At 45.9% G+C, this 129,714-nt stretch overlaps 1 protein-coding gene, 1 long non-coding RNA gene and 1 other non-coding gene across 3 annotated transcripts; 1 reads left to right on the top strand and 2 right to left on the bottom strand.

Annotated features, from left to right (window-relative positions):
- Positions 1–45,642: 45,642 nt before the first annotated feature.
- Positions 45,643–45,715, bottom strand: TRNAK-CUU (transfer RNA lysine (anticodon CUU)). Its single transcript has one exon. It is a non-coding gene; the product is annotated as a tRNA-Lys (tRNA).
- A 7,497-nt stretch (positions 45,716–53,212) lies between these two features.
- LOC128704134 (mucin-2) lies at positions 53,213–121,171 on the bottom strand. Its single transcript, XM_053799187.2, has 6 exons — positions 121,089–121,171; positions 59,958–60,234; positions 59,650–59,785; positions 58,757–59,022; positions 57,891–57,992; positions 53,213–57,768 (listed from the first exon to the last, which is right to left on the bottom strand). The coding sequence occupies exons 2-6, from the start codon at positions 60,135–60,137 to the stop codon at positions 53,407–53,409; spliced, it is 5,046 nt and encodes a 1,681-aa protein (XP_053655162.1). The 5' UTR covers positions 60,138–60,234; positions 121,089–121,171; the 3' UTR covers positions 53,213–53,406.
- LOC128704135 (uncharacterized) lies at positions 82,494–91,613 on the top strand. Its single transcript, XR_008409413.2, has 3 exons — positions 82,494–82,956; positions 83,136–83,244; positions 89,636–91,613. It is a non-coding gene; the product is annotated as an uncharacterized lncRNA (long non-coding RNA).
- Positions 121,172–129,714: the final 8,543 nt, after the last annotated feature.

Raw genomic sequence — 129,714 nt, 5'->3', positions numbered from 1 at the left:
CAGCCATCACTAAGGATGCCTTACCATCATATTCCATCACACAGTATGGTTATGTCTCGTTTAGACTATGCTGCTCAGTTCGGGTCTCTATGTTACAAAATAGACATATACCGCTGAAAAATATGCAGAGAAGGATGACAAAGTTGATTCTTTGTATTAAAAACCTATCCTATTAATACAGGCTGAAGACACTGAACTTGCACTCTCTGGAAAGACGTAGAATTGGAGAAGATATGATTGACTTGTACAGCTGGAAACCAGGAATATATAAAGGGAATATAAATACTAGTGTGTTTAACTATTTTAACAAGACAGGACTCGCAGCTGTGGATTCAGGTTGGAGAAATTTAGATTCGGAAAGGATATTGGGAAGTATTGGTTTGGCAGTAGAGTTATGGATGAGTGGAAAAAACTCCCAGGTGCTGTCACTGAAGTAAGAACTTTGTGTAGCTTTTAATAGTTTGGACGGGTACATGAGTAGGTGTGAGTTAGACCTGCTTAGCACGGGCCAGCATGCTTGCTGCAGTGTTTCTTCCTTTGTATTCTTTCCTTTCCTTCCATCACACAGGATGGTTTCCCTCTCCTTCCATCACATTGGATGGTTTCCCTCTCCTTCCATCCCATAGGATGGTTTCCCTCTCCTTCCATCACATAGGATGGCTTCCCTCTCCTTCCATCACATAGGATGGTTTCCCTCTCCTTCCATCACATTGGATGGTTTCTCTCTCCTTCCATCACACAGGATGGTTTCCCTCTCCTTCCATCACACAGGATGGTTTCCCTCTCCTTCCATCACATAGGATGGTTTCCCTCTCCTTCCATCACACAGGATGGTTTCCCTCTCCTTCCATCACACAGGATGGTTTCCCTCTCCTTCCATCACACAGGATGGTTTCCCTCTCCTTCCATCACATAGGATGGTTTCCCTCTCCTTCCATCACATAGGATGGTTTCCCTCTCCTTACATCACACAGGATGGTTTCCCTCTCCTTCCATCACATAGGATGGTTTCCCTCTCCTTCCATCACACAGGATGGTTTCCCTCTCCTTCCATCACACAGGATGGTTTCCCTCTCCTTCCATCACATTGGATGGTTTCCCTCTCCTTCCATCACACAGGATGGTTTCCCTCTCCTTCCATCACATAGGATGGTTTCCCTCTCCTTCCATCACATTGGATGGTTTCCCTCTCCTTCCATCACATTGGATGGTTTCTCTCTCCTTCCATCACATTGGATGGTTTCCCTCTCCTTCCATCACATTGGATGGTTTCTCTCTCCTTCCATCACATTGGATGGTTTCCCTCTCCTTCCATCACATTGGATGGTTTCTCTCTCCTTCCATCACATTGGATGGTTTCCCTCTCCTTCCATCACACAGGATGGCTTCCCTCTCCTTCCATCACATTGGATGGTTTCCCTCTCCTTCCATCACATTGGATGGTTTCCCTCTCCTTCCATCACATTGGATGGTTTCTCTCTCCTTCCATCACATTGGATGGTTTCCCTCTCCTTCCATCACACAGGATGGCTTCCCTCTCCTTCCATCACATTGGATGGTTTCCCTCTCCTTCCATCACATTGGATGGTTTCCCTCTCCTTCCATCACATTGGATGGTTTCTCTCTCCTTCCATCACATTGGATGGTTTCCCTCTCCTTCCATCACATTGGATGGTTTCCCTCTCCTTCCATCACACAGGATGGCTTCCCTCTCCTTCCATCACATTGGATGGTTTCCCTCTCCTTCCATCACATTGGATGGTTTCCCTCTCCTTCCATCACATTGGATGGTTTCTCTCTCCTTCCATCACATTGGATGGTTTCCCTCTCCTTCCATCACATTGGATGGTTTCCCTCTCCTTCCATCACATTGGATGGTTTCCCTCTCCTTCCATCACATTGGATGGTTTCCCTCTCCTTCCATCACATTGGATGGTTTCTCTCTCCTTCCATCACACAGGATGGTTTCCCTCTCCTTCCATCACATTGGATGGTTTCCCTCTCCTTCCATCACATTGGATGGTTTCCCTCTCCTTCCATCACATTGGATGGTTTCCCTCTCCTTCCATCACATTGGATGGTTTCCCTCTCCTTCCATCACATTGGATGGTTTCCCTCTCCTTCCATCACATTGGATGGTTTCTCTCTCCTTCCATCACACAGGATGGTTTCCCTCTCCTTCCATCACATTGGATGGTTTCCCTCTCCTTCCATCACATTGGATGGTTTCTCTCTCCTTCCATCACATTGGATGGTTTCCCTCTCCTTCCATCACATTGGATGGTTTCCCTCTCCTTCCATCACATTGGATGGTTTCCCTCTCCTTCCATCACATTGGATGGTTTCCCTCTCCTTCCATCACATTGGATGGTTTCCCTCTCCTTCCATCACATTGGATGGTTTCCCTCTCCTTCCATCACATTGGATGGTTTCCCTCTCCTTCCATCACATTGGATGGTTTCCCTCTCCTTCCATCACATTGGATGGTTTCCCTCTCCTTCCATCACATTGGATGGTTTCTCTCTCCTTCCATCACACAGGATGGTTTCCCTCTCCTTCCATCACATTGGATGGTTTCCCTCTCCTTCCATCACATTGGATGGTTTCCCTCTCCTTCCATCACATTGGATGGTTTCCCTCTCCTTCCATCACATTGGATGGTTTCCCTCTCCTTCCATCACATTGGATGGTTTCCCTCTCCTTCCATCACACAGGATGGTTTCCCTCTCCTTCCATCACATTGGATGGTTTCCCTCTCCTTCCATCACATTGGATGGTTTCTCTCTCCTTCCATCACACAGGATGGTTTCCCTCTCCTTCCATCACACAGGATGGTTTCCCTCTCCTTCCATCACATAGGATGGTTTCTCTCTCCTTCCATCACATAGGATGGTTTCCCTCTCCTTCCATCACACAGGATGGTTTCCCTCTCCTTCCATCACACAGGATGGTTTCCCTCTCCTTCCATCACATTGGATGGTTTCCCTCTCCTTCCATCACACAGGATGGTTTCTCTCTCCTTCCATCACACAGGATGGTTTCCCTCTCCTTCCATCACACAGGATGGTTTCCCTCTCCTTCCATCACATTGGATGGTTTCCCTCTCCTTCCATCACATTGGATGGTTTCCCTCTCCTTCCATCACATTGGATGGTTTCCCTCTCCTTCCATCACATAGGATGGTTTCCCTCTCCTTCCATCACACAGGATGGTTTCCCTCTCCTTCCATCACATTGGATGGTTTCCCTCTCCTTCCATCACATAGGATGGTTTCCCTCTCCTTCCATCACACAGGATGGTTTCCCTCTCCTTCCATCACACAGGATGGTTTCCCTCTCCTTCCATCACATTGGATGGTTTCCCTCTCCTTCCATCACACAGGATGGTTTCCCTCTCCTTCCATCACACAGGATGGTTTCCCTCTCCTTCCATCACACAGGATGGTTTCCCTCTCCTTCCATCACACAGGATGGTTTCCCTCTCCTTCCATCACATAGGATGGTTTCCCTCTCCTTCCATCACATAGGATGGTTTCCCTCTCCTTCCATCACATAGGATGGGTTTCAAACTCCAGCATACTCCATTACACAGGATGGTTTTCTTCTCATATTCCATCATACAGGATGGGTTTCCTCTTATATTTCATCACTCAGGATGGGGCGTCTCTTATATACCATGACACAGGATTGGTTTCCTTTTATATTCCTTAGCGCAGGACGTATACCTTTCATATTCCAGTATGTAGGATGGGTTCCTAACTGTTTATCATACTCCATATAGGATGGGTTCCCAGGTGTCCATTATATCCACATAGGATGGGTTCCCAGGTGTCCATCATTTCCACATAGGATGGGTTCCTAGGTGTCCATCATATCCACATAGGATGGGTTCCTAGGTACCCATCATACTCCACATAGGATGGGTTCCTAGGTGTCCATTATATCCACATAGGATGGGTTCCTAGGTACCCATCATACTCCACATAGGATGGGTTCCTAGGTGTCCATCATACTCTACATAGGATGGGTTCCTAGGTGTCCATCATACTCCACATAGGATGAGCTCCTAGGTGTCCATCATACTCCACATAGGATGGGTTCCTACTTACCATCATACTCCACATAGGATGGGTTCCTAGGTCTTCATCATACTCCCCATAGGATGGGTTCCTACTTACCATCATACTCCACATAGGATGGGTTCCTAGGTCTCCATCATACTCCACATAGGATGGGTTCCTAGGTGTCCATCATACTCCCCATAGGATGGGTTCCTAGGTGTCCATCATACTCCCCATAGGATGGGTTCCTAGGTGTCCATCATACTCCCCATAGGATGGGTTCCTAGGTGTCCATCATACTCCCCATAGGATGGGTTCCTAGGTGTCCATCATACTCCCCATAGGATGGGTTCCTAGGTGTCCATCATACTCCCCATAGGATGGGTTCCTAGGTGTCCATCATACTCCCCATAGGATGGTTTCCATCCCATAGGATGGTTTCCCTCTCCTTCCATCACATAGGATGGCTTCCCTCTCCTTCCATCACATTGGATGGTTTCCCTCTCCTTCCATCACATAGGATGGCTTCCCTCTCCTTCCATCACACAGGATGGTTTCCCTCTCCTTCCATCACACAGGATGGTTTCCCTCTCCTTCCATCACACAGGATGGTTTCCCTCTCCTTCCATCACATTGGATGGTTTCCCTCTCCTTCCATCACACAGGATGGTTTCCCTCTCCTTCCATCACATTGGATGGTTTCCCTCTCCTTCCATCACACAGGATGGTTTCCCTCTCCTTCCATCACATAGGATGGTTTCCCTCTCCTTCCATCACATAGGATGGTTTCCCTCTCCTTCCATCACATAGGATGGTTTCCCTCTCCTTCCATCACACAGGATGGTTTCCCTCTCCTTCCATCACATAGGATGGTTTCTCTCTCCTTCCATCACATAGGATGGTTTCCCTCTCCTTCCATCACATTGGATGGTTTCCCTCTCCTTCCATCACATAGGATGGTTTCCCTCTCCTTCCATCACATAGGATGGTTTCCCTCTCCTTCCATCACACAGGATGGTTTCCCTCTCCTTCCATCACATAGGATGGTTTCCCTCTCCTTCCATCACATTGGATGGTTTCTCTCTCCTTCCATCACACAGGATGGTTTCCCTCTCCTTCCATCACATAGGATGGTTTCCCTCTCCTTCCATCACACAGGATGGTTTCCCTCTCCTTCCATCACACAGGATGGTTTCCCTCTCCTTCCATCACATTGGATGGTTTCCCTCTCCTTCCATCACATTGGATGGTTTCCCTCTCCTTCCATCACATAGGATGGTTTCCCTCTCCTTCCATCACACAGGATGGTTTCCCTCTCCTTCCATCACACAGGATGGTTTCCCTCTCCTTCCATCACATAGGATGGTTTCCCTCTCCTTCCATCACATTGGATGGTTTCCCTCTCCTTCCATCACACAGGATGGTTTCCCTCTCCTTCCATCACACAGGATGGTTTCCCTCTCCTTCCATCACATTGGATGGTTTCCCTCTCCTTCCATCACATTGGATGGTTTCTCTCTCCTTCCATCACACAGGATGGTTTCCCTCTCCTTCCATCACACAGGATGGTTTCCCTCTCCTTCCATCACATTGGATGGTTTCTCTCTCCTTCCATCACACAGGATGGTTTCTCTCTCCTTCCATCACATAGGATGGTTTCCCTCTCCTTCCATCACACAGGATGGTTTCCCTCTCCTTCCATCACATTGGATGGTTTCCCTCTCCTTCCATCACATTGGATGGTTTCTCTCTCCTTCCATCACACAGGATGGTTTCTCTCTCCTTCCATCACACAGGATGGTTTCTCTCTCCTTCCATCACATAGGATGGTTTCCCTCTCCTTCCATCACACAGGATGGTTTCCCTCTCCTTCCATCACACAGGATGGTTTCCCTCTCCTTCCATCACACAGGATGGTTTCCCTCTCCTTCCATCACATAGGATGGTTTCCCTCTCCTTCCATCACATTGGATGGTTTCCCTCTCCTTCCATCACATAGGATGGTTTCCCTCTCCTTCCATCACACAGGATGGTTTCTCTCTCCTTCCATCACACAGGATGGTTTCCCTCTCCTTCCATCACATAGGATGGTTTCCCTCTCCTTCCATCACATTGGATGGTTTCCCTCTCCTTCCATCACATTGGATGGTTTCCCTCTCCTTCCATCACATAGGATGGTTTCCCTCTCCTTCCATCACACAGGATGGTTTCCCTCTCCTTCCATCACACAGGATGGTTTCTCTCTCCTTCCATCACACAGGATGGTTTCCCTCTCCTTCCATCACATAGGATGGTTTCTCTCTCCTTCCATCACACAGGATGGTTTCCCTCTCCTTCCATCACATTGGATGGTTTCTCTCTCCTTCCATCACATAGGATGGTTTCCCTCTCCTTCCATCACATTGGATGGTTTCCCTCTCCTTCCATCACACAGGATGGTTTCTCTCTCCTTCCATCACATAGGATGGTTTCCCTCTCCTTCCATCACATTGGATGGTTTCCCTCTCCTTCCATCACACAGGATGGTTTCTCTCTCCTTCCATCACACAGGATGGTTTCCCTCTCCTTCCATCACACAGGATGGTTTCCCTCTCCTTCCATCACACAGGATGGTTTCCCTCTCCTTCCATCACATAGGATGGTTTCCCTCTCCTTCCATCACACAGGATGGTTTCCCTCTCCTTCCATCACATTGGATGGTTTCTCTCTCCTTCCATCACATAGGATGGTTTCCCTCTCCTTCCATCACATAGGATGGTTTCCCTCTCCTTCCATCACATAGGATGGTTTCCCTCTCCTTCCATCACATAGGATGGTTTCCCTCTCCTTCCATCACATAGGATGGTTTCCCTCTCCTTCCATCACATTGGATGGTTTCCCTCTCCTTCCATCACACAGGATGGTTTCTCTCCTTCCATCACACAGGATGGTTTCTCTCTCCTTCCATCACATAGGATGGTTTCCCTCTCCTTCCATCACATAGGATGGTTTCCCTCTCCTTCCATCACATTGGATGGTTTCCCTCTCCTTCCATCACACAGGATGGTTTCCCTCTCCTTCCATCACATTGGATGGTTTCTCTCTCCTTCCATCACATTGGATGGTTTCCCTCTCCTTCCATCACACAGGATGGTTTCTCTCTCCTTCCATCACATAGGATGGTTTCCCTCTCCTTCCATCACATAGGATGGTTTCCCTCTCCTTCCATCACATTGGATGGTTTCCCTCTCCTTCCATCACACAGGATGGTTTCTCTCTCCTTCCATCACACAGGATGGTTTCTCTCTCCTTCCATCACACAGGATGGTTTCTCTCTCCTTCCATCACATTGGATGGTTTCCCTCTCCTTCCATCACACAGGATGGTTTCCCTCTCCTTCCATCACATAGGATGGTTTCTCTCTCCTTCCATCACACAGGATGGTTTCCCTCTCCTTCCATCACACAGGATGGTTTCCCTCTCCTTCCATCCCATAGGATGGTTTCCCTCTCCTTCCATCACATAGGATGGCTGCCCTCTCCTTCCATCACATTGGATGGTTTCTCTCTCCTTCCATCACATAGGATGGCTTCCCTCTCCTTCCATCACATTGGATGGTTTCCCTCTCCTTCCATCACATAGGATGGCTTCCCTCTCCTTCCATCACATAGGATGGTTTCCCTCTCCTTCCATCCCATAGGATGGTTTCCCTCTCCTTCCATCACATTGGATGGTTTCCCTCTCCTTCCATCACATAGGATGGCTTCCCTCTCCTTCCATCACATAGGATGGTTTCCCTCTCCTTCCATCCCATAGGATGGTTTCTCTCTCCTTCCATCACATTGGATGGTTTCCCTCTCCTTCCATCACATTGGATGGTTTCTCTCTCCTTCCATCACATTGGATGGTTTCTCTCTCCTTCCATCACATTGGATGGTTTCTCTCTCCTTCCATCACATTGGATGGTTTCTCTCTCCTTCCATCACATTGGATGGTTTCCCTCTCCTTCCATCACATTGGATGGTTTCTCTCTCCTTCCATCACATTGGATGGTTTCTCTCTCCTTCCATCACATTGGATGGTTTCTCTCTCCTTCCATCACACAGGATGGTTTCTCTCTCCTTCCATCACACAGGATGGTTTCCCTCTCCTTCCATCACATAGGATGGTTTCCCTCTCCTTCCATCACACAGGATGGTTTCCCTCTCCTTCCATCACACAGGATGGTTTCCCTCTCCTTCCATCACATTGGATGGTTTCCCTCTCCTTCCATCACATTGGATGGTTTCCCTCTCCTTCCATCACATAGGATGGTTTCCCTCTCCTTCCATCACATAGGATGGTTTCTCTCTCCTTCCATCACACAGGATGGTTTCCCTCTCCTTCCATCACACAGGATGGTTTCCCTCTCCTTCCATCACATAGGATGGTTTCCCTCTCCTTCCTTCACATTGGATGGTTTCCCTCTCCTTCCATCACACAGGATGGTTTCCCTCTCCTTCCATCACACAGGATGGTTTCCCTCTCCTTCCATCACATTGGATGGTTTCCCTCTCCTTCCATCACATTGGATGGTTTCTCTCTCCTTCCATCACACAGGATGGTTTCCCTCTCCTTCCATCACACAGGATGGTTTCCCTCTCCTTCCATCACACAGGATGGTTTCCCTCTCCTTCCATCACACAGGATGGTTTCCCTCTCCTTCCATCACACAGGATGGTTTCCCTCTCCTTCCATCACACAGGATGGTTTCCCTCTCCTTCCATCACACAGGATGGTTTCTCTCTCCTTCCATCACATAGGATGGTTTCCCTCTCCTTCCATCACACAGGATGGTTTCCCTCTCCTTCCATCACATAGGATGGTTTCCCTCTCCTTCCATCACACAGGATGGTTTCCCTCTCCTTCCATCACATAGGATGGTTTCCCTCTCCTTCCATCACACAGGATGGTTTCCCTCTCCTTCCATCACACAGGATGGTTTCCCTCTCCTTCCATCACACAGGATGGTTTCCCTCTCCTTCCATCACACAGGATGGTTTCTCTCTCCTTCCATCACACAGGATGGTTTCCCTCTCCTTCCATCACACAGGATGGTTTCTCTCTCCTTCCATCACACAGGATGGTTTCCCTCTCCTTCCATCACACAGGATGGTTTCCCTCTCCTTCCATCACACAGGATGGTTTCCCTCTCCTTCCATCACATAGGATGGTTTCCCTCTCCTTCCATCACATTGGATGGTTTCCCTCTCCTTCCATCACATAGGATGGTTTCCCTCTCCTTCCATCACACAGGATGGTTTCTCTCTCCTTCCATCACACAGGATGGTTTCCCTCTCCTTCCATCACATTGGATGGTTTCCCTCTCCTTCCATCACATAGGATGGTTTCCCTCTCCTTCCATCACACAGGATGGTTTCTCTCTCCTTCCATCACACAGGATGGTTTCCCTCTCCTTCCATCACATTGGATGGTTTCCCTCTCCTTCCATCACATAGGATGGTTTCCCTCTCCTTCCATCACACAGGATGGTTTCTCTCTCCTTCCATCACATAGGATGGTTTCCCTCTCCTTCCTTCACATTGGATGGTTTCCCTCTCCTTCCATCACACAGGATGGTTTCCCTCTCCTTCCATCACATAGGATGGTTTCTCTCTCCTTCCATCACACAGGATGGTTTCCCTCTCCTTCCATCACACAGGATGGTTTCCCTCTCCTTCCATCACATTGGATGGTTTCCCTCTCCTTCCATCACATTGGATGGTTTCTCTCTCCTTCCATCACACAGGATGGTTTCCCTCTCCTTCCATCACACAGGATGGTTTCCCTCTCCTTCCATCACACAGGATGGTTTCCCTCTCCTTCCATCACATAGGATGGTTTCCCTCTCCTTCCATCACATAGGATGGTTTCCCTCTCCTTTCATCACATAGGATGGTTTCCCTCTCCTTCCATCACATAGGATGGTTTCTCTCTCCTTCCATCACATAGGATGGTTTCCCTCTCCTTCCATCACATTGGATGGTTTCCCTCTCCTTCCATCACACAGGATGGTTTCCCTCTCCTTCCATCACATAGGATGGTTTCCCTCTCCTTCCATCACATAGGATGGTTTCCCTCTCCTTCCATCACACAGGATGGTTTCCCTCTCCTTCCATCACATAGGATGGTTTCCCTCTCCTTCCATCACATAGGATGGTTTCCCTCTCCTTCCATCACACAGGATGGTTTCCCTCTCCTTCCATCACATTGGATGGTTTCCCTCTCCTTCCATCACATAGGATGGTTTCCCTCTCCTTCCATCACACAGGATGGTTTCCCTCTCCTTCCATCACATAGGATGGTTTCCCTCTCCTTCCATCACACAGGATGGTTTCCCTCTCCTTCCATCACACAGGATGGTTTCCCTCTCCTTCCATCACATAGGATGGTTTCCCTCTCCTTCCATCACATTGGATGGTTTCCCTCTCCTTCCATCACATAGGATGGTTTCCCTCTCCTTCCATCACACAGGATGGTTTCCCTCTCCTTCCATCACATAGGATGGTTTCCCTCTCCTTCCATCACATTGGATGGTTTCCCTCTCCTTCCATCACATAGGATGGTTTCCCTCTCCTTCCATCACACAGGATGGTTTCCCTCTCCTTCCATCACATAGGATGGTTTCCCTCTCCTTCCATCACACAGGATGGTTTCCCTCTCCTTCCATCACACAGGATGGTTTCCCTCTCCTTCCATCACACAGGATGGTTTCCCTCTCCTTCCATCACATTGGATGGTTTCCCTCTCCTTCCATCACACAGGATGGTTTCCCTCTCCTTCCATCACACAGGATGGTTTCTCTCTCCTTCCATCACACAGGATGGTTTCCCTCTCCCATCACACAGGATGGTTTCCCTCTCCTTCCATCACACAGGATGGTTTCCCTCTCCTTCCATCACACAGGATGGTTTCCCTCTCCTTCCATCACACAGGATGGTTTCCCTCTCCTTCCATCACACAGGATGGTTTCCCTCTCCTTCCATCACATAGGATGGTTTCTCTCTCCTTCCATCACACAGGATGGTTTCCCTCTCCTTCCATCACATAGGATGGTTTCCCTCTCCTTCCATCACATTGGATGGTTTCCCTCTCCTTCCATCACATTGGATGGTTTCCCTCTCCTTCCATCACATAGGATGGTTTCCCTCTCCTTCCATCACACAGGATGGTTTCCCTCTCCTTCCATCACACAGGATGGTTTCTCTCTCCTTCCATCACACAGGATGGTTTCCCTCTCCTTCCATCACACAGGATGGTTTCCCTCTCCTTCCATCACACAGGATGGTTTCTCTCTCCTTCCATCACATAGGATGGTTTCCCTCTCCTTCCATCACATTGGATGGTTTCTCTCTCCTTCCATCACATAGGATGGTTTCCCTCTCCTTCCATCACATTGGATGGTTTCCCTCTCCTTCCATCACACAGGATGGTTTCTCTCTCCTTCCATCACATAGGATGGTTTCCCTCTCCTTCCATCACATTGGATGGTTTCCCTCTCCTTCCATCACACAGGATGGTTTCTCTCTCCTTCCATCACACAGGATGGTTTCCCTCTCCTTCCATCACACAGGATGGTTTCCCTCTCCTTCCATCACACAGGATGGTTTCCCTCTCCTTCCATCACACAGGATGGTTTCCCTCTCCTTCCATCACACAGGATGGTTTCCCTCTCCTTCCATCACACAGGATGGTTTCCCTCTCCTTCCATCACACAGGATGGTTTCCCTCTCCTTCCATCACATAGGATGGTTTCCCTCTCCTTCCATCACATAGGATGGTTTCCCTCTCCTTCCATCACATAGGATGGTTTCCCTCTCCTTCCATCACATAGGATGGTTTCCCTCTCCTTCCATCACATAGGATGGTTTCCCTCTCCTTCCATCACATAGGATGGTTTCCCTCTCCTTCCATCACATTGGATGGTTTCCCTCTCCTTCCATCACACAGGATGGTTTCCCTCTCCTTCCATCACATTGGATGGTTTCTCTCTCCTTCCATCACATTGGATGGTTTCCCTCTCCTTCCATCACACAGGATGGTTTCTCTCTCCTTCCATCACACAGGATGGTTTCTCTCTCCTTCCATCACACAGGATGGTTTCTCTCTCCTTCCATCACACAGGATGGTTTCTCTCTCCTTCCATCACACAGGATGGTTTCTCTCTCCTTCCATCACACAGGATGGTTTCTCTCTCCTTCCATCACACAGGATGGTTTCTCTCTCCTTCCATCACACAGGATGGTTTCTCTCTCCTTCCATCACACAGGATGGTTTCTCTCTCCTTCCATCACATAGGATGGTTTCCCTCTCCTTCCATCACACAGGATGGTTTCCCTCTCCTTCCATCCCATAGGATGGTTTCCCTCTCCTTCCATCACATTGGATGGTTTCTCTCTCCTTCCATCCCATAGGATGGTTTCTCTCTCCTTCCATCACATTGGATGGTTTCCCTCTCCTTCCATCACATTGGATGGTTTCTCTCTCCTTCCATCACATTGGATGGTTTCTCTCTCCTTCCATCACATTGGATGGTTTCTCTCTCCTTCCATCACATTGGATGGTTTCTCTCTCCTTCCATCACATTGGATGGTTTCCCTCTCCTTCCATCACATTGGATGGTTTCTCTCTCCTTCCATCACATTGGATGGTTTCTCTCTCCTTCCATCACATTGGATGGTTTCTCTCTCCTTCCATCACATTGGATGGTTTCTCTCTCCTTCCATCACATTGGATGGTTTCCCTCTCCTTCCATCACATTGGATGGTTTCTCTCTCCTTCCATCACATTGGATGGTTTCTCTCTCCTTCCATCACACAGGATGGTTTCTCTCTCCTTCCATCACACAGGATGGTTTCCCTCTCCTTCCATCCCATAGGATGGTTTCCCTCTCCTTCCATCACATTGGATGGTTTCTCTCTCCTTCCATCACATTGGATGGTTTCCCTCTCCTTCCATCCCATAGGATGGTTTCCCTCTCCTTCCATCACACAGGATGGTTTCCCTCTCCTTCCATCACATAGGATGGTTTCCCTCTCCTTCCATCACATAGGATGGTTTCCCTCTCCTTCCATCCCATAGGATGGTTTCCCTCTCCTTCCATCACATAGGATGGCTTCCCTCTCCTTCCATCACATAGGATGGCTTCCCTCTCCTTCCATCACATAGGATGGCTTCCCTCTCCTTCCATCACATAGGATGGTTTCCCTCTCCTTCCATCACATAGGATGGTTTCCCTCTCCTTCCATCCCATAGGATGGTTTCCCTCTCCTTCCATCACACAGGATATTATCCCTCTCCTTCCATCACACAGGATGGCTTCCCTCTCCTTCCATCACATAGGATGGTTTCCCTCTCCTTCCATCACACAGGATGGTTTCCCTCTCCTTCCATCACACAGGATGGTTTCCCTCTCCTTCCATCACACAGGATGGTTTCCCTCTCCCATCACACAGGATGGTTTCCCTCTCCTTCCATCACACAGGATGGTTTCCCTCTCCTTCCATCACACAGGATGGTTTCCCTCTCCTTCCATCACACAGGATGGTTTCCCTCTCCTTCCATCACACAGGATGGTTTCCCTCTCCTTCCATCACACAGGATGGTTTCCCTCTCCTTCCATCACATAGGATGGTTTCCCTCTCCTTCCATCACATAGGATGGGTTTCAAACTCCAGCATACTCCATTACACAGGATGGTTTTCTTCTCATATTCCATCATACAGGATGGGTTTCCTCTTATATTTCATCACTCAGGATGGGGCGTCTCTTATATACCATGACACAGGATTGGTTTCCTTTTATATTCCTTAGCGCAGGACGTATACCTTTCATATTCCAGTATGTAGGATGGGTTCCTAACTGTTTATCATACTCCATATAGGATGGGTTCCCAGGTGTCCATTATATCCACATAGGATGGGTTCCTAGGTACCCGTCATACTCCACATAGGATGGGTTCCTAGGTGTTCATCATACTCTTCATAGGATGGGTTCCTAGGTGTCCATTATATCCACAAAGGATGGGTTCCTAGGTACCCATCATACTCCACATAGGATGGGTTCCTAGGTGTCCATCATACTCCACATAGGATGGGTTCCTAGGTGTCCATCATACTCTACATAGGATGGGTTCCTAGGTGTCCATCATACTCCACATAGGATGGGTTCCTAGGTGTCCATCATACTCCACATAGGATGGGTTCCTAGGTGTCCATCATACTCTACATAGGATGGGTTCCTAGGTGTCCATCATACTCCACATAGGATGAGCTCCTAGGTGTCCATCATACTCCACATAGGATGGGTTCCTACTTACCATCATACTCCACATAGGATGGGTTCCTAGGTCTTCATCATACTCCCCATAGGATGGGTTCCTACTTACCATCATACTCCACATAGGATGGGTTCCTAGGTCTCCATCATACTCCACATAGGATGGGTTCCTAGGTGTCCATCATACTCCCCATAGGATGGGTTCCTAGGTGTCCATCATACTCCCCATAGGATGGGTTCCTAGGTGCCCATCATACTCCCCATAGGATGGGTTACTAGGTGTCCATCATACTCCCCATAGGATGGGTTCCTAGGTGTCCATCATACTCCCCATAGGATGGGTTCCTAGGTGTCCATCATACTCCCCATAGGATGGGTTCCTAGGTGTCCATCATACTCCCCATAGGATGGGTTCCTAGGTGTCCATCATACTCCCCATAGGATGGGCTTCCTCTCATATTCCATTACACAGGATGGATTTTCTCTTATATTCTCTCACACAAAATGGATTTCTGACTATCCATCATCCTCCAGCACACAGAATGGATTTCCGACTATCGACTATCCATCATTCTCCAGCACACAGAATGGATTTCCTACTATCCATCATCCTCCAGCACACAGAATGGATTTCCGACTGTCCATCATCCTGCAGCACACAGGATGGATATCCTGTCACATTCCATTGCACAGGACAGGTTATCTATCACAGAATGGGTTTGTTCGCATATTTTATCACGTAATGTTACTCCATCACACAGGATGATTTTCCATCGTACTTCCTCACATACTGAGTGTCCGTAGTTCGTTCCACGGCCGGGTGGAAACGTTAAGCATGTTTCCTTACACCTGCTGCCCCTGTTCATCTAGCAATAAGTAGGTATCTGGGTATTAACTGATTGTTGTGGATATATCCTTAGATAGAGCTGGGCATTCAAATGAGCTGAGGTGGAATAACAGCTCTTAGCCTGTAAAACTGATCTATGTAAACAAACAATATAAATAGGTTACCATCATACTCCACTATCCAGCATGTTTATGAAATGAGGTAATGAAACCAAGAGGGATAGCTAACGAGGAGTAATTCCTGTAAATCCAAGCGAATAGGATACAAGACTTAATACGATAAAGAAATCTCCCTCTTGCGTCGTAGGCTTTGGTAAATTAGACATTGCAAATATGGACAGTGATGGATCTAAGCTTGAGTCTACTGGCAGGGCTGCCACCTCCCTAGATAAGAACTAGTAACTATAATGAATTAGGCATACGAATTAACATCTGGGCGTTTACACTGCAAACTGAATTGTTTTCCATCCTAATGGCACTGAAATTAACTTCTGACACTGAACTTGGCACTTGACTCACATAATGACTAACAACATGCTCACTGGAGAATCAAGGTATAGATACTCCAAAATCAGCTAGAAAATAATAATGTACAATATTTATGGATTCCATCAGATACTGAATTACACCTTCAGGATAAAAGTCATAAGTTAGCCAAAGTAATTACCCAGAAGGAAAATGTTGAATATAACTTTGGCATATCAGTGTCTAGCATTAAGAATAATAATATTAGAGAAATAATGAAAGCTAATGTCTAGGAATGCAGTTAGAATCCTGAGCAGGTCTGTTACTATGATAAATGAATGTAGATATGTTTATGGAGCTACTTGCGGTGTGAAGAGACTGACTGAGGTTATAAGTAGCCAGGCTTAGGCTTGGTTACAAGCACTTCTGGTAGTCTGACAGACACAACAATGATAATGAAATTAAATGCAAAATATGCGGTAAGCTTAATGGTCACTCTCTTGAACACCGTGTGCTTTATTGGTCATTTATTGAGGAATATAGATATAGAAAGTACGATAATCTATGTGACATGTTAAGGTATTTTATTAATCAAAATATGATAACAGACTTATTGAAGAAATATCCTAAATTTCCTTGCAACAGATAAGACAATTGTAGATATAAATCTAGATGTATTCTTGTTAACCATTTTAAGGCCTCCTTCCTAGGCCTTTTGTGTATCCATATGCTTTTGCGCTACCGTTCACAGAATGGATATGGAGTACAAAGTAAACTAGCCGTTTCGGCGGCAGAATCTAAAATCTACTTATTACTGAGTTTTAATGGAAGCGTGTGACTAGTACCAACATCCAAAGTGATCAGACCATCATCCAGAAAGTCTGGTCTGCTGGGACGATAATTTCCGCAACCATCAATAGGTATGGTCAAACCCACTGAAATATTCCAAGATGTTGAGCGACGGTGTCAAAAACTGCTGTGGAAGACCTTAGGGTAGCCAACTCAAGAGTAACTTGGTTGACCAGGCAAGCACCAGACGAGCCTGGCCCATGGCCGAGCTCAGAGAGTAGATAAACTCTCCAAATTCTTCAAAGGTAAGGTATAAGGTATAACCAAACCAAACCAAGTATGTGGCTTACTTCCACTACAGGAATCACCACATTCTCTCAGACTACTGAGTGCAGCCCGGGTAAGTCAGCAGTCGCTGCTGCCATGGCTCATCTCAGAGCCATGCTATCCTTATACATTACCTAGTTATCGTGTCCCCCTGATAAAATTAATGTAATGTAATGCCGCTTAGCCCAGCTGAATTTATATTGAGTCGACCTACATTTAGTGGATGTTGCTTAGCACAGGTGAAGTAGAGTGCTACATGATGCTGAGGTTGGTTCTCGCAAGCCTAGTGTAATAATGTAGTTCTATAATATCGAGATGCCATTGCAACAATGAATTTACATTATTTCTATATGTATGTATGTGTTGTTAGATAATATATAGTGTAGTCCAAATTCCTCGTTTCCCTCCTATTTCGCTCTTATATGTAAGTCTTGTTGCCGCTCTAAGTGACGATATCGTTATCTCCATAATGTTTTTTTTTTCCTATGGGTGAGATGGACCAGAACTGGCGAACCTTTAACCCAAAGTGGTAAACGAGAATATTTTCTTCGAACGCGACGTTCACTGTCTCCAGTTTTTTCCTTACCCAATCTGATCATAATTTAGTACGAAGTAATTTTATACAATAAAAATATATATGTAATAATTATCATACAAAATTATTAATATAAATAACACTGTTGTTGCTTAAAATTCCCAAGAGCACTCGAAAAAACTTTTCCCAGAATTATCCATAATTTAGGCAGGCTCTCAAAAGAGTTTTTCCAGCCCTAAGATAGGCCATCCTGAAAGATTATAATTCTCGAGTAGTAGTAAACCGAGCTTTGATGGAACTAAATCTTTATAGCTGCCATGTGTGCTGAAACCTTAATGAAATACTTTGGATGATATTCTAATTTCCTTGATGAAGTCTCACAATTCAGGCTTTACTATTTCAACACTGAAACCCAGCTAGCTTTTGTTCTCACTGTGTCACTATCACACAGAATAGGGTAGCAGCACACTGCTGAGGTATCCAGTTTTTAAAATCTTGCTGCCCTTCTGCCATAGTGTCGGCACTACTGACTGCCTTGTCTTGTGTCAGGGTGTTTTAACATGATAAATAAAATAACAGTGATCATCTCGGGTGTTCAACCCTGTCGTGAAAATATTTGTTTTTAAGAGCACGGAAATACAAGTTGCCGTCCTCACAGTGGCAGCCATAGTTGCTAACTGATTAATATCGGCCCACTCCACTCAAGGAAAACAGTGAATTAGTTATGCAAATTTTTGATAATCCAATTATATATTTTGCATTAAAATTCTCATAGCAACCTAAAGTGACTATGCTAACATGTACATAAATGTAATATTTATGCAACCAAAATTTTGATGGGGGTGGCGAATATTTAGGTGACTTCATTAAGGTTTTCCGCAGATGCCACTTGGAATAATCAAGTAACACCGTCAGTGATTTGGCCAGCCTGAATAAAGAGACTTGTTTATATTTTTTTGCCCCTTCCAAATCCCCTTTTCCCAGCCTCCCGAGGACTCCAACTTTTTAGATTGTGAGGAAACCACTTTACCACAAAGTTACGTATCATAAACACCAACAAATTCCAGAACTCTTCATTGTGTTGGACTAAACATCAGCGTTGTGCTGAAGTTGTTTTCTCAGAGAACACAATACTGAAGAATAAAGAAGGAAGTAGCTTTTAGCTTCGGATTCGATCAAGAAAAGTTTAAAATCGAGTAAGAAAGAAAGTTGTTAAAGCATGTGCGGTAATTAATGATTTTCAGATGTGAGACCGAGTATTCTGATTTTCGATATAACTATTTAGAAAGTGGTAACCGGACAGTCCCTTCAAGAGGGGTTCCTTGGTGCTAGTGAAGGGCTTTTATTCTAAAGAATTGCTGCTACCTCTACCACATCTGCTAGAAAAAATGATAGGGCAGATAATGAGAACCTTCGAAACTAGGGTTGCCAGGCGAGTGATGATTCTCTTCAAATCACTTTTTCTCTCTTGGCTGGAATGTTGCTGTACACTGACGGCCCCTTTCAAGGCATGCGAAATTGCAAACTAGAGAATATACAGAGAACTTTCACTGCACGTATAAGTCCAATAAAGAACCTAAATTACTGGGACCGGTTGAAGTTCTTTGACTTATATTCCTTGGAACGCTGGCGAGTAAGCTACATGATAATATACACTTGAAAAATCCTAGAGGGACTAGACCCAAATCTGCACACGAGAATCACTCCCTACGAAAAGGAAAGACTCGGCAGGCGGTGCAACATCTTCCCAATGAAAATGAGTACGCTAAGAGACAACATAATAAGTGTTTGGGGCCCAAGACTGTTCAGCTGCCTCCCAGCATACATAAGGGGGATTACCAGAGGGAGATGGACAGGCACCTAGAGTCAGTACCTGACCAACCGGGCTGTGGTTCGTACGTCGGATTACGTACGGCCAACAGTAACAGCCTGGTTGATCACGCCCTGATCCACCGCGAGGCCTGGTCATGGACCGGACCGCGGGGGTGTTGACCCCGGAACACTCTCCAGGTATACTCCGCTTCCTTTTATGAAACCTGATTGTCTCCCTTTCCCAGACTTTTTGGCAACTAAAGTTTTTAGCGCTTTCAAGTGAATAATAATAATAATAATAATAACTAGTAACCGTGGCAGTACAGTAGTACCAGATGCGTCACTATGTGCGCACTCAGACCATCGAATCCCCTCAAGGAAAGTCCCTTGATGTTGGTGAGGATCTTGATCTAGGGAATTGAATATGTGCTCCAGTTCCCTGAATTAAATCTGAATATCTTCCACATCCCTCCACAGGCGCTGTATAATACTACGGGTTTAGTGCTCCTTCCTTGATTATAATAATAATCAAACCATCCAACTGGTTCTGGTACAGTTAATCGCCAGTACAATAACCAGATTACATAAACGAGCGAGTATTATTATAATCACGAGGAGCGCTAAACCCGTAGGCTTATACAGCGCACGTGGGGGGTAGGGATGGAAGGTATTCAGGCTCAGTTCAGGGAACCGGAGCAATGATCCAATTTCCTAGATCAAGAACCCTTCACCAGCGTCAAGTAACCTCCCTTGAGGGGAAACGAGAGTGTCTGGCATCGGGAGATACATTATTATTATTATTATAATCAAGGGGAAGCGCTAAACCCGGAGGATTATACAGCGCCTGGGGGGGGGGATGTGGAAGGCATTCAGACTTAATTCGGGGAACTGGAGCACAGATCCAATTCCCCAAATCAAGAGCCCCTCACCAACATCAAGGAACCTTCCTTGAGTGGATCGGGAGATACAGCATCGTCGATTAAATAGTTGAAAACCACAAGTTTACAACTGACGTTTAAGTACAAGATGGACACTCGTATATAAGTATGTCAATCTAGAAATCAGGAGGCTGAGAATAAACTCTATAAGCATTACAGCTCATATTGGTTATTTTTATCTTTATACACATATATTGTATATTCTTTTGAGTAAGAAAAATTACTCCATTATAATGTTTACAATAAGCAAACAATTTATTGTGGATAAAATATTTTACAATATCTTGAAAATTTACGAATGAATCAAGTTTTTTATTCAAGTGCTAAATAGTGCAATGTTTGAGAATAATTTCACTGACAAAGTTTACAGCGATGTAAACTCCTTGGTATATTTGTATTCTAGCCAGAGTCGAGTGAAAGTAGTTTGAGTTTGTCTTTTGGTTTTGGTGGATAAACCATAGAAGGTGTGAAGAGTGGTTGATTGTGGTAATGATAATATATTCACCAGTAACAATGTACTGACACGGGTCGTATCAAAAGATGACTCGTCACTAGCTTCAGGAGGACCAGTGATGTACTAGTAAGGGCACCGTTAATAGCTTTCTAACCGGAGCTCATCATAGGGGATGGATGATTGCTGTCCTGCAAATGGTGGTGGCGTACGTCGTATGGGGGAGGCGGGGTCAAGGCACAGCTGGTGTTCCTGTGGTGTAGCGGTTTAGCTACTGTCAGTGATGTGTAGCTGGTGTCTTCACTCTCTGGTCTCGGTGGTGCTCGTCTTATCACAACTCAACAAACTTGTCTCTTCTCAGGGGTAACCCCGACTCAAGGCCGAACCGCGAGCGCCAGGTTAACTCTTGATCTGACCACCACCTAATCTGCAGGTGTGATGAGTAATGGCTGTGTGTAGTGAACAGTGGGTATGTGTAGTGAACAGTGTTTGTATATTAAATAATGGTTGTGTAGTGAATAGTGGTTGTGTTGTGAAGAGTGTGTTGAGCGAAGTGTAGTAGATTGGGAGTTGAATGTAGTGAATTAGAGGTTGTGTGTAGTGAATTAGTCGGGGTTGTGAAGTGAATAAGGGTTGTCTAGTAAATAGTAGTTGTGTGACTAGAGGTGGAGGTGTGTGAGTGTGTCTGTAGTGATGTTTGATGGTTGTCGTGGTGCCTTCAGCAGTGAGAACAGTTTATAATAGATATCTGGTTCCCTGAGGAGAGTGATTGTCATGGGTCCCTGTACATGTGAGGAGAGGTGATTGTGATGGGTCCCTGTACATGTGAGGAGAGGTGAGTGTGATGGGTCCCTGTACATGTGAGGAGAGGTGAGTGTGATGGGTCCCTCCATATGTGAGGAGAGGTGATTATGATGGGTCCCTGTACATGTGAGGAGAGGTGAGTGTGATGGGTCCCTCCATATGTGAGGAGAGGTGATTATTATGGGTCCCTGTACATATGAGGAGAGGTGATTGTGATGGGTCCCTGTACATGTGAGGAGAGGTGAGTGTGATGGGTCCCTCCATATGTGAGGAGAGGTGATTATGATGGGTCCCTGTACATATGAGGAGAGGTGATTGTGATGGGTCCCTGTACATGTGAGGAGAGGTGAGTGTGATGGGTCCCTCCATATGTGAGGAGAGGTGATTATGATGGGTCCCTGTACATATGAGGAGAGGTGATTGTGATGGGTCCCTGTACATGTGAGGAGAGGTGATCGTGATGGGCCCCTGTACATGTGAGGAGAGGTGATTGTGATGGGCCCCTGTACATGTGAGGAGAGGTGATTGTGATGGGTCCCTGTACATGTGAGGAGAGGTGATTGTGATGGGTCCCTGTACATGTGAGGGGAGGTGATTGTGATGGGTCCCTCTGTATGTGAGGAGAGGTGATTGTGATGGGTCCCTGTACATGTGAGGAGAGGTGATTGTGATGGGTCCCTGTACATGTGAGGGGAGGTGATTGTGATGGGTCCCTCTGTATGTGAGGAGAGGTGATTGTGATGGGTCCCTGTACATGTGAGGAGAGGTGATTGTGATGGGTCCCTGTACATGTGAGGAGAGGTGATTGTGATGGGTCCCTGTACATGTGAGGAGAGGTGATTGTGATGGGTCCCTGTACATGTGAGGGGAGGTGATTGTGATGGGCCCCTCCATATGTGAGGAGAGGTGATTGTGATAGGTCCCTCTATATGTGAGGGGAAGTGAGTGTGGTTGTCCTTGTGAGATGAAGAGTTAGGTTGTTGTGATGAATCCCTAGGTAATTATAGTGTGTCCCTGGGCAGATGTGATGGTCCCTGGTTAGTGTGAGGGATGGTGGTTGTGGTGTTCCCTGAGTGGTGTGAGAGATGGCATTTGTGGTGGTCCCTGAGTGGTGTGAAGGATGGTGGTTGTGTTCCCTGAGTGGTGTGAGGGATGGTGGTTGTTGTGGTCCCTGAGTGGTGTGAGGGATGGTGTTTGTGGTGGTCCCTGAGTAGTGGGAGGGATTGTGGTTGTGGTGGTCCCTGAGTGGTGTGAAGGATGGTGGTTGTGGTGGTCCCTGAGTGGCTTGAGGGATGGTGGTTATGGTGTTCCCTGGGTGGTGTGAAGGATGGTGGTTGGGGTGGTCCCTGAGTGGCGTGAGGGATTGTGTTTGTGGTAGTCCCTGAGTGATGTGAGGGATTGTGGTTGTGGTGGTCCCTGAGTGGTGTGAGGGGTGGTGGTTGTGGTGGTCCCTGAGTGGTGTGAGGGATTGTGGTTGTGGTGGTCCCTGGTTAGTGTGAAGGATGGTAATTGTGATGGTCCCTAAATGGTGTGAGGGATGGTGGTTGTGATGGTCCCTGAGTGGTGTGAGGAATGGTGTTGTGGTGGTCCCTGAGTGGTGTGAGGGATTGTGGTTGTGGTAGTCCCTGAGTGGTGTGAAGGATGGTGGTCCCTGGTTAGTGTGAATGATGGTAATTGTAATGGTCCCTAAGTGGTGTGAGGAATGGTGTTGTGGTGGTTCCTGAGTGGTGTGAGGGATGGTGGTTGTGGTGGTCCCCGAGTCGTGTGAGGGATGGTGTTGTGGTGGTCCTTGAGTGGTGTGAGGGATTATGGTTGTGGTGGTCCCTGAGTGGTGTGAGGGATGGTGATTGTGGTGGTCCCTGAGTGGTGTGAGGGATGATGGTTGTGGTGGTCCCTGGTTAATGTGAGGGATGGTAATTGTGATGGTCCCTGAGTGGTGTGAGGGATGGTGGTTGTGGTGGTCCCTGAGTGGTGTGAGGGATGGTGTGTGGTCCCTGAGTGGTGTGAGGGATTGTGGTTGTAGTGGTCCCTGGTTAGTGTGAGGGATGGTAACTGTGATCGTCCCTGGGTGGTGTGAGGGATTGTGGTTGTGGTGGTCCCTAAGGGGTAGTTGGTGTCGAGATAGGAGTCGTTGATGCATCTAGATAAATAGTTGGCGCGGTATACATGAGACACTCTAATAATCTACGTTTCTATTTATTTCCTCATTTTCCTTCTTTAATTTCCACAATATTACCCTAAATTTTATAGCAATCATTCAAATCCATAAGAGTAATAAAAGAAAGTATTTATTGTGGCAACCGTTAAAGCTCCGGTCTGGAGCTATCAGTAACACGGAGAAAAGTAGGCTAGAAGGATACACGTAGTAAGTCTATAGAGACCAACGCTGATGTTCCCGGGCATGGAACTTGGCCCTTAGAGACGCCTTGGTTTTGTTCAGCCAAGCCTCGCTCTAATCAGTTCTGGTTGGAACCTCGCACGGCAGAAAAGGAAGCGTTATTATTGTTCTTCTTTTCACTGGCTTCTATTTTTGTGGTATTTTGCTGCCACACTCAGTTGTTTTTATTATTATTATTATTATTATTATTATTATTATTATTATTATTATTATTATTATTATTATTATTATGTTAGGTCATGTGATGGGTGGTAAGAATGAGGAGGGGAAGGGTGGTAAGAATGAGATGAAAGGAATGTGACAGGATAGATCAGTGAGAAAGGTTATGGTTAGACAGGAAGAGAGAGGTTAAGTGGCTTTAGCACTTTAGGTGGGTTTTAAGAGTGGCTTTTGTCACACAGTGACGAGTGTGGTATTGTCACAAATGAGTGCTATTAATATTTAGTACTTACCTGTGTTTTACCTGTGACCAGTTTCAAGGTCTCTTCTACTCCCAGCTTCTCTGCTGACTACCTGATCAACCAGGCTGTTTGTTCTAGCTGCTCGCAGGCCCACATAGTCATCACAACTCGGCTAATCTAGCACTTACCTATAGTCTACGTGGAGTCGATTTCGGGGGGTCACTGCCCCTGCGACCCGGTACTAGACGGGGCCTCTCTGTTGTCGGCTTGATCGACCAGGCTTGTAGAAGGAAGCTGGTCAGTTTTCTTGAAAAGTTCTATCTTCATTCCGGCAGTATTTCTGATATCTGCCGGCGGCATGCTAAACAGTCTTGGATTACGGATATGGACCCATGGCCATTATAGAGCACGAGATATTTATAGTATATTTAGAAGCAGAAAAATCGAGTCTGTCGGTCAGGTCACCTGATCGCTGCGTTCTGCCTGGGTAGCAACAACCTGTCTAGTACATCTGAGATGCTAAAAACTACAGGATTTCGGGATAGCAGTGTTGGAAACAGTGATCAGTGAAGATTCAAGGCCACGTCTCTTATATAGATTGGTCTCCTTGATTATGAGTCTCGCCTTTTCCCATTTTATCAGATGTCCATGTGAGCTTTGGTGAGCTACATACATGTTCATATTATCGCATCGCTACTCTGTGAGGCTCTGCTCAAAGTTTCTTTCCATCTCTCCCTGGTATACTCTGTTGCAGCCACTACAAGGTATGGCGTGAGTCTGGTGGTAACCTTAACCGGGTCCCTGACGGTGGTTGAAGAAATTATTACTACACTCATCTTACTACTGCCAAGTGCACTGAACTCGTTAGTGTCTAGGTCGGCACATGGTGAGCTTATCTGAACCTGCTGCGTTCGTAATGCACTGTACTCTCCTCCGTTCATTAATATAATGGGAAGGGAAATTGAGACGAATGAATATACTGGGGATGCCTAAACACTTCAAGGAAAGCCAAGCTTGCGATCTTATATGCTCACAGTAAGAACCAAGTTTTGAGTCCTCTCTTGTTCCTGGTATCTTAATGGGGCTAGGACTACATATCATCCTTTTTAGCAGGTTTATGATATACTTTGAAAGCCAGTACGTTGTCGGTTTTACAAAACAGAACATCAAGAAATGGGAGTTGTCCATCTTTTTCTACTTCTAGGGTGACCCTGATAGACGGTTCTGTGTTGTTGATTTCAGTGAACAGGTGCTGGATGTCAAATCTTATAGATAGATAACTAATATATTAACCAAATCACGTTACTGAAAATGATGGATCTAAGACTCTCAACCTTTAAATGTTCCTTGTTGACGCTTACTAATACGGCAGTGATGAATGAACTGGTCATTCCATAACACTGACTATAGCTGGCATCACTGGATTTGAAAAAGTTGAAGTTAACACACAACTCTATGGTGTCTCATTGAATAGGGAGGCTCTTGTCTGAGATTTTCTGTCACAATATGGCGAAGGCTTGTGCTCTGGGTACGATGATAAATATTACTTTGCTGCGTAGGATAGGTTTATGTTGTGGGCAGAAAAGTAGCAGATACAGTGTAATGTATTTATTATTGTTTAATTCATGGGTAAACTTAAAACTCCTAAAGTCCATTTAGCTCCTGGGAATGGAAGGCAGTCAGATTCGATTCAAGAAAAAGGAGGGCAAGTTCAGTCCCTTGAAACGAGACCTTCACTGATATCAAGGCACCTCTACTGAAGTGTCTGTAGAGTTGTATTTCCTAACTTCCTGCAACTTTTCCTTCACCTAAGGTATAGCTGCTAAGAACTCACAGAAGACATCATTAGTAGTTTAAGAGCACTAGCACTGAGAATACACACAAAAAAATTATTCGCAGAACATTATTCAACCCACTACTGACAGAGGTCAACTCAGCTTCACATTCTCCCTCATTCTACGTCTTTCAAAAGAGTGAAACTTCAGAGCTCATAATCTTTGTAAGAAAGATTCATGAAGCAGATTAACTTTGTCATCCTTCAGTGTATGTTCTCCAGCGCATTTATGTTCATTCTATAACACTGAGACCAAAATTGTTCTTCATAATCAAAAGAAAGTCCTACCAGTGACATGATAGTTTTAGTAATCCCTTGCCTTGGCAGGGAAGTGTGACATTGGAGGAAGACGCCTGTTGCCGTAAGTCTTTGGCTTGTGTGCAGAGCTCTGAGCATGAGATTCTGGCAGAGCTCTGGCCTGTGTGCAGAGCTCTGGGAGACGGCAGCTGGAGAGTCTCTGGAGGAGATTCTGTTGGAGACAGTGCTTGTGCTGTGGAGGTCCTGGGATCTGTGGCTAGAGTCTGAGTTCCTGAGGTAAACTGTCCCTCTGAATGTATTGTAAATATTCTGTTTTGTCAGTTAAATTGTAACCCTTGTCTCACTGCTTATATACAATCCCCATTTATTTAAACCCAATAGTGTTCTCCTGTTCCCAAATATATTATTGTACAAGGACTTAATAATAAACTCTGTTTGAGTAGAATAGTAATATTCGCTGTACCCGTTATTTCTTATTCTTATGCCTTATTTTATTTATATAAGATGGAGTGAGTGAAGAGTGGGCGAGATACATGGTAGTGAGTAGTGTAGAGTTAGTGAGAAGTGATGTAGTCACCAGTGACCTCCGCTCCTCCCTTTACTCCCTTATTCCCCAATTATCCTTTCGTTTCTTACTTCCCTATATGACATCCCGCACCTCCTCCTAATTTCCAGACTACAAATTCTTCTCATTATATTCACACCACACATTGCCCTCAGACACATCTCTACTGCCTCCAACCTTCACCTTGCTGCAACATTCACTGCCCATGCTTCTCACCCATAAAAGAGCATTGGTATAACTATACTCTCATACATTCCCCTCTTTGCTTCCATGGACAAAGTTCTTTGTCTCCACAGACTCCTCAGTGCACCACTCAACTTTTTCTCCTTGTCAATTCTATGATTCACCTCATCTTTCATAGACCCATCTGCTGACACGTCAACTCCTAAATATCTGAATACATTCACCTCCTCCATACTCTCTCCCTCTAATTTGATATTCAGTCTCGTTACCTAATTTTTTTTGTTATCCTCATCACCTTACACTTTCCTATATTCACTTCTAATTTTCTTCCTTTACATACCCTATCAAACTCATCAACCAACCTCTGCAACTTCTCTTCAGAATCTCCCAAAAGCACAGTGTCATCAGCAAATAGCAACTATGACAACTCCCACTTTGTGTTAGATTCTTTGTCTTTTAACCCCACACCTCTTGCCAACACCCGAGCATTCACTTCTCTTACAACCCCATCTATAAATATATTGAACAACCATGGTGACATCACACATCCTTGTCTAAGGCCTTCTTTTACTGGGAAATAATCTCCCTCTCTTCTACATACTCTAACCTGAGCCTCACTATCATCATGAAAGCTTTTCACTGTTTTCAGTAACTTACCTCATATTCCATACATTTGCAACATCTGCCACATTGACCCCCTACCCACCCTGTCATACACCTTTTCCAAATCCACACACACACACACACACACACACACACACACACACACACACACACACACACAGACACATATATATATATATATATATATACATATATATATATATATATATATATATATATATATATATATATATATATATATATCAATAACACTGCGACTAGCCGAGGACTCGAACCCATGCTACTTTGGCCTTCCTTATGGTGGGCGATAACTCATGATGCCTTAATCCACTGGTCCAGTGGATTAAGGCGTCATGAGTTTTCGCCCACCATGAGGCAAGCCAAAGCAGAATGGGTTCGAGTCCTTGGCTAGTCGCAGTGTTGTTATTGATCAATACCACTCGTTCGTCTTTCATGGGCACAATAACACTAACACACACACACACACACACACACACACATATATATATATATATATATATATATATATATATATATATATATATATAGATATATATATATATATATATATATATATATATATAGCGCTGGGTGTATAAACCATGTGAAATATACAGTTCTGGGTGTATATACAATAAGTGTTTACACACACCCATACACCAAGGGCAACATAAATAATGGGAAGACCAGAACGAGCTCTTGGTTCATCCAAAGGTATAGAGAGGCCAAAACTAAGTGCACTAGAGAACGAAAAATTTATAGAAGACAAAGGACCCAGGAATATAAGATTAGTCTTAGAGCCAGAAACGAATATGCACAGATAAGGAGGGAGGCCCAGCGGCAATATGAAAACATCATAGCATTGGAAGCCAAGTCTGAATCAAAGCTCTTGTGCAGTCACATCAGGAGGAAAACAATACTCAAGGACCAGGTAATCAGGCTGAAGAAGGAAGGAGGGGAGTTCACAAAAAAAAAAAAAAAAAAAAAAAAAAAAAAAAAAAAAAAAAAAACGAACGAGAAATATTGTCAGCATAATTGCTGATCCCCTTATATGTGTTATATAGATTAGCTGAGTATCATAGTACCATCCATGTGTTTATATAGAAGATCCCTTAGGCGTGTGACTGTGTGACGTCACGGGGTACAGCTTGAGGCAGTGAGACGAGCTGCCTCGCTCTCAGTCGGCGTATAGACATCCAGGACATCCAGGCAGTAACACGCATGGCAGGCTGTGCCCATCCCTTCCTTATCACAGTCTGACAATATATAGTGTTACCATCCAACAAGATGTTTACCTTCAACCCTCGTATCTCCTTACCGAACCCCACACGACAATATGTGAAGAGCTCAACATGAGATTTAAGGAAGTATTTTCATAAGACACAAAGGACTCCAGACAGTCGGAATGCTGGGGTACACCAGCAATTGCTGGACACGATACACATAACCGAGAAGGAGGCGAAGAGGCTAAGTGAACTAGGTACCTCATAGGTGGTGGAACCGGGAAACATCTCTCCTTGGGTCCTGAGAGGGGAAAGAGATGGTGTTTGTGCAGCTAACAGCAGTCTTCAACACATCTATCGAAACAGGGCGACTACCTGAGGTGTGGAAGACAGCAAATGTAGTCATATTTTTATAAGAAAGGAGACAGACACGTAGCATTAAACTACAGATCAGTGTCACTGGCATGTATAGTATGCAAAGCCGTGGAGAAGATTATCAGAAGAGTGGTGGAACACCTAGAAAGGAACGAGCTTAAACATGAAAACCAGCACGGTTTCGGGGAAGGGAAATCCTGTGTCACAAACGTACTAGAGTTTTACGTCAAGGTGACGGTAGTAAGACAAGAGAGAGAGAGAGAGGGCGGGTAGATTTCATTTTCTTAGACTGCCAGAAGGCTTTCGACACTGTTCCACACAAGAAACCAACGCAAAAGGTAGACGACCAGGCAGGTATAACAGGAAGGGCACCGCAGTGGATCGGAGAATACCTGATATGAAGGCAACAACGAGTCATTGTATTGTACGTGATGAGGTGTCAGAGTGGGTGCCTGTGACGAGCGGGGTTCCACAGAGGTCAGTCCTAAAACCAGTGCTCTTTATGGTATATGTGAATGACATGACGGAAGTATCCCTGTTTGCAGACGATGTAAAGCTAATGAGGAGAATTCGGTCGGATGAGGATCAAGCAAGACTACAAAGGGATCTGGACAGGCTACAAGCCTGGTTCAGCAACTGGCTCCTAGAGTTTAACCCACCAAGTGCAAAGTCATGAAGATTGGGGAAGGGCTAAGAAGATCGCAGACATAGTTCAGGCTAGGGGGCCAAAGACTGCAAACCTCGCTCAAGGAAAATGATCTTGGGGGGAGTATAACACCGAGCACATCTCCTGAGGCGCACATCAACCAAATAACTGCTGCAGCATACAGGCGCCTAGCAAACCTAACAGCATTCCGACTTCTTAATAGGGAATCGTTCAGGACCCTGTACACCGTGCACGTTAGGCCAATATTGGAGTATGCAGCAAAAGTTTGCAACTCACACTCAGCCAAGCACGTAAGGAAACTTGAGAAAGTGCGAAGGTTTGCAACAAGACTTAGTCCCGGAACTAAGGGGTATGTCCTACGAGGAGAGGTTATGGGAAATCAACCTGACGACACTGGAGGATAGGAGAGATAGGGGGGATATGATAACGACATATAAAATACTGAGAGGAATCGACAAGGTAGACAGAGACAGGATGTTCCAGAGATGGGACACAGCAACAAAGGGTCACAGTTGGAGGTTGAAGACTCAGATGAGTCATAGGGATGGTAGGAAGTATTTCTTCAGCTACAGAGTTGTCAGGAAGTGGAAGTCTGAGAGGTGATGTAGTGGAATCAGGATCCATACATAGCTTTATGAAGAGGTATAATACAGCTCATGCAGCAGGAAGAGTGACCTAGTAGCGGCCAGTGAAGAGGCGGGGCCAGGAGCTGTGACTCGACCTCTGTAACCACAACTAGGTGATACACACACACTCACAAGGAGACGGGTATATACACCCAGAGGTGTGCATGTCGGTATGTATATATATATATATATATATATATATATATATATATATATATATATATATATATATATATATATATATATATATTATATATATATATATATATATATATATATATATATATATATTTTATTATTATCACACTGGCCGATTCCCACCAAGGCAGGGTGGCCCGAAAAAGAAAAACTTTCATCATCATTCACTCCATCACTGTCTTGCCAGAAGGGTGCTTTACACTACAGTTTTTAAACTGCAACATTAACACCCCTCCTTCAGAGTGCAGGCACTGTCTTCCCATCCCCAGGACTCAAGTCCGGTCTGCCGATTTCCCTGAACCCCTTCATAAATATTACTTTGCTCACACTCCAACAGCACGTCAAGTATTAAAAACCATTTGTCTCCATTCACTCCTATCAAACACGCTCACGCATGCCTGCTGGAAGTCCAAGCCCCTCGCACACAAAACCTCCTTTACCCCCTCCCTCCAACCTTTCCTAGGTGGACCCCTACCCCGCCTTCCTTCCACTACAGACTGATACACTCTTGAAGTCATTCTGTTTCGCTCCATTCTCTCTACATATCCGAACCACCTCAACAACCCTTCCTCAGCCCTCTGGACAACAGTTTTGGTAATCCTGCACCTCCTCCTAACTTCCAAACTACGAATTCTCTGCATTATATTCACACTACACATTGCCCTCAGACATGACATCTCCACTGCCTCCAGCCTTCTCCTCGCTGCAACATTCATCACCCATGCTTCACACCCATATAAGAGCGTTGGTAAAACTATACTCTCATACATTCCCCTCTTTGCCTCCAAGGACAAAGTTCTTTGTCTCCACAGACTCCTAAGTGCACCACTCACCCTTTTCCCCTCATCAATTCTATGATTCACCTTATCTTTCATAGACCCATCCGCTGACACGTCCACTCCCAAATATCTGAATATATTCACCTCCTCCATAATCTCTCCCTCCAATCTGATATCCAATCTTTCATCACCTAATCTTTTTGTTATCCTCATAACCTTACCCTTTCCTGTATTCACTTTTAATTTTCTTCTTTTGCATACCTTACCAAATTCATCCACCAATCTCTGCAACTTCTCTTCAGAATCTCCCAAGAGCACAGTGTCATCAGCAAAGAGCAACTGTGACAACTCCCACTTTATGTGTGATTCTTTATCTTTTAACTCCACGCCTCTTGCCAAGACCCTCGCATTTACTTCTCTTACAACCCCATCTATAAATATATTAAACAACCACGGTGACATCACACATCCCTGTCTAAGGCCTACTTTTACTGGGAAATAATTTCCCTCTTTCCTACATACTCTAACTTAAGCCTCACTATCCTCGTAAAAACTCTTCACTGCTTTCAGTAACCTACCTCCTACACCATACACCTGCAACATCTGCCACATTGCCCCCCTATCCACCCTGTCATACGCCTTTTCCAAATCCATAAATGCCACAAAGACCTCTTTAGCCTTATCTAAATACTGTTCACTTATATGTTTCACTGTAAACACCTGGTCCACACACACCCCCTAAAGCCTCCTTGTTCATCTGCTATCCTCTTCTCCGTCTTACTCTTAATTCTTTCAATAATAACTCTACCATACACTTTACCAGGTATACTCAGCAGATTTATCCCCCTATAATTTTTGCACTCTCTTTTGTCCCCTTTGCCTTTATACAAAGGAACTATGCATGCTCTCTGCCAATCCCTAGGTACCTTACCCTCTTCCATACATTTATTAAATAATTGCACCAACCACTCCAAAACTATATCCCCACCTGCTTTTAACATTTCTATCTTTATCCCATCAATCCCGGCTGCCTTATTCCCTTTCATTTTACCTACTGCCTCACGAACTTCCCCCACACTCACAACTGGCTCTTCCTCACTCCTACAAGATGTTATTCCTCCTTGCCCTATACACCAAATCACAGCTTCCCTAACTTCATCAACATTTAACAATTCCTCAAAATATTCCCTCCATCTTCCCAATACCTCTAACTCTCCATTTAATAACTCTCCTCTCCTATTTTTAACTGACAAATCCATTTGTTCTCTAGGCTTCCTAAACTTGTTAATCTCACTCCTAAACTTTTTCTTATTTTCAACAAAATTTGTTGATAACATCTCACCCACTCTCTCATTTGCTCTCTTTTAACATTGCTTCACCACTCTCTTAACCTCTCTCTTTTTCTCCATATACTCTTCCCTCCTTGCATCACTTCTACTTTGTAAAAACTTCTCATATGCTAACTTTTTCTCCCTTACTACTCTCTTTACGTCATCATTCCACCAATCGCTCCTCTTCCCTCCCACACCCACTTTCCTATAACCACAAACTTCTGCTGAACACTCTAACACTACATTTTTAAACCTACCCCATACCTCTTCGACCCCATTGCCTATGCTCTCATTAGCCCATCTATCCTCCAATAGCTGTTTATATCTTACCCTAACTGCCTACTCTTTTAGTTTATAAACCTTCACCTCTCTCTTCTCTGATGCTTCTATTCTCCTTGTATCCCATCTACCTTTTACTCTCAGTGTAGCTACAACTAGAAAGTCATCTGATATATCTGTGGCCCCTCTATAAACATGTACATCATGAAGTCTACTCAACAGTCTTTTATCTACCAATACATAATCCAACAAAGGGCTCCCATTATCATTTACATCTGGCACCCCAAACTTACCTACCACACCCTCTCTAAAAGTTTCTCCTACTTTAGCACTCAGGTCCCCTACCACAATTACTCTCTCACTTGGTTCAAAGACTCCTATACATTCACTTAACATCTCCCACAATCTCTCTCTCTCCTCTACATTCCTCTCTTCTCCAGGTGCATACACACTTATTATGACCCACTTTTTGCATCCAACCTTTACTTTAATCCACACAATTCTTGAATTTACACATTCATATTCTCTTTTCTCCTTCCATAACTGATCCTTCAACATTACTGCTACCCCTTCCTTTGCTCTAACTCTCTCAGATACTCCAGATTTAATCCCATTTATTTCCCCCCACCGAAACTCCTTTACCCCTTTCAGCTTTGTTTCGCTTAGGGCCAGGACATCCAACTTCTTTTCATTCATAACATCAGCAATCATCTGTTTCTTGTCATCCGCACTACATCCACGCACATTCAAGCATCCCAGTTTTATAAAGTTTTTCTTCTTCTCTTTTTTAGTAAATGTCTACAGGAGAAGGGGTTACTAGCCCATTGCTCCCGGCATTTTAGTCGCCTCATACGACACGCATGGGTTACGGAGGAAAGATTCTTTTCCACTTCCCCATGGACAATAGAAGAAATAAAGAAGAACAAGAGCTATTTAGAAAAAGGAGAAAAACCTAGATATATATATATATATATATATATATATATATATATATATATATATATATATATATATATATATATATATATATATATATATATATATATATATACATACATGTGCGTGTCTGTGAAGTGTGACCAAAGTGTAAGTAGGAGTAGCAAGATATCCCTGTTATCTAGCGTGTTTATGAGACAGAAAAAGAAGCCAGCAATCCTACCATTATGCAAAACAGTTACAGGTTTCTGTTTCACAGTCATCTGGCAGGACGGTAGTACTTCCCTGGGTGGTTGCTGTCTACCAACCTACTACATATATATATATATATATATATATATATATATATATATATATATACATATATATATATATATATATATATATATATATATATATATATAATATATATATATATATACATACATACATACATATACATACCGACATGTACACTTCTGGGTGTATATACCCGTCCCCTTGTGTCGCCCACATTGAGGACAACGTAATCGTAATCGTGGACCGGATGCCTGTATCTCTGTAGTGCCGGCGCAGCGTCATACATCTGGCAGCTGGCCGCCACATGGGTGCCGACTAGTCATATCTCCAACACACTATATTCTTCTTTACTCTTATTAAACACATTATTTATCCACTATTGAACATTTCTTTTTCATTAATCTGTCGCTTAAACATAGTTATTGATTATTTTTACTCACTGCAAAATAATACATATATAAAGCTCGACACATGAAGTGGTATACGACAATTATAAACGATTGCGGACGCCACACAGACAAAAAATAAAGATTTAAAGAAACCAAAAAACTATAAAAAGCGCATTTCTCTATGTTGCGTTGAGGGTGTCAGAGTATTTTATTCTAATAATTGAATATTTATATTTTATCTCGTTGTTTATCTCCCTCCGTCCGTTTTGGCACGTATGTTGCTGTAAATACCTCAGTAACAGAGCTGCGAGAGTGAGTAGGTAGTGTGGATATTGCTTGGCCTGTGGTTGGCCTAGTTAAAGGTCAGGCATCACCCTGTATGTGATGAAGATGTGACCACTAGCTAGGCCTGTACATTTTGCAGTGATTATATATATATATATATATATATATATATATATATACATATATATATATATATATATATATATATATACATATATATATATATATACATATATATATATATATATACATATATATATATATATATAGACATATATATAGATATATATATAGATATATATAGATATATATATAAATATATATATATATATATATATAGTGAAACATATAAGTGAACAGTATTTAGGTAAGGCTAAAGAGGTCTTTGTGGCATTTATGGATTTGGAAAAGGCGTATGACAGGGTGGATAGGGGGGCAATGTGGCAGATGTTGCAAGTGTATGGTGTAGGAGGTAGGGTACTGAAAGCATTGAAGAGTTTTTACGAGGATAGTGAGGCTCAAGTTAGAGTATGTAGGAAAGAGGGAAATTATTTCCCAGTAAAAGTAGGCCTTAGACAAGGATGTGTGATGTCACAGTGGTTGTTTAATATATTTATAGATGGGGTTGTAAGAGAAGTAAATGCGAGGGTCTTGGCAAGAGGCGTGGAGTTAAAAGATAAAGAATCACACATAAAGTGGGAATTGTCTCAGTTGCTCTTTGCTGATGACACTGTGCTCTTGGGAGATTCTGAAGAGAAGTTGCAGAGATTGGTGGATGAATTTGGTAGGGTGTGCAAAAGAAGAAAATTGAAAGTGAATACAAGAAAGAGTAAGGTTATGAGGATAACAAAAAGATTAGGTGATGAAAGATTGGAGGGAGAGAGTATGGAGGAGGTGAATGTATTCAGATATTTGGGAGTGGACGTGTCAGCGGATGGGTCTATGAAAGATGAGGTGAATCATAGAATTGATGAGGGGAAAAGGGTGAGTGGTGCGCTTAGGAGTCTGTGGAGACAAAGAACTTTGTCCTTGGAGGCAAAGAGGGGAATGTATGAGAGTATAGTTTTACCAACGCTCTTATATGGGTGTGAAGCATGGGTGATGAATGTTGCAGCGAGGAGAAGGCTGGAGGCAGTGGAGATGTCATGTCTGAGAGCAATGTGTGGCGTGAATATAATGCAGAGAATTCGTAGTTTGGAAGTTAGGAGGAGGTGCGGGATTACCAAAACTGTTGTCCAGAGGGCTGAGGAAGGGTTGTTGAGGTGGTTCGGACATGTGGAGAGAATGGAGCGAAACAGAATAACTTCAAGAGTGTATCAGTCTGTAGTGGAAGGAAGGCGGGGTAGGGGTCGGCCTAGGAAAGGTTGGAGGGAGGGGGTAAAGGAGGTTTTGTGTGCGAGGGGCTTGGACTTCCAGCAGGCATGCGTGAGCGTGTTTGATAGGAGTGAATGGAGACAAATGGTTTTTAATACTTGACGTGCTGTTGGAGTGTGAGCAAAGTAACATTTATGAAGGGGTTCAGGGAAACCGGCAGGCCGGACTTGAGTCCTGGGGATGGGAAGTACAGTGCCTGCACTCTGAAGGAGGGGTGTTAATGTTGCAGTTTAAAAACTGTAGTGTAAAGCACCCTTCTGGCAAGACAGTGATGGAGTAAATGATGGTGAAAGTTTTTCTTTTTCGGACCACCCTGCCTTGGTGGGAATCGGCCAGTGTGATAATATATATATATATATATATATATATATATATATATATATATATATATATATATATAAACACTGATCTCTGGCTGAAGGAGACTCGAACCTACGAACCTTAGGACAAGGTACGCAGTGCTTTACCAATCTACCCACACTGGACCAATACCTTGGCGTGTAGCATGCGCTAAACGTTTGATCAAACGTGTAGCGCATGCTACACGCCAAGGTCTTGGTCCAGTGTGGGTAGACTGGTAAAGCACTGCGTACCTTGTCCTAAGGTTCGTAGGTTCGAGTCTCCTTCAGCCAGAGATCCGTGTTTATATATATATATATATATATATCTATATATATATATATATATATATATATATATATATGAAATATTAAGTAAAAATGAAATACATATTAATGACTATTTGCATTATCTTGATTGATGCCGTGATGAATACAACAAACAATAATGCCCGGTATATTCAGCATAACTAGATTATGGTACGAGTACATAAAATGAATAACAGTTTTTTTTTTTTTTTTTTTTTTTGTAGTTTCTATCTCATTTTATTTCCGTTCTAAAATAAACAAGATTACTAAACAGCTTTCTGCAGTTGTATATGAAGTATACTTTAATTATGATAAAAGTGTTTTGAGGGAGGTGATGGTGATGGTGATGCTGTGAGGGCGAGGTAAGCAAGTATTGGTTCGTCACCACCTCTGCTGAGTGTGATGCTGCCAGAGTTTAGCACTCTTGCTGCCAGAGTTTAGCACTCTTGCTGCCAGAGTTTAGCACTCTTGCTGCCAGAGTTTAGCACTCTTGCTGCCAGAGGGTACCACATGGAAATATCAGATGTTCATTTACAGATTTGCAGAGAATTTCGACGTGTATATGTGAATATATAATTGTTGAGATGCGTGATTAATCCATTGCAAAATACGGTTATATCGCCACATGAAAAAAATGTGAAATTACTGCATTTCACGATGTTTGTGGTATATTTTTCCTGGATAAGCCAGTCAGGTTCCACCAAGAGTGTGGGAACCCCTGTTTGAGTACCCAGCTCTGCGTTACGAAGACATATTAATATAAGAATGTGACGATTTAGCATAAGCAGTAAACGTGAAAGTTATCAGGAAATACCTTCGATTATACCATATTTATCTCTGTTATAGAGATGCAAAAAGGAAAGTTTTGTCCTTTAGATCATCGTTTTCTTCTTTTTTTTTTTAATACGTCACGGGGTTCGTTTCAGCTTTTTCCTAGAAACCGTAAACTGACCTCCCTTCAATGAGATATTTGTGTCCCCTAGTTGAAAGTGGCTCATAATACCATCACACACGTAAGAGAATTACCGTAATCAGTGGTTCTTTAGTATGACTCACCAGGACATCACCCACATATAAAAAGAGAATTGTTCTTAATAACACAGATTAGTATGTAACTAGAATTACTTGACACTATTGGAAGAAATGCATGAAAGTTCAATAATAAATAATTCACTTGTCGACATCTTCGAGTAGTTTGAAAATATCCTATTATGATTTTTTCAGTGCTCGGTTGTTAAATTGACTCCCGTTTTGTTTTCTTGCCAGAATTTTAACAGATAAATTAAAATGAATGAAGAATGCTTGTCCATACATGTATGATAGATAATGTTTTCAATAAGTGGGTTCTTTTATCAGTATTCTATACCAAAATCTCTCATTCGTGGCCTTTACATCAAGACGAAAAAATATAACATAAAGACTTATTTATTGAAGCACAGTTTTCCTTCACTGCATTTGCATGTAATAGTCAAGTATGAGTCTTTGTCTGGTATAATGTTATGTATCCTGCAGCCACTATAACCCACCAATACTTCTAAATCTTCCAAAAAGCATCAACTTTGAGCCGACAACCCGACTCCGCCAGTATGTAATCTTATGTTAAAATTGCCGTAAGTAAGTTTGGCTTTATTTTTTTCCTGTTTAGGCTATATTTATTAACATTCCAGGGTTTTGATTCTGTATAAAATTCACATTGTGTAGTAAGAAAGGTAAGCGAGCGTGTACATTAGGCGAGGCGGAAGCAGGCTATGTGCCAGCCTCAAATGATAGGTTTGAGGGAGACGCCGCTCACCCACTATAATTTCCTGCCCCAGGTGCTGCTCTTTCATAATTTAGACAGGGAGACGTACTTGCCTTGTATTTTTAGCGCAGTTGCTATGTTATTTCCGCAAGTTATATTACAAGTTTTACAGTGGAAACATGTAATAGTACCATAGTGAATATTGCGATGTTGAATCACTGAATTTATTGCCGCACTCATCTTCCTCAGTTTCTTCTAAACTCCTGAAAACAATACCTTGGTTAAACAGGTCACGAGTTGGTGTGGAGGCGATGGCGGAACTGCCAACTTGATTCTTCGTTGATCGGTTTACCCAAACAATGATAAGGTAATTTGTAGCTCAGTGGTACGGCACTTGGCTCACAGTACCAAAAGGGTTCAAGTTTAATTTGTAGTAGATAAACATAGTGTATATTATGATATTTGGAACCCACGATAAAATGCCGCTCTAGCTGAGTAAATGCGATTTTACAATCATTGTCTGAAGCATAAATACTCCAGATCTAAACTTATGTCTTGTAGTAGTGTACTAAGGAGTTAATTATTATGATGCCTCAGCTGGAGTGGCTTTCCACTGAATTCATTTTAAATTTATGCCGATGTGTTAGTTTAGTTTGCAACATTAAAATATAATTTATTGTTATTAACTCGTAAGCAAATTAAGAGTTTATAATTTAAAACTCTTATACAAAGTGAGTCGAGTTCATGGCTAAATTTAATGTTAAAATATTAGAAATAAAGTAAGGAAGTGTCCTGTAATTGATACATGTGTACAGTGTTGACAAAACACACACACACACACACACACACACACACACACACACACACACACACACGTACTCATATACAACAGGCCTAGTGTCTAATCGACATGTGCCTAGGACAAAATGGTAACTAACACACACATATATATAAGGAGGTACCACCTCTATAGCTGGACTGGGGACCCTCATCCTCAGAAAAGACAATAAACGTACCTCAGGGAAAACTCAAGGTTCTCCCCGGAGCTGTTTGAATATTTTCTTCTTCTACCACCCCCTATATTTTATATTCTATGTGAACATTTATTAATAAACAGAATAGATTTGCAGAAAAACACAAACATGAATACAATGGTACAATGTATTAAAGATCATGAATTTCCTCCAGCTCCCCGGAAGCCGGACGCGAGCCAAGTATGCAGCAAGCATTTCCCCTTTGGATGGCCACGCTGAGGCGCTGGAACATGAAAGTGACATATATATATATATATATATATATATATATATATATATATATATATATATATATGCATGCCGAATAGGTAAAATTGGTCAATTAGCAAAAACTAATATAAAATTAAGGCCTTTCTAAAATTTTCTCTTATACGTTTAAAGATATATATTTTTTCATTTATGTTAATGTAAAAATTAATAATTATGTATCAAAGGAACCTTAGAAAACTTACCTAACCTTATAACAAATGCAGTATAATTTACCCTAATCCAGCTAAATATATTTTAGATAAGTTTACAGTAATTTAATAATAAACAAACACAATGAAATATATTCTTTTCGTTAGGTTCAGAATGATTTTTGCGAAATTATTGCATTTACAAATTTACGCTTGCCTTATTCGGCAAGAAGAGCGTTGCTATTTAAGTCAAAATCGCAAGTTTTACCTATTCGGAACGACATATATATATGCAAGACAAGCCACAGGGGGGTGAAAATCTTTAGCTCAAGTTCTTTCGCACTTCTCAGTGCATCATCAGGAGCTATGCAATGTTCCAAGGTTGCAGCTGAAGGAATAAGGGCTCTCTCTCTCTCTCTCTCTCTCTCTCTCTCTTTCTAATATATATGTATAATATATATATATATATATATATATATATATATATATATATACATATTATACATATATATATATATATATATATATATATATATATATATATATATATATACATATATATATATATATATATATATATATATATATATATATATATATATATATATATATATAGATATATACATATGTATATATATATATATATATATATATATATATATATATATATATATATGTATATATATATATATATATACATATAGATGTGTGTGTGTGTGTGTACTCACCTAGTTGTACTCACCTAGTTGAGGTTGCGGGGGTCGAGTCCGAGCTCCTGGCCCCGCCTCTTCACTGATCGCTACTAGGTCACTCTCCCTGAGCCGTGAGCTTTATCATACCTCTGCTTAAAGCTATGTATGGATCCTGCCTCCACTACATCACTTCCCAAACTATTCCACTTACTGACTACTCTGTGGCTGAAGAAATACTTCCTAACATCCCTGTGATTCATCTGTGTCTTCAGCTTCCAACTGTGTCCCCTTGTTACTGTGTCCAATCTCTGGAACATCATGTCTTTGTCCACCTTGTCAATTCCTCTCAGTATTTTGTATGTCGTTATCATGTCCCCCCTATCTCTCCTGTCCTCCAGTGTCGTCAGGTTGATTTCCCTTAACCTCTCCTCGTAGGACATACCTCTTAGCTCTGGGACTAGTCTTGTTGCAAACCTTTGTACTTTCTCTAGTTTCTTTACGTGCTTGGCTAGGTGTGGGTTCCAAACTGGTGCCGCATACTCCAATATGGGCCTAACGTACACAGTGTACAGGGTCCTGAATGATTCCTTATTAAGATGTCGGAATGCTGTTCTGAGGTTTGCTAGGCGCCCATATGCTGCAGCAGTTATTTGGTTGATGTGCGCTTCAGGAGATGTGCCTGGTGTTATACTCACCCCAAGATCTTTTTCCTTGAGTGAGGTTTGTAGTCTCTGGCCCCCTAGACTGTACTCCGTCTGCGGTCTTCTTTGCCCTTCCCCAATCTTCATGACTTTGCACTTGGTGGGATTGAACTCCAGGAGCCAATTGCTGGACCAGGTCTGCAGCCTGTCCAGATCCCTTTGTAGTTCTGCCTGGTCTTCGATCGAGTGAATTCTTCTCATCAACTTCACGTCATCTGCAAACAGGGACACCTCAGAGTCTATTCCTTCCGTCATGTCGTTCACAAATACCAGAAACAGCACTGGTCCTAGGACTGACCCCTGTGGGACCCCGCTGGTCACAGGTGCCCACTCTGACACCTCGCCACGTACCATGACTCGCTGCTGTCTTCCTGTCAAGTATTCCCTGATCCATTGTAGTGGCTTCCCTGTTATCTCTGCTTGGTCCTCCAGTTTTTGCACCAATCTCTTGTGTGGAACTGTGTCAAACGCCTTCTTGCAGTCCAAGAAAATGCAATCCACCCACCCCTCTCTCTCTTGTCTTACTGCTGTCACCATGTCATAGAACTCCAGTAGGTTTGTGACACAGGATTTCCCGTCCCTGAAACCATGTTGGCTACTGTTGATGAGATCGTTCCTTTCTAGGTGTTCCACCACTCTTCTCCTGATAATCTTCTCCATGATTTTTCATACTATACAGTCAGTGACACTGGTCTGTAGTTTAATGCTTCATGTCTGTATCCTTTTTTAAAGATTGGGACTACATTTGCTGTCTTCCATGCCTCAGGCAATCTCCCTGTTTCGATAGATGTATTGAATATTGTTGTTAGGGGTACACATAGCGCCTCTGCTCCCTCTCTCAATACCCATGGGGAGATGTTATCTGGCCCCATTGCCTTTGAGGTATCTAGCTCACTCAGAAGCCTCTTCACTTCTTCCTCGGTTGTGTGCACTGTGTCCAGCACATGGTGGTGTGCCCCACCTCTCCGTCTTTCTGGAGCCCCTTCTGTCTCCTCTGTGAACACTTCTTTGAATCTCTTGTTGAGTTCCTCACATACTTCACGGTCATTTCTTGTTGTCTCTCCTCCTTCCTTCCTTAGCCTGATTACCTGGTCCTTGACTGTTGTTTTCCTCCTGATGTGGCTGTACAACAGTTTCGGGTCAGATTTGGCTTTCGCTGCTATGTCATTTTCATATTGTCTTTGGGCCTCCCTTCTTATCTGTGCATATTCGTTTCTGGCTCTACGACTGCTCTCCTTATTCTCCTGGGTCCTTTGCCTTCTATATTTCTTCCATTCCCTAGCACACTTGGTTTTTGCCTCCCTGCACCTTTGGGTAAACCATGGGCTCATCCTAGCTTTTTCATTATTCCTGTTACCCTTGGGTACAAACCTCTCCTCAGCCTCCTTACATTTTGTTGCTACATATTCCATCATCTCATTAACTGGCTTCCCTGCCAGTTCTCTGTCCCACTGAACCCCGTTCAGGAAGTTCCTCATTCCTGTGTAGTCCCCTTTCTTGTAGTTTGGTTTCATTCGTCCTGGCCTTCCTGCTTCTCCCTCCACTTGTAGCTCTACTGTGTATTCGAAGCTTAGAACCACATGGTCACTGGCCCCAAGGGGTCTTTCATATGTGATGTCCTCGATATCTGCACTACTCAAGGTGAATACTAAGTCCAGTCTTGCTGGTTCATCCTCTCCTCTCTCTCTTGTAGTGTCCCTTACGTGTTGGCACATGAAGTTTTCCAGTACCACCTCCATCATCTTAGCCCTCCATGTATCTTGGCCCCCATGTGGGTCCAAGTTCTCCCAATCGATCTTGTGGTTAAAGTCACCCATGATCAGGAGCTTTGCCCTGCATGCATGAGCTCTTCTGGTCACTCTAGCCAGTGTGTCAACCATCGCTCTATTGCTCTCGTCGTACTCTTGCCTTGGCCTCCTGCTGTTCTGCGGTGGGTTATACATCACTGCTATTACCACCTTGGGACCTCCAGAGTGAAGCATTCCCGCTATGTAATCACTTTCTTCTCCGCTGTCTCCTCTCTCCAGCTCATCAAAATTCCAGCGATTTTTGATCAGCAATGCCACTCCTCCACCCCCCCTGTTCCCTCTGTCTTTCCTCAGGATTTGGTATCCCATTGGAAAGATGGCATCTGTTATCATACCTGTAAGCTTGGTTTCTGTGAGAGCTATGATGTGTGTGTGTGTGTGTGTGTGTGTGTGTGTGTGTGTGTGTGTGTGTGTGTGTGTGTGTGTGTGTGTGTGTGTGTGTGTGTGTGTGTGTGTGAAGAAAATTAAAGGTGAATATAAGAAAGAGTAAGGTGATGAGGATAACAAAAAAAAATTAGGTAACGAAAGATTGGAGGGAGAGAGTATGAAGGAGATGACTATATTCAGAGAGTTAGGGTGGACGTGTCAGTAGATGGGTCTTTGAAAGATACGGTGAATCATAGAATTGATGAGGGGATAAAGGTGAGTGGTGCATTTAGGAGTCTGTGGAGACAAAGAACTTTGTCCATAGAAGCAAAGAGGGGAGTGTATGAGAGTATAGTTATACCAGTGCTCTTATATGGGTGATAAGCATGGGTTGTGAATGTTGCAACAAGGAGAAGCGCTGATGGCAGTGGATATATATCTAAGGGCAATGTGAGGTGTGAATATAATGCAGAGAATTCCTAGTTTGTAAATTATGATGGAGGAGGTGTGGGATTACTAAACTATTATCCAGAGGGCTGAGGAGGGGTTGTTGAGATGGTTCTGACATGTAGAGAGAATGGAACAAAATAGAATGACTTCGAGAGTGTACAGATCTGTAGTGGAGGGAAGGCGGGGTACGGGTCGGCCTAGGAAAGGTTGGAGGGAGGGGGTGAAGGAGGTTTTGTGTGAGAGGGGGCTTGGACTTCCAGCAAGCATGCGTGAGCATGTTAGATAGGAGCAAATGGAGACAAATAGTTTTAAGGACTTGACGTTCTTTTGGAGTGTGAGCAAAGTAACATTTATGAAGGGATTCAGGGATACCGGCAGGCTGGACTTGAGTCCTGGAGATGGGAAGTGCAGTATCTACACTCTGAAGGAGAGGTGTTAATGTTGCAGTTTTATAACTGTAGTGTAAGCACTCCTCTGGTAAGACAGTGATGGAGTGAATGATGATGAAAGTTTTTCTTTCTCGGGCCACCCTACCTTGATGGGAGACGGCCGATGTGTTAATAAAAATAAAAAAAATATGTACCATACTCTGAAAAAACTTATCCTATTTCACCTGTTGCTGCCCTTGCAACATTGCACAGCTCCTGATGACGCACTGAGAAGTGTAAAAATACTTGAGCTAAAGATTTCCACCCCCTGTGGCTTGTCTTGCATTGTTAAGATCGCCAGTCTTAGATTGTTTTGCATATATATATATATATATATATATATATATATATATATATATATATATATATGTCGTGCCGAATATGTAAAACTGGTCAATTAGCAAGAACTCATTTAAAATTAAGTCCTTTCTAAAATTTTCTCTTATACGTTTAAAGATATATTTTTTTCATTAATGTTCATGTAAAAAATTTTAATTTTGCTCCAAAAGAATCTTAGAAAACTTACCTAACCTTATTATAGCAAGAACAATTTTTTTTAGCCTAACCCAACTAAATATATCTTAGATTTGTTTACAGTAATTTAATACTAAACAAGCACAGTGAAATATATTTTTTTTCGTTCGGTTCAGAATGATTTTGGCGAAATTATTGCATACACAAATTTCCGCTTGTCCTTTATGGCAAGATGAGCGTTGCTATTTAAGCCAAGATCGCAAGTTCTGCCTATTCGGCACAACATATATATATATATATATATATATATATATATATATATATATATATATATATATATATATATATATATAGGGAGGTACCACCTCTAGAACTGTCCTGGGGACCCTCATCCTCAGAGAAAAGAATAAACTTGGTTCAGGGAAAACTCAAGGTTCTCCCTGAAGCCGTTTGAGAATTTTCTCCTACCACCCCCTATATTTCAAGTATATATATATATATATATATTGTGTATGTGTATATATGTGTGTGCTCACCTAGTTGAATTGCAGGGGTCGAGTCCTAGCTAAACAACTTCGCCCAACGTGGGGCTCGAACCCACGACCCCGAGATTAAGAGTCTCGTGCTCTACCGACTGAGCTAGCCGGGCTTGTGTGTGTGTGATGTCCGAGAGGCATTTTCTGTTCCAACTCGTGAAATCTTTTTTTCCCTTGAAGAATATATGCTGTTACAAGGCTCTTGGTATAAGGAATCAGAGCTTCTCGCCCCTTCTTGGATCAAACCCCACTACCTCCCATTCCCCAGTAGCTGCATAGCCCTCTTTTGGCCTAGCGCTCGGCCATGATAATAATATGACCTCTCCCAACTCCCACTGATGTCTTCATAGGCCAGATCGGTGATCTTACTACAGCTCATATCAAACCTCAGTCATATGAGAGTATATTCCTTTCCCTTTCCCTAAAATGCAACCCATAGCAGTCGGCTAACACCCAGATACCGGGTGTGTGTGAGTGCATCTGTGTATGTTAGTGAGTGAAAGTGTGTATGTGGTATGGGGAAGCGTGTATGTGTGTATTAGCTAAAGTGTTTATGAGTATAGCCAGAATAAACAGTGAGTGTTGTTCTACTGAGTGCTGCTGACATCACAAGTCACATCTTTTATTTGTCTTGGACGTCGTGGCCCGACGTCTGCTAAAGTGACAATAAGTATTTATCATCTTAATATAAATCCTCTTCTTTATATTAAACAGATATAACTAATGTGATTTTTTAATTAATAAAAATAAGTTTAATTACGTAATTATCTGTTTCCACAGAAAATAACAACTTTACTACCAAGTTATTTTCCGTTGTTTTATTAAAAGTAACAATAATTTACATGATCAGTAAAAGACAAACTTTTATTGCAATCATATATTCTCACAATAAAAGTGTGATCTGCTTATATATATTTTGTTTACTATATTCCGAAGGCATTTAGTCCTTGTACCTTGTGTATATTCTGGATAAGGAGTCTTGAAAAGTACACCCTGTCTTGGTGGGATAAGATAACCAAGCTTTTCTTGCCGAATAAGGCAAGCGAAAAATTGTGTATGCAATAATATCGCAAAAATCATTCTGAACCTAAGGAAAAAAATAGATTTCATTGTGTTTTATTATTAAATTATTGTAAACTTATCTAAAATATATTTAGGTGGATTAGGCTAAACACGCAAGGTTCGTACAGCCTCTGGGATGGGAGGTAATCAAGATTAATCTAAGGAAAAGAATGGAAGCTCTAATTCCCGAGATCAAGAGCCTTTCAGTAACATGAAGGCAGAGTGTGAAGGGACAGTTTGTTGTCCAAGGATTGTGTTGCCACACTAATATTCCTCTCACACGACCACGTCAACAAACTGTTATTTAATATTTTGTACCAAGTGTAACTTCTCTCACAGCAGGAGGAGGAGGACGACGACGACGACGAGGAGGAAGAGGCAGATAGGGAGGAGAAGGACGACGAGGAGGAAGAGGCAGATAGAGAGGAAGAGGAGGTGGAAGAGAAGGAGAGGAGGAACAGGAGAAGGATGAAGAGGTAGAGAAGGAGGAAGAGGAAGAGGAGAAGGGGAGGAGGAAGAGGAGGAGGAGGCTGAAGATGTAGAGAAGGAGGAAGATGAGAAGGAAGAGAAGGGGAGGAGAAAGAGGAGGAGAAGAGGAAGAGGAGGAGGATGAAGAGGTAGAGAAGGAGGGAGAGGAAGAGGAGAAGCGGAGGAGGATGAAGAGGTAGAGAAGGAGGAAGAGGAAGAGGAGAAGGAAGATGAGAAGGGGAGGAGGAAGAGGAGGAGAAGAGGAAGAGGAGGAGGATGAAGAGGTAGAGAAGGAGGAAGAGGAAGGTGAGAAGAGGAGGAGGAAGAGGAGAAGAAGAGGAGGATGAAAAGATAGAGAAGGAAGAGGAAGATGAGAAGGAAGAGGAGGAGGATGAAGAGGTAGAGAAGGAGGAAGAGGAGAAGGGGAGGAGGAAGAGGAGGAGGATGAAGAGGTAGAGAAGGAGGAAGAGGAAGATGAGAAGGAAGAGAAGGGGAGGAGAAGAGGAAGAGGAGGAGGATGAAGAGGTAGAGAAGGAGGAAGAGGAAGATGACAAGGAAGAGAAGGGGAGGAGGAAGAAGAGGAAGAGGAAAAGAGGAGGAGGATGAAGAAGAGAAGAGGAGGAGGAGGAGGAGGATGACGAGAAAAGGAGGAGGAGGAAGATGAAGAGAAGAGGGGGAGGAAGAGGAAGAGCAGGGGAGGAGGATAAAGAGGAGGAAGAGAAGAGGAGGAGAAGGAAGAGAAGGAGAAGGAAGAGGAGGAGGACGAGGAGAAGGAAGAGGAGGAGGACGAGGAGAAGGAAGAGGACGAGGAGAAGGAAGAGGAGGAGGACGAGGAGAAGGAAGAGGACGAGGAGAAGGAAGAGGAGGAGGACGAGGAGAAGATGAGGAAAAAGAGGAGGAAGAAGAAGAGGAGGAAGAGTAGGGGAGGGCTGATGCTAGTGAAAAGCTCTTCATCCAAGAAATTGGAGCTATCCTTCCCTTTGATCAAACCTCACTGCCTCCCATTTTTCCATCCGCTATTTGACCACTACCGGTTTAACTATTCTTTTAAATACCACCGCTACAACAACAATAATAATAATAATAATAATAATAATAATAATAACCTAGGTAGTAGGGTGGTAGACAGCAACCACCCAGGGAGGAACTACCGTCCTGCCAAGTGAGTGTAAAACGAAAGCCTGTAATTGTTGTACATGATGGTAGGATTGCTGGTGTCCATTTTTCTGTCGCATAAACATGCAAGATTTCAGGTACGTCTTGCTACTTGTACTTACACTTGTGTCACACTACACATACATGTACAAGCATATATATACATGCCCCTCTGGGTTTTCTTGTATTTTCTTTCTAGGTCTTGTTCTTGTTTGTTTCCTCTTATCTCCATGGGGAAGTGGACCAGAATTCTTCCTCCGTAAGCCATGCGTGTTGTAAGAGGCGACTAAAATGCCGGGAGCAAGGGGCTAGTAACCCATTCTCCTGTATATAATACTAAATTTGAAAGGAGAAACTTTTGTTTTTCCTTTTGGGTCACCCCACCTCGGTGGGATACGGCTGGTACGTTGAAAGAAAGAATAATAATAATAATAAAACTGACAGTTCATATTGCTTCGGTGGTGGGGATAAATTTTGTATTTTATTAATCTCGAATTTGACGATGACATTTTGGCATCGTTTTCTTGTGATAATGTGTGTGTGTGTTAGTTACCAGTTGTTAAAGGCACTTGTCGATGGACACGGCCACTTGTGTGTGAGTGCAAAGGTCTAGCCATAGCTCCTAGCCCCCTGTCCTACTTTTAACTATGCATAGAGTTGGGCTGCACCGCTTTATCAAGGTTCCACTTTAACTGCTAACGTTCCGCCTTGTTGCTCCTTTCTTCTCAAACAGCTTTTATGTGTATGTATACTCACACATTTACGATTGCAGGAAAGGGGAGGAAGAGATTATAGGCTCCTGATCGTACTCAGGTAGGTAGTAACAATACAGTAAGTTTACTGAGAAAAAAAAATCCATCTCGGAGAGATGAAGTAGGTAAAGCTGTGTGGACCTGGTAAGGTCCACGCTGTAGCCTCGTGGGCTCTATTTACCTGGAGTTTACCTGGAGAGAGTTCCGGGGGTCAACGCCCCCGCGGCCCGGTCTGTGACCAGGCCTCCTGGTGGATCAGAGCCTTATCAACCAGGCTGTTACTGCTGGCTGCACACAAACCAACGTACGAGCCACAGCCCGGCTGGTCAGGTACCGACTGTTAGTAATGCTATTAGTACCCACTATTAGTAATACTGTGTGTTGTCTGTATATATTTACAATATTTCTTAATGTGCTTGTGCGCAGAGATCCAGTATTACTCTATTCGTGTGGAAGCTCTAAATTACTAGGGGCCATACAGCGCCTGGGGAATGGGAGGCAATTAAGTTTGATCCGAGGAGGAGAGGATGGTTCATATTTCACCTGCATTAAGGTATTTTCACACATGGATATATGAGAGGTGTCAAGAGTTCGTACTTGGTGCTGTGAAAGATCCTCATGTAAATAGTACTACTAACTTGTTGAATATTTATATTGTCATGTTCAGAGGCAACACTGAAGTTGTGGTCATCACTCAGCTCTGGAAGGTGAGTGTTATAGATCTGACGAGCGTCCAGGGAAACCTCACTGATGGCAACAGCAAAGTCTTCTTGGATATCACTTTAAGTCAGAAATATTATTTGTCGAACCTTGTGTCTCCTCATTATTATTATTATTATTATTATTATTATTATTATTATTATTATTAATTATTATATTTTCCTACAAATGAGATGTATTGAAGTTGGTGAAGCACTCTTGAATTGGAGCTCCCCGTCCTAGGATCGATTCTGTTTGCCTCTTATTTCCCAAGCGCTATATAACCTCCACGGTTTTAGCGCTTTATTATGACTATAATACAATGTGGAAATATAAAAACAAATGCAGTATAATGCGATCATTTATTGACTACGTTTCGCTCACACAGTGGACTTTATCAAGTCACAAACAGATCTATAGATCAACCCTGTATATATATACTCATGTACTCTTCACTCAGGTAATCTGTTTGTAAATTAATAAAGTCCACTGTGTGGGCGAAACGTAGTCAATAAAGGATCGCATTATAGTACATTTGTGTTACTCCATCGTGTCGGTATTTTATACCATTTTATCTCCATAGTACAATGTATTCATAGGGAAGCGTTAAACCCGTAGGAGTCATTCAATGCCTTGGTGAATGGGAGGCAATCAGTATCGATCCAAGAAATGTTAGATCCAAATCCTTGGATCAAGAGCTCCCTCACTGCCGTCAAGAAACTTTCCTACTCCGAGGGGTGAGCATATCGTAATATGGCACTGTACGGCTCATTCGGATTTAGCGCTCTTTGTGAATATAATAGTAATGCGAATACCTTAGATGACATCATGTTCTTCTCATGCCATGATATAATATTCTTACAACCATGATACCCAAACATTCTTACAACTGCTGAATCGTAGCCCAAAGTCTACCAATGACCCTGACCTTCGAGCATATAAGGCGCAGGGTAATTTTCCAAGACATTTTGTGGGAAAAAAGTGCGTCTCGTTTGCTGGAAAATACGGTGTCAAAATCTGCTAATACAGAAGGTCATGAAAGTGTAGGAACATTTTATAATTGCGATGCGCTAAACTAGTATTAGTCATACAATGTCTGGGGAATGTAAGGCAGTCGAGTACGATCGAAAGAGAGGGTAGGTGCAATCCCTTGGATCACGAGCCCTTTATCCAAGGGATAAAGGCACCCCACCTCTGAGGGGATCATGAGAACACATAGCCTAGGAGAAGCAAAAATCAAGGAAAAATATTTCAAGCTTCTCCTAAAAGCCGTTTGAAGATGATTTTCTTATTTCACCATTTTTATTTATTTGTAGTTATCTTGAGGACTTCAAATAAATATATTATTATTATGGGGAGTGCTAAACCCGTAGGGATTATACAGCACCTTTTTGTGGGGGGTGGAAGGTACTCAGGCTCAATTCAGGGAACTGGAGCACAGATCCAATTCCTTAGATCAAGAGCCCCTCACTATCGTCGAGGAGCCTGTCTTGAGGGGTTCAAATAAATATAATATACCGTATTTGGAGAGTTTGCGTGTTGGGAGGCCGGCGTGGAGCTCAGGTTGCCAGTGTTCCTCTGGATGTTGACGCTGAGGTGCTGCAAGACAAAGGTGGCAGCTCTCATTCTTGGTGGTTTTGATTAACTTGGAACCCAGCACACAGAATTTTATTATTATAATCATGGAGAGCGCTAAACCCGTAGGATTATACAGCGCATGTGGGGATGGGGATGGATCCAAGGTATTCAGGCTCAATTCAGGGAACCGGAACATAGATCCAATTCCCTAGATCAAAATCCCCTCACCAGCGTCAAGGAACCTCCCTTGAGGGGAAACCAACACAGATAAAATCATGATACCCCAGGGCTAAGGTTCTCTTAGTCCCATTGAGATGAACAAGTACTGTTGGCCCATTATTATTATAATCAAAGGGGAAGCGCTAAACCCGTAGGATTATACAGCGCCCGGGGGGGGGGATGTGGAAGGCATTCAGGTTTAATTCGGGGAACTGGAGCACAGTTCCAATTCCCTAAATCAAGAGCCCCTCACCAACATCAAGGAACCTTCCATGAGGGGACTGTTGGCCCAACTACCTTTACTTTATGCCAGTAAAGGTCTCTTGATCCAGGAAATTACAACTATCCTACTCTTTCTTGGATCAAATTGCTTTCCTTCCATTTTCCCCCTTAGGTTTAGTGCTTCCCCATGAATGTAATAACTGGAATAAACCTGATTGTTCGAATTGCCCCAGGGGATGTATGACCCCTATGGGTTTAGCGCTCTCCCCGTGAATAGAAATAATGGTTTCAACCTGATTGCCCTCTTTTACCCTAGTTCATTCTGACCCCTAACAGATTTAGGTCTTTGTAATCGCGAAGAAGACACAACACTTGGGGAATGGAAGAGAGACTTGAGCCGAGGAAATGAAGAGTACCTTCAGTTCCTTGGATCAGAAGCCTTTCACCAGCACTTAGGCAATTCCCCTCCCCATTTCAAGCGAATTATTATCGGAATAAGAATTATTAAAAGTTTAGACTGGGTTTAATAAATAAAATATACAGTAATTCTTTGTATTTCAAAATTATCTACATAACTCTTATATACAATAATAACTAGTATATACAAGTTAGGTAATTTATGACACATTCACCAGCCTTATGTTACTATTAGATATGCATATACATACCTACATAATTATACACATACAATTTATAAATATATAAATCTATCAGTAGCTATATGAACTTTGACTATTCTTTACTCACCGAAAAAATTTAAAAATTAAAATAGTTTATAAATAATTTCTTTAGCATTGCAAACATATATGCCTTTGTAAAAAGGGAACAATTATTCACATGGAACCTGTTAGTAAACTTCATGGTTTACAACTGAAGTTGAAATAAACGTGTCTTTCTAACTTGCGTTATATTCAGTGCTCACTAAAATACAGTAACGTGTGTAACATGCCCTCAAGTGTACATACTTAACCAAATTTGATATGCATGACCTACTTTAAGGCCCAAGTTGTAGATATGCTCATGAGGAATGAATAAATGGTGCAGAGTTTACCTATATGCCCATTAACATGCAAGATAAAATTTTGAAATTGACCAAAATACACTGTACATGAAAAAACATGCACTATCAAATTTATTCAAATTTATTAAATATTTTGTTGTAATATCCGTAAGTATCAAAGGTCAGACGGTGGATATGTTTTCAAGATCACCTCAAGTTTCTTAACTATATAATGTTGAGTACAGTTGTTTAATTACCATTTGATTACACACAGTTTTCCTTTTCATATAAATTTAAACACTGTATTAACAAAGTAGTATTTAATGATAATATAAAAGTTGAAGAAACATTCTTATTTCTACTAATGTAAAGTACTGTAGTATTTGCATTTTCCATCATATGCGATAATTAAATGTGTTAGTTTTTACACAATTTTATTTTCAGATTTCAATGGAACTTCCACAATCCCTCAAAAACAAGGCACTGAGTTGCAGCACTTTCATAAGATTTAGATAAAACCATATATATAATAGAATAGTAATTATTATTTCATTATCTTCATAAAACATATGTCTTTCATATATTTGATCCCATTTATTTAGTTGACTTGAGCCTTTACAGTAGATATTTCCTTCACTTCTATCTAATCCTATCTATCATCAAAAATCCTGTACGATTGTGAAGCAGGTGCAGCCAGTGATCTGGTGAGATGTTCAATCTTTAATATAGATGATGTTTCTGGTAATGGACCAGTTTCCTTAAGAGGAGAATTCCCAGTGTTTCGTCCACCTGAGGTTGATGGTTTAGCTGATACATGTGCTTTATTTGAGGTGTTGTTTTGGGAAGAACCAGAAACTGATGATTGCGATGTGGATTTGGAGACGTTGTTACGTGCTTCTGAATGGTGTCTTAGATAAGATGGGTTAGGAATCTGTCTGACAGAAGCATTTGCAGGGGACTTGGCCACAGCAATCCGATTATTGGATGCTGGTCGCTTAGTGATGGAAACCGTATTTGTGTTGGTGGGGCCAAGTTTCATCGATCCTAAGTTGCTCTTTCCTGTTCCTGTACTGGAATTGGACGTGGATGTAGGGTTATTGGGAAGTTTGGTAATGGTGACTTCAGGTGTGGGAGGTGATATAGTTGGTGCAGTAGAAGCATCAGCAGATCGTCTGCTTTTAGATGATGGCGATTTGGAAGTGTGTGAAACCAGTGTTTTGGTGCTAGAAGCCACAGCAGCACTAGTAGAGGCGTGAGCACGACCATTAGTAAGTGGGGACTGAGGAGCGGCTTTTGATGTGGGTGAGAGATCAATAGGCGTGGGATCTGCAGGACGAGGAAGAGTTTCTGCTGCCTTAACCATAGCAGCAAGATTAAAATCCCGAATGCAAGCAGCTGTCTGGCTAAGCGTGATAAGATTTCTCATGGCAGTTACATCATTAAGTGCAGAAGCATCACCATAGGCCGAAGCCATAAAGGCTGCTAATGCTGGCGAGACCAGTCCACCACCCATTGCGTTTGAATAAACACTGGCATTGGGAGCTGTACTCTGGAAAACTTGGTGTCTGCCAACTTGTGTTGCAGCAACATTGGTTGTGGTGGTATTTGTGGATGTTGAAGAGGCTGTAGTGCGTTGCTGAAGTTGCCTACTGGCTAAGGATTGAGCGATGCTTAATATGTTTTGTGATCCAGAGCTACCACGTCCACGTCCTGGTGACTTGGGTGAAGCTTTCACTCCAGAAGAAGACTGAGTTTTACTAAGTAAAGTCTTAACATTGGAGCTGTTGAGTGAGTGAGTAGAACGGGCTTGTGTAAATGTCATTCCAGACTTTGATCCAGTTGACTTTCCACTTGGTATACTAGTGGATGTGCTGGCAGACCCTGCAACATGACTCATACTTGCCAGAGAGCTGGAAGCTGGTGATGCCTCTTTGTTACCGAGTGTCAATGAAACTGTCGATGTCGATGATGTGATTCTGGGTGGTGTTGATCTTGATGGTGTGGGCCCAGCAACTGTAGGTGTTGACAGGGTATTGTGTGAACGAGGTGTAGTGCTGCCAGTTTGTCGGTGAGGTGCTGGACTACTGGACGGTACCTGGGAAGTTGGACTACTAGGTTGATGCGATGGGCTACTAGGCTGTTGGTGGGGAGCTGGGCTACTAGGCTGTACGTGTGGTGCTGGGCTACTAGGTTGTCGATGGGGAGCGGGACTACTAGGTGGTCGATGAGGTGCTGGACTACTAGGTGGTCGATGAGGTGCTGGACTACTAGGTGGTCGATGAGGTGCTGGACTACTAGATGGTCTATGAGGTGCTGGACTACTGGGTGGTCGATGAGGTGCTGGACTACTAGGTGGTCGATGAGGTGCTGGACTACTAGGTGGTCGATGAGGTGCTGGGCTACTGGGTTGATAAGGTGCTGGACTACTAGGTGGTCTGTGGGGAGCTGGACTACCAGGAGGACGTGAAGAGACAGGTGTTGACCGCTGAACCAGCGAGGTTGCAGGTGAACGCTGATGAACCGTTGTGCATGGTCTTTGTGCACTAGCATTACTGACTTGCTGGTGCACAGGATTGACAGGCCTTTGCATTGTACTGCTACTTGGGGAGCTTTGAGTAGTTTGAGTGCCCAAAGGTTGCTGATTGATTTGCTGAGTCACATGCACGCCTGAATTATGTAGGCTAGATTTGGTACCAGGCAACTGTTGATTGGTATTGGTAGTGGGCCACTTACTACCTTCATTACCAAGATGTTGGGTATCAGAAGGACGCTGAGATTGTGTGCCAGAACACTGAGTGGACTGTGCAGGTGGATAATGATTAACCTGAGTAGAAGCGGGTCGTTGATTGGTCTGGGTATTTGGGGGTCGTTGATTGGTCTGGGTATTTGGGGGTCGTTGATTGGTCTGGGTATTTGCGGGTCGTTGATTGGCCTGGGTATTTGGAGGTCGTTGACTGGCCTGGATATTTAGGGGTCGTTGATTGGCATGGGTATTTGGGGGTCGCTGATTGGCCTGAGCGGAAGGGGACCGTTGATTGGCCTTGTTATTTGGGAGCTGTTGATTGACCTGGGGATTTGGAGATTGATTACCTTGGGTATTTGACTGTTGATTGACATGGATATTTAGAGGCTGTTGATTAGCCTGGGGATTTGTAGGCTGCTGATTATCCTGGGTATTTGGAAACTTTTGATTAGCCTGGGTATTTGAAGACTGACTGGACTGAGTATTTGGAGGCTGTTGATTGGCCAGGATATTTGGGGATCGTTGATTGGCTTGGGAATTCTGGGGCCGTTGACTGGTTTTTATATTTGAAGGCTGCTGATTGGCCTGAATATTTGGAGACCTTTGATTGGTCTGGGTGTTTTGGGGCCGTTTATTGGCCTGGGTATTCGGGGGCTTTTGGGTGACCTGGGTACTTGGGGGATGTCGATTGACTTGATGGCCAGGTCGCTGGTTTACCTGAGTGTTCGGTGATTGCTGATTAGATTGAGTATTAGGTTGTTGGTTAGTTGGAGAGCCAGGTTTTTGAGTAGACTGGTTATTAGGAAGACTGACTGTAATATCGTGCATCCTCTGAGGAGCTGTGCTTTCAGGAGACGGGTTAACAGCCTGAATGTCAGATGTATATTGCACTGGCAGGGTATCTTGAGTCATGCGAATAGCTTGAGTGTCAATGGTAGTAAGAGGTGGTGCTTCTTCATGCACCTGGTTAGTTGGTGTAACAGTTTGTGTAGTGGATGGACTGTTAGAGGTAGTAGATGGAATTTTAGGAGATAAATTAGGTTTCTTATCTGGGGGGCATTGGGTATCTTGAGTGTCTTTTATTGTTGATATATTAGGGGTGGGAAATGAAAGCTGAGGTTTAGTTACCTGTGTATCTGACTGACTAGGAATTTGTCCATTATCTTTAATGACCTCATTTGATCTCTTAACTGAAACTTTTGTAGTACCAAGTTTCACAGGTGGTCCACTAATACTGCTCAAACGACTCTGTACATTGAGACTTGCAGAAACTGTTTGATTTCCCCGACAGTTCACACCAGATGGAGACATTTTCTTGCTGGCTGGTGGAGGAAGGCGAGGATTTTGTACACTGCCTAATCTTGGAGCTGGTGGCTTCATAGTTGCAGCAGTTATCCGAGATGAATTTGGAGGCCGGCCCAATCGAGGGCGTGTTGGAATGATTGGTTGCAGCATTTTGTTCAAGTATGGACCTGAAGCACATACTGGCTTCAGGGCAGCTTCTGTTATGTTATTTACAGTGCTGTGTGACATGTGCATCCTAGCATTTCCAATTGAAGCAATACTAAGACTATTGTGGGAGGTAGTTGTAGTGGTAACTGATGGGGTTATGGTGAGGGAGGTCATTATCGGTTCTGATACTTGAACAGAAACTGATGTGCTTGAGGTGGGGTTTACAGGTGAAGGTATATGTGCCAAGGCCACTCGGGGTGTTGCTGTAGCTAATGTGGTGGTTGTAAGAGCTGGTCGACCTCTAGTGGGAGCAGAGTCAGACAACTGTTTTGCACTACCTGTACTACTGCAACTTATGTTAACAAGGCTTGTGCTTGGAAGATTCTGTGAACATACAGAATCATCTGTAGGCATCACACTGGTTTTGTGATTATTAGAGGTATATTGAGAAGGCTGAACTTCATCAATTTTATTTACCTCCATTTTTATATCACCAGAATCAGCAATTGTCACTGGCGAGCATTCGCTCTGATCCCTTGAAGCATCTTGCCCTTTTGGCATATGTGGCGACACATGAAGGTGGGATGCCTGAACACAGGATGATTGAGTTCTTGCAATCTTAGAGGGTGGAGCTTCAGGGTCAGTGGTAACTGGAGCTCTCATTCCACTCGGTCTGGGTCTTTTGCGTGATTGAGGAATAGCAGTAACTGTATACATCAAACGAAGAGGAGCATCCTCTGTCCATTTGTACATGTATACCACATCCAGCAGAGTTAATTCACCCACCAAACAGTCACCACCATGCATAATGTCTACCTGTGAATCAATGAGAGAGAAAAAAAGAAATACAATATGGAGAATAAATCAATAAAGATGTGTCTAACATGTACTTACATACTGACCTTAATTGCTTCAGTAAAACGAGAATAATTATTTACCTTATGAGTCAAGGGTGTCAGACTGTACTTCAGTCGGATGAATTTCTCCAGATGTGACACCTGCACTGCTGCTGGACACCTCAGGTATCTTTTATGTGCCATCTGAGGAATACAAATATGGTTTGCGTTAATTTAAGCAAAATAGTTTTTAAAAACCACTTATCTGCACTCCTATCTAACATGCTCGCATATCCCTGCTGGATTCTGAAGCGCCAGATCTTAGCATGGTATAGTGATCGAGGCAGTGGCAGTATCTCACCCGTCAATGGATAGATATTAACCAAAAACTTATAAAAGAATTTACAAAATATGTAAAGAATGACTGCACAGCTTAGAAAATTCTGAATTGGTTATGTTGGCCATAAAGAACAACATCGAATTAAAGGAAAAGAATGCTAAGAAATTATCTAGGTTTTAATTTTTTTTATTTCTTAACATCACTAATTCAATGGAAGTCACAGAACAGAGAAAATATATTTGAACAGAAATTACAATAAAAAAATTAAAATCACTAACATCTGTGTACAACTATTTTTCAGTTATAAAAAAAAAAGATAATTTTTATGGAAAAATTCCTCCATAAAACCCAAAAAACAATGAGCATACACAATGTCTAAAGAAAAAGTGTAAGTTTTTTTTTAACACAGTACACCTATACCAAACACTACACTCGTATTTTCATATAATTTTTCTCTCCATTTTACCCTTAGGGGAGGTAGGGGGTTCGTGATACCAGTGAACCATTTGATCCAAGGAATTGGAGTTATCCTTCTTTTCCTGGATAAGATTCAGTTACCTCCCATTTCCCAGATGCTGTACCACATTTATAAGTTTAGCTCTTCCACATGACAATAAAGAATTCTTACCTTAATACCGTTCACCTCTCGTTCTTCCACTCCATCTTCCTTCTTCACCTCTTCCTTCCCTCCTGTTACTCCATCCTTATCTCCTGTTAGCTTCTGTTTCTCCTGTTGGCCGTTACTGACCTTCAGAGGTTTTATGATATGGGGGTGAAGATGTGAATGGTTTAGGGAAGGAGTAGCAGGGAGGTACTCTAAGGATAAGGATATCTGGTCATCAGCGTGGAAGAAATGACGTCGTTCTCTCAAACTCTGTTCAGTTTTATCTCCACCTAAAAAAAAAAAAAATAGAAACAACGTGACTCAATGAGGGGAAAAAAAATTCATGGTTTTTGTAATAGTGTTGTACCACTAAAAATGCTCTTGAAATTTACAATCATTTCCGTGTTGAAGTGGTTAAATATGAAGTAGATAATTCAGTGTAGTAGAATATAAGATACTTCCACAAGGGTTTAGTACTTCCACAAGACAAAAACTAGTTGCAGGATACTCGTGGTAACTCTCAACACCTTACTGACAAAAACTATGAAATGTGCTCGATTTTTGATAAGGTTAGCTAAACCCACAAGGGTTTGGGTAACCTTTCCTCCTGAAGAAATATGTTAGCATCTAAAAGTGTGAGAACGTGTGAAAAGAAACGCGAATTTCTGATATTCTCTACATTACCCGACTTTTCTGTGAATATTATTTTAGGTTTAGCTTTGGTAAACGTAATATAACCAATTCTGATAATGTAACGAAAATAAATAAAAAAAAACTGGGGGGAGGGGAGGCATTTTCACTCGAGGAAACAGTGGCTTAGTAAATATGGAGGATGGGTTGCATAACTTGTTTAAGTGCTTCATCAAAACTCGAATCTTTCCCTTGTAATATCCGTTGCTTGTATTCGCAACACTCACCTGCTTCTGGATGTTCTTTATAAAAGCAGAACCGTCTATTCATTTCAGAGTGAAACAAGCCAGGCACCAGTTTAAACACAACATCCTGTAATGTTCGGTCCTCTCGCAAAGACAACAGTGGTTTAGTTTTGTGAACCTGTAAAATAGAGAGGAAAATGTGAGGTCTTATATGATCCATACTTGTATCTTGTGTGATTATACATTTATTATTTCAAAAGTGCAAAAGTGAACTGTTCAACACCCTGACTGATTAGGCCGGTTTTGAAACTGGTCATAATTATGTTACTTGTCGTTTTGGTAAAACTAACCTGTACATCGCAGATGGGACAAAACGAAGAGGTCTGAAGGTATCGCACGATACATGTCTTGCAAAATGTGTGCAGACATTCAATAATAGTGGTGGCATCAACAAAATATCCAGAGCAAAGTACACACACCAAATGAGCATTTAGCTCTGTCAGCTTCACTCGTCGTAGAGGGGCCATCATTGTTTACATCGATGCAGCAATGCCCGATCTCCAGATAAATTAGCAGTCAATCCTACTCTTGGCCTTCCCGGTTCGGATGCGCCCATGTACGTCAGCACTGAAAAAAAAGAAAAGTTAAATCTGTTAGTGTCTGGTACACTAAAGTGTATTCTGGAGTGCCGGCGTGAATGAAAAAATTATCATAATTTACACCTAAAAAAATAGTGAGGGAAGGTTTTGGATCTCTATGAAATAACCCCTGGCAAGAGTCTGAAGCATGGTAGTGCAAAAACAAATCTAACGAAAAGCGAGTATGAATAAGCACCACCTTCTCTTAGCTGGAGACTTCAACATCAACCTTGGCTTACTAGATGATCAGCCTGTAACTGATTTCATCAACAATATGAACAACACACTTCTCATACCAACAATAACTAAACCAACCAGGCTTACTGAGACAAGTGCAACCATAATAGACCACATATGGACCAATATACTAGCCCCCCTTAAATCAGGGATAATCACAGATAGCACTACAGACCACTACCCTACCTTCCTCCTGACAAACATTAATAAACCACCACTTGAATACAACAAAGTCTCATTTAGACTCCATGACGAGGCCTCAATAAGGAAGTTCACAACTGACCTAGAGATTGTTGACTGGCCTACAGAATTCTCCAAGGCCAATGGTATTGATGACTGGACAGACATTTTTCTTAACAAATTACTTAGACTATACAACAAACATTGTCCTATAAAAACGAAACAGATCACAAACAAACGGCTTGGTTGCCCATGGCTAACCAGCACCATTCTGAAATCCATTGACAAGAAACACCAATATGAAAAGCAATATAGACAGGGCTTAATACACAAAGATATTCTTAAACACTATTCATCAGTTCTCACCAAAGTAATAAAGAAAGCCAAACAACTATACTACTCCAGTAGATTCACAGACACTAGAGGAGATATAAAAAAGACCTGGAAAACACTCTCTCAGATACTAGGGACCCACAAACTGAAAAAAAACAAGAATATTGTCCTAACTAAACCTAATGAAACACCACTACATCCCACTGAAACAGCTAACAAGATAAACGACTTCTTCTCAACCATAGGATCTAATCTCGCCAATAAAATCCCACATACTAATGCCCATGCCGGGGACTACCTAGATGGGAATTTCCCAAATTCGTTCTATCTTGCACCAACTGAGCCCTCGGAAGTCACCGAGATTATAAAGTCACTTAAAAACAACTCAGGGAATCTGTCTAATGTCCCACCATTACTGTACAAGCAAGCGGCCCATATCCTTTCGCATGCTATTTCATTACTTTTTAACAAGTCACTAGAAACTAGCACCTTCCCGAAACTACTCAAGATGGCAAGGGTTACACCAATACATAAAGGTGGTGACCCTACAGACTTAAACAACTATAGGCCAATATCAAACTTACCATTGCTATCCAAAATCTTTGAGAAACTCGTGTACAGGAGACTATATTCATTTATAACAGCACAAAACATACTCAACCCCTGCCAATTTGGATTTAGGAAAAATAAAAGCACTAATGATGCAATCATAAAAATGCTAGATCTGCTTTACACAGCATTGGAAAATAAGGAATATCCAATAGGAATTTTTATTGACCTAAGAAAAGCTTTTGACACAGTAGACCACGACATCCTACTCCACAAACTTGACCATTACGGTATAAGAGGCCATGCGCTTGCTTATTTCAAATCTTACCTTACTAATAGGTATCAGTATGTTACCATTAAAGACACAGCATCAACAACACGGCCACTTGATACTGGAGTTCCGCAGGGAAGTGTCCTTGGTCCCCTGCTCTTCCTCATATACATCAATGATCTTCCAAACGTATCCCAACACCTGAAACCCATTCTCTTTGCTGACGACATGACTTATGTCATCTGTCACCCTAATCTTGCCACCCTCAACACCATTGTTAACGAGGAGCTGATCAAAATATCGACTTGGATGACAGCCAATAAACTTACGCTTAACACTGACAAAACCTACTATGTGGAAAAAGACACTTATGTACAGTTCAGGACATTTATTAAAGGAAACGTTTCGCCACGAGTGGCTTCTTCAGTCCTAATACAGAGAAAACTAAGAAAACACACATATATATAGTGGTGGGAGTCAGGTGAGGTGAAGCGTGGGTAGAGGTGGTAGTAATAGTAGTAGTAGTAATGGAACTAAGGAGGTGAGGTTAGAGAGGGACCTGCTGGCATCAAGTAACACCAGTTCCCAGGATGGGTAATATCCTCTTGCTTAGTAATTTTGAAATACTGTAACTACCGGATTTTTGCTTTATAGTGTTACTGACAGAAATTAGTGCAGCTTCAATGCATTTTCTCCGTCTTAAGTCGTCTTCTTTAATAACTAGTTTAGCTTCATTGAATTTCATGAGGTGTCCAGCATCGTCTCTATGTTGAACACATGCGTTTTTGCGGTCATCATTTCTGCAAGCATTTTTGTGTTCTGCTATCCTAATGTCCAGAGTTCTGGCTGTTTCCCCTACATATACTTTGTCACACCCCCCACATGGTATAGTGTAGATTCCTGCACTTGTGCCAGAATCATGCTTGGGTTTTTGTATCAGGTTCCTAATAGTAGTTGAAGAGCTGGTAGATATTTTAGCCAGTTTTCTGTCAAACATTTTTGAAACATTAGTGGCAACGTTGCTGACCGGTAAAACGATGTAACTTGGAGGCTTTTCTTCAATTTGATAGGTGTTGGTCTTGCTGAGGATACGTGTTGCACGTTTCCTGCAGTCACGTATGAAGTGTAGGGGAAAGTGTAGTGAACTAAAAGAGTTGGTGATGTATGTACATTCTTCTTCGAGGAACTGCGGACTGGAAATTCTGTAGGCTCTCAGAAAGAAGCCAATAACTACCCCTCTTTTAGTTCTTGTGTCATGGTGAGAGAAGAAATGTAGAAGATCATTCTTGTAGGTAGGCTTCCGGTAGACTTTAAAAGAAAGTTTGCTTTCCCCTGTGCGTAAGAGAACGTCGAGAAAAGGTAACTGGTTGTCCTTCTCCTCCTCTAGAGTAAATTTAATAGTAGGTTCCAGAGTGTTGATGGTGTTGAGGATGCCCTGTACGTCAAGATTTTTGGGTACAATGACCAAAATATCATCTACGTACCGCATCCAAGTAACTGAACGAGGGATGTTATTGAGGATCCTTCTTGATTCCAGGTCCTCCATATATAAATTGGCAAGAACTGCACTAAGGGGGGATCCCATGGCTAGTCCGAAGAGTTGTTTGTACTTCTTGTCCTCGAACCTAAAACAGTTATAACGAACACAAAGTTCGACAAGGCTCACAAAATCTTGGCGGGGTACAGGTAACTCTGTATCATCTTTAATCACCCTGCGAAGAAGATCAATAGCTTGATCAACTGGGACATTGGTGAATAAGGCAGTCACGTCAAAACTTGCAAGCTTCTTATCACTCATGTCGAGATCCCTGATACGGTTAAGGAGGTCACCCGAATGCTTTAGATGAGCCTGACTGATTGTACCCAGGAGCTTTGACAAATATTTCGCCAAAACTCCTGCTAGACTGTGAGGGGCGCTGCCGATACCAGATGTAATGGGTCTCATAGGCACATTTGGTTTGTGGGTCTTTGGTAAACCATAAAGTCTAGCTGACTTGGGGTTGGTAGGGATGTGGCGCAAGAGCTTTTTACCTTCTTCTGATTTCCTGAGTATACTGCGGGTCTTACTGAGAAAAGAATCTGTTTCTTTCCTCCATGCATGCTCGGGGACTTATTGCAGCTGCAGTTTCTGAACCTAGTCGTCCAGTCATTCCTCGTCGCTACATCCAGGCACTCAAACACTTAGCTACCAATAATGATATTCTCATCACCACAGCGGACAAAGGAGGAGGAGTGGTCATCCTCAACAGTACAGACTACGTTAGTAAGATGCAAGATTTATTGAACGACGCCAACACATACGTTTCCATCCCCGAGCATGCATGGAGGAAAGAAACAGATTCTTTTCTCAGTAAGACCCGCAGTATACTCAGGAAATCAGAAGAAGGTAAAAAGCTCTTGCGCCACATCCCTACCAACCCCAAGTCAGCTAGACTTTATGGTTTACCAAAGACCCACAAACCAAATGTGCCTATGAGACCCATTACATCTGGTATCGGCAGCGCCCCTCACAGTCTAGCAGGAGTTTTGGCGAAATATTTGTCAAAGCTCCTGGGTACAATCAGTCAGGCTCATCTAAAGCATTCGGGTGACCTCCTTAACCGTATCAGGGATCTCGACATGAGTGATAAGAAGCTTGCAAGTTTTGACGTGACTGCCTTATTCACCAATGTCCCAGTTGATCAAGCCATTGATCTTCTTCGCAGGGTGATTAAAGATGATACAGAGTTACCTGTACCCCGCCAAGATTTTGTGAGCCTTGTCGAACTTTGTGTTCGTTATAACTGTTTTAGGTTCGAGGACAAGAAGTACAAACAACTCTTCGGACTAGCCATGGGATCCCCCCTTAGTGCAGTTCTTGCCAATTTATATATGGAGGACCTGGAATCAAGAAGGATCCTCAATAACATCCCTCGTTCAGTTACTTGGATGCGGTACGTAGATGATATTTTGGTCATTGTACCCAAAAATCTTGACGTACAGGGCATCCTCAACACCATCAACACTCTGGAACCTACTATTAAATTTACTCTAGAGGAGGAGAAGGACAACCAGTTACCTTTTCTCGACGTTCTCTTACGCACAGGGGAAAGCAAACTTTCTTTTAAAGTCTACCGGAAGCCTACCTACAAGAATGATCTTCTACATTTCTTCTCTCACCATGACACAAGAACTAAAAGAGGGGTAGTTATTGGCTTCTTTCTGAGAGCCTACAGAATTTCCAGTCCGCAGTTCCTCGAAGAAGAATGTACATACATCACCAACTCTTTTAGTTCACTACACTTTCCCCTACACTTCATACGTGACTGCAGGAAACGTGCAACACGTATCCTCAGCAAGACCAACACCTATCAAATTGAAGAAAAGCCTCCAAGTTACATCGTTTTACCGGTCAGCAACGTTGCCACTAATGTTTCAAAAATGTTTGACAGAAAACTGGCTAAAATATCTACCAGCTCTTCAACTACTATTAGGAACCTGATACAAAAACCCAAGCATGATTCTGGCACAAGTGCAGGAATCTACACTATACCATGTGGGGGGTGTGACAAAGTATATGTAGGGGAAACAGCCAGAACTCTGGACATTAGGATAGCAGAACACAAAAATGCTTGCAGAAATGATGACCGCAAAAACGCATGTGTTCAACATAGAGACGATGTTGGACACCTCATGAAATTCAATGAAGCTAAACTAGTTATTAAAGAAGACGACTTAAGACGGAGAAAATGCATTGAAGCTGCACTAATTTCTGTCAGTAACACTATAAAGCAAAAATCCGGTAGTTACAGTATTTCAAAATTACTAAGCAAGAGGATATTACCCATCCTGGGAACTGGTGTTACTTGATGCCAGCAGGTCCCTCTCTAACCTCACCTCCTTAGTTCCATTACTACTACTACTATTACTACCACCTCTACCCACGCTTCACCTCACCTGACTCCCACCACTATATATATGTGTGTTTTCTTAGTTTTCTCTGTATTAGGACTGAAGAAGCCACTCGTGGCGAAACGTTTCCTTTAATAAATGTCCTGAACTGTACATAAGTGTCTTTTTCCACATCTTGTCGGTATCACCATACCATTTCCTCAAAACCTACTATATTATGTTTGGTAGCAGAGCAGGAGATGCACAAATTAACATTAAGATCGACAACACTCTAATTACCAGACATAATGAGGGCAAATTCCTAGGCCTATACCTTGACAACAACCTGAATTTCAGCACCCATATCCAACACATAACCAAAAAAGTATCCAAAACAGTTGGGATCCTCTCCAAGATACGATACTACGTGCCGCAAAATGCCCTTCTCACACTAAACCACTCACTTATTTATCCATACCTCACCTATGCTATTTGTGCTTGGGGATCAACTGCAGCAACACACCTAAAGCCAATAATAACCCAACAAAAAGCTGCAGTAAGAATAATCACTAAATCCCATCCCTGGCAACACCCCCCCCCCCCAGATCTAAACTTACTCCCTGTTCAGTACATCCACACTTACTACTGTGCAATCTACATCTACAGGACCTTCAACTCCAATATCAACCTTGACCTAAAACGCTTTCTTGATAGTTGTGACAGAACCCACAGGCATAACACCAGACACAAACATCTCTACGACATTCCCCATGTCCGACTAAACCTTTACAAAAATTCAATGTATGTCAAAGGCCCTAAAATCTGGAACATCCTATCTGAAAACTCTAGAACTGCAGACACATTCATCACCTTCAAAACTATCATTAGAAAACATCTTATCTCCCTGATAAACCCCATCAACTAACTACACGAATACCACCTGGTGGTTCACACTTACACTCACTCACCCATTTGACCATAAACAGAAATATTAATCTCAATCTTAAAATAATGAATCCTATGATACTCCAATACTGAAGCTATGTACTGTGCCAAAACAAAAGCATTCACATTGCTAAACTCACAAACTAGTATTTAGTCACTTAGCCATAATATCAACTTACCTCATAATTTGTAATATTTTACAATTAAGAATAAAACTGAGCCTGCCCGAAATGCCTAGCCATGCTAAGCGTTCTAGTGGTACACTCTGTAATCATTATTTAACTACATGTAAACCACACAACAACCAAATTCTGTAAATTCAACATTTAATCTTTATAGAGAATAAACTTTGAATTTGAATTTGAATAAAAGTAGTTTGTGACCCCCGAAATCTTCTTTAGGTAATCTTCAGTGACCTGAAAATTGCTGGAAGCAGTGCAGGGTAAGGGACCTGAAAGATGCTGGTGGTAGTACAGGGGAGGGGGACCTGAAAGATGCTGGTGGTAGTACAGGGGAGGGGGACCTGAAAGATGCTGGTGGTAGTACAGGGGAGGGGGACCTGAAAGATGCTGGTGGTAGTAGTACAGGGGAGGGGGACCTGAAAGATGCTGGTGGTAGTACAGGGGAGGGGGACCTGAAACATGCTGGTGGTAGTAGTACAGGGGAGAGGGACCTGAAAGATGCTGGTAGTAGTACAGGGGAGGGGGACCTGAAACATGCTGGTGGTAGTACAGGGGAGGGGGACCTGAAACATGCTGGTGGTAGTACAGGGGAGGGGGACCTGAAACATGCTGGTGGTAGTACAGGGGAGGGGGACCTGAAACATGCTGGTAGTAGTACAGGGGAGGGGGACCTGAAACATGCTGGTGGTAGTACAGGGGAGGGGGACCTGAAACATGCTGGTGGTAGTACAGGGGAGGGGGACCTGAAACATGCTGGTGGTAGTACAGGGGAGGGGGACCTGAAAGATGCTGGTAGTGGTACAGGGGAGGGGGACCTGAAACATGCTGGTGGTAGTACATGGGAGGGGGACCTGAAACATGCTGGCAGTGGTACAGGGGAGGGGGACCTGAAACATGCTGGCAGTGGTACAGGGGAGGGGGACCTGAAACATGCTGGCCGTGGTACAGGGGAGGGGGACCTGAAACATGCTGGTAGTGGTACAGGGGAGGGGGACCTGAAACATGCTGGTGGTAGTACAGGGGAGGGGGACCTGAAACATGCTGGCAGTGGTACAGGGGAGGGGGACCTGAAACATGCTGGCAGTGGTACAGGGGAGGGGGACCTGAAACATGCTGGTGGTAGTACAGGGGAGGGGGACCTGAAACATGCTGGCAGTGGTACAGGGGAGGGGGACCTGAAACATGCTGGCAGTGGTACAGGGGAGGGGGACCTGAAACATGCTGGTGGTAGTACAGGGGAGGGGGACCTGAAACATGCTGGCAGTGGTACAGGGGAGGGGGACCTGAAACATGCTGGCAGTGATACAGGGGAGGGGGACCTGAAACCTGCTGGCAGTGGTACAGGGGAGGGGGACCTGAAAGAGGCTGGCAGTGATCCAGGGGAGGGGGACCTGAAAGATGCTGGCAGTGGTACAGGGGAGGGGGACCTGAAACATGCTGGTAGTGGTACAGGGGAGGGGGACCTGAAACATGCTGGTGGTAGTACAGGGGAGGGGGACCTGAAACATGCTGGCAGTGGTACAGGGGAGGGGGACCTGAAACATGCTGGTAGTGGTACAGGGGAGGGGGACCTGAAACATGCTGGTAGTGGTACAGGGGAGGGGGACCTGAAACATGCTGGTGGTAGTACAGGGGAGGGGGACCTGAAACATGCTGGCAGTGGTACAGGGGAGGGGGACCTGAAACATGCTGGTGGTAGTACAGGGGAGGGGGACCTGAAACATGCTGGTGGTAGTACAGGGGAGGGGGACCTGAAACATGCTGGAAGTCGTACAGGGGAGGGGGACCTGAAACCTGCTGGCAGTGGTACAGGGGAGGGGGACCTGAAACATGCTGGCAGTGGTACAGGGGAGGGGGACCTGAAACATGCTGGTGGTAGTACAGGGGAGGGGGACCTGAAACATGCTGGTGGTAGTACCGGGGAGGGGGACCTGAAACATGCTGGCAGTGGTACAGGGGAGGGGGACCTGAAACATGCTGGCAGTGGTACAGGGGAGGGGGACCTGAAACATGCTGGCAGTGGTACAGGGGAGGGGGACCTGAAACATGCTGGTGGTAGTACAGGGGAGGGGGACCTGAAACATGCTGGTGGTAGTACAGGGGAGGGGGACCTGAAACATGCTGGCAGTGGTACAGGGGAGGGGGACCTGAAACATGCTGGCAGTGGTACAGGGGAGGGGGACCTGAAACATGCTGGTGGTAGTACAGGGGAGGGGGACCTGAAACATGCTGGCAGTGGTACAGGGGAGGGGGACCTGAAACATGCTGGCAGTGGTACAGGGGAGGGGGACCTGAAACATGCTGGTGGTAGTACAGGGGAGGGGGACCTGAAACATGCTGGCAGTGGTACAGGGGAGGGGGACCTGAAACATGCTGGCAGTGGTACAGGGGAGGGGGACCTGAAACATGCTGGCAGTGGTACAGGGGAGGGGGACCTGAAACATGCTGGTGGTAGTACAGGGGAGGGGGACCTGAAACATGCTGGCAGTGGTACAGGGGAGGGGGACCTGAAACATGCTGGCAGTGGTACAGGGGAGGGGGACCTGAAACATGCTGGCAGTGGTACAGGGGAGGGGGACCTGAAACATGCTGGTGGTAGTACAGGGGAGGGGGACCTGAAACATGCTGGCAGTGGTACAGGGGAGGGGGACCTGAAACATGCTGGCAGTGGTACAGGGGAGGGGGACCTGAAACATGCTGGCAGTGGTACAGGGGAGGGGGACCTGAAACATGCTGGTGGTAGTACAGGGGAGGGGGACCTGAAACATGCTGGCAGTGGTACAGGGGAGGGGGACCTGAAACATGCTGGAAGCATCTTGTAGATATAATAAACACTGAGATACAATTATAAGATCAGTGTGGAGGATAAAGATTTAAATTTAAAGGGCAAGAATAATGCTTGCTTCTGTGAGGAAGAGTCAGTTTCTTACCCCAATGTTCTCATACACAACACTGGGAAGCAATTGCTTCCCGGTTATTGCTGGGAAGTAATAGCTAATTTATGGGGCTCCAGTGTATTTTTTAGCCACTTTGATTTCTTCTTACATAATTAAGATTGTTATTTTCTGTCCTATTAGCGCATGTTTTTTTCTGCGAGTTTGTGGACTGTTGCAGCATACTTACGCCTATCCTCCCTTTCCCCGCAACCTTGTAGATCACCTTCACTTCTTGTACAAGTCAGCCCCGAGCTGTTACCAGTTGTTAGTTTATTGATAAGAGAAAAATCATCTTCCTGGGTGACCAGGCAAGCACCAGACGAGCCTGTTCCAAGGCCGAGCTCTGAGAGAACAACTCTTGCAACTCATCAAAGGTACATACGTGACACATGTTTTCTGATACCCTGTTCTCTTTACCAGTTACCCCGTCCTCTCAAATCACACATTTTTTAAAACATTGTTATCGAAGCTTATCACTACGCATATTTTCTAGATTATAATTATCATGGGGAGCGCTAAACCTGTAGGATTATACAGCGCATGTGGGGGGATGGAAGGTATTCAGGCTCAATTCAGGGCATATTTTCTAGATTGATTTATGTTCAAGCTTCTCACTTCAGCTATCCCACTCACTCCATTTATGTAGGTAACGGACTAGCGGTTTCTTGTTGCCAGGCTACTGTTAAATTTATAGTTAATTTATAAAAATTTTAGAGCTGGGCAGTAATCTTTGCTCTTTTATTTAAATGAATCTGGAAATGGCATAGGACGCTAATAATACCGAGATTTTTATTTCTAGATAAAGCAGGAAGTTTATAATAAACTGTTTAATACCGTTGGAGTAGTAAGTTTATAATACCGAGATATTTAGCACCAGGTTGTTCGTGTCTACTTGCATATAAATAATAAACGTATATATAAACATATATAAATAATGAAGGTAATAATTGAGTGAGTATTAAACAGCGACTTTTCAAGATATTAAGTAACACCGACACGTGAGGAGTGTCTTATTCTGTATCGGTAATATAAGGAGTGTAACTTGAAATGCTTACTCTGCAACATGTATACTGTGGGTTTCCGTCAGGCATAATTTTGTTACATGCAAATCATTTCAGCATGTTCGCAGACATAAAAGTACGTATGTACGTAAGTATGGAACTAAGCCGCGAGGAGCGATGACCCCCAGAATCTGCAACAGGTGGATTGGTGGTGGTGGTGGAGGATGTTGCAGTCTTAAGCGCCACTCAACCTACAGTAGTCAACAGAGATTCAGTGATCACTGGTAACTTAGTAGTAACTGGTGATTCACTGGTCACTGGTAAATCAGTTGTCACTATTGACTCACGAAAGGGTGGTAACTAAATTATCAGTGTTGATTGGAGAGGGGGGAACTGCAAACCTGGTTGGCTGATAGGCAGAGCTGTGACATTTTATGTTGTTTAGCTCTCCTTATTCGGATAAAAGTCACTAGGGTCTGTAGGTCATGTATTTTTCCTGTAATTAGTTAAGTTCCGCCCCTACTACATAAATAGTTTATATTGCATAAGATGGTTTATATGTATTTTTTCAAGTCAAGACTAAGATATCCCAAGAGACAAAAGATATCTACATTTACATGGATAAGCTTAAGATTTTTTTTTAATTGTTACAAGCAAAAGCTAGTGAGGTAGAATGCGTGGTGTAGAGAACGGAGGTTCCCGTTGGGACTGTCAGTGGCGCCAAATAACGGCACCTCCACCACTCCGCTATGCTGACGACGCTGCTTCTCGTTGATACATCTGTACCCCATGCTCACCCCTCACACCTCCCCAGAATGAAACAATGCTGTCCAATTACTGGTATTGACTTTCTACAGCTTGGAGGATTATACTTTAGATTTAATGCTACAATGTATAGACTTTAACTTTTTTAGTTATACTGAATGTTCACTGATGAGGTTCAATCAGTGGATGTTTAATAATTTTCCTCTAACTTATTCTTGTCTTTCGTGAGATGATAAGTTTCATGATTCTGATTTAGTGCAGAACCACAGAAACAAGCACAGAACTGCTTGTCTTTAACAAATGAGTATTAGCGTCATTGTTATTTTATAAGCTTAATCATTAAATAACAAGCATCGTCTCCACTAACAATAAGATTCTCAATCCCGAAGCTGAAACAAATCACATTCAATCCACAAATTAGTAACTAAAATGTTGTGTCCGTTCTGGGTCAACTTTATAATGGTTTACGACGAACCAAAACGTATAATTTACTTTTTTCCAGTATGTGAATTAGATGCATATAACTATAGATTACTATTAAGCCTTATACTAGGGAGTAATGTATTTCTGTGTTATGTTGCGAGGAATGTCTCTTTTCATGATACATATTAAATATATATTATACAAAGGCATTTCTCACAATTTTACAGATGAATTACCAACATACCCATTGGAGTTTTCAAGAGGGAACTTGGTAAGTACCTCAAGTCAGTTCCTGATCAGCTTGGTTACGGTGCATTCCTTGGTCTGCGTGTGGCTAGCGTCAACAGCCTGGTCGACCAGGCTAGTATACTACCGGAGGTATAATCTGGGACCAGGGGCACGGTGGCAGTGGCCCCCGAAACCAACTACATACGTGTAGTGTATAGGGTTTAAACCTACCAAACAAAATAACCCGTTTTTGGAGTTTGTCGTAAATCTTTCACTTTTTATTGTTTGTTTGGAGGAATTTTAAACTGCCGTAACTCACACTCTTACAAGGATTTATTAAGCAGTGTAGACTGAACCAGTAGTTCTATTTTCCCACATCTGACTTACAGTTCTCTTCCGGTTGAGCTGCAAAAACTAGTTTAAAAGTATTGAAGCATTCTTAAAACTTTCAGTTAATGAATGAATGACAACTGTAAATGGTCTTCATATATATTTTCTACGCAAGAATTCTCACACCTTTAAGAGGAGATATTATTGTACAGATGTTTTATACTAGAGAGTAAAAGTGTTTCGAAAGTAGTATAATTTTCTTATATATGTCATTTTCCTAGCAGTTGTAATACTCTGTTTACTGTTGTGCTCTTAAAAAACAACAACAACAACAACCACACCATGCCCAGCTCTTCTAGGGCAGGGTAGGCGCCTGAGCCAGAGCTTGAAGCTCACAAGACTGCCATTCTCATTAGCCCCTTTGGGGCGGGGATGGCAGACCAGAGAGGCTAGCTTCTCCTTACCAGCCCCTTGAGGGCGGGGAATGTGGCTAGGCCTGGGGACAGTTGGTCCCAACGATGAGGAGGTACTTGTACCTCCTTCCATGGCAGACATTAGTCTGAGATACTCCCGAGACAGGGAGCCAAGGCCGGGCCACCTCTTGGAAAAGGCCCGGGCCAGGAGAGTACCGGCGAATCAAGAAGAAGAAAAAAAAAATCTCCCTATGTTATAACTCATAGGTCTTTTGCATTCACATTTTTTTTTTTAGTTTTGATTTCTATTCCAGTTTTAATTTGTTTTTACCAGTACCTACTTACCTCTAGCAATTTCAGAGGAAATGCCTCCGGAACTCGGTCCCACACCAGGCCTCATGAATGATGGCCTGATCAGTCAGATTGTTGGTGACAGCAGTACACAAATTCAACTTAGGCAGGTAGTCTTGAAATTTAAAGAGTACTTTGACAGAGTAAATCATTCAACATTGTGTAACGAAAAATCAATACAATACACAAGATAAACAAAGATAATAATAACAATAGACTGCTAACTCGGATAAAACATACAAACAAATACCATCACACAAGTTAAAATAGGCAGCACCAGCTAAAAACCCCATTATATAAATTGTTAAATGTCTAATTACTCTTAAAAGTTCTCAGAGATCAGAACAGGCACCCTGATTATAAAAGCCTCGACCATAGCAAGAAAAAATTCCTAGGCTGTAAGCAAAGCAGGAGCACTTGCATACAGGTGGCTATGATGGACAAGACAAGTGATGATTGCTGATGAAGGACACACACACTGTGTGTGTGATAGGGGGGATATGATAGCGACATATAAAATATTGAGAGGAATCGACAAGGTGGACACACAGGATGTTCCAGAGATGGGACACAGCAACAAGGGGTCACAGTTGGAAGTTGAAGACTCAGATGAATCAGGGATGTTAGGAAGTATTTCTTCAGTCACAGGGTTGTCAGGAAGTGGAATAGTCTGGGAAGTGATATAGTGGAGGCAGGATCCTACATAGCTTTAAGAAGAGGCATGATAAAGCTCATGGAGTGGGAAGAGTGACCCAGTAGCGGCCAGTGAAGAGGCGGGCCAGGAGCTGTGAATAGACCCCTGTAACCACAACTAGGTGAGTACACACACACACACACACACACACACACACACACACACACCACGTCCTGCCGAACCTTACCTACCTGGAGGGTATAACTTTAACTCGTCCGTAGGCACTACAGGACCCATTATTTCCCAGTTCACATATATATCTATGCATGTGGTCCAAAAGTCACTGCTACAGAATTGGCTCCTTTTAGCAGCCTTCACCTCTGCATTTACCCGTTCATTTTCCAGGATTTCAACATGGCCTGGGCACCAAATGAACTCCACAGCCCTGTGCCACGTGGGGAGACAGGTTAACCATACCTGGATTTTTTTGGACCAAAGGGTGGAAAGAAGAATACTGGGTCATAAAGCATACAGCACATTGTAAATATAAGTAAACAGCAAGCCAATATCCACCTAAGCCAACTATCAGGACGAGGGCAGCGAGGACAGAGTGGGACCCCCACAGTGAACACACAGGTCTCGCCTGGTAACTCCGCACGTGTCCTCATTGTCGATTATAGAAAAGCCAACACCACCTTTTATCCTTGAAACAAGAACAAACTCATGTTCCAAGAAACTGACATCACAGGGGCTCTAACTCTTAAGGGTCCTCCACCCACTGGCATCAGAGACGAACTTCGATACTGTCCATGGAGGCAGAGAGAGAAACTAACCTTTCTGCTGCATAAACATCGAAGCCACAATCTGGGAGAACAGCACACATCCAAACACCAAACGACACAGGAAGTCTCACATGACAAGCCAAGGGCTTCCCCTCTTTCCCCCGCAAAGACAGAAGCATAAGCTGGGTTGCCAGGTGTACTCTGAGTATGAAAGGTAGCGCAAGCCTAGCTCCTCAAGGCGGAGATCCTGTAAAAGATCACTAGACTCAACAGAGACTCAAGGAAAGTACAGAATGCACATGTGAAAAGCTACATCCGTAAGGTTCATCAAGTGCAGCAGTAAAGAACTGGCTGTGGCATAGGTTTAGTAGCAATATTCCAGCCTGGAATGGCGTAGAGCATCCATTTTAGTTTTTTTTTTTTGTGAGAGCCCCACGTCAGCCAAGATCAAAGATCCTCAAAAATGTTACTAGCTACTCATAGAGAAGGACTAGACCATGGTGTAGCACTTGAGGAAATGGATCATATAAAACGAACTCTGTTTAAATCTTCCTTTAGTGTCTTCTGTCGAGGTGACTCGTACTTAATTTAGTGCCATCTGCAAATGATGCAAAAGTATGGCGAGTGTTTTTATCTTTGTCTGCCATGAGGATAAGAAACAGCAGAAGTGTTGGGACATTGCCTTGGGATACTGAGCTTTTTATCTCGTTGATACTAATGCTGTGTTGTGTGTTAGAAACTTGAAAATCCATTTGCCTACCTTTCCCGTTATGCCTGTGGCCCTCATTTTATGTGTAATCACTCCATGATCGCAATTATCAAACGCCTTTGCAAAATCTCTCTATATCACAGCTGCGTTTTGGTTCTCTTCCAACGCCTCCTTAATTCTGTCATAGTGATTTAGCAGTTGTGACAGGCGTGATCTTCCACTTTTAAAACCAAGCTGTATGGGTTGTACAGATTGTGCTGTTCCCATAAAGTTTGTAATTTGGTATCTCGTCACTCTTTCGAAGACTTATGATGTGGGATGTTAGGGCTATTTATGTGTAATTTTTGGCAAGTTCTGCTACCTTCCATATGCAAAGGAGCTATGTCTAATCTTTAAGGTCTCTGGTACTTCACCTAGATCTAAGCTTGTTCTCCAAAGAATACTGGTCCAGGTGCTGAGTGAATAGGCATTTTTTTTTTCAATTTCTTTTACGAATTTATGGGATTAGTACTGTTAGTTGGTCTGCGAGACCTTCAGATGGAATGATAAAAGTTTATGCATTCTTCATCCTGCTCTCATTTATTGGGTTGCTGAACACTGATTGATACTGATCTCTTCGACTCAACGCTGGCACCACAACTTTACTGATCACGAGGTTTCCTCGTTTATACAGGTTGGTAATTATTTTATTTGGAAAGCGTTAAACTCGTAGTAATCGTGCAGCACCTGAAGAATAGGAGGCGATCAGGTTTCATCTAAGAAAGGGGAGGTAGCTCCAATTCTTGGATAAAGTCCTTCACTAGCATCGAGGAAGAGGTTGGCAATATTCACTTTCTGAGGGGAGACTTCAAGAGCCTTCTGCTATTAAAGAAAAATTATCCATTTTAATTATTGCAGTTATTCATCTACAACTGGACTTCTTGAGTTCTGTTTTACATAACTGTGTTAAAACATCCTTGAGTCTAACTAGTAACTAGATAGGTGACGGCGTATAAGCAGCCTCGACCTTGACTAGGGAGTCCTTGACTAGCCTTGGGCTTCCTGTCCCCGGCAGAGCATACCCAACTTATTTAAGGATTTCCATGGTCTAGCATCCGTTTTTGTCTGGTCATATTTCCTACCCGCTGCTGTTTTTGTTAAAGCCCATAGAATACACAGCGCATGTCTTTTATGTTCCAACACTTTACACTTTTTATACACAGCGTAAAAGACCTGGGAATAATTATGTCAGCTGATCTTTTTTTTAAAGACCATAACAAGACAAAGATCACGACAGTCAGGAAGATGACGGGGTGGGTATTAAGAACTTTCAAAACAAGGGAAATAATGCCGATGGTGACACTCTTCAAATCGCTAGTACTGACGGCCCCGTTCAAAGCAGGAGAAATATCAGAGCTGCAACAAATACAGAGATCGTTTACGGCTCACAGTGAACCAGTAAAGCATCTAAATTACTGGGAACGCCTTCAAGTCTTGATCATGTACTCATTGGAGCGGAGGAGATACATGATAATATATACCTGAAAAGTACTCGTATTGGAGCGAGAGATATGGGAGGAAGTGTAAAATTAACCCAGTGAGGAGCAGGGGAGCGGTGGGGACAATAAGGGAACACTGTATCAACATCCGGGGTCCCAGACTATTCAACATCTTACCAGAAAATACCAAAAAAACACGGCTGGAACAAGTGTAGAAGCCTTCAAGAGGAAACTGGACAAGGATCTTCACCAGGTGCCAGATCAACCAGGCTGTGATGGATATGTGGGGCAGAGGACCTCCAGCAGCAACAGCGTGGTTGACCAGGCAAGCACCAGACGAGCCTGGCCCATGGCCGGACTCAGAGAGTAGTGAAACTCTCGAAACTCGTCAAAGGTAAAGGTATAACATATTTTGAAATACTAAAAGCCTTCGACAAGTGTAAACAAAACGAGTGTAAAGAGAATAATTGAAAAGTTCGGCAGATGGAGTTTCACAGGAAGGTTACTATTTAAGCTTCACAAAGGCGGTGAATATTTGTTTATATAAATACGCCGATGTGACACCATTTATGACAAGCGTTACCATGCAGTGTTAGAAGACATTGCTAAGTGATTTACCTAGCTGGGAAGACACTAGCATAGTTTCATTGCATCAGACTTCATTAATGCACTTCAAAAACGGTGTCATGTTAATTTATTTATGTAAAAAAAATCGTCACCTTTTTGGAGCTTAAATAGTAACCCTCCCGTAAAACTTTGCAGCAGCTGAGATTCCTTTAAACTCCCTGATTCCATTATATAATAAGCGTTTTTACCACGTTATGTTAAATGGATAGATTTCAGTCCCTCAAACTACAAAAAAAAATATATAATAGAAACTGTTACATCTTTAGAACAACTGAACGATGTGCAACTGGAGAGTTATCAGCGCCGGTACAGATAGAGATAATTTATGGCCCGCATACAGTCAGAAGAGCACTTCATCTACTGGGAATACCCCTTAAGAGGCACGCACGTTCTCCCGTCTTCTAATAAGCTCATTTTTCCACTATACTCTACCTTGTCCGTAATTACTATCGCATTTACTTAGTCTTTTTCGTAAGGTGAAGTCCAGGATCTTTCAGACCTCTCCTACACAATTGTCCTCAAAGATTTGTTAAGTTATACCATGAATTAAGGAAAGATCCTGGACTTCACCTTAGGAAAAAGACAAAGCAAATACGATAGTAATTATGGACAAGGTAGATTATAGTACAAAAATGAGCATATTATTAGAAGACAATGGTACTTACGTGCCCCTTAAAGTCTTAAAAATATACTCACTGAAGCAGAGGAGAGATGCATAATAACATGTATACGGAAGCTATTTGGGACCTCGTCCCAGTTTTGCACGCTGGCATAACAGACCGGGGTGAGATATATGGGAGAAAATGTAAAATAAACCCAGTGAAAACCAGGAGCACTGTTGGTACAATAAGGGAACATCGTTTCAAATCCGTGGTGCCAGACTATTCAACATCTTCCCAGATATCACAAATACTGCTGGGATAAGTGTATTAGCCTTGAAAAGGAAATATGGCAAGTACCTCTACCAAGTGCCGGATCAACCAGGCTGTGATAGATATGTGGGCCAGCGGGTCGCCAGCAGTTACAGCCTATTTGACCAGGCAAGCACCAAGCAAACCTGGCCCAATATCGGGCTTCAGGAGTAAGAAAACTCTCGAAACCAATCAAAGGTATATAAAACTTAGAGGTAAATCTGAACGCAAAAAAAAGACTGCGCAAAACTCTTTTTTACATCCCATAAATGTTTTCACACACAGTACTAATAAATGTAAAACTGCCAAAAACACTTCAGTGGAACATGTGAGGTCAATGTCCATGTGAGTTAAAATTGTCTTGATCATTAATAAAATCAAAAGTCATTTTCAGTTTCTGTAATGTTTATTGGGCAGCACTTGCGAGCTACAACTACTGGTATTGGTAGATAATGACATGAGCCTCACAAGTCATTCACACACACTAAGCAGAGAAACCCTTATTTATTTTATGACGTTTTATCTACAGTGGGGCTTTATCTAGTTCCTTGATAACGCTCCACTGTAGGTGAAAAATATTGTCCCTGCTTAACGTGTCTTTGAATTACTACAAGTAATATTATATCAAAGTTCAGTCTTGTGTTTTGACAAAAAATTTTGAGTGCGAAATATATCCCCATCCCCCACCACAAGATTAATAGAGCACTGTCCACTCCCACAGCCCCCTCCCCCCCCCCCTCCCTCCCTCCTGACCACCGCTCCACCTGGCCGGTAACCCAACAATGCGTATCAACTTTTTTTTCACGAGTTAAATAAGAACTGTCAGTGAGAAGGATGTTTAGTGGGGCGAAAAACTACCCCACAAAACTCAAAGAAAAACCCTCTACCAGACTGACATTTGAGGCTTTGAAGTAAACAAAAAATGCAAGAGAAAAATAGGAAAGAAGAGAAAAAGAAAACAGAAACAGAGTCAGGAACACGAATACGCGTGCGTGCGCGCGTACACACACACACACACACACACACACACACACACACACACACACACACACACACACACACACACACACACACACACACACACACACACACACACGGCTAATTGAATCCAACCCCACCAAATGCAAGGTTATGAAATTGCTACTGGGTCACGAACATCGGAAACTGTGCATAGCCTTGGGGGACAGAGGCTGCAAACTTCACTCAACGAAGATCTTGGGGTGAGTATAGAGTCGAGCAGATCGCCAGAGGTGCATGTAAACTGAATACTCTGCAGCAAGTGCTCATTTGGCTAATTTGGGAGTGGCTGTCAGTAATCTCATGAGATTCATTCACGGTCCTATATACGACATATATCAGGCTCATCTTGGAGTAAGCAGCACCAACATGGAGCCTCTCGCCTAATGCAGCATGTTAAGAAACTGGGGAAAGTGAAGAGGTATGCTACAAAACTAGTCCCATAACTAAGAAAAACGAGCGATGAGAGGCTAAATGAACTGAATCTGAAGACATAGGAGATATAAAAAAAACAAGGGCTACATAACATGCAAAATACTCAAAGAAATTGATAGGGTAGAAGGGAAGGGGGGAAGGTACACGAAGGCACAGTGGAAGTTCAAGACAGTCACATGGATGCCGTGAAGAATTTCTTCAGCCTCAATGTGATCAGGTGACATGACCTGTGCGTAGTGGAGGCAGGCTCTATGTATACATAATTTTAAGACTATGTATGACAGGGCCTATGAGACTAGTAAATCTGGCAAATGGCAAGTTAAATAAGTGGACAATTAAGCACATAGTGCTCAAGATATTAACCATAGGGCTGATCACATACTTTGCATTTGGTTTGATCATCTGTGTCTGCCAGACTGCCAGAAATTCTTGTAATCAAGCCTAAGCCTGGATACTACATCAGTCAGTCTATTCACATTACAAGTTGCTCCATAAACGTACTTATCTTCTTTCATGTTATCACAGTGAGTGATAGATCTACTCAGGTTTCTAACTGCAGATCTAAAACATTGTTTTATTATTTACTTCTATTATTCCTAATGCTAGACAGACATACAAAAGTTATATTTCACATTTTCCTTTGGGCATAAGGCACATAAATATGCCACTTGTTCATAGAATTTGATCCTCAGTACTGTACATAGGTGCTGGAAATTTGAACCCGATTGGATGAAGCATTCCCGGGTTATGAGCTAAATAGAATAGGAAAGGTGAGGGAAAAAATCGTTTCCCAGGCGCTGTATGACCTTACGGGTTTAAGAACTTAAGAGTGGAGGAACACTCCAGAAGGCCTACTGGCCCAAACTAGGCAGGTACTTCTCTAAAGTAACCATTCCCAAAATAAATAACAAAAAAGGCACAATACCGTGACTGGAACGATACACAAATAACCCGCACATAAAAGAGAGAGAAGCTTACGACGACGTTTCGGTCCGACTTGGACCATTGACAAAGTCCTTTGTCAATGGTCCAAGTCCGACCGAAACGTAGTCGTAAGCTTCTCTCTTTTATGTGCGGGTTATTTGTGTATGTAACCATTCCCATCCACCCACTTATCCAACGTTTTCCCAAAGCTTCCCAAGAAATTACTCAGGTACTAATCAAACTGTTTCCTTATGAATATAGTAATAATTGCATATTTGGGAGTGGACTTGTCAGCGGTTGTGCCTGTGAAAGATGAGGTGAACCACAGAGTGGACATGGGGGAAAAAAGGTGGGTGGTGCACTGAGGTACCTGTGGAAGCTAACTTTATCCATGGAGAACAAAAAAAAGGGGGGGGGGGTGGCGGGGGGAAGGTACCAGTAGTATAATGGTGCAAACATTAATGTATCGGTGTGAAGCGTGGGTTTTAAACGTTACAGCGAAAAGGAGGCTAGAGGTAACGAAGATGCTTTGTTTAAGTGTAATGTATGGTGTGAAAATTATGCACAGAGTCCAGAGTTCGGAGATGAGAAGGTTTGGTGTTACTAAAAGATTTATTCAGAAGGATGAGGAGGGATTGTTGAGATGGTTTGGGCACTTAGAGAAGACAAAGCAAAACAAGATGACTAGAGGGGGATGGTTATGCATCAGGGGTGGAGGGAAGGAGATCTAGGGGTCGTCCCAGTAAAGGTTGGACGGAAGAGGCAAAAGAGGTTTCGAGTGCTAGGGTCGTGGACACCCACCAGGCTTATGTAAACTCGTTAGATAGCACTGGGTGGTGGCAAGTGATGTTTTATGACTTGCTGTCCGAATGTGAGCAAGGTAACATTTATGAATTCAGGAAAAATGGTCAACTGGACTTGGGGTCCTGCGGATGGGAGGTAGTGCCTGCACTCTGAAGAAAGTGTGAGGGTTATTACAGTTGGAAGGGCCATCTGAACTCGAATGTCAGCACGCGGTGTAGCAAGACCGTGATTGAATGAGTGACTGAAAGTGTTTCTTCTTGTCGGTCCATCCTACTTGGGTGGTAGACCAGTGCATTGAAAAACATCTATCGTTCACAATACTCTCCTCACATTTCCAAGGAACTGTATCATTTTACTTAAAATCACCCACTGGCAGTAACTGACGTAAATTGTAACTTTTTTTGGTCAGACATCTTTAATAAGTTTAATACTAAAGTATGCCTAATCAAATGGGTTATGGACACATTTAATTTGACATCCCGAGCTTTTGCGAACACAGTATAACGAAGGACCGAAAACTGTCAACACAGCTGCTGAGAGTTACATATCAGTGTTTTTTCCCCAGTCTGGTAACGCAGCTTGACCGCCACCTGCCACACCTTTAATTAAGCACCATTCCCAAGTCTACCTTTAAACGTCTTTATATCACGCAATAAAACTAGTTTTTTTTATTTAATTTGTTATACACAGTGTAAATTAATACTGTCATTTTATATCAAGGTCACATATACTGTATATAATACCCGAAGTTCCCCCACAGGTCCATTATTATTATTATTATTATTATTATTATTATTATTATAATCATTGGGAGCCCTAAACCCGTAGGGATTATACAGCGCCTATGGAGGAGGGGATGGAAGGTGTGGAAAATTTACTCTGATTTTCCTGTAATTAGTATGTGCATGTGAAGTGTTAATATAATGTAAATATGAAGTATTAATGGTATAATCACAAACTAGCAAACTGCTTGTGAGGAAGCGAGTGAGTGTTTCCAACAGTGGGGGGGAGGGGGGTTAGAAGGCAGGAGGTCAGTGTTAGTGACATGGGTGTGCAAGGTTGACTGTTGGTCGTCTTGGCTCTTTATTTGACCCCAGTGGAGAGGTTAAAGAAAACTGAATCTGAGGAGTACTGTCCGGGTAGCAGTGTTGAGAAGTAGTGTTGTTTCTCTCGAGGAATTGGCAATCAGCCGAATCTTCAAATTAATTAATGTGTAATGGAAACGGTGTCTTCAGAAATTGATGAAGTTCACACCACATGTAATGTACGCCTTCCAGTGTATTGATTTTCACTACAGGTATGTTAATTTATATTGGCTAATATGAATTACCTACCGAAAGGGAGGCGTTAGGATATATCACCAAAATCTTAATTTGGTGAGTAATTTTGAACGTCCTTTATACTTTTCTAATCACGTAATTGATTTGTATTTATATAAAATTACCCAAGTAAATCACTCAGGTCAAGTAATTGATATTATCGATTATATAGTCCACATATAATTTGTCAGTGTTACTGGCATAATTTTTTCAAATAATTTTAATAATAATTTAAGGTCCAGATGTATGAGACGTGATGAGCTGAGAAGGTGAGCACGAAGGTGGGATATTAGTGTGACCTGGTGACCTTAAAGTCCCACTTGACTCTGAGCTACATCAGTATCAGTAAGTGTAAACTGTTTGATGTACCAAAGTTTCTTCACAATTATGTAGGTTGGTAGACAGCAACCACCCAGGGAAGTACTACCGTCCTGCCAGATGACTGTGAAACAGAAACCTGTAACTGTTTTGCATGATGGTAGGATTGCTGGTTTCTTTTTCTGTCTCATAAACACGCTAGATAACAGGGATATCTTGCTACTCCTACTTACACTTTGGTCACACTACACAGACACGCACATGCATATATATACATACATCTAGGTTTTTCCCCTTTTTCTAAATAGCTCTTGTTCTTCTTTATTTCTTCTATTGTCCATGGGGAAGTGGAAAAGAATCTTTCCTCCGTAAGCCATGCGTGTCTTATGAGGCGACTAAAATGCCGGGAGCAATGGGCTAGTAACCCCTTCTCCTGTAGACATTTACTAAAAAAGAGAAGAAAAACTTTATAAAACTGGGATGCTTGAATGTGCTTGGATGTAGTGCGGATGACAAGAAACAGATGATTGCTGATGTTATGAATGAAAAGAAGTTGGATGTCCTGGCCCTAAGCGAAACAAAGCTGAAGGTGATAGGAGTTTCGGTGGGGGGAAATAAATGGGATTAAATCTGGAGTATCTGAGAGAGTTAAAGCAAAGGAAGGGGTAGCAGTAATGTTGAAGGATCAGTTATGGAAGGAGAAGAGAGAATATGAATGTGTAAATTCAAGAATTATGTGGATTAAAGTAAAGGTTGGATGTGAAAAGTGGGTCATAATAAGCGTGTATGCACCTGGAGAAGAGAGGAATGTAGAGGAGAGAGAGAGATTTTGGGAGATGTTAAGTGAATGTATAGGAGCCTTTGAACCAAGTGAGAGAGTAATTGGGGTAGGGGATCTGAATGCTAAAGTAGGAGAAACTTTTAGAGAGGGTGTGGTAGGAAAGTCTGGGGTGCCAGGTGTAAATGATAATGGGAGCCCTTTGATTGAACTTTGTATAGAAAGGGGTTTAGTTATAGGTAATACATATTTTAAGAAAAAGAGGATAAATAAGTATACAAGATATGATGTAGGGCGAAATGACAGTAGTTTGTTGGATTATGTATTGGTAGATAAAAGACTGTTGAGTAGACTTCAGGATGTACATGTTTATAGGGGGGCCACAGATATATCAGATCACTTTCTAGTTGTAGCTACACTGAAAGTAAAAGGTAGATGGGGTACAAGGAGAATAGAAGCATCAGGGACGAGAGAGGTGAAGGTTTATAAACTAAAAGAGGAGGCAGTTAGGGTAAGATATAAACAACTATTGGAGGATAGATGGGCTAATGAGAGCATAGGCAATGGGGTCGAAGAGGTATGGGGTAGGTTTAAAAATGTAGTGTCAGAGTGTTCAGCAGAAGTTTGTGGTTACAGGAAAGTGGGTGTGGGAGGGAAGAGGAGCTATTGGTGGAATGATGATGTAAAGAGAGCAGTAAGGGAGAAAAAGTTAGCATATGAGAAGTTTTTACAAAGTAGAAGTGATGCAAGGAGGGGAGAGTATATGGAGAAAAAGAGAGAGGTTAAGAGTGTGGTAAAGCAATGTAAAAAGAGAGCAAATGAGAGTGGGTGAGATGTTATCAACAAATTTTGTTGAAAATAAGAAAGTTTTGGAGTGAGATTAACAAGTTAAGGAAGCCTAGAGAACAAATGGATTTGTCAGTTAAAAATAGAAGAGAAGAGTTATTAAATGGAGAGTTAGAGGTATTGGGAAGATGGAGGGAATATTTTGAGGAATTGTTAAATGTTGATGAAGATAGGGAAGCTGTGATTTCGTGTATAGGGCAAGGAGGAATAACATCTTGTAGGAGTGAGGAAGAGCCAGTTGTGAGTGTGGGGGAAGTTCGTGAGGCAGTAGGTAAAATGAAAGGGGGTAAGGCAGCCGGGATTGATGGGATAGATAGAAATGTTAAAAGCAGGTGGGGATATAGTTTTGGAGTGGTTGGTGCAATTATTTAATAAATGAATGGAAGAGGGTAAGGTACCTAGGGATTGGCAGAGAGCATGCATAGTTCCTTTGTATAAAGGCAAAGGGGACAAAAGAGTGCAAAAATTATAGGGGGATAAGTCTGTTGAGTATACCTGGTAAAGTGTATGGTAGTTATTATTGAAAGAATTAAGAGTAAGACGGAGAATAGAATAGCAGATGAACAAGGAGGCTTTAGGGGGTGTGTGGACCAGGTGTTTACAGTGAAACACATAAGTGAACAGTATTTAGATAAGGCTAAAGAGGTCTTTGTGGCATTTATGGATTTGGAAAAGGCGTATGACAGGGTGGATAGGGGGGCAATGCCGCAGATGTTGCAGGCGTATGGTGTAGGAGGTAGGTTACTGAAAGCAGTGAAGAGTTTTTACGAGGATAGTGAGGCTCAAGTTAGAGTATGTAGGAAAGAGGGAAATTATTTCCCAGTAAAAATAGGCCTTAGACAAGAATGTGTGATGTCACCATGGTTGTTTAATATATTTATAGATGGGGTTGTAAGAGAAGTAAATGCGAGGGTCTTGGCAAAAGGCGTGGAGTTAGAAGATAAAGAATCACACATAGTGGGAGTTGTCACAGTTGCTCTTTGCTGATGACACTGTGCTCTTGGGAGATTCTGAAGAGAAGTTGCAGAGATTGGTGGATGAATTTGGTAGGGTTTGCAAAAGAAGAAAATTAAAAGTGAATACAGGAAAGAGTAAGGTTATGAGGATAACAAAAAGATTAGGTGATGAAAGATTGGATATCAGATTGGAGGGAGAGAGTATGGAGGAGGTGAATGTATTCAGATATTTGGGAGTGGACGTGTCAGCGGATGGGTCTATGAAAGATGAGGTGAATCATAGATTTGATGAGGGGAGAAGGGTGAGTGGTGCACTTAGGAGTCTGTGGAGACAAAGAACTTCGTCCTTGGAGGCAAAGAGGGGAATGTATGAGAGTATAGTTTTACCAACGCTCTTATATGGGTGTGAAGCATGGGTGATGAATGTTGCAGCGAGGAGAAGGCTGGAGGGAGTGGAGATGTCATGTCTGAGGGCAATGTGTGGTGTGAATATAATGCAGAGAATTCGTAGTTTGGAAGTTAGGAGGAGGTGCGGGATTACCAAAACTGTTGTCCAGAGGGCTGAGGAAGGGTTGTTGAGGTGGTTCGGACATGTAGAGAGAATGGAGTGAAACAGAGTGACTTCAAGAGTGTATCAGTCTGTAGTGGAAGGAAGGCGGGCTTAGGGGTCGGCCTAGGAAAGGTTGGAGGGAGGGGGTAAAGGAGGTTTTGTGTGCGAGGGGCTTGGACTTCCAGCAGGCATGTGTGAGCGTGTTTGATAGGAGTGAATGGAGACAAATGGTTTTTAATACTTGACGTGCTGTTGGAGTGTGAGCAAAGTAACATTTATAAAGGGGTTCAGGGAAACCGGCAGGCCGGACTTGTCCTGGAGATGGGAAGTACAGTGCCTGCACTCTGAAGGAGGGGTGTTAATGTTGCAGTTTAAAAACTGTAGTGTAAAGCACCCTTCTGGCAAGACAGTGATGGAATGAATGATGGTGAAAGTTTTTATTTTTCGGGCCACCCTGCCTTGGTGGGAATCGGCCAGTGTGATAATAAAAAATAAAATATGTTAATTCAGGACGTTATAAAATTTACCTACATAATTTCTCACAATGTATTCAGACTCAATTCAGGGAAATAGAGCACAGATCCAATTCCCTAGATCAAAAACCCCTCACCAGCGACAAGGAACCTTCCTTGAGGGGCCTATAGGTCCAACCAATTTATTCCCATATTCTCTCGCCAAAAACTCAATTATTTCGTTTTGTCTTTAATTTTGGTTTAGTTACAGCGCAAGAGGTAACCAGCCCCTTGCTCCTGCCATTGCCCTCGTAAACCATACGACAGGTATGGCTTACTAGGGCAAGGATTTTAATTAATGATTTAGTACAGTATCTTGATACAACACTTCGATATTATATTGTGTGGTTCTTTGTGGCTTATAAAATTTTTTTGATCTGAATTGAAAATTGATACTGAGTAGGGCAGTACCTTCTTACTACACGTGGTAAAATATTTTCTGATATCCATTACAGCACTAAACAGAAATATTATGATAGTGTCCATTATAAAAGTTGACACTGAACAGCATTTATCAAATGATCTTATGTAATACACGTTTTCAACTTTACTACTGGACACTTGGTATACCGGTATTTAACACTTGATACTCATTATACCGCTGGACACTTGGTATACCGGTATTTAACACTTGATACTCATTATACCGCTGGACACTTGGTATACCGGTATTTAACACTTGATACTCATTATACCGCTGGACACTTGGTATGCCGGTATTTAACACTTGATACTCATTATACCGCTGGACACTTGGTATACCGGTATTTAACACTTGATACTCATTATACCGCTGGACACTTGGTATACCGGTATTTAACACTTGATATTCATTATACCGCTGGACACTTGGTATACCGGTATTTAACACTTGATACTCATTATACCGCTGGACACTTGGTATACCGGTATTTAACACTTGATATTCATTATACCGCTGGACACTTGGTATACCGGTATTTAACACTTGATACTCATTATACCGCTGGACACTTGGTATACCGGTATTTAACACTTGATATTCATTATACCACTGGACACTTGGTATACCGGTATTTAACACTTGACACTCATTATACCGCTGGACACTTGGTATACCGGTATTTAACACTTGATACTCATTATACCGCTGGACACTTGGTATACCGGTATTTAACACTTGATATTCATTATACCGCTGGACACTTGGTATGCCGGTATTTAACACTTGATACTCATTATACCGTTGGACACTTGGTATACCGGTATTTAACACTTGATATTCATTATACCGCTGGACACTTGGTATGCCGGTATTTAACACTTGATACTCATTATACCGCTGGACACTTGGTATACCGGTATTTAACACTTGATATTCATTATACCGCTGGACACTTGGTATGCCGGTATTTAACACTTGATACTCATTATACCGCTGGACACTTGGTATACCGGTATTTAACACTTGATATTCATTATACCGCTGGACACTTGGTATGCCGGTATTTAACACTTGATACTCATTATACCGCTGGACACTTGGTATACCGGTATTTAACACTTGATACTCATTATACCGCTGGACACTTGGTATACCGGTATTTAACACTTGATATTCATTATACCACTGGACACTTGGTATACCGGTATTTAACACTTGATATTCATTATACCACTGGACACTTGGTATCTGCAACACAAACTTATCCAGTGACATAAGTTATTTGCAATAATGCCCATTATACCACTGGACACTATCTGCAGTTGATACTCCATAACACAGGACACTTAGTATTTGCAACACTGATACTCATTATATCACTTGATATATGTGAAACACTTGATATTACTCACTATAAAACTGAACACATGGATAACAGATTAATAATTTTCCAAGTAACAATCACTGCCACCAGTGACAATCACTGCCACCAGTGACAATCACTGCCACCAGTGACAATCACTGCCACCAGTAGTGTTGATCTTAACTATACCATTATCATAATACTCATCTTGAGTTTATCACTGCCACTTGTGTGAACATTTTCAGACATATGAAAATAACACTTACAAGTTAAATAGCATTGTCTTACCTCGCAACACTACATATTTTCCTCTCTGATCCATTCATTACTTATACGCATCAGGGGTCTATTGGTCGTGGACCGAGCCGCAGGGGCGTTGGCCCTCGAAGTACCCTCCAGGTATCGTTTAAGAATTTTCTCCCCTGCATCTTCTGGCTGTTTCGTCATTATATTAGTATATTCACGAAAATCGTGTGGTGTCGTTTAGCCTTTTTTTTTTTCACTATCGTAAAAATTACTCTTCTTTCAACTGTTACATTTTACCTTATATTATTCAGTAAAACCTGAACACACATTTCAGTAGGTACATTCTGATAAATTTTTGAACACTTTTATAGTGATCTACAAGAACTTCTTATACTGCTGCCACTTTTTATACATGAAAACTGAGTTGTTTCCAGGTCAGGAATAACTATTCTCATGACAATAATGGGAATGTAGTTTAGCCCTCGCCATTCATTACATTTATTTGAAGGAGTCAAAATAGCAGTGTTAGGTAAATGGACACATTTAACTGGAGAATCTGATAATGTGACATTTTATTGTGGGAACGTTTCGCTCTCCAGGAGCTTTGTCAAGCCGTTTGTAACGTCTTGACAATGCTTCTGAAGAAAGAAACGCTGCCACATGTCACATTTACCGAACATTTGGTCTGTAATTTTACCATTATTTAAATCGACTAACTTCATTCTACCTGTTGTTAATTGCAGGGGTCATCACTCTCGTGGCCTGGTCTGGGACCAGGCTTCTTGACTAATGACTTATCAGTCACCTTGTTGGTTTCAGCAGGGTGCAAGCCAACGTAGGCACTATAGCCCGGCTGACGCTTAAGAACCTTAGTTGCCCCTCTTGAAGAGAGCTAGGATTCTGCTGGCAAGTTACCTTATAAATAAAGGAAAAGTATTTTTGATAAAACTTGTATGCTAACGTTGTCTGTAGTCAAGGCATCCTCGGGATTACCTAACGTCTGAAACTAGTGTACACTGGGAAGACAGATAACAGAAGACTTTACGGCCATATCAGGGTTATCTGTATAGAAGAACTAAACTGTCGATAAATGTGAGAAACTGAACCAATAATAAGCAAGCAAATCTAAAATCAACTACGTATACCGAGATGATGTCATACGCACGTATTCACTGGCATTACCAACACCGGGGCGTTGTAATGCTGGCAATGGGAAAAGTCGGTAGAGAGTATGGAAATTTTTAGCGAGAGCAGCGATGCCACATGTCGCTAGCATGCCAGCAACCAACCCTCATGGGAACACCACTACCCCACACACTACCTAAGCATAACGTGTGTGCAAGTTGAAGCGTTATCACACTCGCACGGGTCAGAATTTAGTTTAATGAGTGAAAACACATCTTTTAGCCAGTATTTTGTGTATTTAGCGTGAATGTTAACCCATATCCAACTAAAAATTTTCGATAGTTAATTAAAAATCCCTCTAAATACCGCCTCTTTCATACACATGCCTGTCTTAACGCCTAGTTTTCATTCATAATGTAATGGATCTTCATCATGTGCTAATTCGCTGTCAACTTAGACTGACAGCTTCATCATAAGCAGACAAAACTTGGCGGTATCAAAGAGGGCAGACAGAGAGGTTGAGAGGAAGGAGCCAGTAACAAGGAGTCACAGATGTAAACTAAACATACACATGAACCTCAGGGATGTCCAAGTATTTATCCAGTCGCAGCATGACTAATAATTATGAGATAAGGATGTGGTTGGGGTACCTTCCAGTCAACTTCAAAAGTAGGTATGACAGTCAGGGAGGCGAGAATACAGTGGATGTGGTTCAAGCTAACCCAAGAGGCGGAGCCTGGAGCTGCATTTTGAAACACAACTGTGAATGAATATTTAACTCGCTAGTTTACTGGGTTTACCCATCTCAACACTGATCATGCTCCTTATCATAATCTGTCGGACACAAAAATAATTTACTGGACTTTATTGACAATCGACAGAACCAAGTAAAACTGGCACTATTTCAAACGAAATCAATATCTCTCGTTCTTTCTAACGTCAGTTTAAAAAGTTACTTATTCATAATCTATGAAACTAAATATTCCGGTTATTTAAAAAGAGCATGATACATTTTAATACCTCACCGGGGAAACGCCTGCAATACAAAAAAAGTCGAAGCTACTTTATCAGTATATTTAAAGCTGGTGTCTACGTTCATTCTCACATGACTAACAAAGTCGTCTTGTCTTGTATGTGTAGGCTTGCTTTGCCCCGGATCATTCTCGTCACCAGCAGGTTACAAACCGTCATTCCCGTCCCCTGGCAGTGTGTTCCACTATGGTGGCTGGCCGCGCATTTTCGTGTTAATAATCACTACCTGGCTACTTTGCCCCTTGTCATTATTTTGAAAAAAGTTTTTTATGTATTCATACTCGTGCAACATTGTCACTGAGGAAATATAGCATATTTCAAATTATGAGGGTTGTAAACAATGATGGCAGTAAATTCGAACTGAGAAGTTAGCAAATATAAGAACTGGCAAATATCTCCCCCGTGATAACATACAGGTCGAGGTAGGGAGACGGATCCACTGTGTTCGCTCACTGACCTTGACCTCGACGTAATATGAACTAGCCTAATGTTTGATGTTAATGTAATTCCTGTATTATACACCACGAGAATAATTTACACTGTTGTTAAGTGCTGTTGAAGCAATTAAATATTATAATGTATTCGTAGTCAATTACTGTGATGTTCGATTATGGAGCCTTTATCGACACATTATTGCATTTGTTACCAGTTAACGAGAGCATAACCGGACAAATGAAAAAAACGTAATGTATAAATAAGTAAAAACAATTAAGTCTTGCGCAATAGTTCAAGTATTCAAATAAGTTGAAGTGGCATGAGTCGAGGGGGGGGGGGTGGAAGGGATCAGCTGGAGAAAAACCAAGACTGCCTCTACTAGCAGCCTGCAGTGAACCACTGTACTGCTTCATGCCTCTACTAGCAGCCTGCAGTGAACCACTGTACTGCTTCATGCCTCTACTAGCAGCCTGCAGTGAACCACTGTACTGCTTCATGCCTCTACTAGCAGCCTGCAGTGAACCACTGACCTCCTTCATGCCTCTACTAGCAGCCTATAGTGAACCACTGTATTGCTTCCTGCCTCTACTAGCAGCCTATAGTGAACCACTGTATTGCTTCCTGCCACTACTAGCAGCCTATGGTGAACCACTGCACTGCTTCCTGCTTCTACTGGCAGCCTGCAGTGAATCACTGCTGCTTCCTGCCTCTACTAGCAGCCTGCAGTGAACCACTGCTGCTTCCTGCCTCTACTAGCAGCCTGCAGTGAACCACTGTACTGCTTCCTGCCTCTACTAGCAGCCTACAGTGAACCATTGTACTCCTTCATGCCTCTACTAGCAGCCTGCAGTGAACCACTGTATTGCTTCCTGCCTATACTAGCAGCCTGCAGTGAACCACTGTATTGCTTCCTGCCTATACTAGCAGCCTGCAGTGAACCACTATTGCTTCCTGCCTCTACTAGCTGCCTATAGTGAACCGCTGTATTGCTTCCTGCCTCTACTAGCAGCCTGCAGTGAACCACTTTACTGCTTCCTGCCTCTACTAGCAGCCTGCAGTGAACCACTGTACTGCTTCATGCCTCTACTGGCAACCTGCAGTGAACCACTGCACTGCTTCCTGCTTCTACTGGCAGCCTGCAGTGAACCACTGCACTGCTTCCTGCTTCTACTGGCAGCCTGCAGTGAACCACTGTATTGCTTCCTGCCTCTACTAGCAGCCTGCAGTGAACCACCATTGCTTCCTGCCCCTACTAGCAGCCTATAGTGAACCACTGTATTGCTTCCTGCCTCTACTAGCAGCCTGCAGTGAACCACTTTACTGCTTCCTGCCTCTACTAGCAGCCTGCAGTGAACCACTGTATTGCTTCCTGTCTCTACTAGCAGCCTATAGTGAACCACTGTATTGCTTCCTGCATCTACTAGCAGCCTGCAGTGAACCACTGTACTGCATCATGCCTCTAGCAGCCTGCAGCGAACCACTGTATTGCTTCCTGCCTCTACTAGCAGTCTGCCTTTGAACCACTGCACTGCTTCCTGCTTCTACTAGCAGCCTGCAGTGAACCACTGCACTGCTTCCTGCTTCTACTAGCAGCCTGCAGTGAACCACTGCACTGCTTCCTGCTTCTACTAGCAGCCTTCAGTGAACCACTGCACTGCTACTAGCAGCCTGCAATGAACCACTGTATTGCTTCCTGCCTCTACTAGCAGCCTGCAGTGAACCACTTCACTGCTTCCTGCCTCTACTAGCAGCCTACAGTGAACCACTGTATTGTTTCCTGCCTCTACTAGCAGCCTGCAGTGAACCACTTTACTGCTTCCTGCCTCTACTAGCAGCCTGCAGTGAACCACTGTATTGCTTCCTGCCTATACTAGCAGTCTGCAGTGAACCACTTTACTGCTTCCTGCCTCTACTAGCAGCCTGCAGTGAACCACATTATTGCTTCCTGCCTCTACTAGCAGCCTGCAGTGAACGACTGCACTGCTTCCTGCTTCTACTAGCAGCCTGCAGTGAACCACTGTATTGCTTCCTGCCTCTACTAGCAGCCTGCAGTGAACCACTTTACTGCTTCATGCCTCTACTAGCAGCCTGCAGTGAACCACTTTACTGCTTCCTGCCTCTACTAGCAGCCTGCAGTGAACCACTGTATTGCTTCCTGCCTCTACTACCAGCCTGCAGTGAACCACTATTGCTTCCTGCCTCTACTAGCAGCCTGCAGTGAACCACTGTACTGCTTCCTGCCTTTGCTACTAGCCTGCAGTGAACCACTGCTGCTTCCTGCCTCTACTAGCAGCCTGCAGTGAACCACTGCTTCCTGCCTCTACTAGCAGCCTGCAGTGAACCACTGTACTGCTTCCTGCCTCAACTAGCAGCCTGCAGTGAAACTGTGCTGTTTCCTGCCTCTACTAGCAGCCTGCAGTGAACCACTGTACCGTTTCCTGCTTCTACTAGCAGCCTGCAGTGAACCTCTGTACTGTTCCTGCTTCAACTAGCAGCCTGCAGTGAAACTGTCCTGTTTCCTGCCTCTACTAGCAGCCTGCAGTGAACCACTGTACTGTTTCCTGCTTCTAGCAGCCTGCGGTGAACCACTGTACTGCTTCCTGCCTCTACTAGCAGCCTGCAGTGAGCCACTGTATTGCTTCCTGCCTCTACTAGCAGCCTGCAGTGAGCCACTGTATTGCTTCCTGCCTCTACTAGCAGCCTGCAGTGAACCACTGTACTGTTTCCTGCTTCTACTAGCAGCCTGCAGTGAACCACTGTACTGCTTCTGCCTCAACTAGCAGCCTGCAGTGAGCCACTGTTGCTTCCTGCCTCTACTAGCAGCCTGCAGTAAGCCACTGTGCTTCCTGCCTCTACTAGCAGCCTGCAGTGAACCACTGTACCGTTTCCTGCTTCTACTAGCAGCCTACAGTGAACCACTGTACTGCTTCCTGACTCTACTAGCAGCCTGCAGTGAATCACTGTACTGCTTCCTGCCTCTACTAGCAGCCTGCAGTGAGCCACTGTATTGCTTCCTGCCTCTACTAGCAACTTAGTGAACCACTGTATTGCTTCCTGCCTCTACTAGCAGCCTGCAGTGAACCACTGCTGCTTCCTGCCTCTACTAGCAGCCTGCAGTGAACCACTGCTGCTTCCTGCCTCTACTAGCAGCCTGCAGTGAACCACTGTACTGCTTCATGCCTCTACTAGCAGCCTGTGAACCACTGTACTCCTTCATGCCTCTACTAGCAGCCTATAGTGAACCACTGTATTGCTTCCTGCCTATACTAGCAGCCTGCAGTGAACCACTGTATTGCTTCCTGCCTCTACTAGCAGCCTGCAGTGAACCACTATTGCTTCCTGCCTCTACTAGCTGCCTATAGTGAACCGCTGTATTGCTTCCTGCCTCTACTAGCAGCCTGCAGTGAACCACTGTACTGCTTCCTGCCTCTATTAGCAACCTGAAGTGAACCACTGTACTGCTTCCTGCCTCTATTAGCCTGCAGTGAACCACTGCACTGCTTCCTGCCTCTACTAGCAGCCTGCAGTGAACCACTGTACTGCTTCATGCCTCTACTAGCAGCCTGCAGTGAACCTCTGTACTGCTTCCTGCTCTGCTACCAGCCTGCAGTGAACCACTGTACTGCTTCCTGCCTCTACTAGCAGCCTGCAGTGAACCACTGTATTGCTTCCTGCCTCTGCTACTAGCCTGCAGTGAACCACTGCCGCTTCCTGCCTCTACTAGCAGCCTGCAGTGAACTGCTGTACTGCTTCCTGCTTCTATTAACAGCCTGCAGTGAACCACTGTACTGCTTCCTGCCTCTACTAGCAGCCTGCAGTGAACCACTGTACTGCTTCCTGCCTCTACTAGCAGCCTATAGCGAACCACTGTATTGCTTGCTGCCTCTAATAGCAGCCTGCAGTAAACCACTGTACTGCTTCCTGCCTCTACTAGTAGCCTGGAGTGAACCAGTTTACTGCTTCCTGCCTCTAGCAGTCTGCAGTGAACCACTGTACTGCTTCCTGCCTCTACTAGCAGCCTGCAGTTAACCACTGTATTGCTTCCTGCCTCTGCTACCAGCCTGCAGTGAACCACTGCTGCTTCCTGCCTACTAGCAGCCTGCAGTGAACCACTGTACTGCTTCCTGCCTCTACTAGCAGCCTGCAGTGACACTGTACGCTTCCTGCCTCTACTAGCAGCCTGCAGTGAAACATTGTGCTGTTTCTTGCCTCTACTAGCAGCCTGCAGTGAACCATTGTACTGCTTCCTGCCTCTATTAGCAGCCTGCAATGGTAAAGCTCCTTGTCCCTATCAGGCTCCTCATCCCCTGTCAAGTTCACTATCAAGCTCCCTATCCTCTTGAGTTGTCAAGTTTCCGGTATCCTGGGTAGGATGGCAAAGCCTCCTGTACCTGGATTTCAGAACTTCAGGTACTTAATTACGGCCATTCCTGAAGGTTACCTGCAGTCTCTTCCGGAGGTCACCACCACCACCATCACCACCACCATCACCACCACCAGCACCACCACCAGCACCACCACCACCACCACCACCACCACCACCACCCGCTCCCACACTAGAAATAGTGAGCGTTTATAACTGGTTTATTACATGTGGAGGGAGCGATAAACTCCATGGAAATTGTCATAAACCCCATTCATGGAGGGAGCGATAAACCCATAAATCATTCTACGCCTGGAAAATGGGAGGCATTTAGGTTTGATCCAAGGGGAGGAGAGATTCAATTCCTAAGATAGAGACCCTCACCAGCATCGAGAAACCTCCCTTGACGGGTAGGTGGTGTCAAGTCTCTTGTACTCTAGGGGAGGTATCGAGTCTCTTGTACTCTAGGGGGAGTCTAGGGGAGGTATCGAGTCTCAAGAGGAAACTAGACAATTATCTTCACCAGGTGCCAAATCAACCAGGCTGTGATGGATATGTAGGTTAGCAGGCCACCGACCGCAAGAGCCTAATTGAACAGGCAAGCACCAGACGAGCCTGGCCCATGGCCGGGCTCCGGGAGTAGAAAAACTCAACTCATGAAAGGTACCACAAAAAATGCATTGCTTCTGAGAAGAGAATATCTGTAAATTATAAATTGAATGAATGCTATACTTTGTGGCAAATACGAACTTGCTAGTTCTCAGTCTCCTAGTGTAACAGGTGTATTGCAAGCCTAGTTGGTCAGGCCCTGATTCACTGAGAGGACTGGTCAAGGCCTGAGAAGAGGGGGTGTTGACCTCTGGAACAATTTTCAGGTACCTGGTTACCTAAAGGTAGGTGCAGGGATACCTGAAGAATGCTTCTGGGGGTCAACGGCCCCGCGTCCCAGTGCCCAGACCAAACCTGCTGCAGGTTCAAGGGCGAGTGACTGTAAAGAGATACTAAGTTGACAGGTGCGAGGAGTGGCAATGAGTAGGCTGCTAGATGTAGGAACAGGTGTGGAGAGGAGCAGTAAGTAGGATGACGAACGTAGTAGAAATGTGTGAAGTAACAATAAGGTTGACAGTTGTGTGGAGGAACAGCAAGGTTGACGGGTGTGGGGGACGAACAAGTGAGGTTGACAATTGTGGGTTGGAACAAGTGAGGGTGACAGGTAAAGAGAGACAATATTTAGGTTGACAGGTATGGACGTACAGTGAGGTTGACAAGTGTTGTGACCGTGAAAAGGCTGACAGGTGTAGGAACTAGTGTGGAAAGCAAGGAGTGTATATAGTGATATGTGAGGGTGAGACATGCGAGGGAGATGGGAGTGAGACATGTGAGAGAGGGAGGTGGGAGTGAAACATGCGAGAGGGAAAGGTAGGAGTGAGATATGTGAGAGAGAGAGGTGGGAGTGAGGCATGTTTGAGAGGGAGGTAGGATTGAGGTATGTGAGAGGCATGTGGGAGTGAGGCATGTGAGAGGCATGTGGGAGTGAGGCATGTGAGAGGGGGAGGTGGGAGTGAGGCATGCGAGAGGGGGAGGTGGGAGTGAGGCATGCGAGAGAGGGAGGTGGGAGTGAGGCATGCGAGAGAGGGAGGTGGGAGTGAGACATGCGAGAGAGGGAGGTGGGAGTGAGACATGCGAGAGAGGGAGGTGGGAGTGAGACATGCGAGAGAGGGAGGTGGGAGTGAGACATGCGAGAGAGGGAGGTGGGAGTGAGACATGCGAGAGAGGGAGGTGGGAGTGAGACATGCGAGAGAGGGAGGTGGGAGTGAGACATGCGAGAGAGGGAGGTGGGAGTGAGACATGCGAGAGAGGGAGGTGGGAGCGAGACATGCGAGAGAGGGAGGTGGGAGCGAGACATGCGAGAGAGGGAGGTGGGAGTGAGACATGCGAGAGAGGGAGGTGGGAGTGAGACATGCGAGAGAGGGAGGTGGGAGTGAGACATGCGAGAGAGGGAGGTGGGAGTGAGGCATGTGAGAGAGGGAGGTGGGAGTGAGGCATGTGAGAGAGGATGGGAGTGAGCCCTGTGAGAGGGAGGAGGGAGGGAGGTGGGAGTAAAGCATGTGAGAGAGGAAAGGAGGTGGGAGTGAGCCATGTGAGAGAGGGTGGGAGTGAGCCCTGAGAAGGGGTGGGAGTGAGCCCTGTGAGAGAGGGTGGGAGTGAACCATGTGAGAGGGAGGTGGGAGTGAGGCATGTGAGAAAGGGAGGTGGGAGTGAGGCATGTGAGAAAGGGAGGTGATAGTGAACCATGTTTGAGAGGGAGGTGGGAGTGAGGCATGTGAGAGAGGGTGGGAGGTGGGAGTGAGGCATGTGAGAGGGAGGGGGAAGTGGGAGCGAGGCATGTGAGAGGGAGGTGGGGGAGAGGCATGTGAGAGAGGGAGGTGGGAGAGAGGCATGTGAGAGAGGGAGGTGGAAGTGAGGCATGTGAGAGGGGGAGATGGGAGTGAGGCATGTGAGAGAGGAAGGTGGGAGTGAGGCATGTGAGGGGGAGGGAGGTGGTAGTGAGGCATGCGAGAGAGGGTGGGAGCGAGGCATGTGAGAGAGGGAGGTGGGAGTGAGGCATGTGAGAGGGAGGGAGGTGGGAGTGAGGCATGTGAGAGAGGGAGGGAGGTGGGAGTGAGGCATGTGAGAGAGGGAGGGTGGTGGGAGTGAGGCATGTGAGAGAGGGAGGGAGGTGGGAGTGAGGCATGTGAGAGAAGGTGGGAGTGAGGCATGAGAGGGAGGGAGGTGGGAGTGAGGCATGTGAGAGAGGGAGGTGGGAGTGAGGCATGTGAGAGGGAGGGAGGTGGGAGTGAGGCATGTGAGAGGGGGAGGGAGGTGGGAGTGAGGCATGTGAGAGGGGGAGGGAGGTGGGAGTGAGGCATGTGAGAGGGGGAGGGAGGTGGGAGTGAGGCATGTGAGAGAGGGCGGGAGGTGGGAGTGAGGCATGTGGGAGTGATGGAGGTGGGAGTGAGGCATGTGAGAGAGGGAGGGAGGTGGGAGTGAGGCATGTGAGAGAGGGAGGGAGGTGGGAGTGAGGCATGAGGGAGGTGGGAGTGAGGCATGTGAGAGAGGGAGGGAGGGAGGTGGGAGTGAGGCATGTGAGAGAGGGAGGGAGGTGGGAGTGAGGCATGTGAGAGAGGGAGGTGGGAGTGAGGCATGTGAGAGGTAGGTGGGAGTGAGGCATGTGAGAGGGAGGGAGGTAGGTGAGAGTGAGGCATGTGAGAGGTAGGGAGGTAGGTGGGAGTGAGGCATGTGAGAGGGAGGGAGGTAGGTGGGAGTGAGGCATGTGAGACAGGGAGGTAGGTGGGAGTGAGGCATGTGAGACAGGGAGGTAGGTGGGAGTGAGGCATGTGAGACAGGGAGGTAGGTGGGAGTGAGGCATGTGAGAGGGGGAGGTGGGAGTGAGGCATGTGAGAGGGAGGGGGAGTGAGGCATGTGAGAGAGGGAGGTGGGAGTGAGGCATGTGAGAGAGGGAGGTGGGAGTGAGGCATGTGAGAGAGGGAGGTGGGAGTTAGGCATGTGAGAGGGAGGTGGGAGTGAGGTATGTGAGAGAGGGAGGTGGGAGTGAGGCATGTGAGAGAGGGAGGTGGGAGTGAGGCATGTGAGAGAGGGAGGTGGGAGTGAGGCATGTGAGAGAGGGAGGTGGGAGTGAGGCATGTGAGAGAGGGAGGTGGGAGTGAGGCATGTGAGAGAGGGAGGTGGGAGTGAGGCATGTGAGAGAGGGAGGTGGGAGTGAGGCATGTGAGAGAGGGAGGTGGGAGTGAGGCATGTGACAGGGAGGTGGGAGTGAGGCATGTGAGAGAGGGAGGTGGGAGTGAGGCATGTGAGAGCGGGAGGTGGGAGTGAGGCATGTGAGAGCGGGAGGTGGGAGTGAGGCACGTGAGAGCGGGAGGTGGGAGTGAGGCACGTGAGAGCGGGAGGTGGGAGTGAGGCACGTGAGAGAGGGAGGTGGGAGTGAGGCACGTGAGAGAGGGAGGTGGGAGTGAGGCACGTGAGAGAGGGAGGTGGGAGTGAGACACGTGAGAGAGGGAGGTGGGAGTGAGACACGTGAGAGAGGGAGGTGGGAGTGAGACACGTGAGAGAGGGAGGTGGGAGTGAGACACGTGAGAGAGGGAGGTGGGAGTGAGACACGTGAGAGAGGGAGGTGGGAGTGAGACACGTGAGAGAGGGAGGTGGGAGTGAGACACGTGAGAGGGAGGTGGGAGTGAGACACGTGAGAGAGGGAGGTGGGAGTGAGACACGTGAGAGAGGGAGGTGGGAGTGAGACACGTGAGAGAGGGAGGTGGGAGTGAGACACGTGAGAGAGGGAGGTGGGAGTGAGACACGTGAGAGAGGGAGGTGGGAGTGAGACACGTGAGAGAGGGAGGTGGGAGTGAGACACGTGAGAGAGGGAGGTGGGAGTGAGACACGTGAGAGAGGGAGGTGGGAGTGAGACACGTGAGAGAGGGAGGTGGGAGTGAGACACGTGAGAGAGGGAGGTGGGAGTGAGACACGTGAGAGAGGGAGGTGGGAGTGAGACACGTGAGAGAGGGAGGTGGGAGTGAGACACGTGAGAGAGGGAGGTGGGAGTGAGACACGTGAGAGGGAGGTGGGAGTGAGACACGTGAGAGAGGGAGGTGGGAGTGAGACACGTGAGAGAGGGAGGTGGGAGTGAGACATGTAAGAGAGGGAGGTGGAAGTGAGGCATGTGAGAGGGAGGTGGAAGTGAGGCATGTGAGGTAGGTGGGAGTGAGGCATGTGAGAGAGAGGTGGGAGAGAAGCATGTGAGGGAGGGAGGTGGGAGTGAAGCATGTGAGGGAGGGAGGTGGGAGTGAGAGAGGGAGAAGGGAGTGAGGAATGTGAGAGAGGGAGGAGGGAGTAAGGCATGTGAAAGAGGGAGGAGGGAGTAAGGCATGTGAAAGAGGGAGGAAGGTAGAAGTGAGGCATATGAGAGGGAGGGATGTGGGAGTGATGCATGTGAGAAAGGGAGGTGGGAGTGAGGCATGTGAGAAAGGGAGGTGAGAGTGAGGCATGTGAGAAAGGGAGGTGGGAGTGAGGCATGTGAGAGAGGGAGGTGGGAGTGAAGCATGTGAGGGAGGGAGGTGGGAGTGAGAGAGGGAGAAGGGAGTGAGGAATGTGAGAGAGGGAGGAGGGAGTGAGGCATGTGAAACAGGGAGGGAGGTGGGAGTGAGGCATGTGAGAGAGAGGGAGGGAGATGAGAGGCATGTGAGAGAGGGAGGGAGGGAGATGAGAGGCATGTGAGAGAGGGAGGGAGATGAGAGGCATGTGAGAGAGGGAGGTGGGAGTGAAGCATGTGAGAGAGGGAGGTGGGAGTGAGGCACGTGAGAGAGGGAGGTGGGAGTGAGGCACGTGAGAGAGGGAGGTGGGAGTGAGGCACGTGAGAGAGGGAGGTGGGAGTGAGACACGTGAGAGAGGGAGGTGGGAGTGAGGCATGTGAGAGAGGGAGGTGGGAGTGAGGCATGTGAGAGAGGGAGGTGGGAGTGAGGCATGTGAGAGAGGGAGGTGGGAGTGAGGCATACGAGAGAGGGAGGTGGGAGTGAGGCATGTGAGAGAGGGAGTTGGGAGTGAGGCATGTGAGGGGGAGGTGGGAGTGAGGCATGTGAGAGAGGGAGGTGGGAGTGAGGCATGTGAGAGAGGGAGGTGGGAGTGAGGCATGTGAGAGAGGGAGGTGGGAGTGAGGCATGTGAGAGGGAGGGAGGTACGTGGGAGTGAGGCATGTGAGAGGGAGGGAGGTAGGTGGGAGTGAGGCATGTGGGAGGGAGGTAGGTGGGAGTGAGGCATGAGAGGGAGGGAGGTAGGTGGGAGTGAGGCATGTGAGAGGGAGGGAGGTAGGTGGGAGTGAGGCATGTGAGAGAGGGAGGTGGGAGTGAGGCATGTGAGAGAGGGAGGTGGGAGTGAGGCATGTGAGAGAGGGAGGTGGGAGTGAGGCATGTGAGAGAGGGGGGTGGGAGTGAGGCATGTGAGAGAGGGGGGTGGGAGTGAGGCATGTGAGAGAGGGAGGTGGGAGTGAGGCATGTGAGAGAGGGAGGTGGGAGTGAGGCATGTGAGAGGGAGGTGGGAGGGAGGCATGTGAGAGAGGGAGGTGGGAGTGAGGCATGTGAGAGAGGGAGGTGGGAGTGAGGCATGTGAGAGAGGGAGGTGGGAGTGAGGCATGTGAGAGAGGGAGGTGGGAGTGAGGCATGTGAGAGAGGGAGGTGGGAGTGAGGCATGTGAGAGAGGGAGGTGGGAGTGAGGCATGTGAGAGGGAGGTGGGAGTGAGGCATGTGAGAGGGAGGTGGGAGTGAGGCATGCGAGGGAGGGAGGTGGGAGTGAGGCATGTGAGAGAGGGAGTTGGGAGTGAGGCATGTGAGGGGGAGGTGGGAGTGAGGCATGTGAGAGAGGGATGTGGGAGTGGAGGTGGGAGTGAGGCATGTGAGAGAGGGAGGGAGGTGGGAGTGAGGCATGTGAGAGAGGGAGGGAGATGGGAGTGAGGCATGTGAGAGAGGGAGGTAGGTGGGAGTGAGGCATGTGAGAGAGGGAGGGAGGTGGGAGTGAGGCATGTGAGGGAGGTGGGAGTGGCATGTGAGAAAGGGCGGTAGGTGGGAGTGAGGCATGTGAGAGAGGGAGGTAGGTGGGAGTGAGGCATGTGAGAGAGGGAGGTAGGTGGGAGTGAGGCATGTGAGAGAGGGAGGTGGGAGTGAGGCATGTGAGAGAGGGAGGTGGGAGTGAGGCATGTGAGAGAGGGAGGTGGGAGTGAGGCATGTGAGAGAGGGATGTGGGAGTGATGGAGGTGGGAGTGAGGCATGTGAGAGAGGGAGGGAGGTGGGAGTGAGGCATGTGAGAGAGGGAGGGAGGTGGGAGTGAGTCATGTGAGAGAGGGAGGGAGGTGGGAGTGAGGCATGTGAGAGAGGGAGGGAGGTGGGAGTGAGGCATGTGAGACAGGGAGGGAGGTGGGAGTGAGGCATGTGAGAGGGAGGGAGGTGGGAGTGAGGCATGTGAGAGAGGGAGGGAGGTGGGAGTGAGGCATGTGAGAGAGGGAGGGAGGTGGGAGTGAGGCATGTGAGAGAGGGAGGTGGGAGTGAGGCATGTGAGAGGTAGGGAGGTAGGTGGGAGCGAGGCATGTGAGAGGTAGGGAGGTAGGTGGGAGCGAGGCATGTGAGAGGGAGGGAGGTAGGTGGGAGTGAGGCATGTGAGAGGGAGGGAGGTAGGTGGGAGTGAGGCATGTGAGAGGGAGGGAGGTAGGTGGGAGTGAGGCATGTGAGAGAGGGAGGTAGGTGGGAGTGAGGCATGTGAGAGAGGGAGGTAGGTGGGAGTGAGGCATGTGAGAGAGGGAGGTAGGTGGGAGTGAGGCATGTGAGAGAGGGAGGTGGGAGTGAGGCATGTGAGAGGGAGGTGGGAGTGAGGCATGTGGGAGTGATGGAGGTGGGAGTGAGGCATGTGAGAGAGGGAGGGAGATGGGAGTGAGGCATGTGAGAGAGGGAGGGAGGTGGGAGTGAGGCATGAAGGAGGGAGGTGGGAGTGAGGCATGTGAGAGAGGGAGGGAGGTAGGTGGGAGTGAGGCATGTGAGAGGGAGGGAGGTGGGAGTGAGGCATGTGAGAGAGGGAGGTGGGAGTGAGGCATGTGAGAGGTAGGTGGGAGTGAGGCATGTGAGAGGGAGGGAGGGAGGTAGGTGGGAGTGAGGCATGTGAGACAGGGAGGTAGGTGGGAGTGAGGCATGTGAGACAGGGAGGTAGGTGGGAGTGAGGCATGTGAGAGGGGGAGGTGGGAGTGAGGCATGTGAGAGGGAGGTGGGAGTGAGGCATGTGAGAGAGGGAGGTGGGAGTGAGGCATGTGAGAGAGGGAGGTGGGAGTGAGGCATGTGAGAGAGGGAGGTGGGAGTGAGGCATGTGAGAGAGGGAGGTGGGAGTTAGGCATGTGAGAGGGAGGTGGGAGTGAGGCATGTGAGAGAGGGAGGTGGGAGTGAGGCATGTGAGAGAGGGAGGTGGGAGTGAGGCATGTGAGAGAGGGAGGTGGGAGTGAGGCATGTGAGAGAGGGAGGTGGGAGTGAGGCATGTGAGAGAGGGAGGCATGTGACAGGGAGGTGGGAGTGAGGCATGTGAGAGAGGGAGGTGGGAGTGAGGCATGTGAGAGAGGGAGGTGGGAGTGAGGCATGTGAGAGCGGGAGGTGGGAGTGAGGCATGTGAGAGCGGGAGGTGGGAGTGAGGCATGTGAGAGCGGGAGGTGGGAGTGAGGCATGTGAGAGCGGGAGGTGGGAGTGAGGCATGTGAGAGCGGGAGGTGGGAGTGAGGCACGTGAGAGAGGGAGGTGGGAGTGAGGCACGTGAGAGAGGGAGGTGGGAGTGAGACACGTGAGAGAGGGAGGTGGGAGTGAGACACGTGAGAGAGGGAAGTGGGAGTGAGACACGTGAGAGAGGGAGGTGGGAGTGAGACACGTGAGAGAGGGAGGTGGGATTGAGACACGTGAGAGAGGGAGGTGGGAGTGAGACACGTGAGAGAGGGAGGTGGGAGTGAGACACGTGAGAGAGGGAGGTGGGAGTGAGACACGTGAGAGAGGGAGGTGGGAGTGAGACACGTGAGAGAGGGAGGTGGGAGTGAAGCATGTGAGAGAGAGGTGGGAGAGAAGCATGTGAGGGAGGGAGGTGGGAGTGAAGCATGTGAGGGAGGGAGGTGGGAGTGAGAGAGGGAGAAGGGAGTGAGGAATGTGAGAGAGGGAGGAGGGAGTAAGGCATGTGAAAGAGGGAGGAGGGAGTAAGGCATGTGAAAGAGGGAGGAAGGTAGAAGTGAGGCATATGAGAGGGAGGGATGTGGGAGTGATGCATGTGAGAAAGGGAGGTGGGAGTGAGGCATGTGAGAAAGGGAGGTGAGAGTGAGGCATGTGAGAAAGGGAGGTGGGAGTGAGGCATGTGAGAGAGGGAGGTGGGAGTGAAGCATGTGAGGGAGGGAGGTGGGAGTGAGAGAGGGAGAAGGGAGTGAGGAATGTGAGAGAGGGAGGAGGGAGTGAGGCATGTGAAACAGGGAGGGAGGTGGGAGTGAGGCATGAGAGAGAGGGAGGGAGATGAGAGGCATGTGAGAGAGGGAGGGAGGGAGATGAGAGGCATGTGAGAGAGAGAGGGAGGGAGATGAGAGGCATGTGAGAGAGGGAGGTGGGAGTGAAGCATGTGAGAGAGGGAGGTGGGAGTGAGGCACGTGAGAGAGGGAGGTGGGAGTGAAGCACGTGAGAGAGGGAGGTGGGAGTGAGGCACGTGAGAGGGAGGTGGGAGTGAGACACGTGAGAGAGGGAGGTGGGAGTGAGACACGTGAGAGGGGAGGTGGGAGTGAGACATGTGAGAGAGGGAGGTGGGAGTGAGGCATGTGAGAGGGAGGTGGAAGTGAGGCATGTGAGAGGTAGGTGGAAGTGAGGCATGTGAGAGGTAGGTGGGAGTGAGGCATGTGAGAAAGGGAGGTGGGAGTGAGGCATGTGAGAGAGAGGTGGGAGAGAAGCATGTGAGGGAGGGAGGTGGGAGTGAACCATGTGAGGGAGGGAGGTGGGAGTGAGAGAGGGAGAAGGGAGTGAGGAATGTGAGAGAGGGAGGAGGGAGTAAGGCATGTGAAAGAGGGAGGAAGGTGGAAGTGAGGCATATGAGAGGGAGGGATGTGGGAGTGAGGCATGTGAGAAAGGGAGGTGGGAGTGAGGCATGTGAGAAAGGGAGGTGAGAGTGAGGCATGTGAGAAAGGGAGGTGAGAGTGAGGCATGTGAGAAAGGGAGGTGGGAGTGAAGCATGTGAGGGAGGGAGGTGGGAGTGAGAGAGGGAGAAGGGAGTGAGGAATGTGAGAGAGGGAGGAGGGAGTGAGGCATGTGAAAGAGGGAGGGAGGTGGGAGTGAGGCATGTGAAAGAGGGAGGGAGGTGGGAGTGAGGCATGTGAGAGAGGGAGGGAGGAGGGAGTGAGGCATGTGAAAGAGGGAGGGAGGTGGGAGTGAGGCATCTGAGAGAGGGAGGGAGGTGGTAGTGAGGCATCTGAGAGAGGGAGGGAAGTGGTACTGAGGCATGTGAGAGGGAGGGAGGTGGTAGTGAGGCATGTGAGAGGGAGGGGAGTGGTAGTGAGGCATGTGAGAGAGAGGGAGGGAGATGAGAGGCATGTGAGAGAGAGAGGGAGGGAGATGAGAGGCATGTGAGAGAGAGAGGGAGATGAGAGGCATGTGAGAGAGAGAGGGAGGGAGATGAGAGGCATGTGAGAGAGGGAGTGAGGGAGATGAGAGGCATGTGAGAGAGGGAGGGAGGGAGATGAGAGGCATGTGAGAGAGAGAGGGAGGGAGATGAGAGGCATGTGAGAGAGGGAGGTGGGAGTGAAGCATGTGAGAGAGGGAGGTGGGAGTGAAGCATGTGAGAGGGGGAGGTGGGAGTGAGGCATGTGAGAGAGGGAGGTGGGAGTGAAGCATGTGAAAGAGGGAGGTGGGAGTGAAGCATGTGAGAGAGGGAGGTGGGAGTGAAGCATGTGAGAGAGGGAGGTGGGAGTGAAGCATGTGAGAGAGGGAGGTGGGAGTGAAGCATGTGAGAGAGGGAGGTGGGAGTGAAGCATGTGAGAGAGGGAGGTGGGAGTGAGGCATGTGAGAGAGGGAGGTGGGAGTGAACCATGTGAGGGAGGGAGGTGGGAGTGAGGCATGTGAGAAAGGGAGGTGATAGTGAGCCATGTTTGAGAGGGAGGTGGGAGTGAGGCATGTGAGAGGGAGGTGGGAGTGAGGCATGTGAGAGAGGGAGTGAGGCATGTGAGAGGGGTAGGTGGGAGTGAGGCATGTGAGAGGGGGAGGGAGGTGGTAGTGAGGCATGCGAGAGAGGGTGGGAGCGAGACATGTGAGAGAGGGAGGTGGGAGTGAGGCATGTGAGAGCGGGAGGTGGGAGTGAGGCATGTGAGAGCGGGAGGTGGGAGTGAGGCATGTGAGAGCGGGAGGTGGGAGTGAGGCACGTGAGAGAGGGAGGTGGGAGTGAGGCACGTGAGAGAGGGAGGTGGGAGTGAGACACGTGAGAGAGGGAGGTGGGAGTGAGACACGTGAGAGAGGGAAGTGGGAGTGAGACACGTGAGAGAGGGAGGTGGGAGTGAGACACGTGAGAGAGGGAGGTGGGATTGAGACACGTGAGAGAGGGAGGTGGGAGTGAGACACGTGAGAGAGGGAGGTGGGAGTGAGACACGTGAGAGAGGGAGGTGGGAGTGAGACACGTGAGAGAGGGAGGTGGGAGTGAGACACGTGAGAGAGGGAGGTGGGAGTGAGACACGTGAGAGAGGGAGGTGGGAGTGAGACACGTGGGAGAGGGAGGTGGGAGTGAGACACGTGAGAGAGGGAGGTGGGAGTGAGACACGTGAGAGAGGGAGGTGGGAGACACGTGAGAGAGGGAGGTGGGAGTGAGACACGTGAGAGAGGGAGGTGGGAGTGAGACACGTGAGAGAGGGAGGTGGGAGTGAGACACGTGAGAGAGGGAGGTGGGAGTGAGACATGTAAGAGAGGGAGGTGGAAGTGAGGCATGTGAGAGGGAGGTGGAAGTGAGGCATGTGAGGTAGGTGGGAGTGAGGCATGTGAGAGAGAGGTGGGAGAGAAGCATGTGAGGGAGGGAGGTGGGAGTGAAGCATGTGAGGGAGGGAGGTGGGAGTGAGAGAGGGAGAAGGGAGTGAGGAATGTGAGAGAGGGAGGAGGGAGTAAGGCATGTGAAAGAGGGAGGAGGGAGTAAGGCATGTGAAAGAGGGAGGAAGGTAGAAGTGAGGCATATGAGAGGGAGGGATGTGGGAGTGATGCATGTGAGAAAGGGAGGTGGGAGTGAGGCATGTGAGAAAGGGAGGTGAGAGTGAGGCATGTGAGAAAGGGAGGTGGGAGTGAGGCATGTGAGAGAGGGAGGTGGGAGTGAAGCATGTGAGGGAGGGAGGTGGGAGTGAGAGAGGGAGAAGGGAGTGAGGAATGTGAGAGAGGGAGGAGGGAGTGAGGCATGTGAAACAGGGAGGGAGGTGGGAGTGAGGCATGAGAGAGAGGGAGGGAGATGAGAGGCATGTGAGAGAGGGAGGGAGGGAGATGAGAGGCATGTGAGAGAGGGAGGTGGGAGTGAAGCATGTGAGAGAGGGAGGTGGGAGTGAGGCACGTGAGAGAGGGAGGTGGGAGTGAAGCACGTGAGAGAGGGAGGTGGGAGTGAGGCACGTGAGAGGGAGGTGGGAGTGAGACACGTGAGAGAGGGAGGTGGGAGTGAGACACGTGAGAGGGGAGGTGGGAGTGAGACATGTGAGAGAGGGAGGTGGGAGTGAGGCATGTGAGAGGGAGGTGGAAGTGAGGCATGTGAGAGGTAGGTGGAAGTGAGGCATGTGAGAGGTAGGTGGGAGTGAGGCATGTGAGAAAGGGAGGTGGGAGTGAGGCATGTGAGAGAGAGGTGGGAGAGAAGCATGTGAGGGAGGGAGGTGGGAGTGAACCATGTGAGGGAGGGAGGTGGGAGTGAGAGAGGGAGAAGGGAGTGAGGAATGTGAGAGAGGGAGGAGGGAGTAAGGCATGTGAAAGAGGGAGGAAGGTGGAAGTGAGGCATATGAGAGGGAGGGATGTGGGAGTGAGGCATGTGAGAAAGGGAGGTGGGAGTGAGGCATGTGAGAAAGGGAGGTGAGAGTGAGGCATGTGAGAAAGGGAGGTGGGAGTGAGGCATGTGAGAAAGGGAGGTGGGAGTGAAGCATGTGAGGGAGGGAGGTGGGAGTGAGAGAGGGAGAAGGGAGTGAGGAATGTGAGAGAGGGAGGTGGGAGTGAGGCATGTGAAAGAGGGAGGGAGGTGGGAGTGAGGCATGTGAAAGAGGGAGGGAGGTGGGAGTGAGGCATGTGAGAGAGGGAGGGAGGAGGGAGTGAGGCATGTGAAAGAGGGAGGGAGGTGGGAGTGAGGCATCTGAGAGAGGGAGGGAGGTGGTAGTGAGGCATCTGAGAGAGGGAGGGAAGTGGTACTGAGGCATGTGAGAGGGAGGGAGGTGGTAGTGAGGCATGTGAGAGGGAGGGGAGTGGTAGTGAGGCATGTGAGAGAGAGGGAGGGAGATGAGAGGCATGTGAGAGAGAGAGGGAGGGAGATGAGAGGCATGTGAGAGAGAGAGGGAGATGAGAGGCATGTGAGAGAGAGAGGGAGGGAGATGAGAGGCATGTGAGAGAGGGAGTGAGGGAGATGAGAGGCATGTGAGAGAGGGAGGGAGGGAGATGAGAGGCATGTGAGAGAGAGAGGGAGGGAGATGAGAGGCATGTGAGAGAGGGAGGTGGGAGTGAAGCATGTGAGAGAGGGAGGTGGGAGTGAAGCATGTGAGAGGGGGAGGTGGGAGTGAGGCATGTGAGAGAGGGAGGTGGGAGTGAAGCATGTGAAAGAGGGAGGTGGGAGTGAAGCATGTGAGAGAGGGAGGTGGGAGTGAAGCATGTGAGAGAGGGAGGTGGGAGTGAAGCATGTGAGAGAGGGAGGTGGGAGTGAAGCATGTGAGAGAGGGAGGTGGGAGTGAGGCATGTGAGAGAGGGAGGTGGGAGTGAACCATGTGAGGGAGGGAGGTGGGAGTGAGGCATGTGAGGGAGGGAGGTGGGAGTGAGGCATGTGAGAAAGGGAGGTGATAGTGAGCCATGTTTGAGAGGGAGGTGGGAGTGAGGCATGTGAGAGGGAGGTGGGAGTGAGGCATGTGAGAGGGAGGTGGGAGTGAGGCATGTGAGAGAGGGAGTGAGGCATGTGAGAGGGGTAGGTGGGAGTGAGGCATGTGAGAGGGGGAGGGAGGTGGTAGTGAGGCATGCGAGAGAGGGTGGGAGCGAGACATGTGAGAGAGGGAGGTGGGAGTGAGGCATGTGAGAGAGGAAGGGAGGTGGGAGTGAGGCATGTGAGAGAGGAAGGGAGGTGGGAGTGAGGCATGTGAGAGAGGAAGGGAGGTGGGAGTGAGGCATGTGAGAGAGGAAGGGAGGTGGGAGTGAGGCACGTGAGAGGGAGGGAGGTGGGAGTGAGGCACGTGAGAGGGAGGGAGGTGGGAGTGAGGCACGTGAGAGGGAGGGAGGTGGGAGTGAGGCACGTGAGAGGGAGGTGGGAGTGAGGCACGTGAGAGGGAGGGAGGTGGGAGTGAGGCATGTGAGAGGGAGGGAGGTGGGAGTGAGGCATGTGAGAGAGGGAGGCGGGAGTGAGGCATGTGAGAGAGGGAGGCGGGAGTGAGGCATGTGAGAGAGGTGGGAGTGAGGCATGTGAGAGGGAGGGAGGTGGGAATGAGGCATGTGAGAGAGGGAGGCGGGAGTGAGGCATGTGAGAGGGAGGCGGGAGTGAGGCATGTGAGAGGGAGGTGGGAGTGAGACATGAGAGAGGGGGAAGTGAGACATGTGAGAGAGGGGGAAGTGGGAGTGAGACATGTGAGAGAGGGAGGGAGGTGGGAGTGAGGCATGTGAGAGACGGAGGGAGGGAGGTGGAAGTAAGGCATGTGAGAGAGGGAGGGAGGGAAGTGGGAGTGAGGCATGTGAGAGAGGGAAGTTTGAGTGAGGCATGTGAGAGAGGGAGGTGGGAGTGAGGCATGTGAGAGAGGGAGTGAGGCGGGAGTGAGGCATATGAGAGAGGGAGGGAGGTAGGAGTGAGACATGTGAGAGAGGGAGGGAGGTGGGAGTGAGGCATGTGAGAGAGGGAGGGAGGTGGGAGTGAGGCATGTGAGAGAGGGAGGTGGGAGTGAGGCATGTGAGAAAGAGGGAGGTGGGAGTGAGGCATGTGAGAGAGGGAGGTGGGAGTGAGGCATGTGAGAAAGAGGGAGGTGGGAGTGAGGCATGTGAGAGAGAGGGAGGTGGGAGTGAGGCATGTGAGAGAGAGGGAGGTGAGAGTGAGGCATGTGAGAGAGAGGGAGGTGGGAGTGAGGCATGTAAGAGAGAGGGAGGTGGGAGTGAGACATGTGAGAGAGAGGGAGGTGGGAGTGAGGCATGTGAGAGAGAGGGAGGTGGGAGTGAGGCATGTGAGAGAGGGAGGGAGGTAGGAGTGAGACATGTGAGAGAGGGAGGGAGGTGGGAGTGAGGCATGTGAGAGAGGGAGGTGGGAATGAAGCATGTGAGAGAGGGAGGTGGGAGTGAGGCATGTGAGAAAGAGGGAGGTGGGAGTGAGGCATGTGAGAGAGAGGGAGGTGGGAGTGAGGCATGTGAGAGAGAGGGAGGAGGGAGTGAGGCATGTGAGAGAGAGGGAGGAGGGAGTGAGGCATGTGAGAGAGAGGGAGGTGGGAGTGAGGCATGTGAGAGAGGGAGGTGGGAGTGAGGCATGTGAGAGAGAGGGAGGTGGGAGTGAGACATGTGAGAGAGAGGGAGGTGGGAGTGAGGCATGTGAGAGAGAGGGAGGTGGGAGTGAGGCATGTGAGAGAGAGTGAGGTGGGAGTGAGGCATGTGAGAGGGAGGTGGGAGTGAGGCATGTGAGAGAGAGGGAGGTGGGAGTGAGGCATGTGAGAGAGAGGGAGGTGGGAGTGAGGCATGTGAGAGAGAGGGAGGAGGGAGTGAGGCATGTGAGAGAGAGGGAGGTGGGAGTGAGGCATGTGAGAGAGGGAGGTGGGAGTGAGGCATGTGAGAGAGAGGGAGGTGGGAGTGAGACATGTGAGAGAGAGGGAGGTGGGAGTGAGGCATGTGAGAGAGAGGGAGGTGGGAGTGAGGCATGTGAGAGAGAGTGAGGTGGGAGTGAGGCATGTGAGAGGGAGGTGGGAGTGAGGCATGTGAGAGAGAGGGAGGTGGGAGTGAGGCATGTGAGAGAGAGGGAGGTGGGAGTGAGGCATGTGAGAGAGAGGGAGGTGGGAGTGAGGCATGTGAGAGAGAGGGAGGTGGGAGTGAGGCATGTGAGAGAGAGGGAGGTGGGAGTGAGGCATGTGAGAGAGAGGGAGGTGGGAGTGAGGCATGTGAGAGAGAGGGAGGTGGGAGTGAGGCATGTGAGAGGGAGGTGGGAGTGAGGCATGTGAGAGAGAGGGAGGTGGGAGTGAGGCATGTGAGAGAGAGGGAGGTGGGAGTGAGGCATGTGAGAGAGAGGGAGGTGGGAGTGAGGCATGAGGGAGGTGGGAGTGAGACATGTGTGAGAGGGGGAGGTGGGAGTGAGACATGTGTGAGAGGGGGAGGTGGGAGTGAGACATGTGTGAGAGGGGGAGGTGGGAGTGAGTCATGTGTGAGAGGGGGAGGTGGGAGTGAGACACGTGTGAGAGGGGGAGGTGGGAGTGATACCTGAGAGAGGGAGGTGGGAGTGAGACGTGAGAGAGGGAGGTGGGAGTGAGACATGTGTGAGAGGGGGAGGTGGGAGTGAGATGTGTGTGAGAGGGGGAGGTGGGAGTCATGAGAGGGAGGTGGGAGTGAGACATTTGAGAGGGGGAGGCGCGAGTGAGACATGTGAGAGAGGATCAGACAGGTGACATTATGCGTAACATGGAGGGAAGTCTAAACTTAAGACACCAGTTGTAGTAAAGGGGTGGGGGTAGAGTGTGTGATAGTCTACCTGGAGGGTGTTTCGGGGGTCAACGCCCCCGCAACCCGGTCCATGACCAAACCTCGCCGGGGATCGGCCTGATCAACCAGGTTGTTACTGCCGGCGCACGCAATCCAACGTATGAACCACAACCCAGCTGGTCAGGTATTGCCTTTAGGTATGCCAGCTCCCTCTTTTGGTAATCCGTCTTATGTATGCTGGAAGGCAGTTGAACATTGGGCTCCTGACACAGTTTTCTCTCGTAAGTGTACTCTCGACACCCTTGCTTTTCCTTGGGGGATGATGCACCGCCTGCCAAATATTTTGCTTTCATATCGAGTGATTTTCATGTACAGACTCGTGACTAGTTCTTCTAGTATTTTCCAGATATGAATTATGATGCATCTTTCTCGCCTCCTTTCCAGTGAGTACAGGTCAGGGGGCTTCAAACGTTCCCAGTAATTTAGGGGCTTATCTGAATGTATATGTTCACTGAACATTCTCTAGATCTTCAGCTTCACTTGCCTCAAGAGGCAAGTCAATTCCCATCTCTTCTAATATATTATTTTTCCCCTATAGTCTTCCTTGTCCATAATTACTATCGCATTTGCTTTGCAAATGCAAATATCCTTAAAGATTTGTAAAGTTATACCATGAATTAAGGAAAGATCCTAGACTTTACCTTAAGAAAGCGGACAAAGCATATGCGATAGTAATTATGGACAGGGTAGATTATAGAGGAAAAATAAACATGATATTAAGAGACGGAAACTCTTACGCCTCTTAAAAGGGGCTGTTAGTGTACAACAGTATTTCAACCAAGAGAAAACACGTAGCTCAAACAAGGACCTCACTGGCTTGTTATCTTTTGGTTTTAAGGTTCTCGTTAGCTATCCTATTTTTAGTAGTTCTGATAGCGACACTGTTGTGATTCTTGAAAGTGGTATTCTCTGAAAACATCACTTCCCAGCCTTTCAGTTTAGTTTTTCGCTCTAGTGCTTTATTAGTTTTATACCTCCGAGAGAGAGGTGGACTTTAATAGAGGCCATTATAGAGGGGAACTTGTGTAACATATATGGAATTGAACTGGGTAATACAGCTAGAAGGGGGAGGGGCTATGTATGGACGGAGGAGGCTGTATAAGAGGGATCTGTACTAATATGGAGGAAGGGTACCTATGAGATGCTTAAAAGGAATGTATGAATTATTATAATCAAGGGGGAAGCGCTAAAACCGTAGGATTATACAGCACTTGTGGGGGAATGTGGAAAGTATTCAGGATTAATTCAGGGAACTGGAGCACAGATCCAATTCCCTAGATCAAGAGCCCCTCACCAGCATCAAGGAACCTTCCTTGAGGGTAGAAAAGTGTGAAGCATGATATGCTGGACAGGAATGACAAAGAACATTAGAAAAGTGAATAAGCAGCTGTATAGTTGACGCCAGAGTGTATAGCTATATGGTGAAGTATGGGATAGATGTCAGGTAGGAGGGGAAGTGGTAGCTGTCCAGAGAGAAGGGGAGTAATTTAACTTAAAATTTACCTGCAGTCGCTTCCAGAGGTCACTATTAACGTGGCTCGGTCCCAGACCAATCTGGCTTGATCGATCAAGCTGTTATTGCGCGCCGCACCGCAACCCAGCGGATCAAGAACTGTTTTGAGAAATCGGTCGAGTGTCCCTCTTGAAGACAGCCAGAGATTTCTTGATCCCCTTATGCATGAAGGGAGTGTGTCGAGTCGTGGTCCCTTAACATCTTATTGAGTTCTCTGTCAGTGTACTCATCACTCTCATGCTTTTTCACTGGAGGTATCCTGCACCGTCTGCCAAGCCTCTTGTTTTTATAATTTCAGTATTTAGATTTGGGACAAATCCCTACAGCATCTTCCAGGTATAGATTATGATGCATCTTCCTCGCCTACTTTCTAAGGAGTACAGTTCAAGGGACTTTAAGCACTCCCAGTAATTTAAGTGTTAAGGTGAGGTTTTACAAGCTGTGAAGGTTCTCCATATTCTAGCTCTGCTCTTTTCTTGCCTTGAAAAGGGCCCTTAGTATACAGCAATATTCTAGGCTCAAGAAAACGAGTGACCTGAAAAATATCAAAGGTTAAGTAGATGTCCAGGGTAGAAGTGGATTGGTAGTTGTCGAGGGAAGAAGTGGATTGGTAGTCGACGGAAGAAATGGATTGGTAGTTGTCGAGGGAAGAAGTGGATTGGTAGTTGTCGAGGGAAGAAGAGGATTGGTAGTTGTCGAGGGAAGAAGTGGATTGGTAGTTGTCGAGGGAAGAAGTGGATTGGTAGTTGTCGAGGGAAGAAGTGGATTGGTAGTCGACGGAAGAAATGGATTGGTAGTTGTCGAGGGAAGATATGGATTGGTAGTTGTCGAGGGAAGAAGAGGATTGGTAGTTGTCGAGGGAAGAAGTGGATTGGTAGTTGTCGAGGGAAGAAGGGGAGTGGTAGTTGTCGACGGGAGAAGGGGAGTGGTAGTTGTCGACGGGAGAAGGGGAGTGGTAGTTGTCGACGGGAGAAGGGGAGTGGTAGTTGTCGACGGGAGAAGGGGAGTGTTAGTTGTCAAAGGGAAAAGGGGAGTGGCAGCTGTCGAGGGGAGGAGGGGGAAGTGGTAGTTGTCGAGGGGAGGAGGGGGAAGTGGTAGTTGTCGAGGGGAGGAGGGGGAAGTGGTAGTTGTCGAGGGGAGGAGGGGGAAGTGGTAGTTGTCGAGAGGAGGAGGGGGAAGTGGTAGTTGTCGAGGGGAGGAGGGGGAAGTGGTAGTTGTCGAGGGGAGGAGGGGGAAGTGGTAGTTGTCGAGGGGAGGAGGGGGAAGTGGTAGTTGTCGAGGGGAGGAGGGGGAAGTGGTAGTTGTCGAGGGGAGGAGGGGGAAGTGGTAGTTGTCGAGGGGAGGAGGGGGAAGTGGTAGTTGTCGAGGGGAGGAGGGGGAAGTGGTAGTTGTCGAGGGGAGGAGGGGGAAGTGGTAGTTGTCGAGGGGAGGAGGGGGAAGTGGTAGTTGTCGAGGGGAGGAGGGGGAAGTGGTAGTTGTCGAGGGGAGGAGGGGGAAGTGGTAGTTGTCGAGGGGAGGAGGGGGAAGTGGTAGTTGTCGAGGGGAGGAGGGGGAAGTGGTAGTTCTCGAGGGGAGGAGGGGGAAGTGGTAGTTGTCGAGGGGAGGAGGGGGAAGTGGTAGTTGTCGAGTGGAGGAGGGGGAAGTGGTAGTTGTCGAGGGAGGAGGGGGAAGTGGTAGTTGTCGAGGGAGGAGGGGGAAGTGGTAGTTGTCGAGGGAGGAGGGGGAAGTGGTAGTTGTCGAGGAAGGGGAAGTGGTAGTTGTCGAGGGAGGAGGGGGAAGTGGTAGTTGTCGCGGGGGGAGGGGGAAGGGGTAGTTGTCGAGGGAGGAGGGGGAAGTGGTAGTTGTCGAGGGAGGAGGGGGAAGTGGTAGTTGTCGAGGGAGGAGGGGGAAGTGGTAGTTGTCGAGGGAGGAGGGGGAAGTGGTAGTTGTCGAGGGAGGAGGGGGAAGTGGTAGTTGTCGAGGGGAGGAGGGGGAAGTGGTAGTTGTCGAGGGGAGGAGGGGGAAGTGGTAGTTGTCGAGGGAGGAGGGGGAAGTGGTAGTTGTCGAGGGAGGAGGGGGAAGTGGTAGTTGTCGAGGGAGGAGGGGGAAGTGGTAGTTGTCGAGGGAGGAGGGGGAAGTGGTAGTTGTCGAGGGAGGAGGGGGAAGTGGTAGTTGTCGAGGGAGGAGGGGGAAGTGGTAGTTGTCGAGGGAGGAGGGGGAAGTGGTAGTTGTCGAGGGAGGAGGGGGAAGTGGTAGTTGTCGAGGGAGGAGGGGGAAGTGGTAGTTGTCGAGGGAGGGGGAAGTGGTAGTTGTCGAGGGAGGGGGAAGTGGTAGTTGTCGAGGGAGGAGGGGGAAGTGGTAGTTGTCGAGGGAGCAGGAGGAAGTGATAGCTATCGAGGGAGAGGGACTAGTAGCTGTCTTGAGAGGGGATGGGTAGCTGTCGACGGGGAGTGGTGGCTGTGGGTGAAAGGTTAGTGATAGCTGTCGAGGGAGAATGGTAGCTGTTGAGGGAGGAGGGGGAGTGGTAGCTGTAGAGGGGGATTAGAAGCTGAGGGAGGAGGGGGAGTGGTAGCTGTAGAGGGGGATTAGAAGCAGAGGGAGGAGGGGGAGTGGTAGCTGTCGAGGGGGATTAGAAGCTGAGGGAGGAGGGGGAGTGGTAGCTGTAGAGGGGGATTAGAAGCTGAGGGAGGAAAGGGAGTGGTAGCTGTTGAGGGAGGAGGGGGAGTGGTAGCTGTTGAGGGAGGAGGGTGGGTGGTAGCTGTAGAGGGGGATTAGTAGCTGGGGGAGGAGGGGGAGTGGTAGCTGTCGAGGGAGGGAGAGTGGTTGCTGTCGAGGGAGGGAGTGTGGTTGCTGTCGAGGGAGGAGGGAGAGTTGTTGCTGTCGAGGGAGGAAGAGTGGTTACTGTCGAGGGAGGAGGGGGAGTGGTAGCTGTCGAGGGAGGAGGGGTAGTAGCTGTCGAGGGAGGAGGAGGAGTGGTAGCTGTCGAGGGAGGAGGGGGAGTGGTAGCTCTCGAGGGAGGAGGTGGAAGTGGTAGCTGTCGAGGGAGGAGGTGGAAGTGGTAGCTGTCGAGGGAGGAGGTGGAAGTGGTAGCTGTCGAGGGAGGAGGTGGAAGTGGTAGCTGTCGAGGGAGGAGGTGGAAGTGGTAGCTGTCGAGGGAGGAGGTGGAAGTGGTAGCTGTCGAGGGAGGAGGTGGAAGTGGTAGCTGTCGAGGGAGGAGGGGGAAGTGGTAGCTGTCGAGGGAGGAGGGGGAAGTGGTAGCTGTCGAGGGAGGAGGGGGAAGTGATAGCTGTCGAGGGAGGAGGGGGAAGTGGTAGCTGTCGAGGGAGGAGGGGGAAGTGGTAGCTGTCGAGGGAGGAGGGGAAGTGGTAGCTGTCGAGGGAGGAGGGGGAGTGGTAGATGTCGAGGGGGGAGAGGGAGTGGTAGATGTCGAGGGAAGAGGGGGAGTGGTAGCTGTAGAGGGGGATTAGTAGCTGTAGAGAGGGATTAGTAGCTGAGGGAGGAGGGGGAGTGGTAGCTGTCGAGGGAGGAGGAAGAGTGGTAGCTGTCGAGGGAGGAGGAAGAGTGGTAGCTGTCGAGGGAGGAGGGGGAGTGGTAGATGTCGAGAGAGGAGGGGGAGTGGTAGCTGTCGAGGGAGGAGGGGGAGTGGTAGATGTCGAGGGGGGAGAGGGAGTGGTAGATGTCGAGGGAAGAGGGGGAGTGGTAGCTGTAGAGCGGGATTAGTAGCTGAGGGAGGAGGGGGAGTGGTAGCTGTCGAGGGAGGAGGAAGAGTGGTAGCTGTCGAGGGAGGAGGAAGAGTGGTAGCTGTCGAGGGAGGAGGGGGAGTGGTAGCTGTCGAGGGAGGAGGGGGAGTGGTAGTTGTCGAGGGAGGAGGGGGAGTGGTAGCTGTCGAGGGAGGAGGGGGAGTGGTAGCTGTCGAGGGAGGAGGGGGAGTGGTAGCTGTCGAGGGAGGAGGGGGAGTGGTAGCTGTCGAGGGAGGAGGGGGGAGTGGTAGCTGTCGAGGGAGGAGGGGGGAGTGGTAGCTGTCGAGGGAGGAGGGGGAGTGGTAGCTGTCGAGGGAGGAGGGGGAGTGGTAGCTGTCGAGGGAGGGGGGGGAGTGGAAGCTGTCGAGGGAGGAGGGAGAGTGGAAGCTGTCAAGGGAGGAGGGAGAGTGGTAGCTGTCGAGGGAGGAGGGAGAGTGGTAGCTGTCGAGGGAGGAGGGAGAGTGGTAGCTGTCGAGGGAGGAGGGAGAGTGGTAGCTGTCGAGAGAGGAGGGAGAGTGGTAGCTGTCGAGGGACGAGGGAGAGTGGTAGCTGTCGAGGGACGAGGGAGAGTGGTAGCTGTCGAGGGACGAGGGAGAGTGGTAGCTGTCGAGGGAGGAGGGAGAATGGTAGCTGTCGAGGGACGAGGGAGAGTGGTAGCTGTCGAGGTGGATTAGTAGGTGTCGAGGGAGGTGGGGGAGTGGTAGGTGTCGAGGGAGGAGGGAGAGTGGTAGCTGTCGAGGTGGATTAGTAGGTGTCGAGGGAGGGAGAGTGGTAGCTGTCGGGGGAGGAGGGAAAGTGGTAGCTGTCGAGGGAGGAGGGAGAGTGGTAGCTGTCGAGGGAGGAGGGAGAGTGGTAGCTGTCGAGGGAGGAGGGAGAGTGGTAGCTGTCGAGGGAGGAGGGAGAGTGGTAGCTGTCGAGGGAGGAGGGAGAGTGGTAGCTGTCGAGGGAGGAGGGAGAGTGGTAGCTGTCGAGGGAGGAGGGAGAGTGGTAGCTGTCGAGGGAGGAGGGAGAGTGGTAGCTGTCGAGGGAGGAGGGAGAGTGGTAGCTGTCGAGGGACGAGGGAGAGTGGTAGCTGTCGAGGGACGAGGGAGAGTGGTAGCTGTCGAGGGACGAGGGAGAGTGGTAGCTGTCGAGGGAGGAGGGAGAATGGTAGCTGTCGAGGGACGAGGGAGAGTGGTAGCTGTCGAGGTGGATTAGTAGGTGTCGAGGGAGGTGGGGGAGTGGTAGGTGTCGAGGGAGGAGGGAGAGTGGTAGCTGTCGAGGGAGGAGGGAGAGTGGTAGCTGTCGAGGGAGGAGGGAAAGTGGTAGCTGTCGAGGGGGAGTGGTAGCTGTCGAGAGAGGATGGGGGAGTGGTAGCTGTCGAGAGAGGATGGGGGAGTGGTAGCTGTCTAGGGAGGAGGGAGAGTGGTAGCTGTCGAGAGAGGATGGGTGAGTGGTAGCTGTCGAGGGAGGAGGGAAAGTGGTAGCTGTCGAGGGGGAGTGGTAGCTGTCGAGAGAGGATGGGGGAGTGGTAGCTGTCGAGAGAGGATGGGGGAGTGGTAGCTGTCAAGGGAGGATGGGGGAGTGGTAGCTGTCAAGGGAGGATGGGGGAGTGGTAGCTGTCAAGGGAGGATGGGGGAGTGGTAGCTGTCGAGGGAGGATGGAGGAGTGGTAGCTGTCGAGGGGGGGGGGGAGTGGTAGCTGTCGAGGGATGATGGGGGAGTGGTAGCTGTCGATCGAGGATGGGGGAGTGGTAGCTGTCGATCGAGGATGGGGGAGTGGTAGCTGTCGATCGAGGATGGGGGAGTGGTAGCTGTCGATCGAGGATGGGGGAGTGGTAGCTGTCGAGAGAGGAGGGGGAAGTGGTAGCTATCGAGAGAGGATGGGGGAGTGGTAGCTATCGAGGGAGGATGGGGGAGTGATAGCTGTCGAGGGAGGATGGGGGAGTGATAGCTGTCGAGGGAGGATGGGGGAGTGGTAGCTGTCGAGGGAGGATGGGGGAGTGGTAGCTGTCGAGGGAGGATGGGGGAGCGGTAGCTGTCGAGGGAGGATGGGAGAGTGGTAGCTGTCGAGGGAGGATGGGAGAGTGGTAGCTGTCGAGGGAGGATGGGGGAGTGGTAGCTGTCGAGGGAGGAGGGGGGAGTGGTAGCTGTCGAGAGAGGAGGGGGAAGTGGTAGCTGTCGAGGGGGAAGTGGTAGCTGTCGAGGGGGAGTGGTAGCTGTCGAGGAAGGAGGGGGAGTGGTAGCTGTCGACAGCAGAACGAGTAGAGAAAGGTCGGTAGGTTAGGGGGGTTTAGAGGATAGAAGCAAGAGGGAGCGTGCGGTGAGAGAGGGAACAGGCAGAGAACGTGGTTGGGGATGGTGGGGCCCTGGGAAGGGGTCAGATGGGAGCTGGGTGGGGAGTGGTCCTGGGTGGGGGAAAGAGGCAGATCGCCTCGGAAGGGAGTAGCAGCATGTGGCCGGGAGCAGCGAGTGTGAGAGAAATTGTGGAGAGACGGCCAAAGGTGGTAGGGGGAAGGGGAGTGGGAGGAGGAGAGACGGTGGATAGATGAGAAGGGGTGGTGAGGGAGATCGAGGAGTGGAAGAGGGTGGTGAGGGAGTGTTGTTGTTGGTTGGGGTGGGTAGGGACCCTGGAGGGGTGGTGAGGGAGCGTGGAGGGGCGGTGAAGTCCGGGTGGATTGTCTAACCAGTTGATCTTGGGTGGGAAGATAGGGGAAGAGAGGAGGCTGAAGGGAGCAGCAGGACAAGGGTAGGAAGAATGGAGGGGAGGAGAACCAGGGAGGAGGGGAAGGAGAGAGGATGGGCTGGAGGGAGGGACGGGGAGGTATACTGTGGGAGCGCCGGGTTGGTAACGGTAGGAACAGCTGATCACAACAACTTGTCTCTCTCCTCACACCAAACAAACTACAACACTTCTCTCTGAGTTCAGTGTTAACTCTTCAAGTTGACAAGTATCATGTAGACGTCTTCAGATAGTTCAGAGGGATATAATTAATGGAGTCTATATGATCTCGTAAGAAATGTGCCCTTCATTCCCGCACTTGCCACGGATAATCAACTCAGGTTTCGTTGGTTTCTGGAGTACATTTGTAGCTGTATTGTGTACACAGTGCTGTTTGTAGTCACCATGGTGTACTTTACCTGCTACAGGTACCGCACCTGATCATCTCTCATCATATAACCTGCAAAAATAACTGGAGATAACTAAGGCGCATCCTTATCCCTTGGAGCCTTCTACACGCGCTACGTAACTGAACTTACCTGTTTATAATAATAAATATTTGGCCTATATACAGTATACTTTACAAACCTGGGCCTCCAATAGTTCCATTAACGTCGTTAGAATCAGTCTTTATAGCATAACTTTGGCGCAAATTAAAGAAAATCAATTGAAAGTCGCTGTGCTCTAGACGCAGACAGGAGACCATCCGCCATTTTCTTTTGTCAGAGGTCACGATAGAGAGGGAGCTGTTTTCATCAACAGATTTTCCTTCATACTTGCCCTGGAGTCCTTAAATTGTATGTTAAAACTCCTCATACATTGAAATTTCAATAGTAAAAATATGTGAAAAACGTGATCTTACCTGAGAGAGAAATAATCCAAAAGTTAAATCCCAAGCGTCAGAAATACACCCACCACTGCCAAGCTGGAGGAGCACACTGAAGCAGCAGCCGCTGTCTGCCGCGCTACACCCATACACGATGTTACACGCTCGTTTTTACTGCAAAACTTTATTTATCTTTATTTTACATAACCTGGGATGCGTTAAACCTCTATGATACGTTCATCATGGTTTATTTGGATGTAATGTATAATACATAAAACCGGTCAAAACATACTTGCAATATTAAGTTACTTTGTCATGTGAGTGAAGTTGATGTCAGTTGGCAGGATTTGCTCTACGGCTTATAAATGATTTCCTGTAAACTCCTCACACATATAAACAATATATGATGTTTTTAATAGCGTTAGCATCTATTAATAAGACTTATAGGTAAAGAGAGTGTAGTTGGTGAGTGTTTATGTTGACAAGAAGAAGCGAGGACGTCCTTTAAGCGGGGTCCACTGCCCCCCACCTACCAACCACCACCTACTAACTCACAACACTATACGCCAACTTTTTAACGCGAAATTTATATTATATAACCTTACAGCGTATTTCTTCAGAAATATAAAATTTTGTCAACATAACCTTTTTTCAGACAAAAACATTCGCTGAATATATAAATTATTTGCTGAGTAGATCAGCCCGACAATTGCTACGTCGTAGCCGTACAATTATGTACGATAATTAACTTTTTTACCTTGGGAAAACATTTTTCTGCTGTGAGGAATAATATAAGAACTTGTATAAACAAGTCAGAATTTGTACGATCAATATATATATGTTGTTATATAGGGTTTATAGCATAAAGTAAGTTAATAAGATATGGAGATATATTAGAGAGTGACGTTGGATGGCAGATATTGTTGAGTACCCCGTGTGAGGCTAGCAACACCGCTACCAACCCTCCCAGGCATTTAAAAACCACACGAACTTTTTATATTTATTATATTTGCTTTATTCTCGCAAAAGAATCCATACGGAGGTTTTCAAGTGAATAGTACTAAAATTTCTAAACATTTACGAAAAAGTTATGGAACAAAAACGTTTATGGCTTTAAATAATTTGTATATTTCGGGAGTGTTGGCTGCTCTCGGAATTAATTGAGAGTAAGGCAGAAAACTCAGTGAGTGAGCGAGTATAATAACAACAACGTTATCAATTGGATTTTACTTATTACCTCAACTGGTCACCGCTTAATACTTTGTGAGCCTCTTATAAAATAGGTAGAAAACCTGTTTAATGCTGAGTATATATTAGATGTGATTAGAATAATGATAATTAATTAAATTAAATAAGTGCTGGCATCTTGAAGAGCACGTTTTACTCGCTGACAAATATGTCACTAAAGTTGAGAATGAGTGAGGGTGAGGCGCGGGTGGTGGTGGTGGTGGGAGAGGACGGGGTGCGGCTGTTGTACGGGAAACAGAGGGGGGTAGGAGAGGTGGTGAGGCGCGGGTGGAGGACGAAGTAGGGGAGGGGAAGAGGATGAGGTATGGGTGGGAGGGAAAGGCACAGGTGGTTGTAGGAGAGAGAGAGCGGGAGGGGGAAGGCGGGGGTTGTGGAGGTAATGTGGGAGAGGGTGAAACGGGTGTTGTGAAGGGGAGTCGGGGGTTGGTCACTATGTAATATGTGTTTGTCGAAAATTGGTATAAAATACTGACAAGTTGAAGATACACATGTGCAACAGTTGGGTATCTTTTTTGTTGAAACGTTTCTCCTACGCAGTAGGATTCTTCAGTCAAATACTGAGGAAGCAGTAGAAATGAAATAAAGATGGTGTAATCAGTCTATCAATCTTGAAGAAAAAGTTTTCTAGGTGGTCAGTCTCTCATCCTGGAGAAGTATTGAGCTCCGTGGTCTGGAACCATATCGTTCCAGGGACTGACCACTTCAAATAATTTTTCTCCAAGGTTGATGGACTGATTATTTCATTTCTACTGCTGCCTCTGTATTTGACTGAAGAAGCCTGCTGTATAGGCGAAACATTTCAACAATAAATATACCAATGGAAATATAAACACATATGCAGTATAATGTGATCCTTTATTGACTACGTTTCGCCCACACAGTGGGCTTTTTCAAGTCACAAACAGAATATACCAAACTGGTGCACATGTCTTAATCCTCACTATCTAATATAATTTAGCGGTAATTTTATTGTTTATGTACCACGCTGACAAGGTTGTTACCACAGCTGACTAATGTAAGTAAATGTTATGGTGGTAAGCGTTACTAGTAATAACGCATCACTTATGTTTGTTACAATGTACATATAACAACTTGGTAATGGGTGGGGGTTGCAGGTATGACCACTGATACATTAGGTGGGTGAAAGTGTGACCACCACTGATACACTAGGGGGTAGCAGGTGTGACCAGTGATACACTAGGTGAATGAAGGTGTGACCGCTGATACACTAGGTGGGGTAGCAGGTGTGACCGCTGATACACTAGGTGGGTGAAGGTGTGACCACTGATACACTAGGTGGGGGTAGCAGGTGTGACCAGTACTAATACACTAGGTGAGTGAAGTAGGTGTGACCGCCACTGATACACTAGGGGGCAGGTGTGACCATTGATACACTAGGTGGGGCAGTAGGTGTGACCACTACTGTTACACTGAGTGAAGCAAGTGTGACCACTGATACACTAGGTTGGGGCAGCAGGTGTGACCACACCAATGATACACTAGGTGGGGCATCGGGTGTGACCACACTGATACACTAGGTGGAGTAGAAATTACCACACAACTGATACACTAGGTGGGGGTAGATGTGACCACACCACCAGTACACTAGGTGGGGGTAGAAGTGACCACTGACACCCCACCTCTCCCTTATCCTCCTCACAAGGAACTGGACCTAACCTTCCCTGGCTTGAGTTTGATTGCCTCACATTCCCCCGGGCACTGCATGACCCCTGCCGGGTTAGCGCTCCTTCCATACCACCCCCTCCAAAGACTTTTTTTGTGAAGAGGAATTACAATAACTAAGATTATAAAACTTTTCCAGGCTCACCTTAGCTCAGTGGTAAGTGTTCGCTTTTCGACCGAATGGATCAAAGTAAGTCGAGACGTCTTAAGTCTCCTTTGCTGCCTGTGTTCAACTAGCAGTACATACCTGCTACTTGCACTAGTACATACCTGCTACTTGCACTAGTACATACCTGCTACTTGCACTAGTACATACCTGCTACTTGCACTAGTACATACCTGCTACTTGCACTAGTACATACCTGGTTATATTACAGACAGTAGTACATACCTGGTTATACTAGTACATACTTGGAGTATATTTGGAGAGGATTTCGGGGGTCAACGCCCCCCCAGCCCGGTCTGAGACCAGGCCTTGTGGTGGATCAGGGTCTGATCACCCAGTCTGTTACTGCTGGCCGCACGCAAACTGACGTACGAATAACAGCTCGTCTGGTCGGGTACTGACTTTAGGTGCCTGTCCAGTGCCTTCTTGAAGACAGCCAGGGGTCTATTGGTAATCCTCCTTATGTATGCTGGGAGGCAGTTGAACAGTCTTGGGCCACTGACACTTGTGTTGTCTCTCAGTGTACTCGTGGCGCCCCTGCTTTTCATTGGGGGGAATGTTTCATATCCTGCAGTCTCTTTTGATTTCATAGGGAGTGATTTTCGTGTACAAGTTTGGTACTAGTCCCTCTAGGATTTTCCAAGTGTATATTATCATGTATCTTTCTCGCATGCGTTCCAGGGAATACAAATCAAGGGACTTCAACCGTTCCCAGTAATTTAGGTGCTTTATCGTGTGCCGTGAAAGTTCTTTGTACACTTTCCAGGTCAGCCACTTCGCTTACCTTGAAGGGGGCAGTTAGTGTACAGCAGTATTCCAACCTAGAGAGAACAAGCGATCTGTAGAGAATCATCATGGGCTTTGCGTCCCTGGTTTTGAAGGTTCTCATTACCCATCCTATCATTTTTATAGCAGATGTGGTAGATACATTGTTGTGGTCTTTGAAGGTGAGATCCTCTGATATTATCACTCCCAGGTCCTTCACATTACTTTTTCGCTCTATTGTATGGTTACAATTTGTTGTGTGCCCTGATACAGTACCTGGTTGTTATACTAGTACATACCTGGTTGTTACACTAGTACATACCTGGGTGTTACTGCAGCACATACATGGGTGATACTCTTTTAGCTAGATGTTTTGGGTCTGGTCCGAGGGAAGACCCACATTGTGTCATACCACTTTTGTTACCTGGGTTAAATATCCAGGGTTAAATAACCTGGTGAAGACCACACCAAACCTAGTCTTCAGGACCACTGCAGAACTGATAATCAAGACCACACGAAATCTGGTAGTCAAGATCACATGAGAACTTGGCATTAAGACCACACGAAATCCTGCTGACAAGACCACACCAGACCCCACTGAAAGGAATATATCAGACCCGGCGACAAGACCGTATCAGAACTGGTCACGACTACACTGGACCCGATCATCAGTACTACACACTGATGACTCGACGTGGGATTTTATGCAAGATTATTATGATGCTATGGATGAAGAGTGAGGAAGAAGAGTAAGATAAGGACAGAAGAGTGAATGAGGAAAGGAGTCATTGGTGCTCTGGTTGGTAAGATGTGTGGGATGTGATGTCGCAAGCTTATTTCAGCTTTTAAGGTGGTGGGTTTCTTGGATGGAAGAAGTGGAACACTCTGACAGCATCCTCTTGTTCAGCTGGGAGATAAGAGGAAGAGAAAGGTTGAGAGAGCTCAGAGACTGGGAGGATTTGGTGGAAGTAGGAGGGCCTTTCTACTGGTGGAGAAGACACTCGGCATGGTTTGTGTGTCAAAAGTCAGAGATAAAGGATGAGAGAATTATTAAGGGAGAATTTTTTCGACTGGAGAGTTCATATATTTGTGGGTATGTTTATTTCTTAAGTGATTCATATACCTAGTTTTCTGGACAAAAGCAAGTGCTCGTTCTCCACATAATTATATGCCGTTAATATTCTAGCACCCAGAATTAAGTTTGTCTCCTCACCGCTGTACAGTACTAGTATTTTTTTTATTGTGGCTTGGAGTTATCGCTGAAAAATACTTTATTATATCATGTAAGTGGTTAAGTGAATTCACGACTGGTTAAAAATATGAAAATAATTGACTTAAGTGGTCTTATCTGGGTGGTTACTAAGGGATAACGAGGTTTCTTCAAACCTCTTGGTAACTTAAGTGTGTTCAGAGAGGTGGAAATGTGTAAGTGGTATTTATCAAGTTGAATACCTAATAAAATCTGCTAATATATTCTGCTGGGAGTAATATTCTAGTTCACTCCAAATATGACAAGTACACTCAGAGCTAGTGGACCCAAGGTGGTGATAGTGATATACAACCCACCACTAAACAGCAGACTAAGACAAGAATGTGGTGACAACGGAGCGATGATAGACATAGAGGTGGCTAGAAGAGACCACAGACGAAGACCCAAAACTACTGATGATGCGAGGGGCAATACACTGGGAAAATCGCGAGCCACATGGGAACCCGGATACTCGGAGAGGTAAGTTGTTGCTGAGGGATTGACCACCTCAAAAACTATTTCTCTGATGTTGATGGACTGATTGCATCATCTTTACTTCACTCTACTCGTTCTGCCTCTGTATTTGATTAAAAAAAAAAAGCCTACTGTGTAGACGAAACACTTAGTCAACAATAAAGATATACCCAACTGTTGCACATGTGTCTTACTCTTCAACTTGTCGGTATTATACACCATTTTCAGTCTGAGAGATCCCTCGGTGCTGGCGACCAGACAGTACAGAGGTCTGAATACATTGTGGAAATAAATATGGAGAGAAACCAGAGTGGGACGGGACTAACCTGACTTCAAAAGAGGAGAATGTGAAGGCATGAAGCAGTTTATAAATGGAGCGCCTAGGAAAGGGAACAAGATTGAAAGACAACGCACTGAAGGATGGAGTATGTAGCTGGAAAATCTCGGGAGGCAGAGTAGAAATTCAAATCCGGAAGCAGAAGATGCACAGGCAAGAAGAAGGTTCATCCATGGTCCTCCCAGAGAGGCAAAAGCTAAAACTGTAAGTATGTGGAAGAAATGCAGAAAGCAAAGAATGCCGGAGAATAGGGAAATGAGAAAGGTCAGAAATATTCATGGATAAGAAGAGAGGCTGAGTGACAATTTGAGAATGACATAGCATCAAAACCCAAATGTGAGCCAAAATGACTATACAGCCACATTGGTAAGAAAACTTCAGTGAAGGACCAAGTAATAAGACAGGTGAATCAGGAAGGAGGGGGAAGCTCACAAGAAATGACCAGAAGATCTGCAAGGAGCTGAGAATGAGCAAACATTTAAGGAAGTATTGTCAGCAGAAACAGGAGCATTACCAAAGAGTCAAGGAGCAAGAGTGCACTAACGAGGACTGGCCACAATATACGCAATAAAAAAAACGAAGAAACTACTGAGCAAGTTACATTCCCTCTCTCCGAACCTATGTGGCCATAGGTTCGGAGAGAGGGAGCAGAAAACTGTGTAAACCAGTAGCCACGATCACCAAGTCAGTTGAAATAGAACAGCTGCTGGAAGTGTGGAAAGTTGCGAACGTTGTCGTGATATTTAAGGAGACAGACAGGTAGCATTGAACTCCAGGCCAGTGTTACTGAAGTACATAGTGAGATTATGGCCAAGATTATCAAAGAAATAGTAAAGCACCTGCAAAAGAGTTCATAAACAACAGCCAGCATGGTTTGACAGATGGTACGAATAACGTGTGATGGAGTTCCACAAGGGTCACTACAGGTGTCATTACTGCTGCTTGTTTACACACTGATTTGCTCGAACCTCCGTCTTTTACTCTCAAGACAGAAGTGTTACCCAGCAGTACTCACGTTCTTACCAGGGCAAAACAGCATTCCTACTGATTTATACCCATACACTAGCACTCAGATGCTATACATACACTAGCACTCAGATGCTATACCTATATACTAATATTCAGGAGCTATGTCTACTAACACTCAGGAGTTATATCTGTATGTTAACACTCAGGAGCTATACCTATGTACTAACACTCAGATTCTGTCACCTTGTTTTCGAATCATCAAGGAACATCAATATATTGCTGTTCATTCCTTATTTAGGTCATTACTGTCAAATGTGAACAGCAGGTCACGCTGTGTTGAACTCCGCTTGTGACCAATCAACATTCTTGTTTTACCCTGTCGGTCTACCTGATCTTGCCTCGGTACAGGAAAATACTTCGCTACAGTGTGCAAAACCATATAAAGACCTTCCTGAAAACAGGTTAGCATCGTCATATTCTTTACAATTGTCTACCACATTAAATGCCTCGGTAATATTGGTTAGCAGATTTGTTACGAAAGAACATCCTCTTGTTAAAGCATTAAGAGTCCATACCACGGGCGGGGTTCGAACACGCGATCAGTCTCTCAAAACTCTAGACCGTCGTGTTAGCCACTGGGCCAGCTAGCCATAATAAGGTATAAGTTATATTCATAAGTACAACTTATTCATAAATAATATTGACTAAGTTATCCGATGTTAGCTACACTAATATTTTCCCACTTCTGTGGTCACAGTGATTGGACGATAATTTGAAGTTAAAGCCCAAGTTACACACTATATGATCATATCTTAAACATACCTTTACACGCTCACCTCCCTCACACACTTTCCCCTCACATACTCAAATCAACACACTTGCCTCCCTCACACACACACACACACACACACACACACACACACACACACACACACACACACACACACACACACACACACACACACGCATGCACATACAACAGGCCTAGTGTCTAATCGACATGTGCCTAGGACGAAATGGTAACTAACACACACACACACACACACATACCTCATTCACTGAGACGAAAACTTAATTCACATACGCCTACCTCATACACACAGTTTCCTTACACACTCCATCCTCATATAATCTCATCCTCAAGTACTCCCTCCATCACACACCCGACTTCATGTACCCTTTCCCAATACAGCCCATCTTTACACATACTCTTCCCCACACACCCGTACCCTAACACACACCCTACTTTATGTACCTCTTTCCCCACACATCCCAGCCTCACATACACATATCCTCACATACACATATCCTCACACACACCTCCTTCACACACACCTCCCTCACGCACACCTCCCTCACACATTCGCACACTCCTGTGCCCTAGCCTTGAAGATAAGGTCAAAAAACTAGGAACTGAACCTAATGCCAATATAGAATAAAAACCAAGATAGACATAATTATGGCATATAAATTACACGGAAGCCTTGATATGGTAGAAAGCGATAAATTGTTCGAGAGGCAGGAAATGGGTACACTAGGGCATAGATGTATATAAATACACCTCCCTCACACACCAGGAACAAATGATAATATACAAAATACTCAGGAGACTATGTGGAGAGGAACAAGCTTTGCCCAGGAGAGTCCGACTGTAACCAACGAAAAAATAAAGAGCAGTGAAAGTGGGGTGAAGGTGTGATAGAAAACATTCCCACTGCTGCCACCAGTGTGGCACAGTGGGAATGTTTTCTTTAGCAACTATCTACTTTCA

The sequence above is a fragment of the Cherax quadricarinatus genome, chromosome 66, assembly GCF_038502225.1.
Source record: "Cherax quadricarinatus isolate ZL_2023a chromosome 66, ASM3850222v1, whole genome shotgun sequence".
Taxonomy (NCBI): Eukaryota; Metazoa; Arthropoda; class Malacostraca; order Decapoda; family Parastacidae; genus Cherax; species Cherax quadricarinatus.
The sequence above is the reverse complement of the archived record's forward strand: the minus strand, read 5'-3'. Positions and strand labels throughout refer to the sequence as shown.

Bases quoted from the DNA above. Each gene is read 5' to 3' on its own strand.
- LOC128704134 (XM_053799187.2), bottom strand. From the start codon at position 60,137: ATGATGGCCCCTCTACGACGAGTGAAGCTGACAGAGCTAAATGCTCAT. The intron at 59,786-59,957 runs GTTAGTTTTACC...TCTATTTTACAG, and splicing joins GTCCCATCTGCGATGTACAG to GTTCACAAAACTAAACCACT. The intron at 59,023-59,649 runs GTGAGTGTTGCG...TTTTTTTTTTAG, and splicing joins TAAAGAACATCCAGAAGCAG to GTGGAGATAAAACTGAACAG.